This window comes from Acipenser ruthenus, chromosome 7, assembly GCF_902713425.1.
Source record: "Acipenser ruthenus chromosome 7, fAciRut3.2 maternal haplotype, whole genome shotgun sequence".
Taxonomy (NCBI): domain Eukaryota; kingdom Metazoa; phylum Chordata; class Actinopteri; order Acipenseriformes; family Acipenseridae; genus Acipenser; species Acipenser ruthenus.
In genome coordinates this window covers 30943125-31063764 of record NC_081195.1, presented here as the reverse complement: position 1 = coordinate 31063764, position 120640 = coordinate 30943125, and the positions used below count along the sequence as shown (strand labels likewise).

At 40.5% G+C, this 120640-nt stretch overlaps 3 protein-coding genes across 7 annotated transcripts; 2 read left to right on the top strand and 1 right to left on the bottom strand.

Annotated features, from left to right (window-relative positions):
- The first annotated feature begins 14985 nt into the window (after nucleotides 1-14985).
- On the top strand, nucleotides 14986-29324 carry LOC117415131 (BH3-interacting domain death agonist-like). 4 transcript variants are annotated; one of them, XM_034025114.3, is made up of 6 exons: nucleotides 14986-15108; nucleotides 15419-15497; nucleotides 16814-17027; nucleotides 20608-20741; nucleotides 21503-21724; nucleotides 28956-29324. In XM_034025114.3, exons 3-6 carry the CDS (start codon nucleotides 17009-17011, stop codon nucleotides 28965-28967), a joined length of 387 nt encoding a protein of 128 aa, XP_033881005.1. In that variant the 5' UTR covers nucleotides 14986-15108; nucleotides 15419-15497; nucleotides 16814-17008; the 3' UTR covers nucleotides 28968-29324. The 4 variants fall into 4 exon arrangements, with proteins under 4 accessions (XP_033881005.1, XP_058882761.1, XP_058882762.1 ...); XM_059026778.1 differs by having other exon boundaries at nucleotides 16725-17027; XM_059026779.1 differs by lacking the exon at nucleotides 15419-15497.
- Nucleotides 29325-31061: 1737 nt separating this feature from the next.
- LOC117415130 (bcl-2-like protein 13) lies at nucleotides 31062-72504 on the bottom strand. Of its 2 annotated transcripts, none has more exons than XM_034025111.3 (7): nucleotides 71854-72504; nucleotides 69750-69934; nucleotides 60698-60796; nucleotides 57954-58110; nucleotides 54794-54863; nucleotides 52701-52844; nucleotides 31062-33544 (listed from the first exon to the last, which is right to left on the bottom strand). In XM_034025111.3, exons 2-7 carry the CDS (start codon nucleotides 69877-69879, stop codon nucleotides 32627-32629), a joined length of 1518 nt encoding a protein of 505 aa, XP_033881002.1. In that variant the 5' UTR covers nucleotides 69880-69934; nucleotides 71854-72504; the 3' UTR covers nucleotides 31062-32626. The 2 variants fall into 2 exon arrangements, with proteins under 2 accessions (XP_033881002.1, XP_033881003.1); XM_034025112.3 differs by lacking the exon at nucleotides 71854-72504 and adding an exon at nucleotides 71653-71765.
- Nucleotides 72505-72877: 373 nt separating this feature from the next.
- LOC131737495 (V-type proton ATPase subunit E 1-like) lies at nucleotides 72878-89189 on the top strand. The gene is made up of 9 exons (XM_059026776.1): nucleotides 72878-73170; nucleotides 77404-77469; nucleotides 78392-78501; nucleotides 79217-79283; nucleotides 82971-83060; nucleotides 85680-85748; nucleotides 86100-86194; nucleotides 87238-87325; nucleotides 88489-89189. The coding sequence occupies exons 1-9, from the start codon at nucleotides 73138-73140 to the stop codon at nucleotides 88549-88551; spliced, it is 681 nt and encodes a 226-aa protein (XP_058882759.1). The 5' UTR covers nucleotides 72878-73137; the 3' UTR covers nucleotides 88552-89189.
- Nucleotides 89190-120640: the final 31451 nt, after the last annotated feature.

Below are 120640 nucleotides of genomic sequence, written 5' to 3'. Positions count from 1 at the left end.
CTAAAATGCAATGCCAAATAAATAAATAAATAAATAAATATACATATATACACACACACAGTGTCTATAGTATTCACCCCTCTTGGATGTTTTCACAGTTTGTGTTGCAACCTGAAATCTTGATGCACTTAAATGGTTTTTTTTTTTATTATCCTTTTCCTTTACATAACCTCCTCACTTTAAAATGGGGGGGACAAAATGAATTAGAAATAAAAACCTGAAATGTCTTCATTAGATAAGTATTCACCCCTGTTTCTATAACACTTCTAAATAAGCTCAGGTGCAACCAATTGCCTTCAGAATTCACACTATAAGTTACATGGAGTCTATCTCTGTGCAATAAAAGTGGGTCACATGATTTCAGTTTAAATACACCTGTCTCTGTGTAAGGTCCCACAATTGGGTAGTGCATTCAAAGTAAAGATACTACCATGAAGACCAAGGAGCTTTCAGAATAATTCCAGGATAAAGTTGTGGAAAGGCACAGATCAGGGGAGGGTTATAAAAAGATTTCAAAGGCATTGAATATCCCTTGGAGCACAGTCAAGTCGATCATTAAGAAGTGGAAGGTATACGGCACCACCCAGAATCTGCTTGGAGCAGGCCGTCCTCCCAAACTGAGCAGCCGGGTAAGAAGGGCATTGGTCAGAGAAGCCAGCAAGAGGCCAATGACAACTCTGAAAGACCTACAGCGTTCCATGGCTGAGATGGAAGAAAATGTCTGTGTCAATAATAGCTCAGGTACTGGCCGGTATGGAAAAGGTAGGCAAGAAGAAAGCCATTTCTGAAAAAAGCCCATGTAAACTCCTGCTTGGAATTTGCAAAAAAGGCATGTGGGAGACTGAAAAGATGTGACAAAGATTCTGTGGTCCGATTAAACAAAAATTGAACTATTTGGCCTAAATGCAAAGCGTTGTGTGTGGCACAAACCCAACACAGCACACCATCCCTACTGTGAAGCATGGTGGTGGCAGCATCAGGCTATGGGGATGCTTTTCATCAACAGGGAATGGGAAGCGTGTCAGGGCAGAGGGCAAAATGGATGGAGCTAAATACAGGCAAATCCTTGAGGAAAACCTGCTTCAGTCTGCAAAAGACCTAAGACTGGGATGGAGATTCACCTTTCAGCAGGACAATAACCCCAAGCACACAGCCAAAGCGACACTGGAATGGCTTAAAAACAAGAAAGTGAATGTCCTAGAGTGGCCCAGTCAAAGCGCGGACTTGAATCTGATTGAGAATCTGTGGTAAGGCTTGAAGATTACTGTCGCTCCCCATCCAACTTGACAGAGCTTGAACAATTTTGCCAAGAAGAATGGGAGAATACTGCACGATCCAGATGTGCAACCCTGGTAGAGACTTACCCCAGAAGACTCACAGCTGTAATTGCTGCCAAAGGTGGTTCTACCAAGTATTGATTCAGGGGGGTGAATACTTATCTAACCAAGACAGTTCATTTTTTTTATTTTTCATTAACTGTTGTTTCACAATAAAAATTCTCTTACCTCTTCAACATATTGAGTATGTTGTGTAAATCAAAGGGTAAAAAATCCCATATGAATGCAACAAGATTTCAGGTTCTAACACACAAACTGTGAAAATGTCCAAGGGGGGTGAATACTTACTATAGGCACTGTGTGTATGTGTAATATATATATATATATATATATATATATATAATTTATTTCTTAGCTGACACCCTTATCCAGGGCGACTTACAATTGTTACAAGATATCACATTATTTTTACATACAATTACCCATTTATACAGTTGGGTTTTTACCGGAGCAATCTAGGTAAAGTACCTTGCTCAAGGGTACAGCAGCAGTGTCCCCCACTGGGGATTGAACCCACGCCCCTCCAGTCAAGAGTCCAGAGCCCTAACCACTACTCCACACTGCTGCCCATATATATATATATATATATATATATATATATATATATATATATATATATATATATATATATATATATATATATATATATATATATATATATATATACAGACGTGCTCAAATTTGTTGGTACCCCTCCACAAAAAACGAAGAATGCACAATTTTCTCTGAAATAACTTGAAACTGACAAAAGTAATTGGCATCCACCATTATTTATTTCATATTTAATAGAAATCAGACTTTGCTTTTGATTTTTTATTCAACATAATATTGTAAATAAGAAAACAAATGAAAATGGCATGGACAAAAATGATGGGACCGCTAACCTAATATTTTAATGCACAACATTTAGAGGCAATCACTGCAATCAAACGTTTTCTGTAGCTCTCAATGAGACTTCTGCACCTGTTAACAGGTAGTTTGGCCCACTTTTCCTGAGCAAACTGCTCCAGCTGTCTCAGGTTTGATGGGTGCCTTCTCCAGACTGCAAGTTTCAGCTCTTTCCATAGATGTTCGATAGGATTCAGATCAGGACTCATAGAAGGCCACTTCAGAATAGTCCAATGTTTTGTTCTTATCCATTCTTGGGTGCTTTTAGCTGTGTGTTTTGGGTCATTATCCTGTTGGAGGACCCATGACCTGCGACCGAGACAGAGCTTTCTGACACTGGGCAGTACGTTTCGCTCCAGAATGCCTTGATAGTCTTGAGATTTCATTGTGCCCTGCACAGATTCAAGGCACCCTGTGCCAGGCGCAGCAAAGCAGCCCCAAAACATAACCGAGCCTCCTCCATGTTTCACTGTAGGTATGGTGTTCTTTTCTTTGAAAGCTTCATTTTTTCGTCTGTGAACATAGAGCTGATGTGACTTGCCAAAAAGCTCCAGTTTTGACTCATCTGTCCAAAGGACATTCTCCCAGAAGGATTGTGGCTTGTCAATATGCATTTTAGCAAATTCCAGTCTGACTTTTTTATGCTTTTCTTTCAAAAGTGGAGTCCTCCTGGGTCTTCTTCCATGGAGCCCACTTTCGCTCAAAAAGCAACGGATGGTGCAATCAGAAACTGAAGTACCTTCACCTTGGAGTTCAGCTTGTATCTCTTTGGCAGTTATCCTTGGTTCTTTTTCTACCATTCGCACTATCCTTCTGTTCACTCTGGGGTCGATTTTCCTCTTGCGGCCGCGCCCAGGGAGGTTGGCTACAGTTCCATGGACCTTAAATTTCTTAATAATATTTTAACTGTTGTCACAGGAACATCAAGCTGCTTGGAGATGGTCTTGTAGCCTTTACCTTTACCATGCTTGTCTATTATTTTCTTTCTGATCTCCTCAGACAACTCTCTCCTTTGCTTTCTCTGGTCCATGTTCAGTGTGGTGCACACAATGATACCAAACAGCACAGTGACTACTTTTCTCCATTTAAATAGGCTGAATGACTGATTACAAGATTGGAGACATGTGAGACTAATTAAAGAAACTAATTAGTTTGAAATATCACTATAATCCAATTATTTATTATCTTTTCTAAGGGGTACCAACAAATGTGTCCAATCACTTTTCAGGAGGAATGAAGCATTATTTCAATGAGCTGTAAGGGTACCAACAAATTTGAGCACGTCTGTATATATATATATATATATATATATAAAAATTATTTAAGGTACTTAAGTTTTAAGCTATGGTAATTTTTCACAATGAAAAGTTTTTAGTACTTAGATTCACTTTGGGGTGCAGTGCAATTAACCAGTGGGAGATGCACCCAGCTACCTCCAGACCCTCATCTCTCCCTACACCCCCACTCGACCTCTCTGCTCCTCCTGCACTAGAAGACTGGCTGTAGCTCCTCTATGCTCCCCTGCATCCAGAGCCCATTCCTTCTCCACCCTCGCCCCGCAGTGGTGGAATGACCTTCCTACAGATGTCAGGACTGCCCAGTCCCTGACCACCTTCCGGCACCTCCTCAAGACTCACCTCTTCCCTCTGGACACTATCACTCTTCCTTAATGCGCTTTGCTTGCACTTATCTGCTCCCTATTTTACTGCATTTAATCCTGTACTTTACAGTGCTGTACTGTAATCTGCCACAAGTGTTATTCAATCTGTAGTATTTTGCATTTAATCGTATCCTGATGTAACTGTCACTGACACTGTTATTTGCTCCGATATTGAATCGTATTTTGTCATATACTTGTACTTACTAGAGCTGAAGTCATTGTATTTTATCTTGCTCTTAATTGTATTAATACTTGTACTGTGATTCTTGAAATGTATTTTTTGTTTACAACTGTAAGTCACCCTGGGTAAGGGCATCTGCTAAAAAATAAATAATAAAATAATGTTGCAGTTCTTCTCAGTTACGGTTTCCAGTGAAGTGGTGGCTACTCTAAGCACTGCATGCAGGTTATTATCTGTCAGCCTTGTTCTGAGGTGTGACTTGTTTAGCTTCATAAGGGAAAGCACTTGTTCACAGATATAAGTGCTTCCAAACAAAGACAGCAATCTCAAAGCTTCTCTGCTAAGATTAGGAAACTGATTGTGGTCCAGTGATGGGTAGAATTCTAGGAGGCAGGTCCCTGTGTTTGCTCTTCAGCGCAGTGGAACACTGCAGTTCAATAACTTCAAGTTGGAGATCGTCAGGCACGCTTTCTGCATCAACAGAGAAGGGATCCGCAAAGAGTTTAAAAGAGGCTGGCTGGCTGGCTGGCTTGCTCGCCCCTGAATTGCTCAAATCTGCTGGCAAACACCCCATGTGGTTCTTTCAGGACACTTGCATGGCGTTTTCAGTTGTATGTCTCTTCACGTGGAAAGGCTTGTTGACATGTTTCAAAGTGTGTCAGCTGCCTTTTCTTGAGCTGGTTTGTGAACAGCTTTAATTTAATTTCAAACGCACACACTGCCTCAAACAAATCACAAATTAGATGCTGATTTCCTTGTAACTTTAGGTTTAAATCATTTAAATGTCCTGTGATATCAGTCAAAAAAGCCAGATCAGCAATCCAGTCGCTTTCTTCCATGACAGACGTGTCTCTTCCCTTCTCTTCCAGAAAATGTTTTATTTCTTTTCACAGTGAAAAGAACCTCTTTAGGACGTTGCCCCGGCTAAGCCATCTCACTTCAGTGTGATGAATCAGGTCACTGTAAGTGGCGCTGATATTCTCCAAAAAAGATTGAAATTCACGGTGATTCAAAGATTGCGAACGAATAAAGTTAATTGTGGATACATAATTTCTTTAAACTTCATGTATTTTTCACACAAAGCATCCTGGTGTATTATACAGTGATGCTGCTTCAGCAGCGCAGCTCGATCCCCGATGTGCTTTTTAAACACCCTATAAAACCATTAGTCTTGCCAACCATAGCTGGAGCACCGTCAGTTGTCATCCCCACCAATTCACCCCACTGCAAATTTAAATCTTCAACAGCTTTCTTAAAAGCATTAAAGATGTCAACTCCAGTGGTTTTGCCATGCAGAGAAACTAGAGATGCCAGCTCCTGGTGTACTTCAAATGTTTCTGTCAGTCCACGAACGAAAATTAAAAGTTGGGGTGTATCGGTGGCATCCTTGCTTTCATCCAGAGCAGCAGAGAAATACACAATATTTTTTCATTTGCTTTTTAGCTGATCATAGCTATTTCCAGACCTGTCTGCTGTGCGTCTCTGCATAGTCATTCTGGAAAGAAACGTTTTTAAAGGAATCTTTATTTTCTTTGCAAACAGCATCACATATTTGCATCAGGCAGTCTTTTACAAATTCCCCATCGGTAAAGGGATGTGATGATTTTGCAATTCGCTGCGCGATGTTGAAACTTGCTATTGTAGCAGCTTCAGATTCCTTCTTTTTCCATTCAAAAACACCTTGCTGCCCCAGTAGTTGCATTTTGAGAGATTCCAATTTGTTTGTTCGTGCTTCTCCCAGCAATTCTTTGTATTTGGGATGTTTTGTCTCATGATGGTGCCGTTTATTGTATTCTTTGGCAGCTGTGACGCATTCATAAGGCAAATGCGACACGTATGGACACCGGGTTTGGATTCAGCAAAAAAAAAAAAATTCTGGCCACTGGGTTAAATTTTCTGTGTTCAAGATCAATTTTTCTTTTTTTACTTGTACATGGCTTTGAAAGAGACATGTTTTCAGATACTACGGAGGCAGCCTACCTTAATTTTGTGCTAGTATAAATATTTTACCTTGAAAATAATCGCAGAGCAACAGTGAATCGCTGTCTTCTATTTAGCATCTAGCTGCCGCCTGTTTCCGAACCTTACGTCCTGCTTTCCAAGGTCTACTGTACTGTATTACTATTGGCTAACATGACAGAATCCCGCCCAAATAGGCTGGGCTGTGTATATTCCAAGCACTTCTAAACTTTAATCACCTCTGTGTGTCAAGTTATACTGTAATTATATTGGCTAACATGAAACAAGGCATTTTGAGGCATCTACCACTCAAACTCACTGTTAGTAGACTGGGTGTGAGTCACGTGTGGGTTCTCTCTTTCGAACGCTACTTGTTTCCAGTGAGCAGTGTTTTTTTTTATATACAGACGTGCTCAAATTTGTTGGTACCCCTCCACAAAAAATGAAGAATGCACAATTTTCTCTGAAATAACTTGAAACTAACAAAAGTAATTGGCATCCACCATTGTTTATTCCATATTTAATAGAAATCTGACTTTGCTTTTGATTTCATAATATTGTAAATAAGAAAACAAATGAAAATGGCATGGACAAAAATGATGGGACTGCTAACCTAATATTTTGTTGCACAACCTTTAGAGGCAATCACTGCAATCAAACGTTTTCTGTAGCTCTCAATGAGACTTCTGCACCTGTTAACAGGTAGTTTGGCCCACTTTTCCTGAGCAAACTGCTCCAGCTGTCTCAGGTCTGATGGGTGCCTTCTCCAGACTGCAAGTTTTAGCTCTTTCCATAGATGTTCGATAGGATTCAGATCAGGACTCATAGAAGGCCACTTCAGAATAGTCCAATGTTTTGTTCTTATCCATTCTTGGGTGCTTTTAGCTGTGTGTTTTGGGTCATTATCCTGTTGGAGGACCCATGACCTGCGACTGAGACAGAGCTTTCTGACACTGGGCAGTACGTTTCGCTCCAGAATGCCTTGATAGTCTTGAGATTTCATTGTGCCCTGCACAGATTCAAGGCACCCTGTGCCAGGCGCAGCAAAGCAGCCCCAAAACATAACCGAGCCTCCTCCATGTTTCACTGTAGGTATGGTGTTCTTTTCTTTGAAAGCTTCATTTTTTCGTCTGTGAACATAGAGCTGATGTGACTTGCCAAAAAGCTCCAGTTTTGACTCATCTGTCCAAAGGACATTCTCCCAGAAGGATTGTGGCTTGTCAATATGCATTTTAGCAAATTCCAGTCTGACTTTTTTATGCTTTTCTTTCAAAAGTGGAGTCCTCCTGGGTCTTCTTCCATGGAGCCCACTTTCGCTCAAAAAGCAACGGATGGTGCAATCAGAAACTGAAGTACCTTCACCTTGGAGTTCAGCTTGTATCTCTTTGGCAGTTATCCTTGGTTCTTTTTCTACCATTCGCACTATCCTTCTGTTCACTCTGGGGTCGATTTTCCTCTTGCGGCCGCGCCCAGGGAGGTTGGCTACAGTTCCATGGACCTTAAATTTCTCAATAATATTTTAACTGTTGTCACAGGAACATCAAGCTGCTTGGAGATGGTCTTGTAGCCTTTACCTTTACCATGCTTGTCTATTATTTTCTTTCTGATCTCCTCAGACAACTCTCTCCTTTGCTTTCTCTGGTCCATGTTCAGTGTGGTGCACACAATGATACCAAACAGCACAGTGACTACTTTTCTCCATTTAAATAGGCTGAATGACTGATTACAAGATTGGAGACGTGTGTGACTAATTAAAGAAACTAATTAATTTGAAATATCACTATAATCCAATTATTTATTATCTTTTCTAAGGGGTACCAACAAATGTGTCCAGGCCATTTTAGAATATCTTTGTAGAATAAGCAATAATTAATCTCTTTTCACAGCTTCTTTGCTTTATTCTATGACATACCAAAGGCATGCAAGTATACATGATAAAATAGCTTCATCACATAATTTCATCACTTTTCAGGAGGAATGAAGCATTATTTCAATGAGCTGTAAGGGTACCAACAAATTTGAGCACATCTGTATACAATTCTTTATCAACAGAGCCCTTCTTCTGGGAGGGCCCATTCCATACTTGCTTACGCTTACCTGTGTTACAGCAAGACTCCAGCAGAGGGAGTCTGCGCTATCCTTACCTGTGTTGCAGAGACACTCCAGCAGAGGGTGTCTTCTTTGTTCTTACCTGTGTTGCAGCAAGACTCCAGCAGAGGGAGTCTGCGCTATTCTTACCTGTGTTGCAGAGACACTCCAGCAGAGGGTGTCTTCTTTGTTCTTACCTGTGTTGCAGCAAGACTCCAGCAGAGGGAGTCTGCGATATCCTTACCTGTGTTGCAGAGAGACTCCAGCAGAGGGAGTCTGCGCTATCCTTACCTGTGTTGCAGAGATACTCCAGCAGAGGGTGTCTTCTTTCCGCTTACCTGTGTTGCAGAGATACTCCAGCAGAGGGTCTTCTTTGTTCTTACCTGTGTTGCAGCAAGATTCCAGCAGAGGGAGTCTGCGCTATCCTTACCTGTGTTGCAGAGAGACTCCAGCAGAGGGAGTCTGTTCCACACTTACCAGTGTTGCAGAAATACTCCAGCAGGGGGAAGCCACTTCTGACTTGGAATACAAAGCTACCCCGGCAGGGAAAGCCTACATTGAACCTACCAGCGTACAGGACTACTCCAGCGGAGGGAGGTGGCCTGTACGTAACTTGGACTGACCCACCCAGGTCGAAGGATCCTTCCTGACACTTACCGGGCTCCTCAGCTAGAGTTTCCTGCTAAGCTCATCCCAGGGGACTCAATTCCACGGGGAAAGGACTTGCACAGGCCTCGGCCTGCAGAACTCGGTATTCTGAAATAGTTAGAGAGGGGCGAAGAAGTGAGCCAGTTAGTGACCAGTACAGGGCAATAATCTATACAAAGAAAGTGTTGACTTGTGTAAATATTGTAAATAAAAGTTACTTGCCTGAACGTTCTTCGTGTCTGTGCCAGTCGGTGGAAGCAGTAATAGAGTATCACGCAGGGGTACTCTACCGGTTTGTTACTATATATATATATATATATATAAGTCCTTACGGGCCATATCTAAGCAGTCAGCGGTCCATGTCTGACCCGCGGGCCATATGTTGTGCACCTCTGGACTAGGGTTACCATAGGTTAGGGAAGCTAGTCAAAGTAGTGCAAATCAGAGTCTATGAAACCAGCTGAATAACAAGTAGGACATGTTGTTCGGCCAGTCAAACTTCTAGAGAACAAAACACTACATTTTGGAAGCTTCTTCTTCTTCTTCTTCTTCTTCTTCTTCTTCTTCTTCTTCTTCTTCTTCTTCTTCTTCTTCTTCTTATTATTTTTTTAAAGAATAGACTTCCAAGAAAGGGGTACAGCTTGCAATTGAAAAGTGAAACTAGTGGTGTCCTTATCTCACTGGAACATCTTGGAAACTTTAAAACTCAGAACATGCAAATACATCCTCTTTTTTTATAACCAAAACATGCTGCTGAAAAGAACATCTGAAATCCCCCTGTGGGCTTCCTGGTTCCATCCAAGTGCATTTCTGTGAAGGCATTTGCCTCCATGTATGTTTCAGTTTTGTTGGGGAAATTTTTGTAAAGGAATGCTCACTGCTAATTGATTTATTTATTTATTTTTGAATATGTTAATATGTATTTTAGTTGGTGTGCAATGTTATGGTATGACTACGCTGATAGCAGGACAATCTACAAATTATCTTCATCCACTCCTGTGCACATTGCTTGTGTGAGTGTGACAGGTTGGCTTGAGTCATGGCGTACCTGGACCATGAAGTTGACAGAGATAGGCTTAATGTGCTGCAGCGCATTTTTATTCAAAATAAAACAATTATACAAAAACGTTCACAGAACAAAATAAAAAGGTGTAACAAAAAGTCTTGCACACAAACAAAATAGACCTCCACCACACAAGCACTGTATAGCAATTGTTTTCTCTTTACTTTCTGTTTCATTTTTCCTGTCTCGCTAACACATGTTCCTCCTTCAAAACACCCATCCCCAACAGAAACAGGCACGCTTATATATACACGGCCATCTCCGAATTAACAACCAACTAATTAACAGGTTTAGTGGGATGGGGCTTTTATCCCCGTCCACACTGCCAAACAATAACGAAGAAGACACAATACATATAAATACCACACCAGCAACCCATTCTTTTAAATAAACCCACACTATCACATTTAAATCATGTCATACATCAATACATTCATTACAATCAGGGCTTTGCCCTGCCCCTATTTACGTACAGGGCTCTCTTCTGCCCTGCAACAGCGAGCAATTCAAAGTTTCTTCCTTTAACTGTTTCATTAATTCAGTAAGTAACAGTTTTTATTAGCCAGTCATACCAATGGGACTCTATATAGTCATTACTTTGGTCTGTTGTCTGCCACCAGTGATGATAATTTGAGTACATTGGTAGACTTGGCAAAGTCATATACTACCAGAATCTTGTTTAAAAGCAGCTGGATCACAAGTTTATAAGTTGGTCAATTAAAAAAATATATATACATTTTGGTATCTGTTGACAATTCTTCATACTTCTGGTCAACAAAAAAATGATGTGTCTACTGTATAACATGGGAATTTTACCTACAAGTAATGGAACAAATGTAATATTTACTATGGAAGCTGTTTCATCTTTTATGGAACTACTCTAGATTATATTTGTAGTCATCAATCGCTACATTCTTTCAATATTTATAATATTCTATATTGCTAAACAACCTGCAGATTAAAATTGCACAAGTGGGCCAATAGAGTGTTAGATACAGGTAGACAAAATAAGACTGGCAATAGATAAGTTCATTTCTCCAGCCATGCCCCTATGAAAGTTCCATTAAAGGTGAAACAATTTCCATAGAAATGTTTTATTTCTTTCATGTTTGTAATCCAAATCCCCTCTCATAGATCCTTGTCCTTTTCCCCACTCCGACTGTTTACTTACAAAATATATTTGTATCCTTGAACAGTTCCTCTGTAAAATGCTGTAAATACGAATTACTTTAATGAGCAAGCCATCTTACCTAAGAAGTTGTAGCACAAAATGTTATCCGTTTTTTTGGAAAGACTGTCATTTAATGCCAGTTTAACCCAAATCAAACCCATTCATCATCTGTAGTGGTGACTGCAAAGACTGTTATTGCTTTGAAATTCCTTGCATCATATATCGTGTACTTTTTTATTATTATTATTTAATTAACAGATGCTTTTATCCAAAATGACTTGCAGAAATTAAACAAAATATAACAATATATAAGTTATAGGCAATAATGCAAAAACAAACACATATACACAATATATAAGGAAAAATACAAAAAAGATATAGAAATAGACATTTACAAATAAAGGTTGAATGAGTGGGTTTTGAGAAGATGGTGGAAAGCAGTGAAGGACTGAACAGTCCTGAGGTTAACCTGTAGCTGGTTCCACCACAGGGGGACAAGGGAAGAGAAGGAGCAGGCACACTTGAACTTTCTAAAAAGAACATCTTCTACACCCATGTTGCATTTGTTTTTCTTTTTTTAAATGCTACAGGAAGTACCTAAAATAAATCGGAGGGGATTTCTTTGGGGGGGGGGAGGGTGTGGGGGAGTTCAGTTGTTATAAAAATAGCAGAAGCAAATCAAATCTGGTGGTTTTTGGTTTTACAACAAAAAGCACAGTTAGAAAGTCCAACAGCATGTCATAAACCTGCCAAGTTAAAGTGCATTAAAAATAGAAGTTTTTCTATTTTTCCCTTGGAATTGTGATTGCTGTGAAGTTGCAGATGGTATATTGCTGCTGCTGTTCAATATATAATACATACACCCATAAACACTCAGTGATGACAATAAGATCTACATTTAAAGCATCATTGTTCTTTCATTAGATCATTATATGAGAAGACTACCTCGGGAGAAGATTCTAAAAACTTCATGTAATGTTTTGTCACCCAAGTAACTTTAAAAGTGTGCAACGAGCAGTAACTTTTTAACATCCAGTAACCGATTTACAATCTAGTATATAAAGATCAGCTAAAATGCTTCATCAAACATTAGACCCCTACTTCTCTAAATCCATTATATTATTGAAATGGGCTTACATTTGTTAACAGTAACTTTTAAAGGTGTTACTGTAAGAATGTTTAGAAAGTTATACCTTTATAGTCTAACTAAACACAGTGAACAACATTTGCTGAATGTATGTAAGCTATTTGTTAACAGTAAATAAACCAGTGTAGAACGGCTACCTTTTTCTAATACATCATTTATTATAAGTGTACTGTTGTTAACATTGTTCAGTGAGAGTTTAGGTGTCACAGCAGCTGTTTGAATGTGTAAGAGTGAATGTACAGATTAAAACTTCATAAAAACAAATAGTTTATCATATCATAGTGTGTAGGAGGCTGGGAGTGTATGATAAGACTGGTACAAAATCAAGGCAGTTCTCATGTTCACCACATAGTCGCACAGAGAGAATCAGAACATCAAGGTTCCCATTTTTTTAAATAAGGATTCTAAAAAAGTGTCCCTATAAAATAAAACAAGTCAACGTATTTTTGTAAATCTGTACTGCAGCTTTTTCAACTGCTCATAACCAGTTTAGATGCCTTATCTTGAATTTGACATATGATGTAATATGTGTGCCTTATGGTGGTCATGTGACTTTTTGTTTTCCCAGCTAATAAAGACCTAGCACTTTGAGATATTGATCTTGCTACAGTTTATAACTTTGAATGTCTGTATCGTACATACAACGATGCTTCCATTGCACAGCTAAAGCTTCACTTCTCAGTGACCATTAGAGGTAATGACTTTATATTTGCAGGGTTATGAAAACACTGTATAACTTTAGGTTTCTGCTGGATAGCAAAAAACTGTACACTTTGAGATACTGTCTTCATATTTGCAAGACTTATTTTTGCAGTTACTCGAATGCAGTTCTTAAGTTATAGATTCCTGCATAGATATACTGTGTGTAACATAGATCTTTACAAAAGTAAGAGGCAGCACTGTCTAATTATTTGCCACTTTGTTTTGCTGGCAATGCACTATTGTGTACAAGAGAGAGCTGGCACTTACTAGTATGACGACACTGTGGCTGATGTGCTGTCTGTAGCTGGCAACAAGAAAAGAAGAGCAGCTCCTGAACTGAAAAGTAAAAAAAACAAACCCTTAGATAAATTATCAAGCAAGAAACCCCCCAGTATTTGAGTCATTAAATCAGAACCACGCTGAATAATTACAAACACCATTGTCTAATATCACAGTAAGGGGATAAGACTAGAAGCAGTTTTTTATTTTTTTTGTTAACCAGGGCTTTTATTATTCAATTTATACACGAGCCACACAGGTCTTGGTTTGTTTTAGGGTTTTTTCTTTAGATGCAAAGACTTCTTTGTATAACCAACTTTTCCTGTTTGTAACTGACATGGTTGCAGTAAAAGACACGTATTTGCCAGTGCCTGGATGACTCACATACTCTTATCAGGAACTTTCAGCTTTACATTTGCCTGTCAGACAATCCCTGTACTACACTGTTGAAAATGACATTCCCTGTAGCACATTAAAACATGGTTGCATTTTGTATTTCTTACTATGAATATTAGACATTTTCTTGTTGACAGCATCTTAGATTAAGGCAGTGTTGTTAACCACAATATGTTGGAACACTCATTATTTTGTATTACATCACTCTAATACTAACTGGTGCATAATTCCTAGAATAGCATTAACTTGTATGGTGAAATTCTGAACAGATTAGTTAGTAAAACTGAAAGGAATAAAAAGAAAAAGTTTCTTCATTGAAATTGAAGTTTACAGTAACTCCCTTATAAATGACTTGCTTTTAAGTAAAAGTGCCCCTCTTATTCTTGTAGACGTGTTTACAAAGCTTTCATTGTAATAAATACAAAAGTGGTGACGGGTAACCACTGCTTCCCTTTTCACTTATGGAATGTCTTTATTATTCAGTGCGTTTTTTGCTCCAGTGGTATGTTCTGCACTCTAGATTTTAAATCCCCAAAGGAAAACTTTAATCACAGAATAACAAAACAGCTGTCAAATAGTAAATATGAGGTATACACCACAAACATGTCCATATTATACATTTAACCAACATCTTGGGAATCTATGAGATATTTCAACAGGAATAAGTATTTTTGTTTAAAATTAAATTTTGAGGGACTTTAAAAAGTACTTCATAAAAACACTGGTCTTATTTTGTGATTAGTTTTAATTTTACTGAATATTGCACCATGCTTTTAAAGTTCTTCATACAGTTGTTATATTGCTGTGGTTTCACAGTTCATCTCAATGGACTAAGATATTATGAAATACTACATGAATTATATAAGTGTAACCAAAAGATACAGTCCTACAGTATTCCTATGCAATAATGTATTGCTTGACCGAATTAGGGAGTTTAATTATCGAACCCAGGGCTATTGTGTGAATCTACCAAGACCTGACTTTATCTCTACCGACACCCAACCTTGGTGGTTGGTTCAAAGCACAGCAGATGACATGCTAATCTGGTAACTAGAATGCAATGCTGTCACTACCTCAATAGTATGTTATACAATAGATTCTTGCAAACTTTGAAGTTGTGGATTATCCTCAGTGACAGGATATAGTGGAGGCAGCGTCCCTACTAGTTTTATATATCTAGAGAACCATGTATTTAATCGTGATGAAACTTGCTGTACGCACATTCTTTAGCACAATATATTGTGTATCTTGATCTAGGGGTATGTGGAGGTCCCGTGTCTGTGAGTCTGTCTTTATGTAAGCACTTAAAATGTCTAGAGAACAGTTTTACAAGTACTTAGAGAAGCGGTTTTTCAACTGAGATGAAACGCAATTAAGAGACGATATTCTTAGAACTGTGGAGAGTATTGGAAACAGAGGGTATAAATCACATTCATAAACTCCCATCTCCCACCCACTCACATTTAGCCCCGCCCCGCATTGTCAAAACCCCGTGCTGAAAAAGTTAAAGTGCTTTTATTATTTATTGAGAACAGGACAAAACAAAGCGCTCTTTGTCTCTCACTGACCGTAGGAGATTCCAGCATCTGGTAAGTTAAGTGCTGTTCTTTTTGTATAAGCGAATTACATTATTTTTACTGGATGTTTTTAGCCGATAATTGCATTGCATTACTTTATATTGCTGAAGTGCCAAGGGGAACTCCCGGCCCATGTGTTTTAGTTATTTAAAATTTCAAAACTTTACCCGGTTGTATTTGAAAGAAGAGTTCACACATATGCAGATATAGTCTTTGGAATGAGTGGACCGGATCAAAAATCTAAAAAAGTAATAAATAACGACGTCCTCGTGTCTTGTATTGTTCTGTTTTTTTTTTTTATTTTGTTTTGGCGCGCGCACAGCAAGTTCGTAGACAGCACAGTGGGGCGCGCGGACACAAGAGACAGTTACTTGGACAGAAGAAAGTTACAGTCGACAAAGGTTATTTAAATGATTGCATAATATTTGTTTGTGTCATGTAATATTATTATGTCATTTCGCCACACATTGCTTAAGTAGCTCTATAGAATAAGTTATGCTGTGTGTTCGCGATGTTTAACTTTGAATTTGTTATGATTTAAAAAAAAAAGCGGAGTGATTAGAAGCAGTATAAAATCTACCAGCACGTCTTTGGGGGTTTCCTATTAGTGCAGTAGTTTAACATAAGGGCTGAAGAAAGAGAAATACTTAAACAATATTGTATGACTTTTCTAGGGACAGTGAAATGGGTGGTTATATTAATAATTTGTTTTGTGCATCAGCTGCCTCAGTATTCTCGCTTGGTACTGAGAGAGTCGGAGTTACTGTGTGAATGTATTTTCAATATGTTTATATAGGAAGATTGGTACGTCATAAGCCCATGTTAAAATATTAGATTTATAGTTGGGTTTATATGTTGAGTATAGAGGGATGGGCAAAACAGTAAACCATTTAAATAGGAACTAGTCGTCCACAAGTGTATTTAAAATAGAAAGTATGCTGCCATTAATGTATTTCAAATAGAATATTGAGATTTATATATATATATATATATATATATATATATATATATATATATATGTATATATGTCAATAGTAGACGCCATCTACTGGACTTATTTATTGTAGTGTAAATTTGCACCGCGGTTGTTTAAATAGCTTTTTATTATAGCCTAAAATTGGTGCAATCCAGAATAATAATATATTATAACAATACTAAATTCTGGTGCAGTGCCTCCTACATTTTTAAAAATATGTTTTACATACAATCACAAGCCCATGTATAAAAAACATTGTTGTAAGACCAGGATACGAAAATCAAATTGTTTTGCTTGCCTTCACAAAAACACAGCTTGCATATGGCATTCAGCCCCCTCATGCTGTTGAAGGTAATGGCAGGGCTGTTTATCTCACTGAGTAACTGAGGCGAGGGTCAGAAAGCTTGGAGGGAGAATGGTGTGTATGCTGCAAAAACTATGTAGAGTAGCGAGGATGTGTGTTTCCTGTCTAATATATTTTAAATAACTTAACATGTCTGGAAACTATGATATGAATTTTAAAGCAAATTTCTTAACTAATGAAAAGACAATAAAAGAAACAAAACATGCTCGTCATTTTTTAAAATATAAATATCTGTATTTGTTTATAACATGCTGTAAAATGGGGAACTTCCTCTTGTTGTTCTTTTAGATTATTACTTCTAAAAAGGAAGCCCAGAGCAATGTGTTGAGATGGGGGAGGGCATTACAACACCATGGATTCTTCTCACTTTCCTACAGGACCAGAAGTGCAGCAACCAGGAATATAAGAAGGAACTGGACACTTTGGAAAATGAGTTGAATAAGAAGAGGCCTGTGATATCAAACTACTCCAGTCTCTGGAGTAACAATCAAGAGCATTTCAGTGATGGTGATGATGGAGAGCTTCAGACAGATGGGCATTTTTGTTCTGACATTAGAAATATTTGCAGAGAGATGCAGCCTGATGTACAAGGTATGGTGATTTTTCTTTGTATGTTATTGTGAATTGACCCATATGAGGAACTTTATTAACCTTTGGTTTCCATATGAAGTGGAAGAGATCTTTGTGGTCTCAAAAGCCAGATAATTGTATAAATCTGTTCAGCTGATCCTTTAAAAGGGAGCATCCACAAAATATATATCTATATATCGTCAATGTATTTATAATTTAATGTAAAGAATTATCCGATAAGTCAATGTTTTACAGCTTGTACCCTGGTCCAAGAGAGATTTATAATATATTTAATTATAGACATATATAAATTACTTTAATACTTAATGGAAAGGTTATTTGTGTTAAGGCATGCTAACAAAGATTTCTGTTTTCTTGCCTTTTCTTCACTTAAATGTCTTTTAGTTCTTGCTTGCACTGTATACTTCAGTTTGGAACATTGTTAGCCAGAGTTACACTGGAAAATGTTGACACTGTTATTTAAAAAAATAAGTCACTAGTACAGTTTTATAGGTACACATTTTAAAAATATTCGTTCCTGTACTGAAAGTTTTTAAAATTTTAAAATATATCCGATGCTTAAAGACTTTGTCTGTTTTATCCTTGAAAACAATGTTGAATCACTGGGCAATTATAAAAAAAAAAAAAATTTACATGAACATAATCTGAAAACCCTGGCGAAGATTACAGGAATACATATACTGCTTTCCTAATGTATACCCAGCATGTACTGTATGTAAAAAAAAAAAAAAAAAAAAAAAAAAAAAAAAGGCACCACAGTGAATAAGGTATGACGTTTGGTTATTGCTGTACAAAAAATGTCGACAAAGTGGTGTGAAAATTGGACAAACACATTTCCAGTCACACACAAGGCTGCAGATTTAAAATAATATACATCAAAACTGTTGACATGTAGAGGAATTCTGCCAGTCAGGCAGAGGAAGTTTTACCACAACTGTGCCTTTTGTGTTATTAAAACGAGGAAGGTGTACAATGAAACTACTCATTAGTACCAGAGCATTTGAACTTTAGCTATTTATCTTTACAAAAAAGCTTTTTTTTCATGTTGAATGGCATTAAATGCATCCCAAGTTTAAGGTACACAATGTTTTCAAAGACAACATGTGTTGTAGTTCAAACTTACACCAATGGTCTAGCAGCAAACAGAAAATGTGGACCACAGAAAACAGACCAGGATGCAGCAGTTTGTCTGGTGTTGCATCAGAAGTGTAGAACCAAAAGATTCTCAGCAAGGGAGGGGGAACAATGATGTTTATTTGACATGAGTTTATGAAAGAGAGTTACCTCCATATTATGGCATATGCATTGCACAGTTTAGTATGACTTACAGTATTTACTTTTTGGTATTTGGTTTTAAAATCAGTACTTTTTACATAATTAAAAAAAAAAATGACATTTTCAAATGATGGTGGCAACATGATGTACATTACAACACATTAACACATTTTTTATTTTTTTATTTAGTCGTCGCCAATGGTTTTTTACCCCGGTTTTCTCCCCAATTTGGAATGCCCAATTATATTGTTTTTATCCCGGTTCACCGCTGCAACTTGGGAAACGGAGGCTGAAACACGCATCCTCCGTTATTTTTCGCACTGTGGATCCACAGCGAAGCCACCAGACCTATAGTGCCGGAGGACAACACAGATCTGAATGGCTCCACTGCAGACCTGCAGGTGCCCTATCAGCCACAGGGGTCACTGGTGCGCAGTGAACCGTGGATTACCCTGCCAACCTAAGCCCTCCCTACCTGGGTGACGCTCAGCCAATTGTGCGCCGCCCCCTACGAACCCCCGGTCACTTTCAGCAATGACATAGCCTGGATTCAAACCTGCGATCTCCAGGCTATAGGGTGCATCCTGCACACCACCTGGAGCGCCTTTACTGGATGCGTAATACATTAAATACAGTGAAATACAGGGCATAGTACATTAAATACAACATTAAAAAACAATGCAAACACAATACCTATATGCATAAAACATAAAATAAAAGGCTAGGATTTGAATTTTAAACATTGTGGATGCGTGTATCAAGCAGAATCATACAGCTACGATGGAGTAAAAAACATGAAATTGCAATTTAGACAACAGCTAATAACAGATACCAGGCTTAGAGAGCATTAAAAGCAAGGGAGAACAAGTGGATCTTGAGAGTTGATTTGAAGCGAGCGATTGTGGGAGCGAGTTCCAGAGAGTCTGGGCCATGAAGCTAAAAGAGTGCTCTCCAAGTGTGGCGTGCTTTTGCTTGGGTATAACCAGCAGGCCGGAGTCAGAGGACCTTAGCTTGCGTGCAGGGACATAGCGGGTCAGCAGGTTGGGGAGATACTCTGGACCTGTGTGATGAAGGGCCTTGTAGGCAAGCAGGAGAATTTTGAAAGTAATCTGAATTTAACAGGTAGCCAGTGCAGTTAGGCAAGACGGGGGATAATGTGATCATGTTTTTTACATCTGGTAAGGATATTAACAGCTGCATTTTGAACAGTCTGTTTATGGCGCGTGACGGAAGACCACCGTAGAGAGAGCTGCAGTAGTCGATTCAGGAGGAGATGAATGCATAACAGAGTATCTCTGCATCCGGGAGGGAAAGGTAGGGACGGACCTTTCAGGTGTTTTGGAGATTGTAGAAGGAGGATTTGACTAGAGGGGATTTGAGCATCAAAGGGGAGGTTACTATCCAGAAGTACACCGAGGCTTCGTACAGTGGGGAAAGGCAGCAGCAGACAGTTTCTGAGGTTCAAGGCAGCAATATTGAGATTCTTGAGTTGAGTTTTTGAACCTACTAAAGTTGTTCAGATGTGTTGGTGTTGAGCTAAAGAAAATTGGCAGACATCCAGGCCTCAATGTCTTGGATGCAAAATGAGCACTGAACCATGGCCAGGGTCTAGTTTTAGGTAGAGCTGGGTGTCATCAGCATAGGAGTGAATCATGGGGCTATGTTGGTGGATAAGGTGACCCAAGGGGAGCATGTAGATGTTGAAAAGAAGAGGCCCGAGAACAGATCCTTGGGGGACAAGATGTAAACCTCATGGCTACAGGTCCAATATGGCATTGCCCCACTGAAAGGACAGATGTTACTAAAGCCATTTGTGGTGCGACTGCCGTGGGACTTTTTTATTCCGATTGCTACAGTATTGGATGTCTGTTTCAAATTGTGTAATATGGGGCTCTAAACATACCACCTGCAGCTCTTAAGTGAACTGAAGTGACTATTTTAGAAAGGCGTTGAAGAGAAAGCAAAAACATTAATCTTATCAGAAATACAATTACAAGGCTTTTTTCATGTCACAACTTACCTACCATGCTGGTGTATAGTACCGGTAACATACTTTTACAGGCATTGAGTGGATCACCAGTAATGTGAGGAATCAAATCTAAATCATTATTTCTCCATTTACTGAATTAACTTCCCACATATGTTTTTTTTTCACCAAGAAAAAAAAGGTAATTGAATTGGGCTCTTATGGGAGGTACTACCCTTGTACACAGGAAGCAAAGTCTTGAATTAGTCTAGGCTATATATGGAACATACCTCCTCTTTCATGTAGTGCCTTGATTTTGTACCTTTAACTTTTGCTCAGGAAATGCTGTTGATGTCGGTGCGGCAAGGCAAATCGCAGCAAATCTGATTGAGATCGCAGATCAGCTGAACCAAAGTGTGGTTTCACGGGCCTCGGATAATTTAGTCAGGAGGATGCAAACCAGAATTTCACAAGTAAGTAGCAAAAATATAGAAATGCAGGTTTACATCATTTCAAAAAGTACAGATGATTACGATGAGTACCCCAAACAGGGTTTGATCCCAACTAGTTCAGACTAACAAGGGTCTACTGTACTCAACAACATAAGATTCAGTGAGTGTTATCTACAGATCATTAAAGTCATAATAAACCAAACATATATTTATATATTTTGGTTTCCTGTAACCTGTCCTACCGTTTATTTTCAACCCTACCTAAATACAATTTCATGCATCCTTGAGCAGGGCTATGCAGTTGATGACTCTTGAGCTCCAAAGTATGGCTCTTTTGATTTGGAGGGGAGGCTGAACAATCTGTAGTTTTTGGTAGAAGCAAGGCTGAATGCAAAAAACAAATGTCATTTGTAATGTTTAAAGAGCACAATACTGAAACTGTGCGTAGTCTGATTTAAATTTTTAAGGCTGTTATATTATTCATACATCAAATGTCATTTTTATTACAATCAAAGAAAAAACCTGTACTAAAAGTTTCTCCTGGTACAATTCTCGGTACATTCATTTGAAACATACTAGCCAACTGTTAACCTGTACTTGTGTTGAGTAGAAAAAATATATTAAAAATCTCTTACCTACCTACCCAACTTTTGAAAGTGGAGTTGGGTTACAGGCTACCAAGAGTTGTTTATGGGGTGGTTGAACTAAGCTTTGCACTTCCTTTCTCAGGGAATCTGTATCGCTGTCCCCATACAGATGCTGCACCTCTTTGTTTTATGTAGGACTGGACCGGCTTGCTGTCCTCCGAAGTGGAGCGCTTGATGTGGCAGGGCATCCCGGGGCTGCAGCAGTTCCCTCAAGAGAAAGTCATGCTCACCCTCACCATGGTGCTAGTGCAGAACATTGGAGTGCATGCTCCCACTTTGCTGCGCAGCTTTTTCAGTACTGCTGTGCAGTACATTAACGAAAACCTCCAGAACTTCATAAGAGATCAAGGAGGATGGGTAAGTGCCAGTTTCTGTATATATGGAGCCCGTTAGGTTATTATCATAACCCTGATTCCCTGAAATAGAAATGTAACCATTACCGTCTGGGTGTTTACCTCCTAAAGACCCTGAACCTGAATAGATTATACCAAAACTGCGCGTCCGCTCCTGTGACGCAGTCATGCCCGCCCCCAAGGGCATAAGAAGACTGCACACACATACACCAGTATCATTTTTCCTTCAAGCATGCTGCAATCCTTGACACAGCGACCTTGAAGGTTCATGGACATTTCTATTTCAGGGAACCAGGGTTATGATAATAACGTTCCCTATCAAGTACGAAATGTAACCATTACCGTATGGGTGAGTACCAAAGCCATAGCAAGGGCAATATTGCATAACGACTGAAATGCTACAAGGCAAAGTCGAAGGCTACCTTGAGTGTTGCCATACGGAACCCCAGTAACAAGTAGCTGGGACTAAAAAACTGTTGTAAGGGTCGGCCCTTAAGCTGCCCTCAATAATTGAATTCCAAAGCCAGGGTTTTGGGGATCCATAACATTCAGTTGATAGAACCTTGTAAAGGTATGGGAAGTAGCCCACACCGCTGTATTGCAAATGTCCTTGTCAGATGCACCCTGGAACAAAATCCACAATGTTGCCATGCCCCTGGTGGAATGGGCAGTGAGCTTTTCTGGAGGGGGCAAGTTGACTTTAGACGGGGCTTGACCATGGGACTTCGCCCCATAAAATTGAAAACTGTTCAGACTGCCTCCAGCTCTGTGTACTGTCAACATAATATTCTAGTGCCTGCACAGGGCAAAGCATATGGAGCTATCGCTCCCTGTCAGACTGGAAAGGAGGCGGATGGAAAGTCTCCAATTCCACAGACTGGTTGACATGAATGTCGGTAGTTTTCAGCAAAAAAGCAGGATTGGCATGAAGCGTAACTTTTGTCCTGGCTTCTGCAAAAATGAAAAAGGCTTTCACAATTGAAAATGCTTGCATTTCACTCACCCGCTTAGTGGATGTGATTGCAAGCAAGAAAGCTGTTTTGAACGCTAAAGATTTCAGCTCGGCTGAATGCAATATCCTTCATAGGTGGCCGAAGCCGCTGAGCTCTTTTTTCAAAACTTGCCCCGCCAGGAAGTGAACTCCTGGGGAGACATTCAATTTTGACATGGCAAGCTGAAATAGCTGCCAGATAGACCTTTAAACCTTTGCTGCATACGCGGAATGACCATATTTGGTTTAAGCGCTTCTAGTTTTGGAACCTTAAATCAGAAATGAACCCCCCCGTACATCTACAGAAAGGCATTAATTATATATTTCCAGTGATATCATGTATTTTGTTGTGGGATCTATTGTTTTAATATGAGCTACACCTCCCAAAAAATTACAGAAAAATGTAAAATAATAAAAATATTTTTAAAAACTGCAGATTTCAACCTCTTTCCAAGTTTTACATAAAAAAGCTTAGCGCACATGGTAGCTGTGCAATTTTCTAAGGATTTCAGATCTGAACTCAGAATTGAAATATTTTGTACAGTTCCAGAGCTAGATAAGGTTTACAATGCATAGCATTTTAGAAAAGTCAACCTCCGAAATGGCAAATGCAGACCAGGCCTAAGACTTTCCAGAAACTGAGATTGGAAACATTACCCTGTTTGAGATACAGTTATATTTATTTAAGTATAAAAAATAAAGAAACAACACACAAGATATTAAGTAAAAAAGTCTTAGACAAAACTTTGATATGAAGATTTTTATTTTCGAAACTAGAATAAATAGTTTATTGTAAAACATTTATATTTAATAAGAGGCAACATGCAATACGAAAACTGTAAGGCAGGGGTTCCCAAACTTTTTTAGGCACTGCGGCCCACTATTAGCACGTCTTGGGAAAATGTCAAATTAAAAACATTATATATGTTTAAACCTGTAACATTATAAATAAACCTGATCTAAACTGTCCTTTATTCATTTGAATAAATATTGTGAAAGATGGAAATCACATAGAATATGCAGTGAAAAAAAAAATGAAACACTTTAATTTTAGTAAGTAAAATAAATTGCAAAAACTAAACAGATGTTTTTATCAAACCTTTTAAATTAGACACCTTTTGTATAATTGAACATTTTAGAAATGCAGTTATTTTTCAAACAAGAAAAAGTGCATGTCTCTTATTATTCCCATTCACAAATACTGTACAATGTGCACAAAAACATAACTTCAATCCTAATTTCTGAACACTGTCTAACTAAAACGTCCAACCGTTACCTCTCACGCTAAACTGTCATGCACAAAAAAGATGAATGCGTATGATGACATGGCCCGTAGTCATGACTACGACCCACACAAACAAAAAACAAGATTGCTGGTTGGACGGCTGAAATATGACAGGTTTTGGCATTGATCAAAAATAATCGATTTTAAAGCACTTTGTAGAGGGGGATTTCCCTTCATCAAACAGGTCCTGCAAAAATTGCAGTGTAACTGCAGTGGGGCAGGTCGTGGGATCAATTATTGGTTCGTAATACTGTATTTCACTGACAGTTTATTGTGGAATTGACATACTAAAATCTCTGAGCCTGATTGTTTAGTAACCGATTTAGAAACTGAAACTGCCGCACAAAACTCTGAACAGTTTTTATATTACCGAATTTATATATTACATCATTATATTGCACATGGTGCTTATAAAGACCCTGTGTTTGCAATGTATTTTTTCTGAAAAAACAAAAACTAAAAACAAATTACTAGTAGTATACCAGTAGTGTTTAATGCAAAACCCTATAAACCCTAATTTTATACATGAATACGAAAATAATAGTTGATCTCTGTTTATCACAGGATGGGAGGGGACGGGATTTTTTTTGACAGAACAGGATGGGGCGGGAATTTAAAAAAATAAATAAATAAATAATAATTTTTGAACAGGACTGGAAATGATTACACTTTCATGGGATGGGACAGGAACATAGATTTTTTTTTTTTTTTTTTTTTTTTATATATAAATTTATTCGTTGCCAATTATTTTTATTATTTTCTCCCAATTTGGAATGGCCAATTATTATTTTAAGCTCAGCTCACTGCTACCGGCCCTGCACTGACTCGGGAGGGCGAAGACGAACACATGCTGTCCTCCGAAGCGTGTGTCGTCAACCGCTTTTTTTCACACTGCGGACTCGCCATGCAGACACCCAAGAGCTACAGTGTCAGAGGACAACGCAGCTCTCGGGCAGCTTACAGGCAAGCCCACAGGCGCCCGGCCAGACTACAGAGGTCGCTGGTGCACGGTGAGCCGAGGACACCCTGGCCAACCTAACCCTCCTCCCACCGGGCGATGTTGAGCGCTGCCCCCTGGGTCTGCTGTGGAATAGCCTGGACTCGAACTTGCGACGTCCAGACTATAGAGCGCATCCTGCACTCCACGTGGAGCGCCTTTACTGGATGCGCCACTTGGGAGCACAGGGACAGGAACATTTTTGACAGGATAGGAAGTAAGGTAGTTGTCTGTGTAATTGAGCACTCTGATGCCTCTAAGTCTCAGTGGGGCCAGAGTAGCTTCCATGCACTTCAAAAAGGCACAGGGAGCTAGAGAGAGGCCAAATGGCAGTACACAGAACTCGTATGCTGTTCCTTGCAATGCGAACCTCAGGTACCTCCTGTGCCCTGGTCATATTGGGATTTGGAAATATGCAAAATATTCCAGTCGTCTGGCCTGATTGACTGACTGCAACAGCTGTTGTGTGGTCAACATGTTGAACTGCAGTCGACTCAGATACAGGTTGACCTTTCTGAGGTCGAGGATTGGTCTGAGGCAAACATCATGATTGAGCACCAGGAGGGTGTACCATGCAAATAGCTCGCTTTTGTAGCACAGCTGTTACCTCCTGAAACAACACCGCAGCGTCTCGCGGGTCCCTGACTAATGTTGTAGAAGTGCTAGTTTATGTACCTGTCATGCAGGCCGTACAATGCCCACATCGACTGGGAAACAGCCGGAGCCGTGAACCCCAGGACGATTGGACAAGCACTGTGCCCTGATGGGGAAACAACTGCCCAGTTTCTCCATTTGTTCAGAGTCCGCTGATCTCTTAGGCCGGTGACTCTTTCTCTTCCTTTTCCTTTGAGGATGAGAAGGAGAGGCAGAGGATTATGAAAACTGTAAAGATGGCTTCCAATGTGGGCTCTTCCCCCCACGGCAATTCTTCTGCTCTCCCGCACAGCACCACGTGGAGAAGACGCAGCCATGTCTTTAACAGACAATGGGGGAGAGCCCTGACCAAGTGAAATGGACATGGAGTCCACAGAGCTGCAAGTCACCTTTTCCCAAGCATGCGTTTAGAAAAATTTGCAGAAACTGCGGTCAGCGAGTGCCTGTTTTGCATGCTCTGGCCCCAGACAGGAAGAGCACCTGCCGTGCTTATCCTCCACTGGGATACTGGCCTTGAATATGTCACAGGGATAAAACCCTGGCATGATGCAAACAGCAATGCAGTGTAAAAAAACTGCTGCCTCAGTCTACTCAAGCAGCAACGCCACTGCACAGTAATATAACTTAGTGGATAGTACTGTATGTAACAGGGTGGACGCAGTGTACAGTACTATAAAAACTGTAACAGGGCTGTTGAAGACCCGAACCAAGTCCTCTGGTACTGGACCAGTCATGGTGGGAACCGGGTCGGTGACTTGCACCAGGTCAGTACAGTACCTTTGGTTAGGTACTCTTGGTCACGGGCTGGCTCGCAACTTTGGTATAATTTATTCAGGTTCTTTAGGAGGTAAACACCCTGTGGTAGGATGCCCCGCCGCTGTGTGTATTTTGTGTTTTATGTATGTATGTATGTATGTATGTATGTATGTATGTATGTATGTATGTATGTATGTATGTATGTATGTATGTATGTATTGGTGCACGAAGAGTGGGTTATCACAAATGATTTAAAATACCGTGTTTACTCGAATTTAAGACAACACTGAATTCAAGTCGCATCCCCAAATACGGACACCAAAAAAAAAAAATACCCTGAATGCAAGTCACATTTAACTCTTAATGAAAAAAACACCAAAATGAACGGTTCAATTACTTTTTAATTTCTAGGTGCCAGCAGGGAACATTGTATTACAGTACATTAAAGCATCAGAATATGTCACCTACTATATTACAAATGCAAATGGGTGAAGAAAATATGTACAGAGTACAGTACAGTACTTTCAGTATTGAACGACAGTCATTGCAGTTTATGGTAGCTGGGAAAGGGTCAATTACCTTGAACTTTATTTCAATCTGCTTTATTGTCCTTGTTTGTTTAATTTGGCCGCAAGCAAAATTAGTGCAAGCCAGAAATGTGTAGTTCATTTTAGGTTTGAGTTAGGACTTTGGAGTTTACACTAGTGGGGTTCCCGTAGTTAAACCAGGCACAGACCATAATAACAGTGAGTAAGTTAGAGAATCGGAGAGCGATGGAGAATCCGCCATTAAGCAGTACATACCTCAGTGTTCCTGTTTCTTGTGCTCCTCCAGATAGAGAAAGATATATAAATAATGATTGTTCATTTTGAAGCTGGACCTGTGTTGATCATTTCAACACGTACTATACTGGTAATATTATAGTATTACATAGCCTTTCGATTGCGTCTCCCATCTTCTGACACATCTCGGATGCCGTAGTTTCTCTTTTCTTCAGCAAACAAAATTACTTTTAAAAGCTACATTAACAAATGTTCATGAAGTTTGCTGTACAGCCATTTTAATATACTGGTACTGTACCGAGAGTAATATCTGTAGTGGGCAGTGCTGTGTACAGTTGGTCTTGTTCAAGAGCACCAGAATAATTGACATGTGCAAATGTAAATTGGTACCCTCACTAAAAACCTCAAATCCAAGTCGCTCCCCCCAAATTTGAACTTTTATTTTGGCCACAAAAGTGCGACTTAAATTCAAGTAAATACGGTATATAGTTAAAGTGGGTATTAGTATGGAAACATGGGGAGCACAATTAGTTCACATGCAGATGTACTGAGATTCCAATTGAATGATTGATTAACTGCATAAAAGATGCAGCGTTTCACTTGGGGTTAGGTGAGTGGAGAACGGGAGAGAGGAGAAATAAATTATAAAATAATAACAATTGCTATGTGTGCTGGAAGCTCGGCATGAAACTTGTTTGTTTCATGTTCGTCCATTGTTTGTCTGTCTATTTCTTTTGGCCAGTGTGCCATTTTGTTTTGTGAAAGTCTTGTTTGTTTTAAAATCTTTTGTTTAATAATAAACTGAGCGCCGTGGTGTCTGTTTCCACCCCGCACTTGTGTTGTGGCTTGACGTCACCACCAGTCATCCTGGTCACACACCCATACGGTAATGGTTACATTTCGTACTGGATAGGGAACTGTGTTTATTTATGTAACTAGAGACTTCTGTATCATGCCTTTAAGTACTGAATTACATTGTCCATTAAGAGAACTAAACATGCCAAATAAACATGGATTATTGCAGTTTTCAACCAAAATAAAGATGCAAGTGAAGTGGACCTACAGTTAAGCCCAACATGAAACTATTGTATGGGTTTTGCTACAGTTTATGATAACCATGGAAATGTCTTCTTTTTTATGATATTTAATTTACATTAATGTAAACATAACAGGGTCCCTATACTTGTTTTTCGTTTCATTATTGTATGTGGGGAAAATGCCAAAATCCATATATTCACGATGGAAACTATTCATCACACAAACTCTGACCTGTGACAAATAGTCTCAATTCAAACCTGTTTGATTTATGGTCTGTCTAATGCAAATGAACAGGACTGATTTAAATCACTTTCATCTCCATGGAAACATGACATTATAGTTGAGTGCACTGAGTTAGTAGAGAATGAGTCACTCAAGCTTTATGTATTCATGGGAATTGTGTAAAATACAGGTCACTGAACAGTGGAAGGAATAAGATCATTTTTTATAAGACTTGCAGCAATCCTGTGGCTTGGAGATCCACATTCTAAATATGGCTATTCTATATAATTTCACTCCAGTAGCATTTAGACATGAGTGTGTAGGCGTTTAATGTTTGTTATAATGTAAAAGGTGGGTTGTTTAATTCATACGTACTGTTAATGAGCCGAGTGATCGTTTTGCAATTGTATAATTAATAATTAGAATGTTCATTTTTTCTATGTATAATCTCATTGATTTTAATGATAATTTGCAGTTTATTCCATAAATTGTGTCTTTTATTTTGAACAGGGAGGAATTTAACCATGGAAAGGGAATTCAAGCTGTCAGCTTTGGTTATGTAGCAAACATTTTCATATGACATGCTTTACCATGAAAAAAATATAAAGGTAAAATGTCCAGGGACCATTCTTTGTTTTGCTTCTTTGTAATTAAAAAAAAAAAGTAAAAAGTGTTAACTTACTTTTGTAAAATATATATTTTTAATTGATGATTCAGTACATTAAATAATCTTAATGCACTTATTTGTGTGAAAAAATGTAGCATACACTTTTGTGTTTCCTAAAGTGTTAAGTTGTAGATGTAGAGTTGTTTAAAATATCTGTAATGTACTTTATTCTGCATTTTCTTTTATCATAGTAATAAATACTCTAGAATGTTTCATTTGTTTTGTTCTACAGTCGACACAAAACCAAATCATTTACAGAAGCTGCATTTTAAAGTTCAACACAAACACTAACTTTGAGACCGCTACAACACAGCATTACTTTTTAAACAACACTTTTTATTGTTTAATCTGTACATTTATGAAATTCAGTGAAAGCTGGGGCTTTTACAACTGTACTGCTCTGTCAAAACCTGCAATTACAAGAAGATACCTTTACAAAGTTTAAGGATCCCAAAGTGCAGTGTCCTGACCCAAATCAACTATGAACCATGTTAAGCATCATTTTATTCTCTATTTCTCTCAATACCCACTTTGTTTTGCTTTGTTAACAAGGTCCTAATCCAGGTACCTGTACAGAACTGTATTTACTGGAGTGGGGTTAGGACAGGCAGCGTGCAGGTGAAATAAGACCAAAATTACCTTTCACAAAACTTATGAAAATTCCACCACCAAAAAATAAATAACTTAATGATTCCCCATTATGTTCTCATTTTTGTGTTGTAAATTGACAGTGGAACTTAATCTGGGTTGTGAAGAAGCTTGAATTTCTGGAATTTCACAATTCAAGCGGTATCTCAATGGCTATTGATTGTTTCTGGCAGGGCTGGCATTTTTTCAAAAACCAAAAATTGACAAGTTTGGTGCTTGATGCATTCATTAAATTTAGTGACGTCAAACATTAAAATGAAAAACCAAATGGACAAGTGGTTCCCAAGAACTACAGCCAATAACGTACCGTAACATGGACAACAAGACCATGGTGAGTGACATTCACAGTATGTTGAATAACTGCCCTATCCACACTATCGAAATAATGTATGATCAGTATGAAACCATTCACTTCATATTTTCAAAACATGTTGATTGTGCATTATTTAAGTAAAGTGAAAAGGGTATTAAATGTAACAGATGCCCAAATAACTAAAGTAATACACATCAAGGTCCATCACAATTGGATGTTTTAAGTTGTACAGGCACCTCCACAATTGAGTTGATAAGAGTATGGCTATAGAAAAGGGAGGGGCAGCTTCAATTCCTCAATACTGTTAACTTTATCAAAGCACAATGTACTTTAAATCTAGAAGCAGGCATCACTAACACATTTTTCATTAACATAATGTGTAACGCGCTCATTGCAAATGACTAAATACAGAGAAGCGAGGTGTGTTTAGACTAAGCACACGTCATTTTCTTCACCTTGGGAAGCTACAACGATCTACCTGAAGGTTGAAGTAGGGAGTTTACAAACACAGCATTGAAATGCCATTGGATTACAGTGATAAACACGGAAATGAATGTATACACCAAAACAAATGTCATTGTAAGTGTGTTTATGAATTTGAAATGTCAATAGTCCTCCGCAAAAAACGTAATTAGCTTCTAGTTTCAGACCTGAATCTTTCAAACACACAATAAATTCGTAATATGACCTTTATACAAAAGCTATTTTAGTACCTGAAACCCTATCATTGTTTTTGTTTTTTTTCGATCTGATGATACTGAAGGGGATTAATAAGAATTTAATTTCTGGCTGACAGTATCTTTTATATATATATATATATATATATATATATATATATATATATATATATATATATATATATATATATACACATATACACACACACAAGTAAAAGAGTAGCAGCTTTAGTCATAATGCATGATCTGCATAATATAAAACAAGTTCAAACTCTGCCATTGTAATGAAAACATACCTGATTACACTCCTAGGTAATACACATTACTTTGTTTATTGCAGCAAGAAAACATTCCTTGGAAAAGAGGATTTCATTTTGGAACAGTAGCAGTTTATATTAAAAAAAAAAATCTACATTGGGATTAAGGGAAAAACAGGTTTAAAAAAAAAAAACACAACATGAATTCCAAATTCTTTTTTTTGCAATTTATTTGCCTGAACTCAACCCAGAACACATTCACATTCAATTTATAACCCTAAAGACTACTAGAACGGAACTGAAACCACCCTGAATCTAAACGTTAAATTCATTACAAACAACTATAATTGGTTTAGTGTCCAACTTTTAAAGAAGTATAAAAGGACCAATGATTGTCTTCACTTAAGCAGGTCAGTTTGTAAGGTTAATAAATCATTATTAAGCAATCGGGTTCACTAAGGGGGATCTTAAAAGCGGGTACACTGTGCTTTAGCTGAAGAAGACTTAGGTAACCCCTTTTTTTCAACCCCAGGTGAATGCAGTTTGTATTTTATAGCATAATGCAGGGGGTGGAGGGGCCCCAGAGCAGAAGAACTAGGATCCAATCTTATTGCAAGTCTTAACACCCTAAGAGACCTGAACATCCAAGCAAAAGAAACACTTCAGGAAGGTGATGCTTTAGATTCCACAGCCATACAAGAGAAAGAAAGGAGCCTGCAGAGCTCCAGTGGAGTTTAGATAACAGGAATATTAAATTGCTGAATAACTGTTGTATCTGGAAGTGGAGAACAGATCATTCAGACCTCTGGATAAATGGGATATTGCAAGTCAATTGTATTAACAATTTCATTACTACAGGGTAACAGCAGTGTACTTTGCCTTGACCACCATACAATATTACATCACATTGCACCGAGGCAAGTTTGGTGGCATCTCCAGTTTTATTCTATTTTATTCATATTTTATACAGGTCTCCAATGCTTGTCACTGTAAGCATGTATTTTCATTTTAAAACCTGATAAGTGTTAACCACTTTAACGGCACAGTGGGGTTCCTTAAAGGGTTTGGGATATCTTTTTTCATTTCTTAGCCATTTCAGCAAATCCATCTTGCAATCAGTTACATGATAATACGCAACAAGCAATGGACAAAAATCAGGTTAGATATGAACTTCAAAACATTTAAAATCACAATTCTAAGGTAAAACTATAAGAAGTCAAGCAGAAAAACGTTCTGGCTAGTGCCTTCTGCACTGTACTGTACTTATTTATAGTTTTACCTTAGACATTGAAAAAAAACAGTGCTTGTTGAAAAACAGGGCAGGGTTACTGAAGTCAGTGTCTCAGTCAAATGCGCCCCCCCCCCCTCCCAAAACTTTCCCTATCCCCATTCCCTCAAGAAAACAGGGCTTGAATACCCTGTTAAAATTAGAATTACAATAGAACTAAAAACCATCATATCATAAGCAATGCATCGCTGCATGGACAGTAATATTGAATCCTGCCACCCTTAATTCAAATCCAATACATGGACTGGTAGCAATAACATCCTACTACTGACTTTTTTTGAATTTGAGCTTAGAAGTGGTGGGCAGCAAGCTGTGGTTTAGAAATCCTAAACTATTTTTTCCTCAAAACCAGCGCTACGACAACAACCAGTGCCATCACTGCGACGGCAGCTGTACCCCCGTAGTACAGGAACGCATTGTCGTCTGCCAAAGAGATCTCCTTCTCCGCTTCTGGTGGCACTGTTTCTACCTTCTCCTCTGGAGCTAAGGGCACCTTTTCTGCTTCCTTCAGGGCTTTTGGCACCACTTTTGGGCTCTCTTTCAAGATATCTACCACCACCTCTTTTATTACCAACTCCTCTGCCAGCACAGCCGGTTTGGCTGGCTCCGTTACAGGTTCCACGATTGCAGGAGGCTTGGGTGGTCCTGCTATTTTCGGTGCAGTTTCAGCTGCTGCAAGTTGCTGTACCGGTGTAGGCTCTGGCACACTGCTTGGCGTCTCCTCTTGAGGGATGACGGCGGTAGCGGCGGTAGCAGCAGCAGCAGCCGGTGGTGACAGAGCGGTGGATTCCAGCAGTGCTGGTGGGGTCACCGGTGGCTCCTCCTCAAGTTCAGCCTTCAAAACTGACTCTTGGGCCTCCTGGATTTCCAGGACTTCTGCCACCGATATGGCCCCTTCGTCCTCTGCAATCTCCTCCTTCTCCACGTGAACTATGTCCGAGTTGGAGGAATTATTCTCGCTCCTCTCCTCCCCTCCCTCGTTGCTGTCCAGGCTCTTGAGGTCTTCTGGGTCCATGGTGACCTGTGCCCAGGACTCTGGTCCAAGGGAGACTGGCAGGCTCTCTGTCTGCCAGCTCTGGCTCACTGAAAGGGACACGGGCAGGTTGTCAGACTGCCAGGAGCTCAGGACTGTGAGCGACTCGGGGGGGCTCACCTGGCCAGAGTTGTCACTGGTCAGGATGTAGATGTCGTTGCTGTCCTCAACAATGATCCCTTGATCCTCCTCTTCCTCCAGGCTGAAAACTGTGCCCTGCGGGGGGAAGCAGAGACCAGCATATTAAAACATTTGACTAATTGTGACATAACAGATGAACAGGCCTTTCCTTATATCCTGGGATTCTGATACTCTCAACAACTGGATTAGCGGTTCACTCTGGCCCCACCAATATATCCCCATCTGCAAGGATATGCATTCCTATACAAGTGACAAATATGCATTCCTATACAAGTACAGCTATGGCCAAAAGTTTAGCATCACCCTATAGAATTAACGAATTTTGCTTCATAAAGTTGAATGAAACCTGCTGAATAATGTTACGTTAACATTTTATACCACTTTGTAGTTTTCCATATACTTGAAAATTGACAAAAATTGAAAAATACATGACATTTTGTACTACTGTACTACTATTTTGGTTTCCTGTAGGCTTCTGCGATACCATTTTGTAGTTTCTTTGATTACATGATGTTAAAAGATTAAAATATGTTCAGTTTATATATATATATATATATATATATATATATATATATATATATATATATATATATATATATATAAGGGTATCTCTAGATACAGTTTACAACTGAGTGTTTGTTTATGACAGAAACAAAGGACGCATTGCATATGGGAAGCAAGACCTTCATTTTTCGTTGTGGACGAAAGAGGCATTGCCAAAGTGTGTCCATGAAGAGGAGCACTCAGTGAATGCTATAATAAAACACACTTTGCAAAACTGAAAGACTACTAGACAAAACTGTTACTTTTAGTACTACTGAAGGGTTAAAATGAAGATTTACAGAAAGCGATGTAATGCTACAGAGCTGTATTTCTATATACCACATTAAGCATACAAGCTGCTTGTTGTAATACCTATATAAAAACAGAGGTTTGTGCGAGACAATTGAGTTCCCAGACCTTCATATCCAAGGTTTTGCCTGTGATGGGGCCTCCCAGTTCAGGTAATATTGATCCATTATCTCGAAACTAGTGACTGATATTTCTTGTCTAAAGAAATATTTGCCAATAACTGTTTTGTACTATCAATTAACCATGGATATTATTATAATTGTTGTTTAATAAATATAATTGGATTATTAACATATACTACCATTGTTCTTGTCATTGCAATTCAATAACTATTAATTAATGGTAACAAGGCTTAGAATAAGGTATAACAATATATAAAATAAACCCACAAACCTATACTACTATGTATTCTACCATTGAGTGTTTTACAGTTAGGGATGAACACTATATGTAAAAAATAATGCGAGACATACTATGAACAGGCCGATATAGAGCTTTATAAATTCCAATATGCTATGTAACTAAAGATTATGAAGTTTAACCGATTGTCTGAACAAATGTAAAAGCCAAACTTGCCACATACGTTATGGGAAAATGACTTTAAATTGTAACATACAGATTCAGCCACAATTGCCAAACATTTTATTTATATTGGGGGCATTTTCAAAGTGCAGATTTAAAAGATAACTTGTGTCTCATATCTCAGCTGTAGTACGATAGTTAAAAGCCTGAAATGTGCTTAAAATTCTAGTTTGAGTAATTGGTCGGAAACAGTAACCCTGAGCAGGAAATTACAGGAAGTCTCTGTGACGCCAAAATCAACCACTGGTGCGCAAAAACAACGTTTAAACCACAAATGGGTTTTCTGGTCTAAATTGGTCCTCAGTTCTGTATTAAATTGAGGTTTAGCTGGTACGGCACTGTGGATCATATCCAGCTTTGTACTAGGGTAGTACCAATTGCAATGAAAAATAACAAAGTTTGGGATTAGATGATGTACAGACCTCAGGGTTAAAGTGATCATTTCTACTTCGTCTATGGATAAAGACAATGGCGGGGGCAGGAGAGCAAGAGGAGTGCTGTATTCTTGTACTGCAGATTTTAACTAGAATTGTAAAGCTCTGTTAGTGTAGACATGTTCTTAAATTTGTCTTCATTCTATATTTGTGCTCAGTTGATCTAAATGTTGTTTTCAGGCTTCATCTCAAAAGGCCTCAGGTTAAAGGGCAAAAAAACACCCATTCATTCCTCACAGTACATATACAAATAAAACATTGATTTATTTTTTAAAGTATCAGCAGTTACAATCGATGGACTTGTGCTTTATTTGATTTATATGCTCAGAATGATGTTTATTTCAATGCTATATTAATAATAATAAAAACTATGTTAAAATATGTTGAAAATTCATGTAAGTTAGTACAGCACTTAATCTAAATAAACAGTCACTGGACTAACTTAATAGCTTGTTTTACAATCCTCTAGGGACAGACGACTAATACATTGTGTTTGTTGCAATTGAGAACATGTTAAAACCTGTCTGCAGTCTATCGTTAGTACTGTCCTCCATACTGACTACAGGATCATCCCCAGTTTGTATGCTGCTTGTAATAAATTGCAATTGACCATATGTTTATGATGGACTGGGTTAGGGAAATTACGAGCAAATGCTCTGCACTATAGGCGGTACACCTCTGTTCTAAATTAATTCTCAACATGCAAAAAACAAAAAGAATTCCAGTGCAGTATATAACCAGATAATGCACAACTGTGCTGTAAATGAGAGTTTTTGTGAACAAAACAGTACGGCAGTGAAAGGGTTCATTTTTACTAGACAGTGTATCAAACAGTAAGACAAAACAGTGTAGTGTTTCTGTATAGCAGAAAATGTCATGGTATCCAACATATTTAGCATGCAAAAATGAAGTTGCAATCTCAAATGGTTTCAGAGATATGAGGCTTTGACACTGTGGTGGTGGTAGCTTAACTTGCACCAAAGGGTGCATTTTTCTGGTACGATAAGGTTAGCGTTAAGGTTTGGGGTAGAATTGTGATTGAAGTTCGGATTAAATGTAATACAGAAGTAGTATCTTAGTGTAGTCTGGTTAAACTCTATTTCAGTTTTTCAATTGCTACTGTCTCCTAAATACAAATTCTTGTGGGAAACAGTAGCTATTTTAATCTGGACCTAGTCATTTACCTGGTGTATGACAAGCTATAATGTAAAGAAGTTTCATCTTGCATTTGGGAAGTCTTTTTTTGGTTTTCATTTTCTCATGAGGTGCAGTGCCCTCTTGTGGCAATACAGAGGAATTCCAGTCCAGGTGTACAGTATGTTTGCCAACAAGCAATTCACTATACGCTATTTAAACAATTATGTACTATATACTCACACATACACTATTATTATTATTTATTTCTTAGCAGACGCCCTTATCCAGGGCGACTTACAATCGCAAGCAAATACAAATACATTCAAGTGTTACAATATAAGTCATACAATAAGAACAAGAAATACAATAATTCTCAAGTGTGACAAACCACAATTCAATAATACAGGAGATAATAGTGAAAGTTACATCAGGATATGATTAAATAGTGATAGTTACATCAGGATATGATTAAGTACAAAATACTACAGATTAAACACAGATTACAATATTCTGAGGTACAGGATTAAATGCAGTAAAATAGGGGGCAGATAAGAGCAAAATAAAGCATATTTAAATGAAGGGTGATAGTGTCCCAGGATACAACAGAGGAGTTCTACAGGTGCTGTTTGAAGAGGTGAGTCTTAAGGAGGTGCCGGAATGTGGTCAGGGACTGGGCAGTCCTGACATCTGTAGGAAGGTCGTTCCACCACTGCGGAGCAAGGGTGGAGAAGGAGCGGGCGCGGGAGGCAGGGGAGCGTAGCGGAGGTAGAGCCAGTCTTCTAGTGCAGGCGGAGCGGAGAGGTCGAGTGGGGGTGTAGGGAGAGATGAGGGTCTGGAGGTAGCTGGGTGCTGGAGGTAGCTGGGTGCAGTCTGATCAAGGCATCTGTAGGCTTACACTATGTAACAGATCCCTTTATTTGTATATAACATTCTTAGGGAATTTATCAGTGCTGTAAGAAAAAATGTAATAAACCGCAGGTTCATTTCCGCAGTTTTCTTGGTATATTTATCAGGAAAACAGACAGAAAAGCAGCTCACTTGCTTCTATCCGTTTCTCTTGCTGCCTGCATCAGGGGTGTTCACTTCTGTTTCATTCCCTATACTTTATGATTACACTTTAATATATTGGCAATGTCTGTAACAAAGCTAAAATCAGGATTTTAGAAATGACAGCAACATGTATTTGTAAAAGATGCAGTCTCTGCGTTGAAAAATAATTATCGATAACCATTTTATCGTCCGTTACCCACTATGATATGCTTGTGTGTAACAGTAACTCTGCATTGAAGCAGTAAGACAGGACTTAACTGTCTGCGTGAGGCGCAACACGTGATCTGTGCGCGCTGCCTAGTGGGAAGTTGTAACATGTGACGTAAGATTCACCAAGTAAAAGGCAAATGTTTGAGCTAATGGCGATGGCAACTGCAGAAACTACCAAACCTTCCGAAAAGATTTTAGAAAAAAGAAACAGCATCAGTCCTGTGTGGCAGTTTTTTGGAGTGACAGAAAGTGATCCGCAAGGTAATAAGCCCGTCTGTAGGCAGTATGGAAAAGCTGATATTTTATAATCGCAATTTATATATATATATATATATATATATATTTAAACACTTCTTTTAATAAGTAGCCTATATTTCAAAAGTTGAAAAGCTACCAAATAAACATTTGGTTATATTATTTGTGCTTTTTTGTAACCAACCATTGTTTCATAACTTTTATTAAAGATGCTGGTCTTTTTGAAAACTGTCTAGTTTTATTTTTTCTAAACTCAGTGACTTGTAGAAGCAGTTTTCATGTTGCTCAAGTATATATAGCTTTAAATTTGATCAATTCCAAGAAATTTAACAAATCTTATTTATTCAGCCGATAATCATGATTATCGTGATAATTTACAGCCGATAATTGATAACTGAAAATGTCATTATCGTCCAACCCTACTAACTGATAACTAAATTAACAAAGCACCCCTACATTCAGTAGAAATGTAGCAGCGCCTCTAACCGTAATTATGAATACGAGAATTCATTTTAACACAGCACATCTACACACATTTAAAAAAATCACGTAAACTTGATGATGAGTTATCAGGTTACAAAACAAAATCTCTATCGTTGCCAAAAAAGTGTTCTTTTAAGCAAAGTTCCTGTTCCTCTAGGTGGAGCATTTACAATGAGGGGGTAATCCCTGCCTCTCAAACATCAAAAACACCAGAACAATCTTAACCCAACACAAAATCCAATTCAAAATAAATAAAAGGGTTGTTTTGTACTGATAAATTAAGGTACCAAAGACTACAGGTTCAATTTCAATGTTGAATGTTAATACCACTAGCTTAACATTGATAAAATATCACTGATTCTTACTGTATGTGAATAAGTGGGAACTGTGGAATTAAGATCTGCCACGTTTTAGATAATTAAAATGGACTTCAATATTAAATATTAACTGCAGTATTAAATTAGACCTCAGTATTAAAAACACTGGATAGACACCATTAAAAATGTTGTTTTCAGGCTTCATCCTGAAAGGTCCCAGGGGCAAAAAAACACCCATTAATTCCTCATCTCAGAGAGCAGCTGTTGGATCAGTGCTGGATTACAGCCGCATTAGGGAATGACTGGCTTTCTATTTCCTCCTTGCTTTCAGTGATTCTCATAAATTAAAGTCGGCCCAAGCGCTGGGCACAGACTCACACAAATTCAGACTTTAATATCCGTTGATATAATCTTAGCAGGCAGATGTAATCTGCTCAGGCAGAAGGACTACCTCTACAGAAAAATGTTTAACTAACCTTCCATCCAGATTAAATGTATATTTTCTATCATTGATGTTTTTATACTGTTTTCTGGTTTAATATCGTAATACATAAAATTCCAGGCTATTATGTACAATATTTATCTAATAAGTATCATCAGCAAAATACCCTTAAAGTTTATGGTCATTTTAAGACCGAAGCGCTGAGAAGCGAAACATTTGTCATGCGACCCCACCTCTGGGGGGGGGGGGGGGGGGGGGGGGCTCGGACCCCAGGTTGAAAAACACTGCTTTAATTGGGGGGGGGGGGTTACTTTATTAATAATAAACTCAAATCCAAATCCGAGTGGTTGCTGAACAGGTGTTTGGGCTATTGCAAGGGAGGGGGCGTATAACACTGAAGTGTACTGAAGTGAACCATGAGTTTGTTCCCCAAATTAATACTGCCTGCTGTATCCTGCACAATCTGTGCCCGGACCGTAAGGAGTTGTTCAGGCAAGCAGAGGAACAGCTACCTCAGCCTCCAGCAAGAATTGCACAACAGCGATATGAAAAGGGTCCTTCTATTAGAGATGCACGGTTATCTTTATTTTTGTAACCCGAAGGTGTACTTTTATTTTGTATCACTTTTTTTTTTCATTAGCTTATTCTGTATCTCGTTATACCAAATGTAGCATCCTCATTTGCTCTGTACTTGTATGACTGCTTCTGCTAAATAAAGAATTGGAAAATTGAGTATTGTTGATTCCCGAGAAATAAGTCACACAAATTCCACACCACATTTTATTTTGAAAGTGGGTTAAACAACGTTCGTGTTGTGCACTGTATCAAGCTGCCTCATTATATCCTCTTCCCTTATGGATATTAACACCCAAGTCTCTTCATCGCTTCAACGGACGTAAGTGGAGGATGAACACGGGTTTTGCTCAGACATAACTAGGAGAAATTGCATTTGGAGTACAGCTATACACATTTAAACATAGTCTTTTTGACAGTTGTTTGGAAAGCTATTTGCAAGTGTATTCTGAAGTACTGTACAGTAGCTGTAACCACCTGAATTCACAAGCCCACCATGCAGTTTATCAAACATTTTTTGTAATAGTTTTAAACAGAAACTTGATAAATACAATCTGTATGATAGTTTACAAACACATTTAGATCCATGTATGGATTAGCATTATGATAAGTTCTAGGGAAGTCAGGGAAAAAAGTGGGGTTATCTGCAACATTAAATCTGATAAGTGAAATACTGCAAACAAAACATTAACTTCCCTGCTGCCATCTTTGGACCATGGTAACTTACGTATTCCCATGTGACTTTATAGGGGCTTTTGGAAAGGACTTGGGCGAGCTAATTAACATTTTCACGAGAAACTCGTGTTTACATGTGTAAGTGGGTGTTGATTTCACAAGCATTTCCTGGAATCTCACAAGAAATTGACTTTCACAGTAAAATACTGAGACCGTTTTTTGGGTCACTTTTACAAGCTTTCCCTGCCAAGTTTCACGCGCATTGTCCATTCACATGAAACAAACCAACATGTAAACTGGCCTAATGTTACATCATCCAGTTTATTTTTCACCCATCTGGTTGAATAATTTCCTTCATAACGCATTTGCAATAGAATGAAAGTTCTCACACAGACAAGTTTAATCCATGATTAAACCCCTGCCGCACGGCTACATGTGGGAAGTACAGGGTGGCTGTGCCGATGGGATTACTGACTGGCACACCATTGGATTCTCATCATTTAAGCAGATTTGTATTGTTTTTCAGTGACATCTGCTGTAAAACCTGGAGGATGATGCCTTTCAAGGTTAAAAATGTCAATAAAAACATTACACAACTTCTGAGGCAGTTTCATCCAATAGATTCAATAGTTTTGAACCTTCACTGGCTTCTTTCCTTTCCCTTTTTGACTGGCATGCTTACAGCCAGTAACATGCTTTGACCCAGAAGACACTACTGAGTTAAACCTGACCCAGGAAGTGTACATGCAAACAGGTAACCCATGAATATGGCATAAAAACAGAGCTTTCATGAACCTACAGTAGTACCAAATAGCATGTTTCAAAATGAAAATACGTGTTCATGTGTTTCTTTCAAAACTGCACAAGACATTTTTAGCTAATGGAAATGCAAAACAGGTCAAATTTAGGAAATGATTATATCCGCTACAATTATTTTGTACGGTACCAGAATATTTAAAACAAAAAAGAACGCTGTAACGTGCGATCCTTTCAAACTTGTGAACCCACATAGTGAATGGAAGTGCAAAACAAGTAACCCATTTATAATAATTCCATTACCTAGACACGCCATTAAAGTCAAGGCAATTACCTACAAGTTCATGCAACTCTACTCATTCATACTGCCTTGTTTGACATGCTTTCTTTGCACATTTTGCTAGAGGCAGATTTTTATGAATTACACAAGTGAAGAAAGTTAACATGCATGCTACTCCACCCCACAACAAAACAATATGCCACTGATATGTGTGGATGCACCCCACCCAGAGATCTGTCAAACTCCCACTCCCAAAAACAAATATGCAGTAAGTGGGCAATGTTCCAGCAGAGCTCCTATTACAGGCATCAATATCGAGAAAGCAGGCCACTATGACCAGCATTCACATAGTACAGAACACTGCAGCATCAATATTGAGAAAGCAGGCCACAATGACCAGCATTCACACAATACAGAACACTGCAGCATAAGAAATGTACATGCATAGTGTAAATCAAAACTGGACAAGTGCTTACATGCAGATGTCAGCTATAACTTGGGTCTTCATATCTATGTTATGCTTAACCTAAAAGAACAAGGTCTTAGAAGATGGACAGTCTGTCTACAAGTGAAATATTTTTTTTCATCTTTATTGAAACTTCTGCAGGATGCATTTCCCCTCCCCATGGGTATCGAATCATATGTAAACCCACAATTTTGCTAATTTTAAGGTAATTTGTCCTACATTGCGACATTTTTTCAATCAGAAACAATATCATCTTTTATTATCATATCTTAAATGCTACACAACATACTGAACATTGAAGATGTTTACCAATGGCGACAGCATCCAAAAATTGATGAAAAGTAGGAAAAATAACTTAAGAATAAAACTGCACAAGTGGCCCAACACAGGTTTCAATACACATGTAAAAAATAAGAATATGATGATGGTCAAGTTAAATTCTGCAACTATTCCCTATGGTGGTTCCATTAAAGGTAAAACATCTTCTATAGTAAATATTTTACAGTCCCTTGTCCTTTAGCGGTGTGTCTGAAAATATCTTCACCTTCCAATACCCCAAGCTATCAGAGGGCATAATTATTGACTTAAAATCCAACATGCTAACCTGAGGAATGTCCTTACCAAGTTTCATAACAATTCTATGGGTAGTTCTAAATATATAGGTAAACAAGTACATGGATACAAAATATGCTATGCAATCGTTTTTTTTCTGGGCTTTTGCTTATCATATACAGTAATCTGTCGCGTATCTGCCTGTCTCATATCCTCCCTAACCGTTTATCCGCCATGATCAATCTCTTCAGCAGCGTTAGTTTATTATTGAACAGAGAAGATTAGTTCAGAGACTATAAATCCTACCAATGTTTTTGTACACTGTGTTGTATGTGCGCCGTGCGCTGCCATTGCTGGTAGTGTCATGTGAGCTGTTCAATGTGTTGATATGTAAATAAATACTGTTCATCTGCGGGACATGTCAACTTCAGACAGCTACTGTGTCACAAGCATTAATACCCTGCATCTTTCTAAACAAGGGGAGTGCCCTAATAAAAGCTGAATCTCAAAACAATAATTGTGTGAATATAGTAATTGTTACAGCTGTGTATTTAAAACAGGATTCATGTATCTGACTTTTTACATATCTGCCCTGACTGGTCCCACCGCAGTCGAATATGCAATAGGCTACTGTACCATATGAAATTATAGTTCTCTGCTACTTTCGTTTTTTTCTGTCACAATATGTAAAGTAACTCCACAGTACTTGCACACTTGTACCTTCTTTCCTTTGCTGTCTTCCACAATGAAATCCTTATGGTCACAGGCACATTCTTCTGGGGTTTCTGTGTGTGTAGGCATTTTTTTACATTTCGCCACAATCTGCAATTCTGTTTTAAATTCCACGAGCGTGTAAATACTCCCTATTGTAATATAACTTAAAATCTCACGAGCAAGAACATATTGTTATAAATTTTGTGAGCGTTTTTCAATCCTCCAATAGAAATGCAGGAATTTGCTGCCACTCAGTAGTTGGGGTTGGTTTAAAGTATTCAGAATGAATCAATGCAAGATAAGTCAGGAAGGAGGGACATTGCCCAACTGCACTGGCAACGGTTTTTTTAGTAGGTATTTTATTTGCTTTTTTCACAGGGGAAGGGGTCAAGTAAACATGAACCGAGTAACCATTTCCAGTGTTTATACACCGATTTCATTTTCTTTTGCATAGGGTGTGTTTTATCGGTTAAAACTGAAAATCAGAAGCCCTCAATATACCATACACATCAGCATATTTAAAAAAAGAAATCTCTCTAATCATTCTCTTCTGAACAAACTAGATTCCATTTTTAATTGATATGCTTCTGCGCCAGGAATCAGGATTACTTACAACTGATTTTCTAATGCTCCCTTTGTCTAGGTGTCTCACACAAGACAATGTCAACTACACTTATACTGACATGAAGGCATTAAGACATACTGCAATTCTTTCTCTCATGCACACACAGTCACATACAAACCCGATTCTTGAAATACCTCCATGTATAACTCAACTTGTGCCCACAAGCCATACAGCTTTTTTGCTTCTATAATTGGAGCTTGAAGTTGACAGGTAGCTCAGTTGTCTTCTAAAACATACAGCATTAGAATGAATGTTTAAATATACAAAGACATGGATAGAACATAAGACAATTTGAAAATGTACAAAACGAGAGGAGGTCATTCGGCTCATATAAGCTTGTCCGATTCCTAGTAGCTGATTAAGCTCAGAATTTTGTCAAGTTGGGTCTTAAAGGATCTAAGTGATTCTGCCTCAATCATAACTAGGTACTGTAGCACATTCCATACCCTCGCCACTCACTGTGAAAAAGTGTCTCCTTCCTTCTGTCTATCTCCAACTGAGTCCTGGTTTCTGTAGTGTGCTTAAAATAATTGTTTGGGTTAAAAGTAATAGTTTGTGTCAATTCTTTTTAACATTTTAAAGACTTCAAGTCATGCCCCCCCTTGATCCTAGCTAGCTTGATGTGGAAAAGAAACAAAAAGCAGAAGGTTGCCGCGTTTGTTTACCTTGAGGTAATAAAGCAGCACCATACATTATGGAAAAGGTATTCTGACTCGTCTGTGAATAGGAATAGAGCAGAGCAATCTGACACTTAGACAGCAATGCAAATTTCAGAACAAGAGACCCGGAGTACAGGCATGTGCGCTCTTTCATTTAGGTCTACCCGAGGTTACATAATATCTCCTTATATCAAATATAAATCTTTTTCAGTGTTGGTGGAACAAAATAACTGATTAAACGGTACCCAGGGAAATCTTGACTGGTGCTACAGTACAGTAAAACTGTCCTGGATTGAATTACAGTATGTATCTCATAAATTGAAGTGGGTCTGTAGGTTTAGCTCTACACTAATGCACACCACCGATGTTCGACTTTAAAAATGCTCTGGAATGGCAACACTAACATCTACATTCATTAATGCTTTATACAACATTTAAAAAGATACTGCTGTATGTGTTTTGAGATATACCAGTATTTTAAGGTTCTCTTAGGGCAATTCTGATTGCCTTTGACATGCTAGAGGATTCGCTGGTGATAATAATAATAGTTAGTCATAATCATTTTCCAATCGAAAACAGCTTGAGTAAGACACACACTTCACAATGCCACATTCTTCATGTTAGTTCACATATTTTGGAGTCCCTTCTTTGTGCTAGACAACTGTGTGCCTTGCAGAGTTGAAAGAAAACATTTTGTTTGAATAGTTCTGCTACCCCATTCAAAGTATTCAATTATTGACAGGAAGTCAAAGAGACTTACAACAGTGAAATCAGTTTTTATTACAATGCACAAGCATTCATAGTGTGTGCTGGTTATATTTTTAGCCATCACCCTCATTCTTTATTTGCATCTTTTTCTGGCCATACTGTATGTTAATTTTGAACCAGGTATTAGAAAAACTAAAACTGCTTTCAGAAAGAGGGCCCAGGCACAGCCAGAATTATTAATCCACTGTCTTCATCTGTGGTTAAATTACATTTCTCTGCATAAAAAAAACAATTTAATATGAGTCCCACCCCAGCAGTGACCTCCTTTGTGCCCCAACAGGCTAACATCTTCTCTCCTGGCCTCCCTCAGTGAAATTCTCTCTGTGTGACAGTCAGCTCACACTGGGATCACTAGAGACTTGGTTAAATATAAAAAGAGAAATTACAAACCTGTTTCAAACAAATATAAAATCGCCACGTACCAGATAACCACACGTACCCACACACAACCGATAGTAAATATTACTGTACACATTCTGTATAAATTCATTTCCAGGGACTATTTATTTAAATACTCAAAAGGGAATACATCTAAATTGAGATCTGTATATCAATTAATTCAATCATTCTTCCATGGATTTCTAAGAACTACTTTTTACCTTCTAAATAAACAACTTAATTTCTGCCTTTTCCTTTAACTCAATCATATTAAAAACTTTTTAAAAATGAATCAAATACAGTATGTAAATTCTGAAAAGCAACTACAGCACTGTTTCAGTTCTGTTTTTGTTTCAATGTAATTTGGTTTTGTTCAGAATTTACCTTGTGGTTTTTCTCTACTGTTAGGGTGCTATACTAGATTTTGTGCAAGCTAGTTCAAATATTTGTATCTTCATTTTTAAGTCATGGTCAAGGATGAATGATAGAGTGATTAAAAAGAAACCAAAAACATTTTGTCAATGTCCATCATTTACATACCTTATTTTTTTAAAAAATAAATGTGTTATAATAGTGATATGTTTCTTTTTATGCTCGGTATATATACAAAATGATACGTCGATAGTGGATTATCCTGTAAAAAAAATTCAAACGCAAAAAACCACGAGGTCAAACAGGTTAAGCAAGCCATTTTTTTAAAAGACGATCTGTAATGCCAGAAATCCCTTATTTGTTTTCCTTTAAGGGAACTGTCCAGAGAAAATGTATTCTGAGCCAATCAGTAAGCACAACCTTAAAAGCATTTTGGTTTCTTCACACTATTAAAAAAACATAGCACTACTATGTGCAATATGCTTTTATCAACTGTAGCGATGCCAGTTAACCATACAATGCTAGAATGATATTGACCTTTAAAATTTAACAGAATTATCAGAATCATTCCTCAATGACTTGCACAAACAGCAGCAACTAACCTAATAAAAACTGTCATCTCAAAACCAATTAAATCAACCAATATCATCTTCAAAACCTTGTGTCAATGCTTTATGAAATAAAAATCTGTAATGCACTTAAAACAACACATTCCACCTCCAATGTAATACTTTGATCCAGATCTTAAATGTTTATCCTGCATAACTGACGCTTCCAGCAATTCAATATTTTATTCTGACAAACGCAACAATAATTTTACCCGTGACCATTCATGAATAAATTGCACAATTTATAGAGTAATTTATATAACAACCCCTCCTCCAGTAAAGTAGATAAACAAAAATACTGCATATTAATTCTGTATTCACTCTATATAATGCATTTTGGCATATATCTACTTCTGTTTTGTGAATTCAGACATTTCTTACCCTTCTTTAACAAGGATCCTCTGAAAGCAGGTTTCTAAAGCTGGCAATGTAAGAAGTGAGGCAGCTCAAAGCAGACAGAGAGGGAGGGAGAGAGAGAGGAGAGTGGAGCGAGGGAGAGAGAGCGAGAGTGAGGAGAGAGAGGAGAGCAAGGGGGAGAGCAAAAGAGAGGAGAGCGCCAGAGAGAGAGAGAGAGAGAGGGGGGAGAGCAAGGAGAGAGAGAGAGGAGGCTGTGTGGTCCAGTGGTTAAAGCAAATGCCTTGTAACCAGGAGGTCCCCGGTTCAAATCCCACCTCAGCCACTGACTCATTGTGTGACCCTGAGCAAGTCACTTAACCTCCTTGTGCTCCGTCTTTCAGGTGAGACGTAATTGTAAGTGACTCTGCAGCTGATGCATAGTTCACACACCCTAGTCTCTGTAAATCGCCTTGGATAAAGGCGTCTGCTAAATAAACAAATAATAATAATAGAGGAGAGAAGGGGGAGAGCGTGAGAGAGAGGGAGAGCAAGAGAGAGAGGAGAGAGAGAGTGTGTTTATGGTGAGGACACAGCTGCAGGGTTCACTAGCAGGCTTCTGTCGGATCTGTCTTGTTTCTGTACTGGCATTTCTTTTTTTTTTTTTTTTTTTTAAATCCACCCCAGATATTACACAATGACTCAATGAGGACACAGCCTTGTCTTATATGTACAAACCTCGATTTGCCTTGAAGATATACACACGGTTATACTGTCAAGTAGGTAACCCTGAGCATTTGACATTATCCTGGCATTTACCATTGAGGAAATAGTAGTCTTTTAGCTTGTACAAGTTATGGCAAGTCTTCCACGGTGTTAATTCATTCCAAATGTTCATAAACATAACCTGAATGAGGTTTTGTATTTTGCAAGGCGTTCAAATTGTTCTTGACAGTTACCTGACAAGCACTTGATTTTGGGGTGTTATTTTTTTAAATAGGTTTTACATTCCGAAACTTGGACCGTCCGATATTAAACCAAGTTCTGTAATGTCTTGTGGTTCATGCAGAGACAATACTGAAACAGCCTCTCCACCAGCAGAGGGCACTATCAGGCAGTGCAGTTTTAGATAAACTGAAAAAGTGACCAGTAATGCTAGCCCTCTGAAATTAAAACCGCACCGCAGAGTACCTGAAAGGTAAAAAAAAATGGTATACAAATCAAAAAGGTTATCGAACTACAGTCAAATGCAATGCTAAACATCTATAGGCAGTTAGGAGTCTTTGATAAAAGCTTGGTGCAAAACCAAGGTAGTTATCATGTTCACTGTGTAGAGTGTGACAGACAAATTAACGGATCAGTGCAAAAGGGTTCCACTTTATTGAATGAGGACCTAAAAAACAAACCTATCCACGTGAGGGGAAGCTACGCGAGCGATCCATGTCTAATGGTAAAACTGTGGGCTTCCCTAGACCCACTTTTACACCCCAGTGAAGCACAGCTACCCTTGAAAGGCCTGCTCAAAACACCAAATATACTGCATCTGCACACAGGTGTGTTCCCCCAACAGCCCTCAGTGCTGATGAGATTCAATCTGTGTGCACTGATGCTATTTTTAGCCCTGCAGCTACTCCAATGAAATATTGCAGAAATAATTTTGCCGCTCTGCTGCATCAGATAAGAATGATCCCAACTGAAATAGTGATAGAGGATATAATGTATTATTTATATGTATATATAAATAAATTCTAAGCATATTCATATCTAGATCATTACATAAATAATGAATGAATTAATTGACATTTGTTGTCATTCTGAGAGGTTCTTTTTGTAATGACTTTAATACTGTTCATCAGGTGCTGCTCTTTCCTTCTAGTTAAATATAGACCTAATGTACAGTAGATCACCCTAAGTGTTTTTATATTAGTCAGCGCCACCTAGTGTACTGTGTTTCCAGTGATGTAGTCAAGACAAAACGTACCGAGACCAAAACCAAGACTGAGACCAAACGTTCCAAGACCAAGACCGAGACCAAACGTACCGAGACCGAGACCAAACGTACCGAGACCGAGACCGAGACCAAACGTACCGAGACCAAGACCGAGACCAAATGTACCGAGACCGAGACCAAATGTACCGAGACCGAGACCAAATGTACCGAGACCAAGACCAAACGTAAGGAGACCGAGACCGAGACCAAACGTACCGAGACCGAGACCAAACGTACCGAGACCAAACGTACCGAGACCGAGACCAAACGTACCGAGACCGAGACCAAACGTACCGAGACCGAGACCGAGACCAAACGTACCGAGACCAAGACCGAGACCAAATGTACCGAGACCAAGACCAAACGTACCGAGACCAAGACCGAGACCAAATGTACCGAGACCAAGACCAAACGTAAGGAGACCAAGACCGAGACCAAACGTACCGAGACCGAGACCAAACGTACCAAGACCGAGACCAAACGTACCGAGACCGAGACCAAACGTACCGAGACCAAGACCGAGACCAAACGTACCGAGACCAAGACCGAGACCAAATGTACCGAGACCGAGACCAAACGTACCGAGACCAAGACCAAACATAAGGAGACCAAGACCGAGACCAAATGTACCGAGACCAAACGTACCAAGACCGAGACCAAGACCAAACGTACCGAGACCGAGACCAAACGTACCGAGACCGAGACCAAACGTACCAAGACCAAGACCAAGCCCAAACGTACCGAGACCGATACCAAGACCAAGACCAAACGTACGGAGACCAAGACCAAACGTACCGAGACCGAGACCGAGACCGAGACCAAACGTACGGAGATCAAGACCAAACGTACCGAGACCAACACCAAGACCAAATGTACCGAGACCAAACGTACCGAGACCGATACCAAACGTACCGAGACCAAGACCGAGACCAAACGTACCGAGACCGAGACCAAACGTACCAAGACCGAGACCAAGAACAAGCCCAAACGTACCGAGACCGAGACCAAACGTACCGAGACCGAGACCAAACGTACCGAGACCGAGACCAAAAGTACTGAGACCAAGACCAAACGTACCGAGACCGAGACCAAACGTACCGAGACCGAGACCAAACGTACCGAGACCGACACCAAGACCGAGACCAAACGTACCGAGACTGAGACCGAGACCGAGACCAAACGTACCGAGACCGAGACCGAGACCAAACGTACCGAGACTGAGACCGAGACCGAGACCAAACGTACCGAGACCGAGACCGAGACCAAACGTACCGAGACCAAGAACAAACGTACCGAAACCGAGATCAAACGTACCGAGACCACGACCAAACGTACCGAGACCGAGACCAAACGTACCGAGACCGAGACCAAACGTACCGAGACCGAGACCAAACGTACCGAGACTGAGACCAAGACCGAGACCAAACGTACCGAGACCGAGACCGGTACGTTTGTTCTTGGTCTCGGTACGTTTGGTCTCGGTCTCGGTCTCAGTACGTTTGGTCTCGGTCTCGGTCTCAGTCTCGGTACGTTTGGTCTCGGTCTCAGTCTCGGTACGTTTGGTCTCGGTCTCGGTCTCGGTCTCGGTACGTTTGGTCTCGGTCTTGGTGTCGGTCTCGGTACGTTTGGTCTCGGTCTCGGTACGTTTGGTCTCGGTCTCGGTACGTTTGGTCTCGGTCTCGGTACGTTTGGTCTCGGTCTCGGTCTCAGTACGTTTGGGCTTGGTCTTGGTCTCTGTCTTGGTACGTTTGGTCTCGGTCTCGGTACGTTTGGTCTCGGTCTCGGTACGTTTGGTCTCGGTCTCGGTCTCAGTACGTTTGGGCTTGGTCTTGGTCTCAGTCTCGGTACGTTTGGTCTCGGTCTCGGTCTCGGTACGTTTGGTCTCGGTCTCGGTCTCAGTCTCGGTACGTTTGGTCTCGGTCTCGGTGTCGGTCTCGGTACGTTTGGTGTCGGTCTCGGTACGTTTGGTCTCGGTCTCGGTACGTTTGGTCTCGGTCTCGGTACGTTTGGTCTCGGTCTCGGTACGTTTGGTCTCGGTCTCGGTACGTTTGGTCTCGGTCTCGGTACGTTTGGTCTCGGTCTCGGTACGTTTGGTCTCGGTCTCGGTACGTTTGGTCTCGGTCTCGGTACGTTTGGTCTCGGTCTCGGTCTCAGTACGTTTGGGCTTGGTCTTGGTCTCTGTCTTGGTACGTTTGGTCTCGGTCTCGGTACGTTTGGTCTCGGTCTTGGTCTCGGTACGTTTGGTATCGGTCTCGGTACGTTTGGTCTCGGTCTCGGTACGTTTGGTCTCGGTCTTGGTCTCGGTACGTTTGGTATCGGTCTCGGTACGTTTGGTCTCGGTCTCGGTACGTTTGGTCTCGGTCTCGGTACGTTTGGTCTCGGTCTCGGTACGTTTGGTCTCGGTCTCTGTCTTGGTACGTTTGGTCTCGGTCTCGGTACGTTTGGTCTCGGTCTTGGTCTCGGTACGTTTGGTATCGGTCTCGGTACGTTTGGTCTCGGTACATTTGGTCTTGGTCTTGGTTGGTCACAACAAAAATATGTACCGAGACCCAGACCCAGACCAAGACCCGACGTGCCAAGACCCAGACCCAGACCCGACGTGCCAAGACCCAGACCCGATGTGCCGAGACCGAGACCGAGACCCGACGTGCCGAGACCCAGACCCAGACCCAGACCCAGACCCGACGTGCCGAGACCCAGACCGAGACCAAGACCAAGACCCGACGTGCCGAGACCCAGACCCAGACCAAGACCAAGACCAAGACCAGACGTGCAGAGACCGAGACCCAGACCCAGACCCAGACCAGACGTGCCGAGACCGAGACCCAGACCCAATGTACCCAGACCCAGACCCGACGTGCCGAGACCCAGACCCAGACCAAGACCCGACGTGCCGAGACCCAGACCCAGACCCAGACCAAGACCTTAAAATGTCGTCTCGAGCTCGGCCTCGAGACTGAGACCGGGTTTCATCCACAACAGTAAGTGGCCAAATGTCTTAAACCCTGAAGAACGAAGTCTGTCAAGTTTCATTCAATTGGATGAACAGTTCTGAAGACATAGTAACAATGTAAGTGTGACATAGATATGTACAGGGACACCCACTTCTAAGCCCAGAGTTTGATAACGTGTGCAATAAAAACAGCAGTTGTCTCGATGCAAATATTACAGTGCGACACATGTACACACAGACGGACAGAAAATATAACCCCGGATTGACTCTGTAAATAATTTAACATTTAAACATGGAACAGTGACGTATGTACCTATGTATAGGCGTCTCCACTACATGTCCCCACTGGGGATACAAATACATATACAAACCTGAAAGATTTGTAATATTTAATTAACCTAAAGTACTGTAATTTTAAATGACAGTATTTATTTTACTTCCCTAACTTTTATGATTTTTTGCAATCATTCCAAGGATCACTGCTAAAATATTGAGTTCTAGTCATTTTTCAGATGTCTTCGATTTGTTTTGAAAATGGAGCCTTACTGAAGCTGGTTGTACTTCAATGGCTACTAGCAGCGTCCTGTTAGGTAGCCTGAAACATTTTTGAAATGTGAAACGGTTGCAAATGTTATAAAAATAAAAAGTTAATGAAAAAAGAAAAACCCTGTCAAAGTGTAATTTGAAAGTACTGTGTATGGAGGCTCAAGGTTACAGTGCTGGCACACTGGTGAACTCAGAGACAGTAAGTGAAAGGCCTCGCTCACCCAGCCGCCCTGCTGGATGATGTAGTCAGCCGCAGCCTCCTCCAGATACTGGACTCCGAGCTGCAGAAGGGGGCCGAGGGGCTGCTGGCCCTGCCTTGTCCGCTCTTTCAGGAGCCTCTGCAGGAGCACCAGAGGCACCAACACCTGGGGGGAAGAGAGACAAAAACAACTACTCAGACATTCGGTCCTTCAAAACACCTCGCCACAAAAAATACAGCATTGCACTTGAGAAGGTACAGAGAAGGGTACTCCCTGGACTCAATTGCATGAGCTATGAACAGGTTAAACTAATTAAACTTCTCCAGCCTAGAAGAAAGAAGGGAACGAGGGGACTTGATTGAACTTCCAAATGGTATAGATATGGTATAGATAAATCTTACAAAAGTCACCACTTCAAAATTAGTACAGAGAATAGGACACAAGGGCATATGGAAGCGGAGTAAAAGTTTAGAACAGAAGGCAGGACACACTCCCCCCCCCCCCCCCCCGAGTTATAAATTCTAGGAACATAGATTCTGTGCTACTACAGTAGATCCCCCTCAGTAGGAGTAAACTGTGTGCCAACAAAGGAAGAGTCTTTATGGGCCGAACAGACTCTTCTACAGTAGTTCCTAAACTTTTCTTATTAAAAAAACTAATTTCACATTTTTGCATATTTCACGTTTGCATATCTCGCACCAAGCTTATGGCTGTTGCAACTCAATCCTGACTGAGTTTTTAAATAAATAAAACAGAAATATTTGAGCCATTAAAGGTTTTATTAGGAGCTTCCATGTCGAGAGACCTCAGTAGAAGGTCACCCTGACTATACAGCAGTCATGTTTGGCATGGGTCCTATTTTAAATTCCCCTGCATTACTCCAACAGCTAACCTCAACCTTGAACTGAACAGGCTGTACACAGTCTTGGGAGGGCCTTGGAGAAGAGACTGACATTGGTGCACAATTATGTGGTTGTTTGTTTGTGGTGTAGACTGCTGTTTATCAAGGACCAATTGAAACCCTTATATAGTTGGCCACAATCACACACTTACATTTCTTTTCTCCAGTTTCCTGATTTCAACATGCCGGTTTGCTTTTAAATCAATATCTATATACTTCTTGGCAAGCATTTTTTTCATTTATTAAAATCTGATTGGATGGCAGTTTCTTTTTTTTAGCTGGATCCCGGATGCATATGATATGTGGATCTGTTTTACTGTACTGTATGCATGTGAACAATAGGGAGACTGAACTCGGCAGAAAAAGTATCTCAACATATTAAACCACTACTATATCGTTGGGTACAAATTTACAAAGCAGACAATATTAATATGTGTGATGTTGTTCACAAATACTATTATTATTATTATTATTAACCTCTTTTTCATATTTCTAAAAAGCCAACAATATTCAAAACTAGAATAGGGCAGTCATGTATTTTATTCTCTCAAGCAAAGCAGAATTAAAAGGTAAAAGTGCCCCCTCAATATAAGGTGTCCCTCTAACAACCCTGGTCCTGGAGAGCCGCAATCCTGCAGGTTTTATAGGTCATCAATGGCTAAAAAGATCTGGAACACATGTTAATCTTGACTACGATTCCTGAGAGCTCGGTTGAAACGAAAACCAAAAACCAGAAGACCCTGTAGCTCTCCAGTACCAGGGTTGGAGGCCCCTGCTCTACACCATGGAGCAGGTTACAATGGCAGTATGGGGATGGTTCCTATTTGGTCCAGAAAGCCTTTACAGTAGCACTTGCATTCTTGTTACACGATGGAACACAAATTGCATTGTCTTTTACAGTACCTATGGCTCCCGTCTACATCATAAAGGAGGAGCACAGAATGTATTTTTATTTGAGAATAAACTAATTAAAAAAAACTCAGGTAGGGAGTTCAATAGAACACCACAGAGCTCCTCAAACTAACAGTAAAGATACACTGTACTGCAGTGAATATTAATGTGTAAGTGTTATATTGACTGCAGACATAAGGCCTGTCTCTTGAACTGCTGCAGATGGCATCACCCTACTGTGTATACCCCATGGGGGATAATACAGCCTACTGGCCGTACAGATTCAAGCTTCACATACAAGTTAAAAGGATGTTTGGCGTACCGTACTCCATCCTTGAGAATGAGATGCAACTTGCTGAACTGCTTCTTTGTAGTGTTTGTAGTCCAGGGGTCTGAAAAAAGAAGAAAGGAAATGAAAACATACAAACAGGGTAATGATGCAGGAGTGGTACTTTAAACAAACAGCACGTCACCCTGATGCACGTTCACAGGACAGGTAACACTGTCCATGCGCAGTGCCATCAGATTTTGGTTTGTTGTTTAAGTATTATTTGTATCTTCACCTACCTGGCTTTGAACTGTTTTGAGCTTGTCTAGAGAAGTGCTAGTACTGAACAGTCTTCCTCCTACCATTCAAATAATGTGACAATGCAAACGTATCCATTATTTGACTGGAATGAGGAAAGCTGTTCAGTCCTGTCGCTTAGGATTCCCTAGAGACTCCAGACAAACTCATACTGGAACAACATAACCCGAAACTGAGTGTAAACAATGTAAACATTCAAAAAAGCAAATTACATTTGAAGCTGCTCTCTCTTTAAAGGCAAATCCTTTACTTAAAGCCAAATAAATGCACAATTTAGAAACCTATGACATACTAATAGAACACAAAATATTGCTAAATAACCTCACAGTATTTGTGTGATGAATGCAGGGCCGGCGTCACATTTTTGTGGCCAGTGGGTAACCCTTGATAAGCTTTAACTTGCTGAAACTCCCTTATGAGGTAACTGAATTTTTCTTCTCATTGTTAACATCCTGACAACTTTTAACACTTATAACCTTAAACTCTGTTTCAAAGCTCTTTTCAAAAGTGTACTGATAGTGTAAGGATTATTGCCCACATTGTCAAACAGGTAACACAGCAACGATCCATGATGTGGTACGGAACAGAAAAGCCAGAGCACTCGTTTTATATATATATATATATATATATATATATATTATATATATATATATATATATATATATATATATATATATATATATATATATATATATATATATATAGCTCTGGAAAAAATTAAGAGACCACTGCAAAATTATCAGTTTCTCTGGTTTTACTATTTATAGGTATGTGTTTGGGTGAAATTAACATTTTTGTTTTTTTCTATAAACTACTGACAACATTTCTCCCAAATTCACAAAGACAAATCTGCCCGATTCCAGCCTTGCTGAAGCACCCCCAGATGAGTCCAATTTTCAGCTTTGCCCAACACCTGGTCGTCTAATGGTTAGACGGAGACCTGGAGAGGCCTACAAGCCACAGTGTCTCGCACCCACTGTAAAATGTGGTGGAGGATCGGTGATGATCTGGGGGTGCTTCAGCAAGGCTGGAATCGGGCAGCTTTGTCTTTGTGAAGGACGCATGAATCAAGCCAAGTACAAGGTTGTCCTGGAAGAAAACGTGCTTCCTTCTGCTCTGACAATGTTCCCCAACTCTGAGGATTGGTTTTTCCAGCAGGACAATGCTCCATGCCACACAGCCAGGTCAATCAAGGTGTGGATGGAGGACGACCAGATCAAGACCCTGTCATGGCCAGCCCAATCTCCAGACCTGAACCCCATTGAAAACCTCTGGAATGTGATCAAGAGGAAGATGGATGGTCACAAGCCATCAAACAAAGCCGAGCTGCTTGAATTTTTGCGCCAGGAGTGGCATAAAGTCACCCAACATCAATGTGAAAGACTGGTGGAGAGCATGCCAAGACGCATGAAAGCTGTGCTTTAAAATCAGGGTTATTCCACCAAATATTGATTTCTGAACTCTTCCTAAGTTAAAACGTTAGTATTGTGTTGTTTAAAAATGAATATGAACTTATTTTCTTTGCATTATTCGAGGTCTGACAACACTGCATCTTTTTTGTTATTTTGACCAGTTGTCATTTTCTGCAAATAAATGCTCTAAATGACAATATTTTTATTTGGAATTTGGGAGAAATGTTGTCAGTAGTTTATAGAATAAAACAAAAATGTTCATTTTACCCAAACACATACCTATAAATAGTAAAACCAGAGAAACTGATAATTTTGCAGTGGTCTCTTAATTTTTTCCAGAGCTGTATATATATACAGTTGTAGCATCATGTGGGGATGTATAAAGCTATATTTTTCAAAACTCCGTTACTTGCTCTTTAAAGACTAGTGAATCAAAAAAATGTGCAGAGACATAAGCACAAGGCATATACGGAGATCACTTGTGCAAAGAGACTTGTCCCACTTCTGCAACCACTGCTGAAATAGCTGGCCAGTCATCCATGCCTTCTTCGAGCTGGCATAATCCACAGGAAGCAGCACGGTTGTTTGCTCTTGCCAATGATTAACAGAGGCCGGCTTTCAGAGCCCGACATAGAGAAGTGCAGTGATTCTCTCCTTGGCATTCTTGCCTCCAGCTAGCTCCTCTCCTTAAAGCCACACCTGAGCGATCACTTGCGCAACCAAATTGCTCTCGAAATTGCGCAACTTAATTGCTGATCACTCGGGGTGGACACAGTTTTAAGGCAGTGCACTGATGCAATGCACTGATCATGGCAGTCCATCTATCTGTCTGTCTGTATCACACACTACATGGTGAGCCTGATACCTGCCTGCATCATACACTCCTAGCCCCCTACAGACCTTTCAAACTCATTAGGCAATCATCCAACCAACTCTCGGTTTTATAGAAATGTTTCAGTGTTCAATGATTATGAGGACCCCATGTATGTGTGTGCACAGGTTTATATTGTCTGTGTTAAGGTGCTTTGAGATGAATTAATTTGCTGCTTCAATTCTAGTTGCCTGCCCCAGACACACACACAGCCTGGGTCAGATCGGGCAAGGAAGAGCCAGCTGTATCTGGTGCACCATTGTGTACAACCGGCAGAGACACTTGAGCCTCCCTTTCACTAGATGGAGCTGGCTTTTAATTTTATAAAGACCAAATGTCTATGACAGAAAAGCAGAACAAAAGAGCAGCTCCCGTACACTCAAAGCACCTTAACACAGCAAATATAAAAAAAGAGTATTTGAGTACTTGCAACAAGAACCACCTGGCATGAAGGTAAACATAATGACATAGTAAATGAACACTAAAAAAATAACTTTATGAATGTAATTTCAAGCTACTCAGTGCTTAACAATTATAGGACTATTAATGGGAGCCACAGACTAACTGAACCTGCAATATGAGGGGTGAGGAGTGAGTGGTGTGCTGTACTCACAAGCTGAGCAGGCTCTGCATGGCGGTGTGTAAATGCGTTGACAGATCCTGAGATACTCTGTCCCCCAGGTGTGCCAGGCAGTCCTCTATTGAGCTCTCCGGGTTGGCAGGGCTGAAAACTGGAGACGTGTGGCAGTCAAACCCTGTGCTCGTGAAGGCTGCAGGGATTTAAACAGAAACAGCATTGCTTTGTTAAATATAGCAATGCTTTCTGGACAGAGACTTTTCTGTTACTGTGACGCAGTGATGGCACCTTTTAAATAAAATCTTGCAAGCTGTTAGGAAGAGCTCAGTCTAGTCTAATTTTTATTTTAGTTGCTTTTGGGTAAATTCTTTTGGTGGTGTCAATTAATTGCAGTTAAATCCGTGATTAACAACAAAGTTGAATAAGATGTTAATGAATAAGACAGGTCAATGTCAAATCTGGTTTGCCTATATAATGTATCATCCCTGGCGTAGTAACGACCGTGTTGCGACCGAGGCGCAGCAGAGAAGGGAAATTGCCATAGTTTCACGTGTTGGCCTTCGCATTCTATAAGCAAAAAATGTCAACAAAAAAAACTTTACAGATTATGAAATACACACACTGCTGTCTCTATATAAAGAGAACAAGGAAATTATTAACTCTAAGCTTAACAGGACAGTAATATTTAGTAAGAAGAAGGGTGCATTCCTTTGGTTCATATATTGAAGGTCATCCCGTATTTCATCTATAAGATGAAGGAGGTTAAGTCTGGGTAATCGATAGCGTGGATAGAGCTCAAGATCATCAAACATATCCAGTCTGTCCCGTATGATTCTTTTGCGACGCATTGCACGGCGGTACTGTAAATCATCAAACCAATGTACTATTCCACCCATCCTTGGCTTTTGCTAAACTAAATGTTATTTTACAATATTCAAAGCTGACTTGCTTTTAAATTGAACTTTCTGCCTCTATCCACTATGTTATTTGCCTGTCTACGCCAGCCTTACACCTACCCGCTAGCAGGCGTACAGTGACGAGCCCTTTATGACCTGAATAAGTCTTATGTCTGTTTGGTGCACTCCGCCCCAGAGGAGCAGGTAAGAGAATACACCTCCTGTGTTTTTTTTTTTTCTTTAGAAATAAAATAGTTAACAGTAAAAGGCTTGTTCATTTTTGTTTACAAATGAATTAATTGTATTTTTTTATTTTTATCACAATGACACAATGACGTCCTTCAGCGGGATGACATAGAATGTGAAGCTCGGACTTACTAGGCTGATCAAATGGCAGTGTAAACGCAACACCACTGATCGTGATCAAATGTACTGATGCACTTGATCTGGATCAGAAATGGCAGTGTAAACGCAACACCACTTATCGTGATCAAATGTACTAATGCACTTGATCTGGATCAGAAATGGCAGTGTAAATGCAACACCACTGATCGTGATCAAATGTACTGATGCACTTGATCTGGATCAGAAATGGCAGTGTAAACGCAACACCACTGATCGTGATCAAATGTACTGATGCACTTGATCTGGATCAGAAATGGCAGTGTAAACGCAACACCACTGATCGTGATCAAATGTACTGATGCACTTGATCTGGATCAGAAATGGCAGTGTAAACGCAACACCACTGATCGTGATCAAATGTACTGATGCATTTGATCTGGATCAGAACTACTGATCGTGATCAAATGTACTGATGCACTTGATCTGGATCAGAAATGGCAGTGTAAACGCACCTCATATTAGCAACACACCCTTATTTCTGCTGGCCTCTGAAACATTCTGAAGCTTGGCTTATCTTATCTGGCCTTGGGTGTAATGGCTAGTATTCATTCCTGGAGGGGGGTTGAAGCGAGCTCACACCATCAAGCAAGCTCACAGACTACTGCAGGCGTAAATACCATACAGCAGCGCAGAAAAACATCTACTCTGAAGCCACTGAATGATGATCTCTCTTGCTGTATCCAATATTAATCTGTTCTCTGCTGTTTCTACAATAAAGACTGTTAGTTTTGACTGATGGGCCAGGGAGGGAAAATAGGCTAATTCCCTGGAGCCAGCACTACACTTCAGCCATCAACACCAGGCAGAAGGATATCTATCATCAAATGGAAGGAAACGCAGATGGATCACATTAGTTTACAGTAGTAGAAGCTATGTCTCAGTTGGTGCTTATCTTGGCGAGAGCCAAGTCCAATATCAGCATGAAGTTTTAACACCTACTCTCATGTAATGGAAATCATGACAATCTTTGTCCAGACTATTTTATTTATTTTATTGTGACATTATTATTAACTAGTGAATTGCGCGGACATGTATTACTTTATTGCATCCACTATGGCTTGAAAGTTTAATTGCTAGAAATATCAACAACACAATACTGTGTATACTGCATGATTATTGATTTGTACCAAGATCTTACCAGAAGATTGTACCAGTATACTGCTGACGAGAAATATGTCCGGGTTTGGTGTGTGGAGAAGGTGGCAACCCTAGTATGTTTTGTGGTTTAAACGTTTAGAATGTTTTGTCATTGGCATGAAGAGTGTGGGATCTACACTCTCGGCAAAGTTATCTGTACAGTTTCTCCCAATACGAATTGTAATGCTGCTAAAAACTTGCTGTGCGACTCTGGAAGTGGCCTGTCACTTATGGTTACCAAGCCAAAAGCCAAGCAGACTATGTGCCAGCAGTGGGGTCAGTTGTGCTATTAGGCCAAGAACCGTTTTTTCCCCACCAGGACCTGTAAACTTTCTGGCTCACCTTTCGAAATTTCCTCTTCAAGAAGCTTCAGCTCCTCTTCGATCTCTGCTTTGACTTTTGCAGCAACCTCCTTCTCCTGTGGTGTCTCTCCCTGCACGCCTGAAGTCACAAAACATTAGCTGTGAAAATAACTTAAATTAACAAAAACAATGGTTGAGTTTCCTTCAGGGGACTACTTCTACAGTCTACCAATGTTTACCCAAATCCTGAGGTTTTTATTGATTTCTTTTTACAGCTAATTTATCTGTATTTATCTTTTATCTGTATGTATATTGGTGCGATAAAGTCCCAACAAAAAAGATTACTTGACAAAAGTTAAACACTGTTTAAAAACAGGTAACATACAGTAAATGTGTGGTCCAGTGGTTAAAGAAAAGGGCTTGTAACCAGGAGGTCCCTGGTTCAAATCCCACCTCAGCCACTGACTCATTGCGTGACCCTGAGCAAGTCACTTAACCTCCTTGTGCTCCGTCTTTCGGGTGAGACGTAGTTGTAAGCGACTCTGCAGCTGATGCATAGTTCACACACCCTAGTCTCTGTAAGTCGCCTTGGATAAAGGCGTCTGCTAAATAAACAAATAAAAATAATAATATATCCCCACCACGACTGGAAATTCAAAATCAGAGCTATCAGCATGATGAAACAGTTGATGACATAAATCAACAAAATGTACAGAATAGTATAGAAGCAGAATTAGCCATGACATGTTTAACCCACATTTAATAATGATTCTTTAGATAAATACAAAAATATAAGTGTGACATACAGATGGCCGGATGTACAGACTCATGTCAATTGGCTATGCAGTTCTCCAGACATATTAAAACATGTGTGAAGTGTGACATATGTACATACATAAATACAACCACAAACCCCACTGCTGAGCACAAGGAATCCACAGCGCTAATGTATGAGCCACTGTGGCAATGCGCCCCGTCCCTGTGTGCATTTGTGTTGTATGTTGCGCGTGTAAATGTTGGTGTATAGTCATTGGTACACGGGATATAAACGGGTCTGTGTTTCACGTGTATTTAAAAAGTGTATATTTGTATTTAGGCACGGGATTGCACATCACGCACGTGCATTTAAAATATAATATGTGAACACGGGGTTTCACGTAATGAATTCACGTGCTGGGATTCAAGTGAGTAATTAATTAGTAATTGAATCCCAGCACAACAGTATAAATAGATGCACGTTTAGTCACTCGTGGGTTAGGTGTTCGGTGAGTGGAGAACGGGAGAGAGAGAAGGAGTAAAATAAGAACGTAAATATTAGTGTTATCTGCTCACCGTGTTTTGTTCGTCTGTCTGTGCACTGTCTAGTCCGTTTTGTTCGTCTGTTTATTTTGGCTACAAGTGCCGTCTCCTGTTTTGTGTACTGTTTAAAACCTTTTATTTGTTATTAAACGCTGAGTGCAGCCATTGCACTCAGCTCATCATCACAACCACCATCTCTGTGTATTCCTTTTCTGGTCTGACGCCACCCACTCTGGCCGTCTTTGTGACACGTGGTGTCATCGTGGGATAGCCGCGCCTCCAAGCGTCAGACCAGGAGGGGTTTTGTTTAAAAAAACAAATATATATATATATATATATATAATGGCAGAAGACGCCACAAAATGGCGGGACTGGTTCCTGGAGAATGCTGGGCTGGAGGCCCAGGCTCTGCCCATAGTCGTTCGGGCCCTGTGGATGATGGACAGTGAGAGATGGGAGGCCTATCAGCAGGAACACACCCCAAACACCTTGGAGGAAGGTGTGGAGTTTCTCCTCAGCTACCTGGAGGCAACGATAAACGGAACAGCAGCCCAGGTAGCAGGACCACCAGCAGAGGAGTACCTGCTGTCCCCATCTCCACCAGCAGAGGGTGAATGCCTGCTGGTTTTGCCTCCACAGCCCAAGCGGGAGACAGATAAAGAGGTGAAGGACAGGGAGGAGGAGTGCCGCCTAAGGGCCAGGCATCCACGGCGATGTAACAAGCCATCGTTGGGGTGCCTCCTCTGCGACCAGGATCACCTGTTCGCCCACTGTCCCTTCCGCAGTTATGGGGAGGAGCCTGAGCGTCCACAGCCCAAGCGGGAGGAGCCTGAGCGTCCACAGCCCAAGCGGGAGGAGCCTGAGCGTCCACAGCCCAAATGGGAGGAGCCTGAGCGTCCACAGCCCAAATGGGAGGAGCCCGAGCGTCCACAGCCCAAGCGGGAGGAGCCCGAACGTCCTACGCCTGAGTGGGAGGAGCCCGAACGTCCTACGCCTGAGTGGGAGGAGCCCGAACGTCCTACGCCTGAGTGGGAGGAGCCCGAACGTCCTACGCCTGAGTGGGGGGAGCCCGAACGTCCACAGCCCAAAAGGGAGGAGTCGGTGCGTCCACAGCCCAAAAGGGAGGAGTCGGTGCGTCCACAGCCCAAAAGGGAGGAGTCGGTGCGTCCACAGCCCAAAAGGGAGGAGTCGGTGCGTCCACAGCCCAAAAGGGAGGAGTCGGTGCGTCCACAGCCCAAAAGGGAGGAGTCGGTGCGTCCACAGCCCAAAAGGGAGGAGTCGGTGCGTCCACAGCCCAAAAGGGAGGAGTCGGTGCGTCCACAGCCCAAAAGGGAGGAGTCGGTGCGTCCACAGCCCAAAAAGAGGGAAGTCGGGGCTTCCACAGCCGTAGGACCCAAGCTGCCAGCAGAGGGAGAATGCCTGCTGGTTCCACCACCGCCAGGAGCAGAGGAGCTGGAGCTGCCTCTGCCTCCACCACCGCCAGGAGCAGAGGAGCTGGAGCTGCCTCTGCCTCCGCCACCGCCCGGAGCAGAGGAGCAGGAGCTGCCTCTGCTGCCCGTACCTCCGCAGGGAGTACGGTGGCCGGAGCCCCAGAAAGGGGAGCTGCCGGCCACGAAGGGGGAGGAGGTCTGGAGACCACCAACCCCAGCAGCAGTTTCGCTGCCGGAGATCGTGGGGGAGGTCCGGAGACCTGCTCCCACTGCAGCTTCTTCGCTGCCGGCAGTACTGTGGTCGGAGCCCCACCAAAGGGAGCTACCGGCTACAAAGAAGGGGGACGAGGTCTGGAGACCACTTTCCCCAGCAGCAGTTTCGCTGCAGGAGTTCTTGTGGCCGGAGCCCCACAGGAGGGAGCTGCCGGCTACGAAGAAGGGGGAGGTCGGGGGACCACCTGCCCCCGCAGCTTTTTCGCTGCAGGACGGGACCAACAGGCTGTCAGCCGTGCCACTACCGGCAGGGGTGCTGACAGCATGGCCAGCCATGGGCCCACTGAAGCCTCCCTTCCCAGCCCGAGACTTTGTCCTGGACTGCTGGATTTTTAAGGGGGGAGGTGGCCGTTGAGGCCATGTGTGCTGCGCACAAGGGGGGGTATATGTGGCAATGCGCCCCGTCCCTGTGTGCATTTGTGTTGTATGTTGCGTGTGTAAATGTTGGTGTATAGTCATTGGTACACGGGATATAAACGGGTCTGTGTTTCACGTGTATTTAAAAAGTGTATATTTGTATTTAGGCACGGGATTGCACATCACGCACGTGCATTTAAAATATAATATGTGAACACGGGGTTTCACGTAATGAATTCACGTGCTGGGATTCAAGTGAGTAATTAATTAGTAATTGAATCCCAGCACAACAGTATAAATAGATGCACGTTTAGTCACTCGTGGGTTAGGTGTTCGGTGAGTGGAGAACGGGAGAGAGAGAAGGAGTAAAATAAGAACGTAAATATTAGTGTTATCTGCTCACCGTGTTTTGTTCGTCTGTCTGTGCACTGTCTAGTCCGTTTTGTTCGTCTGTTTATTTTGGCTACAAGTGCCGTGTCCTGTTTTGTGTACTGTTTAAAACCTTTTATTTGTTATTAAACGCTGAGTGCAGCCATTGCACTCAGCTCATCATCACAACCACCATCTCTGTGTATTCCTTTTCTGGTCTGACGCCACCCACTCTGGCCGTCTTTGTGACAGCCACCCATTGCCCTGCTTTGCACTGTGATTTTGCTGAGCACCAGAAGACGAAAGCAATCTTCACGCAAGAGCTGCAGACACACTGCCAGTTCAGTGGGGTTGCTCAAACCCAAGTTTATTTTTAAACCCAATGTGATACAACACTTCAACAACTTTAAATTCGTGCCAGGCAAAATAAATGTTAAGTTCTCCAAAAGATTGTGAGCAGGAGGACTGATATTCTTTAGAATCTACACACATTTTAAAACTAGAAAGGGGTTTAAAGCTCACTGGTTAATCCATCTCAGTTACATATGTGAGCAGGATGTTGATGGGAAATGTAGTTTTGAGAGGTCCATGTGGGTACATGGGAAGCCATCTTGAGGCAGGGAATGCAATTTAAAAGTTTAAAAAAGTGGTCAAAATGTAAAAAAAAATTAAAACACACACCTTACGTAAACAGTTGTAGCAACACATGGGAACATGTAACAATAAAATAAAAAGGTCCTAATGTACCCTTTAAATGGTGTCACTGGAACAGTGTAATGGCCACACACTGTAGTGCATTAATTCCAAGCAGATTTGGCACATCATGCAAGAACACATACAAGTTTCTGGTTCTCAGACAGAAACGAACAGCCAAAGTGTAGTTGTCTTCTGCGAGTAGTTGCGCGGAGTAGAGAAGTGTTCTACTTTGATTAATGAGTTCACACAACCTGTGCTGTACTTACAGTATTCAGGTCAGAGTTGTCCCTTTTCTAAGTTGTCTTCTATTACAACTGCACAACGTAGTACTCAGGTGGCGGATGTGTGGACAATATGGTTCCTGACAGCTTGGTTGCTCCACAGTTGCTTTGGTGAAGGCCCATGGCTCAGTGAGTTAGTTGCATGACTTTTAGTTCACTTTGTTTGGAGGGGGGTATCCATTTGTTATCAATTTTACCCCACCCTGTTTTTATATGATTTGAAATGCCCACTTTGATTATTGCATCACTTACCGTAAAAGCTATAGAACCCAGGAGGCCTGGACTTGTGCAGCACCTTACCAGTAGGGGTTGCTGTAGAACAATGAAGTGAGCGATCCCAAACCCACAAGAGAGCAAAGGCGAAAGCAGCCCATCCCAGTGGGCACCCAGCCAAGATCAGCAACTCAGCACCACCAGGATTCAAACCACACGGCTGAGTAATGATACAGTAATTCCACATGACAGGCTGTCAGAACGGATGAGGGGTGATGTGGGAAACACAACGATAGGTTGGGCCATGTATCACAATAAACAGTAGGATTAAAATGGCTTTTTACAAATTGAAACAGATCCCCTGAAACTAGCTGTACCACAATACAATCCCCAATGCATCTGGCAGCTCCTTACACAGAAGCTGGGCTACTAAAAATGCTGCTTTCTGATCTCCTACAATGGATTTAAGCCACTACTTTGAACACTCCATACATTTATCCAGGCACACGTTCCTAGAATGTACAGTATGTTAATGTAAAAAACACAGAATCTGTTTAACTAATCCAGTCCTTGTCCTCCAATCAAAATACTTGCAAACATTCCTAAGCATAGGGCCCTTGTGCTGCAATTCTAAAGCATGGCTTTTTAATTTAGTAAGGGCAACACATTACTATTTACTTTCTGTACAAACCTCTACATTTTCTTAATGCAGGATATTTCATTTAAATGAATGGGCATTTTCAAAACAACCGAATTAGCGGATGTGGAAAACACAGCCCACTGTTTTTCACCAACACGGGCACAGGAAGGACTATGGTAAACGGCTCAAGGTAGATGTTACAACATTACTTAGATTTCATATTTTTGCTCATTATTATGGGCTGTGACGACCCCCCCCCCCCCTCCCAATTTAAAAAATAAATAAAAAACCACCCCCACACATTATATCAATAAAACAGTAGACTACTGCTCCCCTCCAGTAATCAAGTAGACAAGCCATACTGCATGTGTGCTGTCATTTAAGCAAAACGTTATCCTTTTTATATAAATCTAAAGTTATATTGAACCGATCTACTTATCAAATCCACGTGTAACATTTCAGATTTGAATACTGCACATTCCGCTGCAGTTTTGAGTGCTCTTTAATTGTTGCTGTGTAAATTACACTAAAACAATATGCCCAACAAAACATAATGACGCTTTTATTCTGAATATTCTAGCCAAGAAGCAGCTTTATTTTATATCACGCTGCATTTACGAGTGTACTTCCAAACATTTAATTTGTCGCAGATACCCATTCAGACTGTTGGTGTGGTGGTCCCTCTTACTTTAATACACACAGTCTTGATTTCATTATCGATCAAAAGTAGCCTACTCACTTTAAGAAAAGCCTCCAGTAAAACTTTAAAAGACGATGCTGCACTGTCCTGCGCCGTGTCTTGGTTTTCTTCGGTGGAATGTAAAGAGGGACATGCTATTGATTAGCCTAGCAGACAGCTAACCCTTAGATGTTGCATTTTTAAAAATTTCTTATGATTGAGTACACGTGTGGAAATACATCCACTTCGTCAGTCAGAAAGTGCAAATGTGGTAACGTTACATTGGTAAGCAGAAATCAATATTTTGGAGGTGATTATTGTGAAGAGTCTGAATCGGATTCATTTGCTTCCCGAAGCAGGTTTTTATTTGGCGGTTTGTCTGGATACGGCACATAGCTCCTTGTTGCCACTTGACTTGAATTTCTTTATATTTTTTTATTTTCTTTTTACTGGCCCGACTCGTACTTAAGAGAAGCCGACATAATACTCGCAAGACTGTTTTGAGACTGAAGACGTCAAACAATTTGTGACGCGCGCGGGGACCCCTTAGGAGTAGGGCCGCCGCCTTGCCCTAAGGCCAGTCCTGAGCGGAATGAGATGCACAAAAAAAATCATGTTTGTACATTTTAATTTTTTTAAATAGTCCTCAATATCTGTTTCCTAAAAAAATGCCTCGGGAACTCCTGGCATGGATTTGATCAACTGTAGCAAAACACTTTCAATGGAAATTGCATCAGTCTAAGGCTGACAGGGCTGCCAGGAGCTGTTGCAATAATTAGACTGGACTGTTGAAAGAAAATGAAATCACTGTGGGAGAACAGGTCAGCTGACAAATTGTCTTTTGCCCTAAAGTTGAAGTAACCATCTCCCTAGAAATTGTCCCAAGTGTATTAATCTGAAGTATAATTTAAATTAGCTGTAATTTATTACTAGTACTTTAAAAATAGCTTCACTTGATTTAAATGAAGCACATTAGATTTAAGGTTTGATTCTTCTTTTAACCTGGAGAAAGTAAAAAATAAAACAGGAAAACCTACATAGCGTGTATAGAATAGCCGATTGCAGGTTATTAGGTACGATAAGTGACGTCAATGCAAACATGCCAAGCATGGAGATGTTATAGTGATGGAGAAATGAGTTAGAAAATGAATGTGGATCGTTGTATGGGTAACAAAACAATCCCAGTAAATCGAATCGGAATGAAACACCCTGTCAAAGTGAAGACAAGCCGCTGCCAACGTTTTAATACTTTTACTTGAAGAGGAGGACATGGAAAAAGCGAAAGTTCTGGGATCAGCCAAGGATTTTTTGTTATACAAACAGAAATATAGAAAAACCAAAATGAAATACTAAAGACTAGGCTTCAATATTTGCTGCACTGACTTATTGATGTACTGGTATTTATTTAGTTGTTTTGTTACCAGGATAACCCTTTGCGGTCCATTTATTCAGCACGACTCAGGCGCGTCAGGTCCAATTTATTTTCACATGCGCAGATTTATTTTAGACGTGCTGTTTAAAAGTATTTTTTTTCACAGTAAAATAGGTTTAAAAGGCACTGCATGTCAACAGGACACAGTACTGCATCTCCAGCCCCGCCCCACCCCTTGTTTGCTGTATTTTTCACATACCTCTTCATAGTAGTGCATACCGATAAATCATCTCCTGATCACTCATTTTATCACCAAACTCCTCAATAATGCTATCCAAGTCATTATTTTATTACTATAACACCTCAAAAAGCTTGGCAAATGTCCGTGATATTCTTTGAGCGCTGGATGCGGAAGCAGCTATCTTGTTTGTTTATGTCCGTGTTATCTCTGTGGTGCCGGGGCTATGTGTATTGCTCAAATCCACCCCTTTATTTATTTATTTTTGGCTTCTCTCGGCTCCTATCAGTCTCACTCGGCCATTGAATGGTTTTCTCGGCTTTTTCCGAAGAAAAAACGGCCAGAGACCTGTTTTTTACGTCTTTTTGATGATGTCGGACAGGGTCTGACATTGGACCGGAAAGGGTTAATCAGTTGTGTAATCGCCAGCGAAACAGAACAGTGTCCTAAACTGGGCAACACAAGTCCCACTCTTGTTGCCGTCAACAAAAGTTGCTTGTGTGACCAGGCCTTACATCTATATATTATCAATATATTATATCCAATCTTTTTCAATCAGGTGGAAATGGCACAAAAAGGAATTGCTAAAAACCTAGTACACTGCTAAATAAAGTTTGTGTCAGGCCCATTTGCAAAGCTGTAGACACATACAGATGTGCAGTTTTGAAAGAAACACATGTTAGAGCAAACATGTATTTTCACTAGTACTTTAGGTTAAAGAAAGTTCTCAGTTTCCATGCCTGATTCTCTGGAAATCGGTTACACTTCCTGGATCATTTTCCATCAGCAGTATCTTTTGGGAAAACGTTTGTTGAAGGGGCAGGGAAAAGATCAAGGAAGTAGTTTGCAAACAGAAATTTCCCAACTGTGGGACCAGATATATTTTAAAATAAAAAGGTAGCCTACATGTTTCCTACAACATGTTTGTTTTGTTGTTTTATATTTTATAAACTGCAAATTTGAGACCTGTATATACCAATAGAATTGCACAACTGGTAAGATTTAGGGAATAGTTTTGTTACCTACAATCACTTTAAGAGTATAAACTACCTTGTACAAACCTGGCTTCTATCAAGCACATGGGTGTGTGCCATGGGGGTCAGTGTTCAGCTGCAGGTTGCAGGACACTGCAAAACATCTGACGCCTTGGCCAGAATACTGCCCTTGGACTTGAATGCAAGCTACAGAAATGTTGTCTCCCTCTAGGTTTGTTTTCACTGTGCTCCTTTCCCTCCCCAGCCTTACCTTCTACTGCAGCACCCTGCTGCCCCTGCGGCCTGTCCTGTGCGATGAGGCCCAGGTAATTGAGAACGACGTACTTCGTTTCATAGTGAAACCCTTCCGGAACAGTAGCAGAGAGGGCAGCAGCAGCCATTGAAGAAGAAGAAGTGTTCACACAGACGCAGCCTGGTCACTCAGTCTCAAGTGTCCTGCAGCAAACAAACGGAACTAAACTGAAGGGACCGTGTCGAAATTGAGCAATGGCCAGCACTGGTGTATGCTGGTCAGAACTGGTGGCATGCTATTTTAACACTCTACACTCCCAAATTAATCTGCTGTTAACCCCTGCATGGGATTTTATATACCTGCTTGGACCCATTAAATATAATGTAATACGACACACTTGAGCTTGTTACCTCATAGTAAAACCTGGAATGGGTGAAACTGCTATGTAACAGGAGTCTTATTTGCAGCAGGGAACCAGACTCATATTAGGATTAGCCAATGTAACCCTGCCACCCACCTTCCCCCTCCTGCATTTCTATCTCAATTTACCTCACCACTTGAGAAGTAATTTACTCTTCTTGGGCCTCAGGCCCCCAAAACCATACCATGCGTTCCCAAGTATTAGGCTAATACTTTAGGAAACTGAAAAACTTTTAATAACCCTCTTCCTTCAAGGTCAGAGAAATCAAAGCTTGCTAATGTTTTAGATGCCTTCCGGGTACCTAGGGTCAAACAACATATGTCTGAATACCGTGAATGGTTTCTCGTACCATCAAGGCTGAAGGGCATAAGTCCCACGCTTTACTTACAGTAAAAAAGAACCTAATCTCTATGAAGAGTAAGAGAGTCATACCTTTAAGAAGTTACCCAGACACAGTATATAATACACAGAGTGTGACCTGTCTCTGTTCGTAAGGGGTAGATTGTGCATCTGTAACTCAAGACTGTGCAAATCAAGGACCACTGTCTGTGTCACTCTATATACAGTAGAAGACAACTGCTCAACTCCCAGTCACTCTATGTGATGTGAGAAGTGACAGAGGAAGAGAGGGACTGCAGAGGACTCACAAAGGCGTCAATCACAACACACAGTTACAGACATTGAATGCAAAGGCAGGCTGTACTTACCAGCCGATCCTAATATAGTGGACATGTGCTCTATTACACAACAGTCCAGCTGACTTTCATAATTACCTGTTACTCCCTGTACTTCTCATGGCTGCTGATCAGTATGTGCTGGAAAAAAGATCACCTCGTTCTAACTTTTCATGATTGGCCACTGTTTCTTATGCAACACTTTTTTTCAAAGTGTTACTGAATTCTTTTAGAATAGATAAACAAACCGTTTAAAAACGAATGCAATATTTTGGCATTTTATTTCAATATTTATTTAAATTTGGGATTCGGAAACTGTTTGTTTTTTTTCCCCCACATCTGTGTTACCATCTACCCGAGTGTGCAGAAGCAATTAACTAAACTTTCAGACATCAACAATGTCATGACCTTTCAAAAGGTACAATCACTATTCCAGAGCTCGTTTTGTAAGCTATGTAGAATAATTGTCACTATTGCCACAGTTACTCCTTAAACTTCAATTATGCAGAGATATTATTGTGTCATGGTTAAAATACTACATAAAATAAATCGCAGTTCTATTTTTTCTCGAGACAAAGTTCTGCTGAATAACCGAAATGATAGAGAATAGAAAAAAAGTAAAACCTAATAAAAAAAATGGAACAATTTGCAAACTTGCCATTTCAAAGAATTGAACATTTCATTTTTGATTATGTGCTTTCAACAGGACAGCAAGACACCCAATAGACAAAAATGTGTACTTAGATATATTACAGCGACGGATAATATTTCAGCCAAAGTTAATAGAAAAACACAGCCCGCATTATTTCTCTTCTCACCGCACTACCTTGGTTCTCAATCCATGTTTTCTCGCCTGTCTGTGGAGGTCAGACACGCGCTTCCAATAATAATAATGCAATGCACTGTGTACAGAAAAACTAAACTATTTGCAAACATGCATTGTTTTTCCCTTTCCCTTTCCCTGCACCGGAAACGACAAACAGGCTTAAATATATAGACCGTTTCTGCATTAGCAACCATTGCTTACCTTACAGCTTCAGTATCAGCCCTCTGTGAGTCACGCTTCAGTATGTCTGTGTCTCCTCTATTCTCAACTCTCAGTTTCCTAATTTAGAGGCAGAGCAGCCACCATGGGGCAGAAATACATAACAAACAGCTACACTGTGGGAGGGTCAAAGGACAGTCTGTGAAGCACAATTTTCGATGATATTATTACATTCATTGAGAACGCACTTGCATGTCGTTTTTTTTAACTACAATTGAGATCGTCAAGAAAATACATTGTTTTGTTTTTAGTACATTTCACATGCGCTTAATGTGTCAAAGGTCATAGGATGTGTGCGGCTCATATGTAAAATATTTACTTTTAGCAGCTTTACAATACATTAAATTCAATAGGCATTGTATTGATCTGTACATGGTGCAAACGCATTGGCATTGGTACATTAATGTCATCAATATGTTAGCAATTGACGCATCATTTATGTATGCTTTTTAAAATGGATAATTCGCAATTCAACCATTTCCTTGGTGACAAGGACATTTATTTCATTTAACTATTGGTGTTACAAGTTAAACTTTACAACGTACACATGTATGCATATGCGGGATTAACCACTGAATAAATTAATAATTCAAAATATTTCCAAAATCCACAGCACAATAAAACAACGTAAAATATACTGCCACCGTGCGTTCGATATAACCCTTTTCACCTTCCGTATCAATCGGTCACGTGACAGTAACTATTTATTGCATGTCTTCGTTTTATTTTATGTTGTATTATTAAATATAGATGAATACGCTAGAATAATAATTAAATATTTAATGTACTAATCAATATAAAAAAGTAGGGTTTCGACGTTCACTTTTTGTCATGTGACTAAGGTGAAAAATGCAGATTATTTTTAAAAAGAACATTCTATAATTACAATACAAATCGTGTTAAAATATAAATATTAAATATTGCGTTTATTTGTGTTTACTTTACAAAATATATTGAATGTTATTTTTATATATTTATATTTTGCGAATCTTTTTTTGTCAGGTCATGTGACGTGTGATTCCAGTTTCAGCTGGAGCGTCGGCGACAGTCAGCTGACCCGATATTTGACATTTTAACATCTAGCGACTGCAGCAAAGACCCGATCATTTTGAATTTAAAAAGCAGGGAGAGAAAAAAAAAAAATATTTAAAACGATTCAAACACCTCACTAATAGGCGAGGAAGATAACCTTTAGCAACTGCAATATATTCAGATAATTTCGCTTTTTAACTTTTATCTTAGTACAGTCCTCTGTTCGCCGCAGCCATGGCACTCAGCGATGCAGATGTGCAGAAACAGGTAGAGTACAGTATGTTTTAATTATTTAACAGTACGAAACACAGTACTTTTTAAATACAGAAAAAAAGGAATTCATTATTAGTAGATATCATTCTGATTATAAAGATAAGCATTTATTTTCACGTATCATACGGTATCCATTTAACTGCTGTAGGGATGACGAGTGTTGTTTTTTTTTTTTAACGCTTTATTTTTTTAGTACAATTCGTGTCTTTTTATTGCATGTAGGGAGGTTGTCATTCATCATTGTTTTTTAAATTGTTTGCACTGATACATACAGTCCTTTGATTTAGACAGCCCTCCTGGCGATGTGTTGCAGTTTATTCTACAGCCCAGAAATCCTACACTGGTTTCACCTACAGTACTGTTTTCAACGCTAAGGCATTGGCCAGAAACGTTTGTGCGGTATAATTAATTTCCATAATTGTCGCATATTTTAAGTTTATAGGTTATTCAGGTGTAACTATTGTCATTTTGCCTAATTACAATTAAAAGATTAACTACAGGTTTTACAGACCCTGATTAGCACTAATGTTGGACTACCTAATGTTACTTTGGGTAAGATTAGTTTTAGTCCAGGTATGTAAAACTAGCCATATGTCATTAATAACTTATTTAGAAACTTAAGAACGTATAATGCTTCCTCAAAATATTACAAGAAGTACGTTCCTGTATCTGATAGGCATTGATTATGCAAGAAGTCTATAGGCAGTGGCTTTTTTAATTTGTTTTGTTTTTAATCTAATGAACCAATTCATAGCTTTTAGTGAGAGGTTTAACTGTATGGGATAATTGTAAGAATGAACTAAACCAGAAAAACTCTATTGGCAGCAGTCTTTTTGGGGTTTCTTATTACCAATATAAATTCTACTGCCATTAAGAAACCACAGAAAGACTGCTACCAGTAATTTAACAGCAGGGCTTTATTTTATTGGCCTTGAGTCTGTGGTAAGATACATGGGTAGTTATAGTAAGAATTAGTTTTGTGCAGCAAAATCTGCTGCCTTAGTGTCGGTACAGAACACTGGTATGATTTTTTTGATATGTGATTTTCTTTCCCCTAAAATGCATCCACTGGTACGTGAGATTTATAGACAATTAGTATTGTAATACCTTGATTATAGACATTACATATTAAGTGAACATCTGGTGAAAATCTTTCTTGTGATTCTGTCATATGAAAAGCCCATGGTTGTATCAAGAGGAACTTGTGATGCTGTGTATTTTCCAAGGTTAACGTAAATGCAGCCGTTCCCCCTTTTAGTTTCTGCAAAGCAGTGATGGCTTTGTTAATGAAGTAGTCTATTGAATGGATGTTACAAGCATAAACAATTGTTTATAACAGTTTAGGAATGAAGTTGGTAAATGTTTTTACAATGTCATATTTTAAGAGCGCGTGTTCATTGAATCATTTGAAACTTATAGATTTCTGAATTCTACTCTTTATGGACCATGAAACAACCTTGGACTATGACACATGGCTAATCTATTTGACTGACAAATCTTTCTGACATCAGAGATGTATTTTATCTTTCAAAGTTCTGTTATGTCTCCTGTGTTTACCAACAAGCCTCTCTCCATTAAAAATCGGACCCAAAACAATGTGCATCTCTCTTCACTGGTTTTCTAGTTTATAGTAAACTGTTTCCCCTTCCTTGCCTCTGCACATCGTTCCAGATCTGTAGCAGTTCTAGTTTGTTTGTGGTGGCAGGGAACTGGGTACTGTAGATATAATCATTGAAGTTCTTGAAGCATGTCGAGGACTGTAGGTCTGGATTCAGCCAAATCCAGCTGGGGCTTGAGCCAGTCCTTCTGTGGATCTGTAAAGTAACAGACTCCATCACAGTAGTATTGGCAGGGTCAGTTTATGACCAGCACTAACAGTCCTCTTCAGTTTAATTTCTGTGCACTATATGTGTGTGTGTGTACAGATAGATAGATAGAAAGGATATATAGCTATAGAGAGAGAGATTCTAAAAACTTGCAAGTGCTAAATTGGTATGGCATGCTGTAGAAGCTAATGCACTACTCCTATGAATGTACAATTTCTGTGATACAAAAATGGTTATGTGGCACATGTGATGATAGTGGGCACCGCCAACAGATCACATGCTACTGTACAGTAAGCACAAAGGGGGTGTTAATCAGTCGGATGGCAGGAAATGTTTTGCAGTATGACTGGTAGAGTTCTTTATTCCTATGAGTAATACATTTGCTGCTTTTCCAAGCTAAAGTGATCCACGGCGCTCACATACTGTATCTAGAGAACCGCATCTAGTTGTGTTCTTTAAGACTTTCTGTAATATAAGTTATTCAGAGTATAGAAATACTAATACACATCTAAATGAAATGACACACTAATTTGTTCAGCACTATTGTCTTTAGATATATACATAACTGTATGTCCCCTCCCATTATATTCCAGTTCCTCAGAGCTCCATGCAATAAAGCAGGGGAGGCAAAAGTTGGCCCTTCCACTCCTGGTCTTTGTTCCAAACCTGTTCTAAATTGTTTCATTGAACCAATTAAAACGTAATCCAATCCCTGAAGTACTGTACAGGGCTGATGGTATGAAGTTTAATATAGTGGACTCAAGCAAATCAAGAGCAGTTGGGGCACAATCCTATTAAGATTAGTCGGAGTACAGATTTATAATCTTTACCACGCAGAAAAAAAGTCTATTCTATGTTTAAATTTGATATTTTTAAAGCAGTCATATGTAGGGCAAAGGATTTGGTAACTTTTTTGTGAACTATTTGTTTAAAACATTATAATTATTTCAATAAAAAACATTGGGATGATAACTGAATTTTTGTGTCATGATTATCATCTGAAAAATTACCATGATAACTGCTTTTTTGCATTAATTCAATTTGGTATTTTTTTTTCTTTAGAAAGCTACAACGGGGTCAAGGAGCTACTTACAAAGTATTCCTTTTATTATTTTTTTCGGCAGCTCCCATCCCATAAACCAGGCAAAACATTACCCTTCCAATTGATCCAGTATGGCTACTGTAGTTTCTAAACACCACATACTTTGAAATACTGCTTTTAAATGTAGTTCACAGCTGTATTCTATGATTCTCTTGTCAAATTAATTACAGAGGCTGCTGGCTTTGAGATAATGTCTTTTTTTGTACACAAGTATGTTGTATGATTCTCTAGAGTTGTTTAAACATTTATAAATTGAATAGTCACCATTGATTATTAGTCTCCCCCAATATAAATGAACCATTTTAATTTACCTCCAGAAACCGTAGATACCATATGTAATTCATCCTCTTCCCAACCACTATTCATGTTGTATTTCACATATGTATTGAGATGATGGAGAGGTTCAGGTTAGGCAAGGAGACGATTAGTTACTTCTTTATCTCCAAAAATCTGCAAGGTCATTTTTTGGGCCGTACATGCAGCATGGTGTGCTTTTTTGTTTAAGTTGGTTAAAAACAGGAAATTGCAGCAATTATTTACTGTATGTGTGTGTTCACTTCTCAGAATGATTTCATAGGCCTCTGTTGGCATAACTTATTCCTCAGTGTCTTTTTTTTTTTCTTTGAGCAGCCCATTATGTGTTCAATTCTTGTTGCTGACTGACTGGGGGGAAAAAAACACAAAAAACTCATCATCTGATGACTCAACTTAAGTGCTCATACAGGATTGGTTTCTGATTGCACCACCTGGGTTAAAGCCCTACATATTAAAGCCCTACATATTAAAACCATACACTTCTTTACTATAAGGCACATCAAATCAAACCTATATACAGTGGTAAAACTATGAATGGGAAAGCGCTAGTCTACTTGACATATGCCCAGTTTCCACTGCATGGCGCCCTGGCTAAGGCTGCCCATGACAACAAAACAGGGTGTGTCCACAGCTCACCCAAGCGGCTCAACGCGGCTTTTTGTGTCGCTGTGAACAAAATGCTTTTGGTTTAAGCTCTTTGTTTACAGCCATGATGAAGCATCTAGAACTTGATATGCAGTATAAATTGTAAGCAACGTTAGCCAGTAGCTGCATAGGTTATTCAGGCATTTCTTTACAATGTATTATTCCGAGGTTGGCCAGGTTTGGGAAAAAAAGCACTGAAACGTTCTTTTGATTTTGGCGGCTAGCCGTGGGCAGCCAAAGCCTGTAGCGCCAGGCAGTGGAAACAAGGCAATGGTTTCTTCCAGTTTTCTATTTTAAGCTTCTGTTTCTATTCTGGTTGTAACTGTCTTGCTTTCACAGATCAAACACATGATGGCCTTCATTGAGCAGGAGGCCAATGAGAAGGCTGAGGAAATTGATGCAAAGGTAAGTTGACCCTGTCTGTATTCTCTACAGACACCCGTGCCAATGGATAATGCATCTGCTTACATTTTCAGATAGTTTTTTAATAATTTGCCATCAACATACAGGTGAACTATTACTGAGTGAATAATCGGGGGCTCCCGAGTGGCGCATCCAGTAAAGGCGCTCCTCGCAGGATGTGCCCTATAACCTGGAGATCGCAGGTTCGAGTCCAGGCTATGTCACAGCTGACCGTGACCGAGAGTTCCTAGGGGGCGGCGCACAATTGGCTGAGCGCTGCCCGGGTTGGGAGGGTTTAGGTCGGCAGGGGAATCCACGGCTCACCGCGCATCAGCGACCCCTGTGGCCGATAGGGCGCCTGTGGCTCTGCAGCGGAGCCGCCAGATCTGTGTTGTCCTCCGGCACTATAGGTCTGGTGGCATTGCTGTGGATCTGCAGTGCGAAAAATGACGGCTTGGAAGGAGCACGTTTCGGAGGACGCGTATTCCAGCCTCCGTTTCCTGAGTCGGCGGGGGGGTTGCGAGCGGTGAGCCGGGGATACAGATACTAATTGGGCATGCTAAACTGGGGTGAAAACCGGGGTAAAATAATTGGCGACGACTAAATTTAAAAAAAAATATATATATATATTGAGTGAATAATCAGCAGTGAGAATTATTCATTTAGGGTAGTCACCTATTATGCGCTCAATTGTGTACCACATATCTTTTTATATATATTTTTTCAGTTCAGGAGCTGCCATGAAGTAGATGTGACGTAGGCTTGATCAGCCAGCAGCATCTCGTGATCTGCCAATTTTGATAGAGAACGTACAGATAACGCACAACCGTGCATATAGTGTGTAAAAGTATGCACATTTACAATACAATACATACTTTACAATACAATACATTTCCTTATTTTTTTATTTTTTTTTATTATCCAGGCAGAAGAAGAGTTTAACATTGAGAAGGGTCGTCTTGTACAAACTCAGAGATTGAAGATTATGGAGTACTATGAAAAAAAAGAGAAGCAGATCGAACAGCAAAAGAAAATGTGAGTCACTTCCCTATGGCTTCAGTTAAACTGGGAATGTGTATTCTGTGCTAATGCAAAACCACCTTCCCTAATATTTGTGTGTAGCTCTGGATGTATTTTAAATACTTCAATTTTATACTTTTTTCTAATTGCAAAACACCTGCCATAACACTCAGTTTGGTCTCTGGGCAGCAGGATAGCGCTTATTCAACCAGACTAGATGTATAAAGGTTTATAAATTGTTCCAGAGGGATACATGGTCCTTAATGTTCCAGTTAAGAAAGGCCAGTTGTCATGTAGTCCCGTCCCCCCCCCCCCCCCCCCTTGAGACTTTTCCTCCTGAAACAGTTATTTGTGAATATGATGCCAATCAAAGGCCTACTGTCATCTTACTTTATCTGTCCCCACTGGGTATAAAATCCCCTGCGAAGGAGATATAGTAAAGATGATGTATGTACATATGCCACACTACACTTTTTTTTTTTTTTATTTATCTGGAGAACCCCTATCCAATTATTATACCACGATATTAATATTGTTTATCATAATATATTGAGATTCTGGAGTTATATGGAGGTGTCTGACTTGGTTTATTAATTGCAGCTTAATTCAAAATTTTAGAAGGGGACAGCCCATTTAGACGATGTGTATTTAAACTTTCTAATGTGTGTGTTTTTTATTGATTTATTTTTGATCAAAAGCTTTAACTGTTCTCTACTGCTTTGTTTAACAGTCAAATGTCCAACTTGATGAACCAGGCCAGGTTGAAAGTCCTCAAGGCCAGAGATGACTTGATTTCGGTCAGTACCATGGGTTTATTTCTCTTTGCATGCATCAAGCTGGGGGTTAGTTTCTGTTTCATTTATTAAATGTTTAAACATATTGGGTCAATTGCAACGAACATTCAGAGTTAGTACGCATCAAGCGTACTAAGTTGCGTACTAGCTAGTACAGTACTTTCCTGAGGATCATCCCCAGCTGTGGATTAAGTTAGTTCCAATTGCAACGATCCTCAGGTTTAGTACGCAGCAGAGGATCAAGACTATCTTCAAACCTCAAGTGTGGGGTGCACTCACAAACCAATTGATTCCAGTTCATTCTAGTTCAAAGGATTTATGTGATTAAGCATATTTTATTCTGCAAAAAATAAATAAATAACAATAAAAAAACATATATATGTAAAACATGAAGATAATACATTTTAATTTGGGTCTCAAACTGGGGGTCACAGGGATGTCTGAAGGGGGTTGCAAAGGATTTGGTAGATTAACGTTATTGCATGACGTTGTTTCTTTGAATTATTACAGTTGGTGGTTACGTTTAATTTATGATATATAAATACTGTACTCACATGTCACTATGAAAAGTGGTGATGTATTAAACTCCTTCGAAATGCCTGTCCTTCCCTTTCTTCTGGTCGAGGTCCATTGTTTGGTTGGTATCTCCCTGGGTAAGGCATGGGGGGGGGGATGTCATCCCAGTGGACTGTCAGATTGAAGTACCACACATGCCACGATTATTTGGCAGGCTCAGCTGGGCGTGGTATGCAAACCAAACAAAAGACAAGCAAAACTATGTTTTAATATTCAAAATGTTCTCTCAATACACACTCTTGCCTTTTTATGACTCGTATTGTATTTCAGCTGTGTGGGTGATGTGGGATTTGGCACTAGTGTAAGAAGATACCTCCTTGAAGGATAGCCTTTGTAACCCAAGAGGGTACCATGATAAAAGCCTTCCTGGAATTGTAGTTTTAATCGACTGTTCTAAAAAATGTGCGCATCGTGTGTGCTGCCTGCTCATCGTGCTACCATGTTGCGTTTTCGGAGATGATGTCACACACCATCTGTCAATTGATTTACGTGTAGCTATGCCTGTTGATGAAGCTCGGATCCTTATATTACCTGTGAAAATGAATACGGATGTGTGTGCAGTCTATGGCCCCAATAACTCCAGGTATTCCAGATGTAGAATAGTATGCGGTGCAGAGATCTTGTTGCTCCTCTTCATTGGGCGTTCAAAGGTAGTGTTCATGAATGCCACGGTGCTTTTGTGGATGTTAATCAGACACTACCTCCCCAACACACAAGAAATATTCATTACAAATGAATACTTCAGACACCCCCTCCCCAACACATATTCATTACAAATAGAAAACAAATATGCATATAACCTACAGAAACAAACACACACTCCACAATAATTGCAAAAAACTTTACATTTTCAAAAAAAGCAGACATTTTAAAAATTCCCCAAACTAAACAAAACAGGCAATATGCAAGAGCCTACTTCTCCTGCTGCCTTCAAGCCAAAGCTAAGTAGCCAAGGTTACGCATGGACATACTGGGAACTTTGGGATATGGGTAACCAGGAGATTCTGAAAATATAAAATCAAATGTTACTGACATCCTACTGTACAGTATGCTGTTATGGGTTCTCATGTCATGTCAATTTAGAGAAGGAAAAAAAGTATTCTTTTTTTTTTTAAATCTTTGTATTTTGATGTTTTTTTTCTTCCACACTGTTTAATACTTTTACATACGCACCAAGTAAGGACACTTATTAATGCCCATAACGCTGGCATTTATGAAAAACGGGACAACGAGCCAAAAACAGGATATTAAACTTAAATATTGTACTATATATTATAATAAAGGTTTGTACTCACTCCCTCGCCATTCTCGTATAATCCTCATGCAGCTGTTTTTTCTTTTCATGCGTTGCTGTTAGCCTATCTAAACAGAGCATGCAAGTGTTTTTTTTTTTGTTTTTGTTTTTTTTTTCAGACAAAAATACATAACTACGGTAATGCATTTATTAATAAAACAAAGTAATCTAAACAATGTCCTCTTAAGTCTAGTACTTCACACTCGCTCCAGTGTGTACTGAAGCTGGATTTACCGGCAGTTGAAACAATAGCGGGTCAGCTCAACAAACTAGACCAATAGGCAACAGACAGTAGAATGTCAGTGATTATACAAAGAAACTGAGTGGTAGGAATTTCTGTCAATCAACCCACGGTAACTTCTCTCTAACGCATTTACATTACATTAGACCAGTGCGAGAAATTAATAGCACGTTTATTCAGGGACGAGCTTCGTGAACCGGGGACCGTTCCGGGGCCATTATTTGCCTGGGGACACAGTATGTCATCCGGGGACTGTCCCCGGAAAACGGGGACGTATGATCACCCTACCCTAATCGCCTCCTGCTTTAGTACAGGAAATACCTTTACTTTCTAAAACGTTAATTGGGAAAGGGTTACAGAGAAGTACACTGAAAGGACAGAAAACGTTTTTAATTATTCAAATTCAGACCCGAGCCTGACCTGAAAATTGAATTTCTTTGACCCACACCCGAACCGCAAATCGCGAAAAAGTTTACATTCCGACATGAACCCGAATCGCTTTTGCGGGTCACCTGCGGGCACCCGACCCGATGCAGGACTCTAATCTCTGCATCGTATTGCACCTGAATCAATTAAGAATAATTTTCTTATTCAAGATCCAATAGATGGATAGGCTGTAATGGTAGCACTTCTCCACTTTGGCACGCACTTGCCGATTCTTCCTGAGCAACATCCGAAGAATCCGACCCTTCCTCACCAACTATGCTACCCAGCTCCTGGTCCAGGCCCTGGTACTCTCCCGCCTAGACTACTGCAACTCCCTCCTGGCTGGCCTCCCTGCGTCCGCCACCCGTCCGCTCCAGCTCATCCAGAACTCTGCTGCCCGCCTGGTGTTCTCTCTGCCTCGCTTCGCCCACGCTACTCCACTACTCCGCTCGCTCCACTGGCTCCCGATCACCGCTCGCATCCAGTTCAAGACTCTTGTACTAGCCTACAGATGCCTTGACCAGACTGCACCCAGCTACCTCCAGACCCTCATCTCTCCCTACACCCCCACTCGACCTCTCCGCTCCGCCTGCACTAGAAGACTAGCTCTACCTCCGCTACGCTCCCCTGTCTCCAGAGCCCGCTCCTTCTCCACCCTTGCTCCGCAGTGGTGGAATGACCTTCCTACAGATGTCAGGACTGCCCAGTCCCTGACCACATTCCGGCGCCTCCTTAAGACTCACCTCTTCAAACAGCACCTGTAGAACTCCTCTGTTTGTATCCTGGGACACTATCACCCTTCATGTAAATGTGCTTTATTCTGCTCTTATCTGCTCCCTATTTTACTGCATTTAATCCTGTACTTCAGAATACTGTAATCTGCCAAGTGTATAACCTGTAGTACTTTGTATTTAATCACATCCTGATGTAACTATCACTATTTAATCATATCCTGATGTAACTATCACTATTATCTGCTGTATTATTGAATTGTGGTTTGTCACACTGAACAAAAGTTATTGTATTTCTTGCTCTTATTGTATTACTTGTATTGTAACACTTGAAATGTATTTGCTTACGATTGTAAGTCGCCCTGGATAAGGGCGTCTGCTAAGAAATAAATAATAATAATAATATGTGCTTTTTCCGTCAGGATCTGCTGAACGAAGCCAGACAGAGGCTGGGGAAGATTGCGAAGGATCCGGTCAGGTACGCCACCTTGCTGGAAGGACTAGTGCTGCAGGTAAAGTTTTACACATCAACTCTTGAGTCGTAGGAAAGCCTGAATGTAAAGTTATAGTCATTTTTACTATGCGTTTGAAGATAACGTCCTGATGGATAAAATTCAAGATGGAGGCGAGGCGTCACCCTGTAGTTACAGCTATAATAAAACAAGTGTGTTGGTCTTTCCTTTTATTAAGGTCCTTGGTTTAGTAAAGGTTAACATTTATAATCTCTCTTCAAACAAATCCGTCATTTGAGTGTCGCTATGGACCTATTGTAGAGATGCTAACATTTGAAAATGGAAAACCTAGCTCCTGCCGAGCAAAGCATCGAGAAAACCCTTGCAACCCCTAGCAACCCGTAACAACCCCTAGCAACCCATAACAACCCCTAGCAACCCCGCCCCCTCAGTGACAGTCCCTTCCGCATTATCAGTTTCACACACTCCTAAGGAGGAAATGAAACAATAATTAATTATTCTTATATAGAAATGTAATTCTGAGCTAATTATTTAACTGTAATAAAATTAAATAAGTCTTATTAAAACCGTACTTTTATTGTCTTTGTCCCAGCAAGATTTACCTCTTTCTTGCCGATTTAATCTGTGGCACAAATATTTTAACAAGATTCAGCATAACATTTTTATTATGTACAGAGTATTTATTGTTTTTACACAAGTATATGCAATTAGCATCACTGTACCCATAAATAAATTTCTTACTACTGTGTATATATAATATAGCATTTGTTTATCTAACTGTACTGTGTTGGATTAGTGCAGGATGACTGGATTTGGAATCCCAATGAAAGTCAATGGCAACTTGTCAAAATGTCATTCAGCACTTTTCTGTACTTTTCTCTGGAGGCATTTCATTTTAACTGATCGATTTGTTGAAACAATATCGCTTTAAAATGAGCCTTATGCAACAGGTGTTGAGAGATCTAGCATTGAATAACCTTTTCATAGTCGGTGGCCATGAGTGACTATATAGATAGTAGTGGTGCAATTGGAAACCTAATTTCATATTACATTATTGTATAGACATTTATCAATGATGTTTTGTTTTTCAAAGTAAAGAACAAACATTAGTTTTTTTTAACAGAAGATCCAGTAACTAAAAACACTGTTGTGCATAGTAGTTCAACAAAAAGGCACAACTAGCATTCACATTAGAACACTTCCAATTTATAAAAAAATTAATTAATACATACAAAGGACTTGAGTTTAACAACTGAAAATAATATGCGTGCGTACGTATCAGATATCATACATATAATCCAAACACAACATGCTTTGAAACAAAAGAAGGTAAATCTGCAGATTTAGTAGATTTAAAACAAAAAAAGAAAACATATTGCCTTAAGTTTTTTAAATCAAGAAAACGTGAGTACACGAGGCCTACTTCTGATCTGGCTTGTTCAACGCAAATGTAGAAGCCTAAAGTGTGTATCCTAGCAACGCGCTAATATACCGTACTAGCACTAAAAGAAGCGCACTCTCACACACTGAGTTTTAATGCAAACCGGCAGCAGGAGACTTCAAACTGGGTTCTAATTTGATGCATCGATTCACCAGTATGTAATCGAAGCTCAGGGAATTCAAGGACAGATGATCAATAATCGATGCATCGATTAAATTTTGCACCCCTAATAAATAGATAGATTTGTTTTTTTCCCGGATCTCTTTTTGGAATCTATGTTGCCTTCATTCAAATCAAATGACAGAATGTCCAATGTCCGTGAATCGCACTGTTCCAAATTACACTGTGTTGCTAAGCAGATGCAGAGCTTAGGCTAAGGAAAATAAATCTGTGATAACAGCTGTTAAATATAAGTTTAAACATACTTTCCTTTTTCAAACATTGTACATGTCCTACAAACAGAATGCACCATAAATGTCCATAGATTGCTATGGTTATTTCCCTCATGAGGATAGACTTTGGGATTGTGGGTTATATTTATAACTACAGCACTCTATAATGTTCATGGTGTTTTATCTATTTAGAAAGAGTGAAGGCTGATTTACTTTATTGGAACAATAAATAAGGCTTAGTGTTACATAGCACCCTGGAAAGTTTTTACAAGAAACGCATTGTGTTACCTTTTCTGTGTCCTGTTTTGTCTCAATTTCAATGTAACTCTAAAATATTCACACTCCATCGGTGATAAATGATCTGGGCAATACATTTCTCAACATTTACTCAGGAGCTTTCGCCAGGAGAAGTAAATATCTTCTAAGGTTCACCGTGTATCCAGATCACGCTCCCTCCTACAACAATAATGGTTTTCTGTTCCCACAATACACTGCTCATTTCAAAAATGAAAAGAAAAAGCTGCGATATGGACGACATGGGATACAGCAAAGATACAGTATTGGGTTTCTTGTAAACACTGCAGGAGGTTCTGTAACACTTTAAATGTGCCCATGGTGGCTGTGAGTTTTTACATTGTGTATATTACTAAGTACTTGTTAGAAATATTCTTTTATCTAGTGTAGATTTATACAGTTAAGGATGCCATATATACATAAAATACATAAAACAAACTATTGCTGATTCATCAGTTCTTGTTTTGGCTATCCCTGTTGACTGTGGAGAGGATTGGTACATTATATAATAACACATTATTTATCTGGCAGGGATTTTATCAGCTACTGGAGCCCTCTGTGATTATTCGTTGCCGTAAACAGGATCTTCCTATGGTGAAGGTAATTGTATCCTATTTTCAGTCTTCAACTTTGACTTAAGTTTCTTTCTTTAGGTTAAAGAAAGCAGTGTACAATATGGCATGATAAGGCTTCTCTAAGGACTTTTACATACAGTAATCAGAAAAGAAAAGAAAAGAAAATGAATACATTTATAACAAATGTATCTCGTCAAAATCTCGGTCCTTGTGCCTGATTAATGGTGCAAATGAAGGTACAGTCCAACACACCAGACGACAGGCTAATGTCATTTAGAGGGACTATGACCGTCCAAATAATGTGATTTACATTTTGTTCAGTGTTGTACAAATGAGTTTGTTGAAACGTGTGTTGTGTGCATTTGGATTTGTTTAGGCTGCTGTACAGAAGAACATTCCCATCTTCAAGGCAGGTGTGAAGAACGATATTAATGTTCGCGTCGACCAGGATAACTTCCTGCCACCAGAAATGTAAGAATTAGTAGTTTCTCTTGAAAATATTTCAAACATTCATTTTCCATGCTTATGTTCTCTCAAGCACATTATGGACTCTTGTCACAAAGATTTAACTTATGAGTTATTTAATATCTGTTTTATTCCATGGAGTCCATTAGGGGAGTGCTGATTAGGACTGTCAGTTAAGCCTCCAAATAGAAATCGATTAATTGGGCACACAAAATATAATCATTCGGAAAAATATCAATGATTATACATCCTACAGAAAATTTGCCTACAAAGTGGGATATATATTACTTCATCGATTTTAATCAGAGATTGGAATCCTACAATTCACTGCAGAGATGACACATTTCTAAGGAAATAAGCAAAGTGAAATTAAAATGATTTTACATCAGAAGGATAAAAGAAAGACAAGTCTTTGCAGATAAACTATGAGTGTGGTCAGTTATACTCAAGAATAGTGTAAACAAGGGCAGCTGAGGGAAGGCTTTGTTTTGTGTTGATCATTTACACATTTATATTCATTTAGTTAATACCCAACAGTTTCAATCTTATCCGAAAATACACGCATCAGCTGGCCATATAGTCATGGCAGTGTCCACTACCACCGATGATGTTACTGTAATTAATTGAGTACATTTTCACAAAACAACCTGAAACTCTGATCCATCCAAGGTGCAGTACACTGTATAAAAACAGCGCAAGCTTCTACGTGGTTCAGATTTAGCAATCAGAAAATCCCTGCGAGTGGCCAAAGTGTAGTGTAATAAAATACAATCAGAAGTTTATGAAAATGTTCTAGACTTATTTTATTAATAAAATTGACTTTGATGGTGGTTGATAAGGTTAACATTAAAATCATTAAATGTAAGAGAACTGTGAGTTTAAAAATTACTGTATTAGATTAACTTCATACCAGTGCAAAATGACTGGGTGGGATGTTTGTTTTCAGTCCTCTAAAAAGGGTTCTGATGCTCAGGGTCTATTTGGTTTTGCTGTTTTTTTTACTTGGTATTACCAGAATAATGTTAATTTACACTGCTCTATATCCCCAGATCTGGAGGTGTGGAAATCTATAACGCTAATGGAAAAATCAAAGTGGCCAACACCTTGGAAAGCAGACTGGATCTTATGGCACAACAGGTATGGAATTGAATTGGGGTGCCTCACAATATATAGTGAAGGCATTCACACTTGTTTGTGTGTCACATTTCAGATCTAGAGAACTAGACTTAATTAGGAAGTGTACTGCTGAGAGAAAAAAAACAAAGTTAAGGGGATTAAAAATGAAATAAACTGCAGCTTACTTGATTGCAGTAAAAAAACAATTTACCAATATTACAACTGAACACAGACATTATTACAGTAGCTAAATGTAGAGTAGAAAGTAGATTTCTGCAAATATTGTACTATTTAAAGATGAAACATGGTAAATTATTATTATTATTATTATTATTATTATTATTGTTATTGTTATTATTATTATTATTTTGTTAACCCTTTGCGGTCCATTGTCGGACCTGGTCCGACATTGCAATTATTCCTATCCGGTCCATTGTAGGACCCTGTCCGACATCATCAAAAAAACGCAAAAAACGGGTTTCTAGTCGTTTTTTCTCCCGGAAAAAGCCGAGAAAACCATTCAATGGCCGAGTGGGAGCGACAGGAGCCGAGACAAGCCGATTAAAAACTAAAAAGGCGTATCTCATGAATAGTCATACCTGCCCCTGGCATTACATAGGGGCGGTCATAAGGAAACAAGCTGGCTGATACTGCATCAGCGCACAGAGACTATCACGGACATTTGCAGAGCTTTTTTGAGATGTTATAGTAATAAAATAATGACGGATTGCATTATTGAGGAGATTGGTGATAAAACGAGTGATCAGGAGATGATTGATCGGTATGTACGACTATTATTATTATTATTATTATTATTATTATTATTATTATTATTATTATTATTATTATTATTACTATTATTTATTTCTTAGCATATGTGAAAGCGATAGCGAACGAAAGGGTGGGGCGGGGCTGGAGATGCCTAGTGAGTGCTTTGTTGATATGCAGGGCCTTTTAAACCCGTTTGACTGTGGGTAAAAAAATACTTTTAAACAGCGCGTCTAAAATTAACTGTGCATGTGAAAATAAATTGGACCTGACGTGCCTGACACGCACTTAATAAATGGACTGCAAAGGGTTAACTTACATTAGCTCCTCAAGAAGTATCTCAGTTGTTGAGTAGGATATATAGAAAGACTAACTCCCTGATTTTATTCATTTATTGTATTTCTTTTCCTTTGCAGATGATGCCAGAAATCCGAGTAGCTCTCTTTGGTGCAAACCCAAACAGGAAATTCATAGATTAGTGCACTCTGCCGCACCCATTGCATCCCAGATGAGCATGGTTTTAAACAGGAAACAAAAAAGAACATGTGACATTTATATAAATATATTTAAAGATTCCATTCTGTGTCTGTACTGTAAAACATTGTATGTTAAGTGGATAAACTGAGTTTGTGTTGTTGTATAGCCCTGTGTTGTATTTGTTAGAGGTTAAAAAAAAAAAAGTCATGCATCAATATAACTGCAATATTGTTATTTTCCACCAGGAGGTGATATTGTGTGGCTTGAGTGGTTCAAATAGAAGTACAGAACGGGTATGAGCAATCTACCAAAAGCCCTTGCTGTGAATCTGTTATCACATGCTTACTGTACAGTATGTCTATACATCATCCATATCAGACTAGTTATCTTCTGTCTCGTCACTATCTTTATGCAGAACAACCCTCCTTCCTGAGCCTTGCAGTTTTCCTTTTGTGGTGCGACTGGTAGATCTGTTTGTGTGTTTTAGATTAAAGACAGACAATAAAAAAGGCATCCTTGTCTTAATGATAATGCAAGCCTCCAGTGTTAAGTGATTGTTGAGATTTATGACGTTGGTATCATTTCATCTACTGTATATGTGGTTTAAAAAAATAAAGATGCTTGGCCATCTTAAACCTCATTATTTATGTTTCGTTTTTAAAGGGATTTTTCCAAATATGTTTAACTGTACAGTGAAACCTGATTAATAATCCCTTAAATGTCGCCACTGCACTTCTATTCACTGTTTCGAAAGAAACTCTTGTTATAGCAAACGTATTTTTATTTTTAAAACCTGAAAATCCATGTCTGCTTGCATTGCTTTAAGGTAGTCGGTTACTGTTTCACTTCCTAGGTCATTTCATCCTCCAATGTCCATGGGAAGTGCAAGACAAACTGAAATTAAGGCTTGCCTAACAGATTTCTTTAAACTAGTACCCAATATCATTTAAAAACAATTATATCCTGGGCTGTGATACATTAAGACTGGATGAGAGGTAAGAATTATGTTTGCTACAACCACTTTTACAGAATTGCTCAGCAGTGTGGAGTAGTGGTTAGGGCTCTGGACTCTTGACCGGAGGGTTGTGGGTTCAATCCCCAGTGGGGGACACTGCTGTTGTACCCTTGAGCAAGGTACTTTACCTAGATTGCTCCAGTAAAAACCCAACTGTATAAATGGGTAATTGTATGTAAAAAATAATGTGATATCTGTATAATGTGAAATAATGTATAATGTGATATATTGTAAGTCGCCCTGGATAAGGGCGTCTGCTAAGAAATTAATAATAATAAAAAAAAATAATTAATTAATAATAACAGAATAAAAAAATGCCGCCTTGATACCCAATACTGAATCAACACGCAATCAACATACACCTCTTATGGTCTTCAAGTTGTCATTATCTTGGTGTGCATGTCTTTTGAACTGCTATGCAACCTTCACACACAAAACCACAATATAAACACAATCAAAATGAGGCATGGTGTGTATACATGGAGCAGCTTGCATGTGGCAGATCTTGTCAATGCTGTGATCTGGGAAAATAGTGAGCCCAACCCAATATTAGGTACAGGTCCTAATAAAGTGGGTTAGGCAATGTATGTCTGTGGTGAAAGAGATTCTGAAGTACCTTAACAGAGTATACGAAAATTATATTATACACCACTAAGAATTATTGGAAACCTAATAAAAGTAAAAGATTATTTGACAACTGACTTTGAGTAAGATCGGAGGCTGGAGTGTTGTTTGAAAATAAAAAGGTTGGTTAGGGTTAGGGTTGAGTATAAATATAGCATAGTGCAGTTTTGGGGGGCTTGTAGCTGGGGATCTGTAATTTCAAGATAATTAGTCTCTAATTCCCTATTTAAGCTCTGATCACCTGCACTCTGTCTAGTGTTTCTGTTGTACCAAACGCTCAGACGCCAACATTCCTGCTTCAGCTTAACATCTTCGCTAATATTTAAACTTTGTTGCCTCGTTCCTTTCACCACAGGTCACTTTTCTGCACAGCTCTGCCAAGATTTTATCAATTATTTTCCTACCTGCTCCGGTGATTCTTCTCATCATTCAGCTTCTCTATTTGGCTGCAGGAGCTCCAAAGTCTTTCCTGCTCCATCCAGTCTCCAGCCCAGCAACAGTGCCGTTCAAAGCGCAGCTCCATTACTCAACTTTTTCTGCGTCTTCATTAGAAAGACTGGACGTCTGCTAAACTTTAAAAGCTCCACCAACAAGACAACGACATTCCCTCATTAGTGATTGCCTTGCCTTAGCTCTATTTAAATCTACCACAAAGCTTTGTCTGCTCAATCATTACCCCTTGCCTGCAATCACAATTTACCGTTCCATCAGAAAATCCTGTCCTGGACCTCCATCAGGTACGTTCAACGTTTTAAAGACCTATCCAGCCCATTACAAACTTCATCCAGTGGGGGCTGGTGACTGACGGGTCTCATAACATACTCCAACAACACTGCTGTACTGCAACTCTTCCACCGGCGCCTCACAGACCCTGGTTACCATGGCAACACCCTCATCGTGTGTCTACAGGGAGTGGTAAGTTGCCATGGTGACCAGGCAGCTTCATCAGGCACTGCAAGCCTGTGCCTCAGTACTGCAATCTTCTGGCTTCTGCTGCTGTGCTTTCACAACATGACAGCGAGTTCAACTCACCGAATTGTGACATCTAAATACTGCAGGCTCATCTCGTAGATCTACGTTAACTTATTTATATACATCTGTGGCAGGCTGGCTGGGCGGTGACGTCAGACAGAAGCAGGGACGGGAAAAATACTGACACCAGGCAAGTACTGCAGTTAAAGGCGGCGGTGCTTTATTTAAATACAAAAATAAATCAAATATTTAAACAAAGCACTGTGTGCTCACAGAGCAAAATAAATATTTTAAATAAAACAAATCACGAACACAAAATAATAAATGCAGGTCAGGCTGGGCAGTCACTGTTCCTGTATATTTTTAAATAGTTTTGTTTTTCTCTCTCTCCTCTCTAACACCCACCCTGAATGCACTTAATTAATTCGGGAGATGGCCACCTTCTGCACAAGGTTTTTAAACTGCTGTGGATGGGACTTCCCATCCATGCTACTAAACAAAACAATCGGCTACGCAGTCAATACATAAATACAAAACAATAAGTAAATACAAAAACAATACCCACGGCGCGTTGCCGTCATCTATACATAAATACATACCGATAATAATAATAATAATAATAATAATAATAATAATATAAAACAAATACAAAATAACACAGGGACAGAGGGGGAAACCCCGTTCTAAAAATTAATAAACAAATCAATGTACAGGGCTCTCTACCGCCCTGCTACAACATCACTAACTGTTTTGAAACGTATCGAATATATTTATTATTCAAAACTAAAAAATATGCAAATGTTTTATACATAGACAAGGATTTTAATCATAATAACAAAATATATTCAACCCTGCTTCACAAAAGCTAATGGTTTCAATTCCAATCACAACCTCTAGATGGCAGTCTAACACCACAAGTTCTACATATTGCTATCGCTGCGAATCTCGCACACTCCAACTTTCCTACCCATTCTTGCAGTTCGTTGTCACTGAGGGATTCTCAGGAGTTCCCATCCTGCCTCAACCTTTTGCCTACCTATATTAACTGACATTCTTCAATTTCATTAACCTCCAGCTTTCCTGCATCAGGCACCCATTCCTGTGACCTCTTCATTGTTCCCGGATTCATGCTTCCTCATCTGGCTCCGCTCCTCCAAACCGACCAACTTCATCAAGGCACTTTATTCAACTTTCAATGTCACCATTTCATTCAATGTGAGCTGCCAGTCAGATATGGAAACCATGTCCTACGATTATCAACGTTTTAGTCTAAGTGTCCTTCTACCCCGCAATAGACAATACACTCATAGACTGCTCTTGATCAAATCAATAGGTTTTGCAGCAGACTCAGAGTAACGCATTCTTCATCCTGTCAGGTTCTGCAGCGGCCTCAGATCTATGCATTCTTCATCTCTGCGCAAAGGCAGCCCCATCACCGGCACCATCTAAAACAGTGTGGAGTAGTGGTTAGGGCTCTGGACTCTTGACCGGAGGGTTGTGGGTTCAATCCCCAGTGGGGGACACTGCTGTTGTACCCTTGAGCAAGGTACTTTACCTAGTTTGCTCCAGTAAAAACCCAACTGTATAAATGGGTAATTGTATGTAAAAATAATGTGATATCTGTATAATGTATAATGTGATATGTTGTAACAATTGTAAGTCGCCCTGGATAAGGGCGTCTGCTAAGAAATAAATAATAATAATAATAATAATAATAATAATAATAATAAAACCGCCTTAACTCTCAAAAGACCAATATCCACCGCATTCAGCAGATCTCTGCCCTCTACAGCAGGCCACCACACAAGCAGATCTCTGCCCTCTACAGCAGGCCACCACACACTACCGATGGCAGTCCTCCGTTCACTATTACAGATCACAGCTTCAGCAGATCTCTGCTCTCTACAGCTGGCCAGTGCACACTACCGATGGCAGTCCTCCGTTCACTATTACAGATCACAGCTTCAGCAGATCTCTGCTCTCTACAGCTGGCCAGTGCACACTACTGACAGCACTTCATCGTTTACTTCCTCAGATCTCTGCACTATTCAGCAGATCCTGCCCTCTACACCAGATTTCGGCTCCCTCTTCAGATCTGCTCACTATTGCAGCATGCAAAAGTTGCTTTAGTTTACTGTTTAAATCTGCAACTACCCTCCTCCAGAGCTTCCAACGCTCCAGCTTTCCTCCACTACTCGGATCGTGGCAGCCATTTCCGCAGTCAAGGGTAACGCTAATCCCCATCTAATCAAATAAATAAATAAATAAATAATATTTTTTTAAAAATGGGGCGCTTGACTTCCTCAGCAATCTAGTCATATGTCTGCTCATTCTCTCAAATACTACAAGCATTAATACATGGTGAGAGATGTGGTACGAGACTGGAAATCTGTCTTGATTATGAGTTAAGGAGTTCCACTATTAGGAGAATTACTGAAGTTGTGAAACTCAAATCTCTGAATGTGAATTCACCTTTTCCATTCCAAGCAGACATGATAGTAGCAAACTGCTGATCGATCCTGTATTAACTAACACAAAGGATGGTTGACAGAATATGGGGCACAGAGGGTGCTGAGCTTCCCCAGCAGTCGATTCATATGTTCATTCAGCTCCAGCTGCCACCTCAGCCCTCAGTTCCAGCACTCCTTCTGCCTCTACTTTCAGTATCCAAGTTCCGTCAGCTGGTCCTGTCTGCATCCCCAACCCCCCTCCAGAATCCCCAGCTTCACCAGCTGCTATTCGACTGAATACTACTCTCAGTAACCTCCTTCACTGCTCAGCATTACATGTCTGCAACCCTCAGCCCTTCTTCAAGAGCTTCCTATTATACTGCCTGGTCAGGGTCTTCAACTTTCTACGGGGATATAGATGGAGACCATCTGTCTGTCAGCCTTCTTCGGCTTCCTCAGAAGTTCAGAGTTCCCAGTTTCTTCTGCTTCCAGTTTCCCTGCAACGGGCATCCACCTCTGTGACATTTCTGCCATTTCAGACTCCCATTTCGCCTCCAAGACCGATCAGTTTCGGCGCCGTCTGTTCATTCAGCTGTGTAAGATCGAATCTCCGATCTGCCCTTTCTCCTCAATGTTACGGTATCTCTCTAGCAGAAAACCCTGCCCCGCTCAGACCCTGTGTTCATCGACTCATCCCGCTCCCTCATCACTCGCCACTGGTTCTCAACCCACCTCTCCACCCTCGGCTCTACACCCCTCATTCATTCCTCATAGGTGCTGCCACCTCTGCTGCGAGAGTCAATATCAACCTGAGCCTGATAAAGAACATGGGGCGCTGGTCCTATTCTGCAGTGGATTCCTACATCCAGTCATTGTCCTCTGGTATAGTTGCAGCCCATTCTAAAATTGCTAGTATGCCCAGAGTGGGGGCTTCCTGTCCGTCGGGGCCACCAGAGGTTTTCCCCTAATCGACCTCAAGGGGTTTTTTCCTCTCCACTGAGCGGTGGGCACACACATAGTCACACCTACTAATAATTCCTAACCACCTCTGTTTGTCCTGTTTGTCCTTCTAGTCTTTTGTATATGTTATGCGTTGGCATGTGCTCTTCGTCATTGTCTCACGGTGCAGGTGTTTCGCAGAGAGCCGGGGGTCCATCCTTTGGGTGGCAAGTGAATCTTACATCCCTGACCACAGGTCCAGGCATCCGCCTACCTTCCTTCTAATAGGGGGGGTTCTCACCACCGTGAGTCAGATCGGACCCCCGGCCACACTCTATCCTATCGCAGCTCATGCACTTATCTTACCTCACCTAGTGTTCTATCCATTCCTCTCTTTGGGACATGGTCGCTTTACACTTCCAGTGCTCGAGTCCCACACTAACCTGCATGCTTTTTCTTTACTTCAGGTCCCAGGCAGCGTGGAGTCTTGGCCTATCATGGGGTTTAACAAGCGCCCCTTTACAGAAGGCTCAGATGCTGGGTACCCTACTCTCCCGAGGGGCGACTCCTTCATACTTCCATTTCGTGTCCTGGTCCCCAGGACCGACCTCCTCTCTCGAGGGTTGGTTCTTTGAGTATTAACCCTCGTATATGTTTTTCGGTAGCTTGGCTTCGCCCCTGGGATACGATGGCTTCGCCACCCTCAGTCAACAGCCACCTTTCAATCCTAATTTCCAGCCCAGGCCATCTGGGCTTTGCTCTACGTAGAAAACACGCTTTCCACAGACTGCCTTTTTACAACAGGCGCAGACATCAAAAGTTTAGTTTTTTTATTGCATTTATCAACCTGGCATTGTCTTTTATTCCGTGTGCCAGTGCCAGGGCCGGATTTTGGTATCATGGGCCCCTGGACCAGGAACCAGAACAGAGACCCACCCCCCCACCAGACTGACACCAGATTCAAATAATCACTCCATTGTTTTAATGTGAATGCCAAATGCAATAAATTCATTAAACAATTAGCTTGACATTACACAGCGCTATCTAGTGACTTAGACACACAACTTTTAATAACTGGATTAATATGAAAAGAACCTTTAAAAGACAATGTTAGAAATATGTTAGTAAGTGCTCAATACCACAATCTATCTTAAAACTAAACAGCATGTTACTTAAATTTTCCTAATCACCTCTGTTCTAAGTAAAACTTACTTAAAACTTGAGTAATTAAATCAGACTTACCTTAAATTAATCTTCTCGATTTCATCTGTGCAAAGTCTCTAATAATGTGAGTAAAAATGCCAGTTTTCTGCATATATCACATTCCGTGGACATGATGGCAAGGCTGTTTAGGTGATCCTGGCTCATGGTGGCTCTCAGTTCATTCTTAATGAGTCCCATACGCGAGAATGATCTTTCTGCAGAACAGTTAGTGCACATTAAGGATAGGAAAATGCGCAGAGCATTGGTGACATTTGGAAACGTGGAAATCACTTAAGAATTCAAGTTGAAGGTGGTCAAACGATGTTCTCTTGTCCTTGCCAGAAACAAATTTAGTAAACTGGAGCATTTCTGATGGGAAATATTTGTACAGATCTGGATAGGTTTGCACGAGTGTAGCAGCTTTGTTTTTGATGTTATTATTATTATTATTATTATTTATTTCTTAGCTGACACCCTTATCCAGGGCGACTTACAATTGTTACAAGATATCACATTATTTTTACATACAATTACCCATTTATACAGTTGGGTTTTTTTACTGGAGCAATCTAGGTAAAGTACCTTGCTCAAGGGTACAGCAGCAGTGCCCCACCGGGATTTGAACCCACGACCCTCCGGTCAAGAGTCCAGAGCCCTAACCACTACTCCACACTGCTGATGTCATATTCTGACATGTTCTGAAAGTCGGTAAGGAAGCCAAACAAGTTATGCACAGTAACAGTAGCAATCTGTTGAAAGAGTATCCAGAATCTTATATGGACACGAAATCTGTCTGTACCCTGTAGTAAAACTTTAGTTACACTGGGGCAATCGTGATCCTGCGTGGTCATCTCTGCCGCCGCTATTGATCTCGATATTTCTTCAGCACTGCAGTTTCCATTGCACGGTTTTCAAAGTCATCAAAATGATCACGAATCTCATCCAGAAATGTTTTCAGAGATTCATGTAATTCAACTACCACTGACAGTTCGGTGTTGCGTGCTTGAATGGATTTACTAGTTTTGTCGAATCTCTCCAGAATGTTATTCCACAAGTCTGTGGATTAAAGTGAAAGGCAGATTGAAGTTACCTTGATTGTTGATTGGTGATGTGGGCAGACTGGGTCTGACCCCTTGTTCTGTACTACTTTCTAATTCTTGAGGCCCGTTACTTGGAACAGTAGCGCATTTTTATAGGATTTAAAACCGAAATTTGATAGTCTCTGAATGTTTTCCAGCAGGCATTTTTCACTAGCTTGCTTTTCCTTTTGTTTTTTTTCGTTTTGCTGCACTGCTAAGTTTTTCCATTTTTTCTATATTAGTCTCTCTCTCGCTGTCCTCCAGTGTGAGTGTGACCAGTAAGAGATGCAAGTGTTTAGGTAGCACAATCACGGGGCAAGTGGATTGGCGTTGGCCGGCTTTCATGTCTCTTATCAAAATGTTTCTGCCGTAGCTCCAGGGCTAGCTGCAAAATGATGTCCCTCCGAGTGATTGTGTTGCCGGTGCACTCCTTGTACAAAACCAAAGCGTTGATGGCTGCCAGGTCCAAAACATTATAAAAAACAGCCACAGGCCACCTGCGAGTACAACCTTTGACAGAATATAGCCGTGCCATTTGATCAAGTATATCCACACCATACTTCATTGCGTTGTAAAATGCAACAGTCTCTGGCTTTCGTTTAGCATCAGTCCCGATGGTCACTGATCTGTGTAGAGAGCTTAGAATATGCACTTTTTTTTTTTTTTGCACCATCACACTCAGGGTGGCACAGTCGTTCTGCCTGAGAAATGTAGTGTAAATAATAATAATATGTGATGTGTAGAATGACTTTCATCACTGTTTCAAGCCCTCAACAGGATTATAATAGATTATTTCACAATGACTTTGATTTTATTACAAAGCACACAGGGGCGGGGCACATTGCCACAGGAACTCACTTATTGTGATGTCTATATCATCTGAAACAAAAACACATTGGAAATGTGAAAAAACAAAAAGCTATCAAAGGTGCCCAGCCATTTAAAGTGGAGATATCAAAAACACAAGCCAAGTTTCAAGAAACTGTAGTGTCAGAGGGGGTCATAATATCATTCTGTGTGTGAAAGTAACATAATTGAAATATACAGAAGGGGAATCTTAAACCATTCTGTGTCTTCTTGGTTTCTGGTCACAAACTCCTCACTGACAAAGCATGCTTTTAAAAAGAGTCATGAACTGCTGAGCAAATGGCTTATCTTCACGATCGCTGAATGACAATTTATAATAGTTAATAGTTTGGTGGGATCACTTATAACACACACGCACATTACGGGAATATCAAAATTGTTCAGCCTATATTGAGGCAATGTATTGCTCTTTGGATAGGGTAAATGTAAATAGTAGCCTAGTCTGTTGAAAGGGTTAAGATGTGAATCTGTGTAGAGCAGCGGTTATGTAGTTGGAGTGAAAGTATGACTAGTTAGGGCTCAAATCCAGGGTTGGGAAGCCCTGCCCTTAATCCTCTTTAAGTTAATCACATAAATACAATATTGTAGCTTTATCCATTCAATATCTCTGTAGCATTTGCTCTTCTGTAAGGTCCATACAGCTGGCCCTTTGACGGCACACCTGTGAGGTCTACTTTCGACTGCATCAATTCCCTCGCAGCACATTGGGCACCATCACCATTAGTCAAAGAGTCACTCCACCCACAAAAGGCCTTTTTTATTTTAGCATAGAAGCTTTTTTGTTTTTTAAAAAATAAATTCAATCAATACTACGGGAGAATTTGAATAACAAAGTACTAATAAAACAAGAATATGATCTTTGGTTTAACAATAACCCAATTAGACCTGTTTTCTGTACTCTACCAAAGATACACAAGCGTCTAATTAACCCCCCTGGTCGCCCTATTGTGGCAGGGATGGATCTTTAACCAAAAATGTATCAAAAGTTGTTGATTTCCATATAGCTCTGTGACAGGATGGCTGACCAGGTGACGTCAGGTCAGAAGCAGGAAGGAAAACAAACAAGTACTGCAGGGCAAAAGACGATTTTGGCGCCGTTTATTAACACAAAAATAAAATAAAATGTTTAAAACAAAAACACACTGCTCACAGAGCAAAACAAAAGATTTAAACAAAACAAATAACGAACACTAAACACAACCCTATGCAGTTGACCATCTCCCGATTAGTAACAATTAAACAATTAACTCGGGAGATGGTCACCTTATGCATGATGTTTTTAATGTGGATGGGGCTTCCCATCCACGCTGCAAAACAATACAAAACAATAACAAAACACGGCTCCGCCGTCATATTTATAAATAAATAAATAAATCGTAATAATAATAATAATAATAATAATAATAATAATAATAATAATAATAATAATACAACAAAACAAATACAAAATACGATTTCCATTACACGAGAGTAGATGTTAAAACTTCATGCTGATTTGAACTCGGCTCTCGCCAAGATAAGCACCAACTAAGACGTAGCTTTACAGTAAACTAATGTGATCCATATGCGTCTCCATCCATTTACGTTTCCTTCCATATGATGATGTAGATATCCTTCTGTCTGGTGTTAATGGCTGAAGTGTAATGCTGGCTCCAGGGATCAGCTTATTTTGCCTCCCTGGCGCATCAGCACACACAACGGCTGCGATGCTGGCTCCGGGGATCAACCAAAGTGCGGCCTCCCCAGCGCATCAGCATGACAACCGTCTGGATTGAGCTAAGTAGGGTACATCTCTGGGGTTTTCAAGTGGGCACCTTCCATCCTCAGTGTTTCGTCGACTAGCCCACGACACCTCAAGAGGACTCGACGGTGATTCTGGCGTCCCAGCATCACCCCCCTCCGTCCCCCACTCAACTCAGCCCAGCTTACTTACCTGTCCCCAGCCAGAATCTTTCCGTCTCAACCACAGCCAGTTGCTGCTCCTCTCTGCTGCTTCAGATAAGTTCTTCACTGTGCGACGCAACTCTTGGCCACTGAATCCGACGTCTCTGAGAAACCGGGTTGTAGAGTGTGCCACAAATCCTCGACAACCCACTTCCACTGGGTAAACCCGAACTCTCCATCCTCGCTGTTCCGCTTCAGTGGCTAGTTGAGCATACCGCAGTTTCTTCCTCTCATACGCCTCATCTACAGCGTCCTCCCATGGCACTGTTAACTCTACCAGGTGAACAAGGCGTGCTGATCCAGACCACAAGACAATATCTGGTCGAAGGTTAGTGGTGGCAATCTCAGGTGGAAAAATAAGCCGTTGACCAACATCTGCCAGCATATTCCAGTCTCTAGCAGCTTCCAGTTGTCCTGGGCGAGGATTGGTTTTAACACCTTTTCTTGGTGGTTGCTCTCCTGGGCGGAGGAATGTTGTCTTTTGTGTGTAATGTTTTGATGGAACAGGTGGCAACTTATTGGTCATGTTACGCTTGTCTTCCAATGCTAAGGCCAAACATCGCAGCACCTGGTCATGGCGCCAAGTAAACCGTCCTTGGCTAAGAGCCACCTTACATCCTGTCAAAATGTGCCTTAATGTTGCAGGTGATGAACACAAAGGACATGAGGGATCCTCTCCTACCCAGAGGTTTAGGTTCTGTGGTGATGGGAGAACATCATATGTTGACCTGATGAGGAAACTGATCCTGCTCTGTTCCATTGACCATAGGTCTTGCCAGCCAATCTTGCGTTGTTCCACACTCTCCCATCTCATCCATTCTCCCTGTTTGGCCTGGGAAATGGCCTTTATACACCTCATCCTCTCCTCCTGCCTTTGCACCTCGTTGACTACCAGCTTCCTTCTTTGAGCTGGGGCCGCCTTGTGCCATGTAGGAGGAGTTGAACTGAAACCAAGACCCCCTCTTCCATGCTGAACTTGCCCCATGATATCACCAATTCGAAGGGCAGCCTTTGCATCTTCCACAGCTTTCTTTGCCGCCCACTTTCTTCCAGTTTTCAACACAGGTGCTGCCTCCCTTACGCATTTATCGCGTGACTCTACTAATGTCATTTCCAGTCTGACCTTGGCGCACTTAAACTCCTCGGTTAGAGCAGAGACTGGTAGCTGCAGTATTCCTTTACCATAAAGTCCCACTCTGCTGAGGCAGCGTGGAACTCCCAACCATTTCCTGATGTATGAACTGATTAAAGCTTCCAGCTTCTCTACTGTTGTCAAAGAAACCTTGTACACAGTCAGTGGCCACAGCAACCTCGGCAGTAGACCAAACTGAAAGCACCAGAGTTTTAGTTTACCTGGTAGAGCGCAGCTGTCTATGCTCTTCAACCCTTCCACTGCTTGTTGTCTAACTTCTCCCACACAAACTGTGTCCTTTAGATCCCCGTCGTACCATCTCCCAAGACTCTTCATTGGCTTCTCAGACACTGTTGGTATTGCCTCACCATTAATGAAGAATGTTTTATCTACTACTTTGCCTTTAATTATAGAGATGCTCCTTGATTTAGTGGGCTTGAATTGCATTCGTGCCCATTCAATGTTATTGGTTAATTTGCCCAATAATCGATTAGTGCAGGCTACTGTTGTAGTCATGGTTGTCATGTCATCCATGTATGCTCGAATTGGTGGTAGTCGCATTCCAGAAGCCAAGCGCTCTCCTCCCACTACCCATTTTGATGCCCTAATGATTACTTCCATTGCCATGGTAAAAGCCAGTGGAGAAATGGTGCATCCTGCCATTATTCCAACCTCTAGGCATTGCCATGTAGTGCTGAATTCTGAAGTTGAAAAACTGAATTGCAAATCTCCAAAATAGGCTTTCACTAAATTTGTTATTGTCATCGGTACACTGAAAAAATCAAATGCTGCCCAAAGTAGTTCATGTGGCACTGAACCATATGCATTAGCCAAATCCAGGAATGTCACATGGAGCTCCTTCCTCTCCTTTTTAGCTGATTGAATTTGTTGCCAGATCACATTGATGTGTTCTAAGCAACCTGGGAAACCTGGAATGCCCGCTTTTTGTATTGAAGTGTCAATGAAGCAGTTCTTTAATAGGTAAGCTGCCAATCTCTGAGCAATAATGCTGAAGAAAATCTTGCCTTCTACGTTTAATAGGGAAATGGGACGAAACTGACTGATGCTTGTAGAATCTTTTTCTTTAGGTATAAAGACTCCACCTGCTCGGCGCCATGCTCTTGGTACAACCTGTTTTTCCCATGCCACTTTCATCAATTTCCACAGAATTCGTAGAACTCCTGAAGCACTCTTGTACACTCTGTACGGAACTCCATTAGGCCCTGGAGATGATGAAGCCCTTGCTTTTTTCACAGCTTGCTCTATTTCTTTCCACTTAGGTGCACAGTCCTCCATTTGGTATTCTGGTGGATTGATAGGTGGGATGTCTGACGGAATTGACATAGGCTCCTGCCTTTTTGAATCTGTATGTGTTTCCTCCAAATATCTCTCCAGCTCTACCTTAGATGCTTTTAGTGTGCCATTCTTCTCACTGGTGAATAACCTCTTTACAAATTTGAATGGGTCTTTATAAAAGTTGCACAGGGGTGGAGGGGTACCCCATTCTAAAAATAAATAATACAATTATGGCAGGGCTTCGCCCTGCCCTCTTTTCATGTATAGGGCTCCTCGCCCCTGCCACATACCGCCCCCCCCCCCCCCCCCCTTTGTGCAACGCACACTTGGCCACAACGGCCAACTCCCCCCCTCAGTCTCAAAGTCCCGGAAGAGGGGGAAGCAAGATGTTCATGAGGGCGGCCATGGTGGGATGTCCTCCACCCCCCACTTATCCATGGCCGGCAGCTCCCTTTTGTGGAGCTCGAACCAGACCATTTCCTGTTGCCACGTAGGACCCAGGCGAACTCCAGCCACACCATTTCCTGCAGCAAAACTGCTGCGGGGGGAGATGGTCTCCGGACCTCCCCCCCCCCCCCCCCCCCTTCTTCATGGCCGGTAGCTCCCCTTTGTGGAGCTCCGACCACACCATTTCCTGTTGCCACGCAGGACCCAGGCGAAGCAGAGCCGGCAGCGACCCCAGGCAAAGCGGAGCCAGCAGCGACCTCAGGCGAAGCAGAGCCGGCAGCGACCCCAGGTGAAGCAGAGCCAGCAGCGACCTCAGGCGAAGCAGAGCCGGCAGCGACCCCAGGTGAAACGATACCGTTAGCGATCCCAGGCGAAGCGGGACTGTCAGCAACCCCAGGCGATGCGGACGTGGCATCCCTGAGCGGAGCAAGGCAGACTTCCCTGGGCAAGGCAGAGCTGGCGACCCCAGGTGACAGTGGCAGCGGACCCTTGGTAGGCAATGACGGCAGCGGACCCTCGGGAGGCAACGCGGCAGCGGTCCTTAGCGAGACAATGGCGGCAGCGGACCCTCAGGAGGCGACGGCAGGAGGGAAGCTCCTGGCCATGAAGGTAGCAGCTCTTGCTCCTATCCTCCAGGTGGGACAAACATTAAACACACAACAAGTATCGTGCTGGCCCTCTAGCACGACTGCAATTGTTATATTACTGTTTTTATTTTCTCCTCTCTCCCGTTCTTTCTCCCTGAACACACAACCCAGAGTGAGTGAAACATTCACCCTTTTATGCAGCTGTACCGAGATTGGATTGCTAACACTGTGTAACAAATTTTTTTTTTTTTTTGGTTCCTGGGTAGTAAGTGTTATTTCCTAATTGCTTATGCCTCAAAAGTATAGAAAATGGCTATTATTCCCCACAAACTTTGCTTTTGTGACCAGGACAGTGATATTTTGAAATGTACCTATTTTCCAGAACATTCCAGATAGATTCAGTGCTGAGTAAACTTGGAGTAACTTCTAGAACTTTCCAGTAATATAAATAGTAGTATAAATACAGGGGCCTTAAGCCCACCAGTTTAGTTTAGTTCCAGCTGCCTAAGTGGATACATATCTGCATTTTTCTGAGATGGCATCAAGGTCATAGGAGACTTCAAAATGGTGGCATTCCTGATGGGTCCCCAAGGCGGTTTTACCAAGTTTCCCTGCTATCTTTGCCTTTGGGACAGCAGGGAAACCAAGGCGCACTACCACAGACGGGACTGGCCACAGCGGACCGAGTTCTCTGTGGGGAGGAACAACGTCAAGTGGGAGCCACTGGTGGACCCCCGGAAGGTGCTGATGCCACCACTGCACATCAAATTGGGCCTTATGAAACAATTTGTCAGAGCTCTAGATAAGGAGTCGGCAGCCTTCAAGTACCTTCAAGACTTCTTCCCTAAGCTGTCTGAGGCAAAGGTCAAAGCCGGTGTCTTCGTCGGACCACAGATAAAGAAGATCCTGGAGTGCAATGAATTCCCCAAGAAGCTCACTAGTAAGGAGAAAGCGGCTTGGAACAGCTTTGTCGCAGTGGTTCGGGGCTTCCTGGGCAATCACAAGGCCGAAAACTATGTGGAGCTGGTTGAGACTCTGGTGAAGAACTACGGCACAATGGGCTGTAGGATGTCCCTCAAAGTCCATATCCTTGATGCTCATCTTGATAAATTCAAGGAGAACATGGGAGCATACTCAGAGAAGCAAGGCGAGCGCTTCCACCAGGATATACTGGACTTTGAACGCCGCTACCAAGGACAGTATAACGAGAACATGATGGGAGACTACATTTGGGGGCTGATTCGTGAAAGTGATTTACAGTATAATCGTAAATCTTGAAAAACTACTCACTTCTAAATCTTTTGTAGTCATTTTTGTATTACTTTAGTATAAATACATGTTAATTTAGATTCATATGTTGTTTTTTTCTGACTTTATGTGAATGAAAAGACACAAATAGGTAAATTTCAAAATATCACTGTCCTGGTCACAAAAGCAAAGTTTGTGGGGAATAATAGCCATTTTCTATACTTTTGAGGCATAAGCAATTAGGAAATAACACTTACTACCCAGGAACAAAAATTGTGTTACATAGTGTAATCAATCATTCAATTGGAATGCACGTGAACTACTTTGTGCACTTCCCATGCTTCCATACAAATATCCCTTTTAATCTGCACGTGAAGTGATTGTGCCATCCTCGTGTCTAAATACAAATTAACATTTTATAACACTCATGCTACATAACACCACATTATAACCCATGCACCAATACATATACACCAACATTAATACATCACGTGCAACATATAAACAAAACACACACACAGGGGTGGGGCACACTGCCACATATCTCCCCCCTTGTGTGTAGCACACATGGCCTCAAAGGCCACCTTCCCCCTTAAAATCCCAAAAGTCCAGCACAAAGTCTCGGGCCAAGAACAGGGACTTTAAGGGGTCCATGGCCAGTAATTCTGGCAGCAGAAAGGCTGCTAACGGCGGGGCTGTCAGTAGACGTGTCGACAACGCCAAGGTTGGCTCCTCCAACCCCGGCAATCCCTCCTCCCGTTACACCACTGGCAGCGGAAATGTTGTCAATGGCGAAGCTGTCAGCAGACGTGCTGACAGTGCATAGGCTGGCTCATCCAGCCTTGGCAGTCCCGGCAGTGGAAATGCTGCTAATGGTATCATTGGCAGCGGAAATGCTGGTAACAATACTGCTGTCAGCAGACATGCTGACAGTGCCAAGGCTGGTTCCTCCAACCCCAGCAAATCTCCGGAGGTCAGCAGCAAACGACCTCCAAGGCATGCATCTACCGCAATAGCGCACAGGCATCCCCAGGCGATGACGACCTGGCATCCCCAGCGTTGCAGGCTCGGCAGCCCCAAGCGGTGCGGGACAGGCAACCCCAGGCAGTGCGGGACAGGGCAGGAGTGGTCCTTCCGAAGGCGACGGCAGCAGCAGACCCTCGTAAGGCGACAGCAGGTGCAGACCCTTGGGAGGTGATGGCAGGAGGGGAGCCCCCAGCCAATAAGGCAGCAGTGGGAGCTCCACTTCTCCCCTTGGTGATGGAGTCAGGACTAGTCGTGGTGCTGGGGTTGGCCACTCTGGCAGTGGCTGTGGCAGGGTTGGCCCTCTTTGCGGCCACTGCGGCCGGGCTGTTTTCCCCCGTGCTCCCCTCAGCAGCCTATGCATTTTACAATGCAACAAAGAACGGTGTGGATATACTGGATCAAATGACACAGCTGTATTCTGTCAAAGGTGGTACAAGGAGTGCACTGGCAACACATCATTTTGCAGCTAGACCTGGAGCTATGGCAGAAACATTTTGATAAGAGACTGGCAAATGCCCCTCAACCTTCAGCCAGCACTGCGCCCACTGGCACACGAAATAAAAGACAATGCCAGGTTGCTAAATGCAATAAAAACAGAACTTTTGATGTCTGCGCCCATTGTGAAAAGGCAATTTTTCTGCGTAGATTGTACTTAGAAAGCTGTAATACAACAGACAGACAGCGTTTGAACTCTGTTTCACTCAAAGCGCTTTCACGTTGCATAAGTTATGTTATATTTTTGTTTTATGCTATTTTTATAACTAGTTATTTATGTTTTATAATTTTATATGTGCATACAGCTTTCTACACCTGTTTACACTGAAGTTTATTGCGTAAAGTGGGGCCGCACATTTTGGGTGTGCAGCGGTTGTTTGTAGTCCGAAATCTCGGCGGTTCGAGTGTTAATTGCAATGTATCTTATATGGCTTTAATCTTAATGTTTGAGTAGATTGCACTGTAGGAACAATTCAATAACTGATAATTTAACCCTTTGCAGTCAATTTATTAAGTGCGCGTCAGGTCCAATTTATTTTCACACGCGCAGTTAATTTTAGACACGCTGTTTAAAAGTATTTTTTTCCACAGTCAAACGGGTTTAAATGGCCCTGCATATCAACAAAGCACTCACTAGGCATCTCCAGCCCCGCCCCACCCTTTCGTTTGCTATAGCGTTCACCTATGTAAGAAATAAATAATAATAATAATAGTCCTACATACCGATCGATCATCTCCGGATCACTCGTTTTATCACCAAACTCCTCAATAATGCCATCCAAGTCATTATTTTATTACTATAACATCTCAAAAAAGCTCTGCAAATGTCCGTGTTTTCTGTGCGCTGATTCAGTCAGCCAACTTGTTTACTTACAACCGCCCCCGTTATCTGATACCTGATACCATGTATGACTATTCATGAGATACGCCTTTTTTTTTTTTTTTTTTTTTTTTCGACTTGTCTCGGCTCCTGTCGCTCCCACTCGGCAACTGAATGGTTTTCTCGGCTTTTTCCGGAGAAAAAACGACTAGACACCCGTTTATTGCGTTGCTATAATGATGTCGGACCCAGTCCGACAAAGGACCTGTGAGGAATAATTGCAATGTCGGACCCAGTCCGACAATGGACCGCAAAGGGTTAAAAGGCCCTGCATATCAACAAAGCACTCACTACGCATCTCCAGCCCCGCCCCACCCTTTCGTTCACTATAGGTTTCACATATGCTAAGAAATAAATAATAATAATAATAATAGTCGTACATACCGATCGATCATCTCCTGATCACTCATTTTATCACCAAACTCTTCAATAATGCAATCCAAGTCATTATTTTATTATTATAACATCTCAAAAAAGCTCTGCAAATATCCGTGTTCTCTGTGCGCTGATTATTATTATTATTATTATTATTATTATTATTATTATTATTATTATTATTATTTATTTCTTAGCAGACGCCCTTATCCAGGGCGACTTACAATCGTAAGCAAATACATTTCAAGTGTTACAAGTAATACAATAAGAGCAAGAAATACAATAACTTTTGTTCAAGCAAAGTACGTGTGACAAACCACAATTCAATGATACAGCAGATAATAGTGATAGTTACATCAGGATATGATTAAAAAGTGATAGTTACATCAGGATGTGATTAAATACAAAGTACTACAGGTTAAACACTTGTGAGATTACAGTATTCTGAAGTACAGGATTAAATGCAGTAAAATAGGGGGCAGATAAGAGCAAAATAAAGCACATTTAAATGAAGGGTGATAGTGTCCCAGGATACAAACAGAGGAGTTCTACAGGTGCTGTTTGAAGAGGTGAGTCTTAAGGAGGCGCCGGAATGTGGTCAGGGACTGGGCAGTCCTGACATCTGTAGGAAGGTCATTCCACCACTGCGGAGCAAGGGTGGAGAAGGAGCGGGCTCTGGAGGCAGGGGAGCGTAGCGGAGATAGAGCCAGTCTTCTAGTGCAGGCGGAGCGGAGAGGTCGAGTGGGGGTGTAGGGAGAGATGAGGGTCTGGAGGTAGCTGGGTGCAGTCTGGTCAAGGCATCTGTAGGCTAGTACAAGAGTCTTGAACTGGATGCGAGCGGTGATCGGGAGCCAGTGGAGTGAGCGGAGTAGTGGAGTAGCGTGGGCGAAGCGAGGCAGAGAGAACACCAGGCGGGCAGCAGAGTTCTGGATGAGCTGGAGCGGACGGGTGGCGGACGCAGGGAGGCCAGCCAGGAGGGAGTTGCAGTAGTCTAGGCGGGAGAGTACCAGGGCCTGGACTAGGAGCTGGGTAGCATAGTTGGTGAGGAAGGGTCGGATTCTTCGGATGTTGCTCAGGAAGAATCGGCAAGTGCGTGCCAGAGTGGAGATGTGCTGGGAATAAGAGAGACATGGTGGAGTCAGAGGTGGGGAAGGAGAGGAAAATCTTAGCATTATCAGCATAGAAATGGTATGAGAAACCATAGGATGCGATGAGGGGGCCCAGGGAGCGGGTGTAGAGAGAGAACAGGAGAGGACCCAAGACTGACCCTTAGGGGACTCCAGTTAAGAGAGGGTGAGGTGTGGCGGTTGCTCCACGCTAGGTTACCTGGTAAGTGCGGTTGGAGAGGTAGGAGGAGAACCAGGCCAGAGCAGTGCCAGAGATCCCCAGGTCAGCAAGAGATGATAGTAGAATAGAGTGATCAACAGTGTCAAAGGCAGCAGAGAGGTCGAGAAGAATTAGGACAGAGGAGAGAGAGGCAGCTCGGGCACACTTAAGTGAGTTGGTGACAGACAGGAGGGCGGTTTCAGTAGAGTGAGCAGAGCGGAAGCTAGATTGGAGAGGGTCGAGCAGAGAGTGGTTGGACAGGAAAGCAGAGAGCTGGCGGTGTACAGTCCGCTCAAGGCTTTTGGAGAGGAAGGGTAGGAGGGAGACAGGACGGTAGCTCTGGAGGGAGGTGGGGTCGAGGGTAGGTTTTTTGAGGATGGGAGTGATAGAGGCTTGTTTGAAGGCAGAGGGAAAGAGAACAGAAAGGAGAGAGGTGTTGAGAAGGGAGGAGATGAAGGGAAGTAGAGCAGGAGCAGCAGCTTGAAAGAGATGAGTGGGGAGGGGGTCCAGGGCACACGTGGTGGGTTTGTGACCCTGGAGCAGGGAGGAGAGGTCAGAGTCTGAGAGGGGCGAGAAGGTGGAGAAGGAGGGTGAGATAGTAGGGGATGCAGTGGGTGTAGGGATTGGAGCAGGAGGGGGTGCAGGGGAGGGAGAGGTGTTAAAACGTTTGCGGATATCTGAGATTTTAGAAGAGAAGAAGGAGGCAAAGTCATCAGAGGAGATAGAGGAGGGAGGAGAAGGGGGAGGGTTTAGGAGGGAGGAGAAGGTAGTGAATACGTGGGTTTACGTGGGTTGTTAGTGGAGGCTTGGATTATAGATTGGAAATAAGTACATTTAGCAGAGGAGAGAGTCGAGGAGAAGGAGGAGAGTGCGGTAGAGGTCTAGGGCAGCAGATTGCAGTGTGGTTCTTGCTGAGCGGAGCACAGAAGAGAGTCAGGGTTGGGGAGGGGAGGGGCAAGCAGGTCGGGAGGTGAGGGGACAGAGGGAGTCGAGGGAGGAGGTGAGGGTGGAGGTAGCAGAGTCTACAGAGAGTTGGGAGAAGGAGTCGAGAGGAGGGAGGTGAGAGCGGTGGAGGCAAGGACAGAGGGGGAGAGAGCAGAGGTTATGGCAAGAGGTGACAGTGGGGGTAGGAGGAGCTGGGAGAGGGGAGAAACAGAGAAAAATAGATGAAATATTGATCAGAGAGTTCCAGGGGGTGACAGAGAGGGTGGAGGGGCAGCAGGCCCTGGAGAAGGTGAGGTCCAGTTGACGGCCAGCTTTGTGGGTAGGGGGGATGGAGAGAGACAGAAGTTAAGGGAGTGAAGGAGAGGGAGGAAACCGGCAGAGTGGCTGGGGTTGGAGAGATGGATGTTGAAATCACCTAACAGGACAGTTGGGGTAGACAGAGAGGGGAGGGAGGAGAGTAGATAGTCGAGTTCATCAAGAAAGTGAGCGAGAGGTCCAGGGGAACGGTATAGTACAATTAGCAGGAGTTGACAGGGAGAGGTTAGTTGGACAGAATGAAATTCAAAGGTGTACCGATATAAGTGTTTTCTTCAGCAGCTGTGCTCTACAATTTTTTTTTATTTTTTTTTACAGTACTGTATTTGATTCTCAGTCAGTCTTGCACCAGGGCAAGGTAATTCCTAGCACCGGCACTGTAGATTGTAAACCAAGTAACACTGACAGTTAAATCCGTAAGGAAAGACACTTTATGGTACCTATTCAGCCCCATGCCATTGCTCCCCCAAACATGAAAGTCAAACTGCCTATGCCAGACGGTGTTCTAGAGGAAACAGTTCAAGCATATCCAATGCTTAGTAAGACTTCCTTATGCAGTGTATGAAACAGATGATTTAAAAAATGCTGAAAATGCATTTATCCTTTGTGGTCCTATGTCGGACCAGGTCCGACATTACAATATTTCCTTTCCGGTCCGATATCATCAAAAAGACATCAAGCACAGATCTCTAGTCGTTTTTTCTCCGGAAAAAGCAGAGAAAAGCTTTCAATGGCCGAGTGGGTCAGATAAAAGCCGAGAAAAGCCGAAAAAAAGGAGGCAAATCTGAGCAACACGCATAGTCCCTTCACCACAGACATAACATGGACATAAACAAACAAGATATGGCATTATATCACTACAACCTAAACTAGTCCAAATACAAATATATCTTGCACATTACATACAGTATTCTAAAAAAAATAAAATAAAAATAATGTTACGTTGGTGTGAAAGGACTTTTAACTAAGTTTTGTACTGTAAAGTAACATTTAATTTTGCCTGAAATCAACAGCAATAGTCATTATATTATTGGTTTGGGTGTACTATATAAAAGCCCTTGTGTATGTTGATGTAGCTAAACCTACAGTATTTTGTGGCCTTTCCGTGAATTCTTGTATTTTTCTGCAACTCGCCCAAAAATCTACGTGCCGAAATCGTATCCTTAGCGATAACCATTTTTTTAAACTCGTGACGTCATGAAGTACAGCGGTTTGTTCGCTAATTATTTTAAATTACTACTTTGACTACTTACTAGTAATAAAGACATTGCAAGTGATCCATTACTTATTGTAAAAAATAAAATAATAGTTTAAGGGAAACAATTCTGAAATTGGAAAAGAAGAAAACACAACATTTTGTGAAATGCAACATTTGGCCTTTGGATAAGAATAGTTTATATTCTAGCCCTTTATGGTTGTGTTTTTATTAATTGTATTACTAATATAATCGTTCTCCAGTTCATGATTTTTTATTTCTGCAATTATTTCTTATTTCACCAAAACATGAACAAATATATATCTTTCAAATTTTGTTACAAACATTTTACTTAAATTTATAAAAATTAATTATTTCTTTTACTTATTTTACGACATACAAAATAATAATATATTGATATTTTTATAATGTAAGAAATTTTTATAATGTAAGATTATATAAGTTCACACACACATATATTCCTCATTTTGTTAAATTTTTATTTATTTTAAGAAAATATAAATCCTGTTTAATACAATGAATCACCAGATTAAAAAAAAAGATTTATTGCGTTATTACGAGATATATGTATTACATTTTGTTTTTATCACTTTTGTACTAATTCTTAATTATTATTATTTTTAATTTTCTCCTTTAGTATATATGTTTGTTTTCTCTGTATTTAAAATATTTTAAATGCTTTGAGCTGCTTTTAGTATGAAAGGCTCTGTATAAATAAAATGTATTATTTATTATTATGGCTAAATTATTAAATCATTTTTCAGAATACAAATTGTAAACAGACTGAAATTATTAACTTTAACAAAAACCACTTGGGTACTATCGACAGTTCAGATCACAGTATCAGTTTCTACTGAAACACGAGTTATATGTTTAAAATAAGTCTGGTAATTGTTTGGATTTTGTTGATTTAGGATGTTTGATTTTTTAAAATATATATTTTTACACAGAATCACAAACTTCTTACACTGTTAGTAAGATTATATGTTCAGGAACATAGATAAAACATTATTTTTGAATAATATTAAGGGATGGAAGAGATTTTTAACAGATTGGAATGCAGTGTTTTCAAGAATCGGTCTCCCATGAGGCTTTGCAGTAGAGCATTAAAGAGAGTGGTGGAAGGATTTTTGCTTCAGTCTGTGTTTAGATGTAGAAGAGGGCAGATAGACTGAGTGGACAAACTAGCTGGTGTGGGTTTTTTTTTTTTTTTTTTTTTTTTTTTTAAAAAGCAGAAATAAATTATCTAGTGTATTAATTAAATTAGCTTTTTCACTGTGAAGGAGCATTGTTTATAATATATATATATATATATATATATATATATATATATATATATATAAAGCATCTTTCTTTAAACATTGTCTCTCAATGTTACAGTATGTTTAACAAAATGTTGTGTTACGTCATTTCAACATCATTAAAATGATACAAATTAAACTTTATAACTATTTATACTTGCTATACGAGTAGCCTAATTTGTTCGGAGGGCTGTTCTTGTCAAATTTGTATGCAATTCAGAACTTCGTGAAGCCTGCGTTAATCCCATAGAAAAATCGGTGATCAATTGTAATATATTCCAATGGCCAGACTGAAGGCCGTATTTTTTTAAAACGACAGCTGGTGTTTACATAAAATCCAAACTGTCTGTTGAAATTGGTATTTTCTCAAGCACAGCTGGAGAAGTGACTTGATCAATGATGTGAAATGCAGAAGCAATTAGTAGTTTTAACATATTCTTGATAATAACACGCACAGGAATAGCAAAATTGTTCAACCTATATTGAAGCAATCTATTGCTGTTTGGACAGTAATAGATCCTCCCATGTTTTATGCTGGGTTCTGCTTTATAACAATCCAAAGCAGTGTTGATTTGATGTTTTTTCATTTTCATCACCAGAGTCAGATGCCGGCCAGGAGGTTCATCATCTTTTTTTGGTGGTTCAGGTTCTGTAGTTTGTGCAACAGGCTGTAGCGCATTGACTTATGACAACAAAGTACCAATTAAATTCAACACCTCACCCCGCACAGATCTTGGAAGGCACTTCAGATTATTAAACCTTGGGTTGAGTGCTGTCATGATCTTTAGCCATGAGATACTGGTACATTTCCTTGCATATTGTTAGGTCTGCAGTGAAGGTCTTAAACTGAGTATCATACGCTGGGTAGGGGTGAAACGAAACACCAAGGTCACGATACAAGACTTATCGCGATACACAAGATACAATACATATCGCAATACTAATAAACTCATCTCTAATAATTAATTTAATCAATTCTACAGACACAGATTCAGTTCAAAATAAATTCTATTTATCTCCCACAAAGTAGTAAATCACTAGTTTGAATTTAAAGACAAAGCAGTATGTCAACTAGAGTTCCTGGGATACCTATTTTAGCTGAATTAACATAATCTCTTTACCACATTGCTGAGACCAGGATTTAAAAAAAAAAAAAACCTAAGCAATGTGTTTGATAACTAGAACAGTCCAAACTTTGTTCATCTGTTATTTTAGAAACATCTATCAAGTCTGAGTTGTGATGTCTAGTCAATAACAGTTTAAATATTTACAAATAAGTACACCAGCAAGTGTTTTGCCTGCATCAGACTCAAAATCAGAAGTGAAAGGAATCTGTGGATGTCTGGGAAATGAAGTCCACACAATGTTCTTATTTTTTTTCAATAGATAGTCAAAATATTAATTTCTAGCTTTGAACTTTTGATTTGTGTTGACCAATAAGTTTCAATTACTATCAAAAACAAAAGCTCAGATCCAAATTACAATAATTTCTAAAGTGCTGACAAAATATTTCAAAAAAATTAAAAAAAAATATATATATATATATATTAATCAGTTTGTCAGATGACTGTAAAAGTCTAAACAGTGGTTGTATTTTTCTTAAGAAAAATCAATATATCCACATTTTCAGCTTTGAGGTGTGATCATTGTGCAGTAACAATGTCACCTGCTGTTCAAAACACGCACACTGGGCACAGAAGTAGCAGGGACATTCAGGTTTTCTTGGTAAGTCTTGCAAGCAGTGAATAAGTACTTCGGTTGAATCGCCACCATTCTAGAGGACTGCCGTTTAGTGGACTACATGGGTCAGTTTCTCTTTCAACGTCTGCATAGTTTTACTGTGCAGGCTGTACACTTGCAGTAAAGGCATCAGCAAAAAGATCTTCAAAGTGCACTCTTTTTATATGAGGGAGATTCTTCACTTTCTCTGGAGGGCCCTGGCGTCTCTAACAGTTGTGCTGGATGGTCTCTCTTTTTGAAGGGCTTTTCTGATCAGTCTCGGTGACTGATTCCTCAGGCGTCTGAGGATCAGCTAAGCATCCTGCTGTTGGACCACTAACATTCCCGTCCTTCTTAGTTACCTTCTTTCATGTTCCCAAGGCTCTATAAATAGTTACCCACAATGATGTTTAAATACTTCTAGAGTATAAAACATAATCCCTTTATAACAGCAGCCTATTTTTCTTACAGTAGATGGTTTATTATAAGTTACTTTCTTTAAAGAAATATTACATATTTAATAATACTCATTTTATCAGTAATCTAACAATTTGAATTTATTTCTAACTACAGTACATTTATATTCCACAACAGCAGTGTAGAATAGTATGCAAATAGGGTATTATTACCCTTTACATTGCATTAAAAAAGTATGTTCTATTTGAGTGCCTATAAAAAGTACAGTACTTGAAAACAAAGAACTACTGTATCCTTTTATTTTGCTATTTATCATAAAAGTATTACAATGTAATTCCAGTTAATATTTACAATTTTATACTTTTATGTTAAGTCTTACCAAAATATTACCTGGAACTCGTGCAAATCAACAGCCTTCCTAGTCGGAGCAGAGAAGACGTTCTGGCGACTGGTTTCATTTAGATGGGGCATCCATCGCAGACCTTTCCAAAAGAAAAAAAATCCATGCTGAAATGGCTTTTCACCAGATGTGAATCGTAATCCTTTTGGCTCCACTGTTTTCAGAATAATTTGCTTCAATTTGCATTCGTTATGTCTTCGTTTATTTAATGTATGTATGTATGTCCCTTGCGTTTCTTCAAATTTCCATTATGAGTTTGTAGGATGGCAACATCAGTAAAGTCTGTTTTTTATTGTGCTGTAGCAGTAGAACTGCGATGAAAAAAAAGAAACAATCCTGTGCACTCTCCCCAATAAACATCTCATGGAAGCACTTTGCAGACCTCTTTTGAGCTGCAAGATTTAGAGTATGTGCATAGCACTTGATGTGAGGACTAAGCCCACTTTCGTTAACTGCTGTGTCCATATTTCTGGCATTGTCTGTTGCAACAGCAATCCGATGTCCCGGCTTTGCAAATTCCATTCATCAACAACTGAAGGTAATACTTAATACGATGTTTGTTCCTCTATGAGATTCATACCGTAGACGCGTCTGGAGTACATAGCTTAATATTTCCCAGTTCTCTGTCATTAAGTGTGCAGTCACTGTCAGATAACTTTCGTACAGACTAGGGATCATCGATCTGCTGAAATGAGACAGTGGCGGTATTTCATACTTAGGTTCTAAAAGCTGTAAGTTTTCTGAAACCAGTTGAAGGCAATTTAGACTTCAAATGCTTCTTTCAGCGTGAGCTGGCTGACGGGAGCAGATTTGGAAGCTGCCGTGTTTTTGTTTTCTATAGCCTTTTATTTTTGCACACACCTCTACCTTTTTTTTTTCTGGATGATGCCGGTGAATATGAGTTCACATGTTCGTTGTGGTGTTCTGCAGAGCTTGCATACTGTGTTTTGTTTGTCAACTCGCTTTGTCATTTTCGTAAACAGGAAACCCCAAATAGTTCCACACTGCTGACATATAGTGCAGGAGGGTTCTCTAATTCAAGTTTTTTGGTTGTTCCTTGTAGATTTTAAATTCATTACTCGCCATTGTTTCCTCTCCACCCGCTTAAATTCTGGAAGCGTTTGGGCTGCGCATTGTACAAAGGGATATGGCTAGGATCAAGTGTTGTTTATGTTCAAACAACCAAGACTTTTTTTTTTTTTCTTGTGATTTGACAGTTTAATAAATGCAGCACATTATACTCATTTCAAGCTTGTATCACGATACATGCATTGCGTATCGTATCGTGCAGTAGAGTATCTCGATACACAATGAATGGTCTCACCCCTAATGCTGGGTCATCATCCGAGGCTGCAATAACACTAAATGAATGGCACAAAGCAGGAAAAACTACGGAGCAAGAAATGTACAGTTCTCCCCTAAGGAGCTCAGTCACATACCTGCAAGGAAAGATATGGAGCAATATAATGGTGGTTGTTTTTTTTTTCTTTTTTTTTTTTTTTTTTAATCTTTAAAAAGTTACTAAGACTCATAATTGTGTGAAATTTAATTTGTGAATAATTAACCCAATCACCTATTGTAGTCTGTGATTATTGGACTTTACAACTACTAATTCTAAATTTATCTACACGTATTTTCTTTTATTTATCTGTTTTGAAGGAAGAAAAAAAAACATACCTGCAGTGCTCAAGTAGTCCTTCAAGCTTTTGTAGTTTTGTCAAATTCATTTGGATTCGGCACTGCTAGATTGTGTTTTTGAAGAGCTAATGTGGTTGTGACGGCGGTTTTGTTTCTCAGTAGACGATGAATCATTTCAAATGTGGAGTTCCATCTAGTTGAAACATCTTGTGCTAGAGGTTCTTGTTTTTGTCCATTTTGCAGCTTGTTGTCTGTAGTTCTGCACTGTTAGCTTGGCTGGGTTTGAAATGCCCCACAAGTTTTTTGCATTTCACCAGTACGTTATCAGATCCATCGAGTGCCAGCGTATGTGTTCAAATGGCATAAGTCTGGCTGCTGCTGTCATATTACGTGCACTGTCTGTACCAATTGTTACCTTGCCTTGTATATCCCACTCTTTTGCAACATCCAAGAAATGCTCTGCACATGTCTCATCTGTATGCGTTACTGTTAAAGCAAATGATTGCATTGTCCATGCAGCATCAATCTGGTATTCAGTAACTCCAAGATAGCTGTGCTTGCTCAACGATGTCCAGTGATCACCAGTCAAAGCAACAGCTGTTGTGTTTTTCAGAAGCTCCACCTTTTGTAGTAGTCTTGTTTTCATACAGATCACATGTATTCATGATGCAGTTGTTCCTCTGGAAGGTAAGGTATATGACTGATTGGAAGATGCTATTTGAATAACATATCTTTGCCCTGTATCGTTTACCATGTTGAGCGGCCTGCAGTCGGTAGCTATCCACATGGCAACAGCAGTAAATTGTTGTACTTTTTTGTTTTAATTCGTGGACTTGCAGCGATCCTCCTGACATTCTAGAATAGTACTCTAACCAAATTGACCATTTTTATTTGTGGTAGAAGAACTGCTGGCAATCTGATTTTCAGCAGCAAAAGCTTGTTTAGCATGTAGGTACTACTGCAGACTATGTACTTCGGCGATACCTGAAATTCAGCCTGGCAGATGTATAGGTTAGGAGGGTCAAAACAGTGGACTGCGATTAACGCCATTTAAAAAAAAGGAATGAGTTAATTTATTTATTTTATATATACATATAACATATACAGTTGTAGGCAAAAATGTTATACATTTCTCGAACAAAGAATTAAGGAAGTTTTGCTTTTGTGGATGAGGAAAGTTACAGAAATAAATGTCTACAATTAAAGTTTTTTGCAAAACTCCAATAATGCTCATTCAAAAGTATTCATACCGTGACAAGGAAAATGAAATTAATAGCTAGTTGAAGCACCTTTTAGCACCTTTTTAAACAATTAGGATATTTTTCAGTGAACTTGATTCTTTAGTGATTTTTGACCATTCTTCAACGCAAAATGCTTCCAGTTCATTCGAATTCCGACGACTTCTCTTGTGCACAGCCTTCAACTCATACCAAAGATTCTCAATCGGATTTAGATCAGTCTTTGACTAAGCCATTCCAGAACCTTGATTTTATTCTTCTTTAGTCATTCTGAAGTAGATTTTGGTGTGTGCTTTGGATCGTTGTCATGTTGGAACGTCCAATTGCGCTTTAAGCGTAGTGCCACCTCCGTTCTGTCACGCTCACTCGCAAGGCAACAAAGGAATTCGGCTGTGCTGGTCAGCCGTTTCTAGAGCGCAACCCAAGGCATTATGACGTGCCTTCAACTGGGTGTGGTTTCCAGCCACGGAGCACAGCCAGGCTTCACTTAAAGCGTGTCCGAGCACGGGCAGGACATGAGCCCCTAACCACTACAGGATGTTGGATGCGGGTGTATCAACTGAATGAATGCAAACGTGGTCACATCCTGCCTGGAAAGGAGCGTCTTCCCCGGATTGGATGCCCATGCAAGACGGCACCTACCGCGCAAAGGATGCCCTGGGCCATGTATTTGTTCATAATCAGAGCATGTACATGCAGGGGCGTGGTTTCCCAACACGCAAAACACGCAATTCTAGGGGGCCCCCTGCTGCCTAATAGCAGTGTTACATTACTGCCTGAATTGCAACAAAATCCTTATTTTCTCAGATGAAGTAAAATAATATACACATTTGATTTCATAGACCACACACACCCTGTCTGCACTTCTATATATTTGCAAAAGGTAATTTCATTCAGCGCACGTCATGACACATTTGAGCTACCGTAACTAGGCCAGCTTCAGTCAGTGAAATCAAGCAAAATGAAGCACACGTATCCTAGCGGAGGTCAAAAACGAAAAAAGATAAAAGAATCAAAAACTCAATAGGAAAGTTTGCAGAAGCTCACTAGTTTTTTTAAGAGTAACACTGTAAAGGAATCATCCGACGAGGAGGTGGGAAATGTTTGTCCTCCTCGTGATGCCACCACCTCAGCTTGTTGCAGCAGCACCGTTAGCACAGACCTACCGGATAACGTTACAGCGACTAGCTCAGAGGAAGCAGCTCCATCTGCCGCAGAACTTGCCGAGGCCTCGCCCGAATCCTCGCAACAACATGACCCGGTGGTGAGTAAAACTGTCATTCTCTCGGACGACCCAGCGCTTTGGCCAGACAAGCTTACCGACCAAAGTAAATGTCAGTTGATCATAAGGGGGCCAGTTCAAATTAAGGATTTTGACTTCCCACAAAACGATGACAACGTCCCACGTCGTTTTACTGAAGAGAATTACCAATCGAAAATGAAAAACGGAGAGAAAATACATTGTAAGTGGTTAGTTTACTCAGTGAGCAGTGATTCTGTATTTTTGTTTCTGCTGCAAGCTGTTTGAAAGAGGGACCAGATACGCTCTTAGCAGCAGTGGATTTCGATCGTGGATAAATCTTCATAGCCACTTGAAAGAGCATGAAAAGGGCAAATCACACCGTGCCAATATGCAGAGCTGGTGGGAATTAGATGAACGGCTGAAATCTGGCAAAACCATTGATAGTGCCAGTCAGGAATTACAGGCTCTGGAAGTGTACAGCACTGGAGGGCTGTGTTAAGCAGAATAATTGCCATTGTTTGCCACTTAGCAGAACGCAACCAGGCATTAAGAGGACACTCAGAGAAACTTTTTGAGCCCCATAATGGCAACTTCCTTGGACAGATAGAGCTGATGGCACAGTTTGATCCCATAATGAGCGAACATCTTGGAAGGATTGACAAAAAGGAAATCAAGGATCATTACTTGAGTAACACCATCCAAAATGAGTTAATTGCATTAGTTGGACAGAAAACATGTGATGCAATTGTGCAGAAAGTGAGAGAGGCCAAATACTTTTCAGTCATAATGGACTGCACCCCAGACATCAGCCACACAGAACAGTTGTCCCTGGTACTACGCATTGTGAACTGTGAGTCAGCTGTGGGGCCCTTCATCTCAGAGCACTTTGTTGGGTTTATCAGTGTTGATGACACCACAGGAAAAGGCTTGTGCAATACTCTCCTTGAGCAGCTGAACCACATGAAATTGAACATTGCAGACTGTCGTGGGCAATCCTATGACAATGGAAGTAATATGATGGGACACAAGCAGGGGGTCCAGAAAAGAGTGCTGGAACTGAACAATAAGGCAATGTGTGTTCCTTGCAGCAGTCACACACTAAACCTTGTTGTGGCTGATGCAGCCAAGTCATCTGTACTCTGAATTTTTTCGGCAATCTTCAGCGCCTTTACAACCTCTTCAGCTCCTCATTACAGCGCTGGTCAATACTACAAAATCATGTGAAGCTCACAGTGAAAAGTCTGTCAACAACAAGATGGGAGTGCCGCATTGACAGTGTGAAAGCACTTCACTACCAAATGCCTGAAGTGGTGGAGGCTTTACCTGCACTCAGTGAACAAGCAACAGAGAAGAAGGATGGGGAGACATTGTCTTCATCACAGAGCCTGTGTAAGGAGCTGACAACATGGCGCTTCATTCTATGTGTTGTGATCTGGTACAGTGTGTTGTATCGGGTAAACCACGTCAGCAAACTCCTGCAAGCCCCAGTGTGTCAATTGAGACAGTGAAGAGGGAGACTGATGGTGTTAAACAGTTTCTCCAGGAATACAGGGATGGTGGACTTGCCTCAACCCAGATAGATGCAAGAGAAATAGCTGAGAAAATGCAGATAGACATGACATTCCCAGTGGAGAGACAGAGAAGAACTTGCCAATTCCTCTATGAGGGCACAGAGGAAACTCAATTCACATTCACACCAGAACAGCGCTTTAAGAAGATTTTTTCCTTCCACTGGTTGATATGGCACTGAATAG

What these genes read in the sequence shown, in the direction of transcription:
- LOC117415130 (XM_034025111.3), bottom strand. Translation starts at nt 69,879, where the DNA reads ATGGCTGCTGCTGCCCTCTCTGCTACTGTTCCGGAAGGGTTTCACTAT. An exon ending in GCAGGGTGCTGCAGTAGAAG is followed by an intron (nt 60,797 to 69,749) that starts GTAAGGCTGGGG and finishes TTGTGACTTCAG; the next exon opens with GCGTGCAGGGAGAGACACCA. An exon ending in ATTCTCAAGGATGGAGTACG is followed by an intron (nt 52,845 to 54,793) that starts GTACGCCAAACA and finishes TCTTCCCCCCAG; the next exon opens with GTGTTGGTGCCTCTGGTGCT.
- LOC131737495 (XM_059026776.1), top strand. Translation starts at nt 73,138, where the DNA reads ATGGCACTCAGCGATGCAGATGTGCAGAAACAG. An exon ending in AACTTCCTGCCACCAGAAAT is followed by an intron (nt 86,195 to 87,237) that starts GTAAGAATTAGT and finishes CTATATCCCCAG; the next exon opens with ATCTGGAGGTGTGGAAATCT. An exon ending in TGGATCTTATGGCACAACAG is followed by an intron (nt 87,326 to 88,488) that starts GTATGGAATTGA and finishes TTTCCTTTGCAG; the next exon opens with ATGATGCCAGAAATCCGAGT.
- LOC117415131 (XM_059026777.1), top strand. Translation starts at nt 16,766, where the DNA reads ATGGGGGAGGGCATTACAACACCATGGATTCTTCTCACTTTCCTACAG. An exon ending in GATGCAGCCTGATGTACAAG is followed by an intron (nt 17,028 to 20,607) that starts GTATGGTGATTT and finishes ACTTTTGCTCAG; the next exon opens with GAAATGCTGTTGATGTCGGT. An exon ending in TGCAAACCAGAATTTCACAA is followed by an intron (nt 20,742 to 21,502) that starts GTAAGTAGCAAA and finishes TGTTTTATGTAG; the next exon opens with GACTGGACCGGCTTGCTGTC.